The sequence below is a fragment of the Daphnia pulex genome, chromosome 4 (assembly GCF_021134715.1).
Source record: "Daphnia pulex isolate KAP4 chromosome 4, ASM2113471v1".
NCBI lineage: Eukaryota > Metazoa > Arthropoda > Branchiopoda > Diplostraca > Daphniidae > Daphnia > Daphnia pulex.
In genome coordinates, this window is record NC_060020.1 from 5189384 (window position 1) to 5303426 (window position 114043).

Genomic DNA, 114043 nt, shown 5'->3' on the forward strand with positions numbered 1-114043 from the left:
TTAGTCAGGAACTAACATTTCACAAATTTGGATCAGATTTAACTCTTCTATAGCTCCCATAATCACTATTTGTAATTCTTAAGTTTCTATTTACCCGCTAAACAGCATGGAGTATGACGAAAAACAACATAAATCTTGAACTTTGTCTCCGACTTTTTCGAAATTTTAATCTCAAGCAGACGATACTTGCCAATTTTGTTCTAATCAGCATGCTTCCGAATTACCATAATACAATATCGATATATAGAAATTACTCAAATTAGAAATAATAAAAAATAAAAAGGAAGCCAAGAGGCCGGGAATAAGTCGACTTGGCTGTCAATTGAATTTATTTTTTTTTGTACACAGTGGCGGCGTATATTTTTCGTTCGGTAAAGAAACAGGCAGGTGAGATACAGAATGACAAAGAAAGAAAATCAAAATTGATCTCGGACATCAAATCGGGCGATGGGTGTCAAACACAGCACGGAATCATTTTGGATTGATTGGTTAATATAGAATCAGACAAAACAAACAAACGAAAAAAGCATTTCCTGGTCATCCATTTTAGCTTTTGAAAAACAAAACAAATACTCTGATATTATATGGAGGTATGCATATATATATATATATATATTATACTATATGTAATGTAATATACCCGTAGAAAAGGTGAAAGGTAGTATTGATTTGTTGTTGTTTTGTTCTTTTGGGGGGGGGGGATCATATATAGGGGATTTATAACGCGGAATGCATACACAATGACAATGATGTGTGTAGCCATACGATTCACGATATTTACGACGCGGGATACAATTGCACGAGAGAGAGAGAGAGAGAGAGTCCGCATTGAACGATGATACGGCCATGAACAACTGACCTACAACAGGAGAGGCGTTTGAGTGTTTCAAAGTGAACGGGGTCATGATAACCGTACAGACAGATATGGTTTCAACTCGATCACTGCGCTGATTATACCCCACCCAGAGCACTCTAAACGTATACAGTATTTGATTTGTAACACTTTTCTTTTATGTTTTTTTTTTCTTCTTCTTCATTTAAACGTGGAGGAGGATTCTTTGCTTGATTTGGTTCGGGATCCTGCTGCTTCAGTTTCATGGAGAGGATTTGTTTGTTTGTTTTTCCATCCGGGTCTAAATGACTGAAAGGCACCTATCGTACGGAAATCAAATTTCTATTAAGAAGCGGCGGCAGATGATATATAGTTTTAATGATGCAACTCTCAATGCAAAGTGATAAAGGGTACGACGATCGATATATGCCATCTATAGCTCAAACTCAAAAGTGTCGCCCGTGTGGGTGTGATTTCTTGGTATCCTATTTCATTTGACAATTCTCTTTCCACGATATGAATGAACCCATGATTTCTATTTTCTCTTTCTCGTGTGATATTTAACTATACTGACGACTGAACTAAAACAGAAAAAGCATGATCAAGGGGCCAAATGACGTAACAATCTAACTGCTCCTAATAGACCTCAATCATAAGTGTGACGATCGTGTCACGAAGGTAATACGAGATTGTCTCTGATGGGGGTAGGAAAAAACAAGGATTCTTTCGCGCATACACACATCATACGTACGGCATTTGACGTGAAAATATATATATACACAACAGCGAAGCATTTTGCAATATGTAAAAGGACACAGATCACTTATATATAGCGCCGATGACTGGTTATGTTTTTGTTTTTTTCAATATAGGACATGTACATAATGAATGATGGTTTTGGTTTTTGGTTGTTTTTTGGTTTGTGCGCGTGCGCGGAAGGAACTTCTAACTACGAATTCCACCAGATCTCATGTCACTCTTGTGCTTCTTCGTAGAAATAGCATAAATAATTGGTCGAATTCGTTTCGAATTCGAATCTAAAGTGATGCAACACAAATGAAATATCAACCAGAGCTGCAGCAGTCGTTTTGTGATTTCATAGAGTATAGTGAGTGTTCAATCAAAACCGCATTTCTTTTCTATCTTTCAAATCGTGTGGTTTCGGTTTTGTTGTTTTGAATGTGTTGCATCTTTAGGCTTTCACGGTGTGAACATGGGGGGGGGGGATATACGTACTGCTACGGTCATTCAGGTAAAATATGGATACTCTAACAACTCGAGAGCCACATTGTCGATCATTCAGTCGGACAGAGTCCAAGGACGTGGCAGATGTGGTGGATATGGAGAAAAAGAAGTCGCCCACCGAGCTAGACACGCGCTCACGTAGTATAGCGTGGGAGGACACACACCAATTACGTCACGTCATTCCTATCGATTCCCGTGCCAACGCAACACGTGCGCTCACTGCCGGCGACGCACTTGAACTCATCGCTCTGCTCCAAGTCAAGTCCTCTTGTCTTTTTCTTTCGCTCTGAATTCCTTTTGTTTGTTGTTTGTTGTTTTCCTTTTATGGTTTCTTGACGTCGATCATGAATGATGCCCGTGACATTGGCAGGGTGACGACGACTTGTGCGACGACGAAGAAGGAGACCCAAGAAAATGTAGCGTGTCACTTATCTTCCGCCTTGGGGACGCGGATAACGAGGATCGCAACGCCAACGATGACTGCCCTTCAATGGACGGATCGGTGCCTGGCAAATAAATAAATATTTTTATTGATCCATCAATCAACTTTTTATTACGTCATTCTAAAAAAAGAAAAAAAGAAAACTAGTCTGCCAATTATGAGAATTATACCTGGAAAACTACGACAAGGACTGGTGAAAGAAAGCGAAGACTTGCGCTGACGAATGGGCATGGGACTGCTGGCGGCGACAGGCCCCGCCGCCGAATTGCTGGTCGCGATCAAACTGCGCCGCTTTGGGCTGCGGAAAAATTGACTACGCGAAGTCACCGGAGTACTCGTCTCGCTTCCGCCACCCGATCCAACAGACACCAACGGACCACCACCGAGCAACGCTGATTTGTCAGACTTGTCCGACAAACGATCTGAAATTTAAAAAAACAAATAGGAATTCAATATTATCATTACGAACGAGGCCGTATCGTTGAGAAAATCTAGAGTGCTGTATGTGTTCGACCCCGAACTGATTTAAAATGCAAATACAATTGAATACGGTAGATAGGCCTATAAGCGCGGTAAATGTAAATAACAAATACATTTCTACAATCTTAAAAAGCTCTTCCTCACTGTGTGTTTTCTTTTTTCAAAATGCTAAGCTGTCGCAAATCCTTTTATAAAAAGAGAGTAATGAAAGCTTCGGTTGTTTGGTTTGTGTTTTTTTGTTACACTTATCCGTACCTATGCACATGTTTCCGTGATTTCATGCATCTACGTCGGATTGTGAAGGGGAAGCAGCTAGTACATGGAAACTTGTCGGCGGTGTGGTAATACGAGATCCCTTTTGTCGGGGGGCCTTGTTGGGCCTCATGCAATTTTGAATAAGCCTAAGCTATAAATACTAGACGTATTAGAAACCTGCATCGGACAAGTTCTCACTAGAGGTGGAATCTACATTTATAATAAATGGTCTGCTGTGTTTTGAACGGGCGGTGGAAGCGTGGGCAGCACATCACGCCGCAGCAGCGGGTGTCGCATTGATTTTTCACACACACACACGCTCACGTTGCGAGATTTAGTAATGGGATTTAGTTTAAATCAGAAGAAATTATGCGAGCTCGAGATTCGAAAACTCAAGGGAAATGATCAAGTCTTTTCGATCGAGGCCCGGCCCCCTTTTTTGTTGATTCAATTTCAGAGAGATTCCTTTGGCTTGCCGGGCTGATATTTTTAATCAGCGTGAGTGGCGGATGGAAAAAAGAGGTAAGTGGTATCAGATCAGCGTACATAGAGCTGTGTACGGAGTGATCCTTCTATATGTACAAGCCCTACCCGTTCCTGGAAGTATATTACCGGGGAATAAATATTCGTCGGAAGGATGAATGCACCCGTAGAAAATAAGAACAGAGTGCAGATGCTAGACTTATATCATAGCCTGCAGGTAACTTGCTGTAACTATAGTGGGATAGAACTTCGCCTCAGGACCGGATGATTTCAATTTTATAACAAGAGATATCAATCCGGATATCAAGGAGCTACTATATCTGATTTGGGCACGTGAATGTGTGCCTGCCCTTTGCCTAAAAATGGGTGAAAGGATATAAAGCCAGTAGAGACCATAAATATGACATTTGGTGTGCAAACAGGACAATTCTGGAAATTTGGTCAGGGTGAGCCCGTACCTTGGTGATGGAAATCGGTGGAATCACAAGATCCTTGTTGGTGGTGCAACATGCTCATGCTGGAACGGCGACTGCAAGGCGACTGGCAACTCAGATCACAAGAGCAATCCATGGCCAACAATCCGCTCTCCAAGCTGTCCACATCCGAATGACTATTCAACTTCTTCCGGCGCCGGAAACGCGTTCTACCTGAACCACTCTGAAATGCTTCTGTCAAACACAAATACAGGACAGTAATGTAACGAATTTCATTGAAATGAAACCTAAATTTTAATATCTTATTATTCAAAATGCTATTATTATTTAATTATTTAATCATTATTATAATTCAATAATAAAAATAATAATGTTATTTTGAAAAAAACATTTTCAGACATTTTTTAAATGAATCGTATGATCAATAGAGTACCTGTAAAGGGACTTGTAATCAGGCTTTTAGGGCGGCACGTAACTGTCATAACATCTTTGCACATCTTGTGGGCGGTGAGGCCACACTCTCGGCATTTGTATCCTTGTCGAAGTGGTCCCCATAACTATTTGACAATGAAATATAAACAACAGGACACAAATGATGATAATTTAATATCCAGCGATAATTACCAGTCCGTTACAGTGGGCACAAGTACATGGTCGGAAGGAATTCGTCTCTTGGAAATCGTGTCTGGATTGGCTGTCAATTTCGATAACTGCACTGGATGGCTGTTGCGGTTGCTGCTGCAGTGTCAATTCGTCGCTCGTCACGCATGACGGGACTGCACCACTTGATGGAGGCGAACGTTGAATGAGTTTGAGCAGCTCATGTTTGGGTTGACCGAAAACAGCGTCGACCATTTCGTTCATTCTCTCCTCTAAGGTCTTTTTACGCTCCGCCGTCCCGAATCCGCCACTCGATCCTTCTTGTTCGTGATCGCTGCCGGCCGAGTTCAGCCGCAGCGACTGAGATTCCGTTGGCAGTGGCAGTGAAATGGTCTGAGGTGAAGAAAGCGACGACGACCGCGACGTTTCGTGCTAAATCAATGACAATGATGAAACATTTTTAAAATATTGAATTGTTTCGTAATAAATATTTACTGGAACTAAGCTGCCGGCTGTACTGGGAGTTAAAGAAGTTTGCATTTGATTAGTTTGTCCTGCCGTTGGCCATTCGCCCAGTAATAATGGCCTGGTAGGTGAAGATTGCGGCTGTAAACAAATAATAATTAAACATTTGTTGGATTTGCTGTATAATGGCGAAGGTAAATATTTACGGATAATGAATCTCTAGGTTCTCGAGCTAGTGACAATTCGTAAATTTCGTCTTCTGTGTAAGCCAATTCCAGAGAAACCTGCACATCAATGAAATGATAATAATTATTTAATGTTGAAAGTTTTATTCGTTTTGCTTGATTAGAATTTTTTAGCGATCTGTCTTAACTTTTAATACAACTCTTACCCTTAAGGTGTTGACGAGATCAATGTTGGCTCCAGGTGGTGGTGTGGCGTTCTGCAACTCTTGGAGCTCTTGGAATATGAGTGACAGTTGGGCCATCTTACGGAAATTAATGAGGCCACCCTCTAGTGAATCCGAGAGAGCCACGTGAAGTGAAATCAAATCTTTCATGTGAACGCCTCTGTCAAAACACAACATCAACAAATGATGATTATTAAAATAAGTTTACAAGCTAAAATGATTTTAATCGGTCAATGTAGGTATAGCATTCGCTGTCGGGTCAAGGCTGCTTTCCCAAATGGAAAGCATTTATTATTTGAAAGGAGCATTACAAAATGGGTATCTTGAAGCCTTTGCACTCTTGGAGAGCTCGTCGGTAATTAGAGAAGTTGGAAGAAGAAGAAAGAAATTCAGTAAGTTCGGCCAGCGTCCGTTGCGAATCAGCCGGAACGCGTGAGGACGTCCGAGTTAAACGAGCCAAGGAGCTGTGACTCAGTCCGCCAACGACGGCCATCAGCGAGTTAAAGTTTCTGAGTTCCTTCAATTTCTGTGTTGATAATAATAATAACAACCGGTATGAATTGAAATGAAATTTTGATTGATTATGATTGATTTTGTTATACTTTGGTAACGTCAATTAGTTTAACGATGACTTCGGCTCGTTGCTGAGGTGTGCTCCGGCTGAGGACCATACATTGAACCCACTGAGTGAGACCGTTGAACAAGTTGACCGACCGTTCCAGACGGGGATTGTCGTTTAGTGATCCGGTCACCGCGTACTGTTTGTAATCTTGAAACTGTCGCAATAGCCGAAGAATAAAAAAACAAAACAATTAATCAAATTCATTTTTTGTTTTTAATTAATTAACGGGCAATCATAATTTAATTGCCGGGGGATTGATGGCACTTTTTCGGGACGTGTTACATTATTTCCCGTATCATTTTACATGAAAAGGTTTGTATATTGAACGCGGACCCGCTTAACCCAATTGTATTAGCTACAAGGAAATGAAGTGTCAGGCCATTCTTAACCGAACCCGTGTCCTTTTCTTCCGTCTCGGGAAAAAAAAGAAGCGTGACTGAGCCGGTCGTTCACAAAAGAAATATAGAGGCGTGACCTCGGAGAAATCAGGGATTTCCGCTCACTTGAAGATTCACTTCTACTTCCGACTCGACTAATATTGTATAAGTCACAAGTGCACATGTTGAGGAAATAGCCGAACGCGGAACCAACATGTTTCCATCGGACGTGATTACAACGACCCCTCATCTAGTGATTCAGACCTTGAAGCATCGTCGAACGTGTCTGTAGGCGCGTTTGAAATTGATGATTGAGACACAGGTGAAGAAACAGAATAAAAGAAGACTTACACTAATTCGTCTCATGATGCGATGCTCCAGGTAGGTCAAATGTTTGGCCAGCTCGGACGGCTCCAGGTGATTGAAGACCAAAGAGACTTTGCGGCAATGTTTGACGCTAGGATCGCGAACGGAAATGTTTCGGATCCAGTCGTAGGATGGCAGACAGCCGAGATCAACGAGCGGGGCCAGTTCGGCGTAGTTGGATCGATCATCGGCGGTCAGCCAACGTTGCCAATCTTTGATGAGAGACGACAGTTTGGCGTCCAGGTCAAAGTGAACGGGGAACTGTCGGATCCAGAAGCGGACGGCGTAGCAGACGGAGCGCCGGAATTTGTAGATTTGGCACGAGGCTAGCCGATCGTGCTTGCATTGGCTACCCGCTGGACAGGTTTCACTGGGCCGTGGGTCCACTTGATTTTTATCGGTGGAACTCGATTTCTCCATCGACGGATTGGACATGTCGACACCTTCACAGGCCATGGCACTGAGTTTACTGTAGTGGTAGCTAAAGTAGTTGTCGTCTTCGGCACCGATGCACGCCGGCCTCGGGATCAGGACCGAATTGGAGCGGCCGTTGGATGTTCGCATCAGAGATGGACTTCTCAGGCCTAGGTTTCCGTTGTAATCATCCTGGAATATACAATGGATCGTCAGAATAATCAAATAATTTGGAGTACTATAGAGAAGACAATGAGTTTACCTGTTTTCGCGACAGGATAACGCTTGGCGGACGTGAAGAAGGACCAATCTCCTGGCTCCCGTTGGCGTCTGTTCTGGCACTCTGCTGGATGGTGGCGAGAAGACTAAGATAGTCGCCATGATAGGACGGTTTACCCGATTCGAACAATTGCCACAAGTCGTTGGCCAGCGACTCGGACGTCGTGAACCATTTGTGCATTAGGAAGAAGATGTTGGGGTAGTTGACGGCCGATTCCAGCACACTGCCTTCGTCATCTGCATCGTTATCAGGAGAAAATCGTTACAAGACTCATCATAACGTAATATGACATTGCGGATTGGCCATACCGAAACACATGATGCAAAGTTCAATCAGTGCCGGTAGCGAAGCCGATCGGATCCTCAAAGGCAGTCCGAACAGGGATGGTAAACTCGGCGAGGTGCTGGAACGGTCTTCAGCGTCCAGGAGTATGCCACTGCCTCCTCCAACACCGATGCTGCTGCTGCCAATGGACGACGTCGATGAGACGGCGACTCCTTCGGACGACATCTTACGGGTGCTACATTCTAATTTCAAAATGGGAATCATTAATGATTAACAACCGATCGATGTGAACGGTCACAGCGGAATAATGTCTGTAATCATTTTGGTGTAACCCCAAAAGATTTGCTTGGTAAGAGATCAGACCGAGCTCATAAACGAGAACGCGTGGAGGAATATCGCCTGTCTGACAATCATGCACGCGAATTGAAACTTGAAAACAAGACCACCGTCAACTGTCTAAAGGCACTAGCCAAAATCGATTCGCATCCAGCGCGGGGCAAAGGGAACAACCAGCTGACGACCTCAGCAGAGACATTGCGGCATGCTATTGTCTTGCAGGATATATCGGCGTCCCCTAAAAGTGGCTGGCATAATATATGGGGCAATATGCCGACGTCAAGAAATAGTTATGACGCATTCTCTACTAACGATTCAGCGGACCGAGAGAGTTTACCTGGACTGCAAACATCACGGTCGACCGCTATAATTCAAGCTTGTACCCTGGATGAGCTATATACTGTTGCCAAAGCCCTGGGTTAGAGAGCTGAGATTTGTTTGGTACCTGGAAATCGCCAGTAGTTCTTTGTCCAACAATTCCAATTGCGTAGAAACGGTAGTGCTGGCCGGCGCAGAATTGACAACGAGTTCTGCTGCTGCTCCTGACTGATAATAGGGACCGAACTCGACTTGCTGACCATCAGGCGATTTACGAAGGCCAGCTTGCTGGGCCGTCGATTATTTCGACAATAACCCATCGGCTCGACTGTTTTTGGGGCGTTTCTTTTCGTTAATGTCGGCACAGATTTGGCGCAGGTAAAAAGCATCGGCAACGACAATCAAAGAGCACTTTCTCTTGTGATGGTCCAACTCGACGCTATTTAGAAATGACAATTCTTCGGCAGCGAGATCACCCCTGATGTTCATTCGTCTGCATCGAACCAACGACTACTAGCGTCCAAAGTGTCCTCGCTGATCAAATAACTCTCCAAGGGCTCATGATCAAACAAACCAGTCGCGGTCTATGGTAAACCAGACGAAATAGGAAAAACAAAAAAGTGAATACGAGCACAGTCGTAATATCACCGTATAGATAGAGGAAGGCATCAAGAAAAGAGAGGGCAGAGGGTTTCCGCATTAACCGAGGGCGGAGCCTGCCGGCCAGGAGCGGTCGGAGCAGCTTGACGCCCTACGACGCACTTTGACGCTAGGCCTTTTCTACGTGTATGTGCTCTGTTCTCTTGTCTATTTTCAGTCCCCCTCCCCCTTCCAAAGAAATCTGACGTCTGCGCAACAAGTGAACCACTGCTAAACACAATCACACGCGCGTTCGATACATGCCACTGCGACTTGGACGTAACAATGTGACGATGTAGACAGTCTCTACGTTTTATTTATACAGGTCGCCATAGCATTCATAGATTGTCGTCACATTCCAAAATATCAGTCTACTAATAGAACAGCATTGTTGCGAACTTGTCTACTATATCCAATGAGCTTTATATTTTATTGACTGATGCCAAACATGATTTGAAATTGATCCCCAGAGTGGCATGTAACATATTTGAATTGCCCTAACTCTGATTGCATCGCCGATACTTGCATTTCTAAATCTAATGAAACCTGTTTATTCAAGCTTAGCAAATTATGAATAATCCTAATAAAAGTAATAATACGGGGACACTGGCATCAAGTTTAGTTTTGTAGATGATGACGTGATTCTATAGCCTTTCACCCAAATCACGATGTAACCCTTGATGATCGTGTATGCTTTATTAATCTTATCTGTCTAGTAGAGGACTAGGAAACACATTCTAATAGATTCAAGACTCAAATCTTTCCTACAGTTCGTCGAATTCTGAATTTTCCAGTTTTCCTGATCTTACTCAACAGATGTCACATGGTGATATTTCTTCAGGATTGCGTCACAAGTACAGCAAGAAAACAAAACTCTCAATCCGTTTGTGAATAAAATATTCGCGTTGAGAAACAAAGGTAGTAACTGCTGAAATAACACTAACTATCAATGGTTAATCCAAGAGCTGAATGACTATCTGTGCATCGCTGTGATACTTTGTTGAAGGAAATCATTTTAAAGTAAATGAAAACATGAAGACTAACCTGTAATATGGCCGGAAGGGCAGCTACTCTGATTTTCCATGGCGTGATCAGGAAGATGCGGGGACATTCCAATCGGTGGGACGCCAATCCCAACAACCATAATAGGCGGCAGTATCCAATATAGTAATGGCAAAAGTTGTCAAAATGTTGTTGATCCTCCTTTTGGTTGTCTCCTTCTCAAATCTCGTTGGCTAGACGTTACGTTCTTGCTGATCCAACTATTCAACGGACATACAACAAAAAGGACCACGTGAGTATTCATTTTCGGTATATAATCGCCATCACCTTTGCTTTGTGTATGGATAAGCAAAGTAGCATCGTACACGAGGTCAAAAGAGAAATAATAACGATTCTAACCGTTTTAAGCTTTTAAAACATTTATCTAGAATGGAAAAGCTTTTTCGATGTTCTTTCTGTGGAATAAAAGCGTCAAGATAATCTATATTTCGACTATACGAGGGAGACATCTTAAATTTCTATCGAGATGCCTTTTTAACAGTGCAGCAGACGACATGTCAAAAGTAAACACACAGCAGACGAGTAGTTCCCGCAACTTTGAAACGCTCTTATATTAGATCAGCCTCTTATTTCTTTTTTTAAATTTTGATGGGAGAAACGAGAGACGGGTTGTGTTGATATTTTGTATTGATGGTGTTATTCTTTGTCACGGTCGAAGACGACGGGGAATGCAAAAGTGGAGATCGCGGCGCATGCTGGTTGGTGTCGTCGAGGACGTCGTGCGTGCGTGGTACGTGCGTGCGTCATTCGGGATTTTCTTTTTTTTTCTTTTTTTAGGGAGGGGGAGGGCGTTTGACTCGTCTATATAGGCCGCCTTAACACAATAGTGGCCTGAATTTTCCGTCTTACTCAATCGACCCCATCAGCATTATTTGTGGACTGGCTTTGCTGCTGCTGCTGCTATATACAGAACTATATAGATTTGAACCTTCCCCATTTCTCATTATTCTCTCGTGCAGCCGAGTGTGCCGAATAGTGTCGTAGGTTACGCGCGTGAGTGTACTTAAAACTAATCTGATCGGGATTTTGAAACATGGAAATTACTGGGAAACACTGGACGGTGTCGGTTTTGATTCATGTCACTGATGCTTTCAGATCAAATTTGTTTTTGAAGGAGCTTTGGGGTATACGTTGCGCATTCGCCTTTCGTTTTCCTCATAAAATTGCCAACGATTAGCTTGTTGTCCACCTCCATGGTCGTCTATTTTTAATTCAAGATCATCGTATCAAATTCAATAGCCAGGATCGTATCGGATAGAAAATAGGTTTTGTTTCACTACGGTAGCTAATCTTGATTCCACCGGATGAAGAGCACGAGCACGTCTAAAATCAAGTTCCGGAAAATCTTTTAGCTTTTATTTTCCGTGAAACTGCGCATCGTATTGTTATTATTGTTGCCGAGAGCCGTCGATGACGTTGGAAACTACTTTCAACGCTTGGGATCCTTGATAACTTGACGTTGCGCTTTAGCCTATATATATATTTTTGTTCTCTCCTTTTTTTCATTTTCTTGTTTATCTTGTCTGTGCGTCAAAGCTGGCGCATTGATTTACTCCTCATGAGACCGGCTTCTTATTCTTATGGGGGCCATTAATTAACGTCCTACGTCGTTGAGTTGGTACATGTGACGGCCAGCGGGAAAATCTCGTCTCTCTATCTGCTCTCCTGTGACATAACGATATCAATTCAATTCTCTTTCGCATCAAAGCATATATCGGACGCATTGGCATAAAAGACACAGCCGTGTTACGATTTACTTGCGTAGACAGAACAACAACAACAAGCGGCTATGAATGTTTAACTATACAATCCCGGTGTAGTACTATATCTCTCGCAAATCTGTCTAGCCGTCCGAGTTTATACGTCATCACAGATTTTCATAGCTGCATCATTTTCTGGCGCTGTGTTATTGTGTTCACGTGTCGTTTATAAATAGTTTAGAGTTATATAGCTTATAGTTGTGTTATCCTGTCGATGCCGGACAGAGCGGAACGCAAAAACCGAATAACGTCACGCAACGAGAGAGAGGATATTATTATATAGGACGCGCTATATAGTTCTCAGAGGGCGGCACGCCCTGTGTGCTGTGACTAGGCTAGAGCAAAAGTGGGTCGTATCATTGATTATTCAATGGCACTAGATGTATATCGAATACACACACACTGACGCACACACCAAAGAGCTCTATTGATATACTACTACGTCTACGTCGTCGTCGGACGTCTATAGGGTTGAAATCGCGGCGACCGCCATAGGAAACCGTCTAGAAATAACACGCCCTGCCAACATTTTTCTTCTCTCTGAAATGATATCTGACCGTTTGTGAAAAATTTTCAAACATTGTCCCGTCAGACTTGCGAAACGGCCGTTGGTATGCTGGTCCGTGTACACATATTACATAGACGTCGCATCAAGATGCGGTTCAGACAGCTTACATCGGTGGCCGACAACGAACAAGCGGCTATAGCAGTACAGGCAGAGAAGAGAGATGGGGGGACCTTATAATTTTCCGAGCCCGTCTATAGTGGAGTCTCCCTCTATTGCTGCGATGTGTACGCATATACGTAGTCCCACCACCTATTGATTTTCGCTGGCAACACACATACACACGCGCGCGCTCTGTCTCTCTTTCTGCACCACACACACTTTTCTTCGTCTTCTCTCTTCTCTTCGTCTTCTCTCTTATATATATACTTATCCCTTTCTCTCTTCTCCGCGACCCAGGCTCAGCACACTGAGAGACACCCGCCGACCATGCAATAGGCTAGGCTACCATCTTCAGGGAAACTCTATTCTTGTTCCGTCGCTCACAAACACACACACACACAAACCGTCTTTATAAATGTAGCAGAGATCGCACCTGCACACACTTTCCAAGCCATCAATAATACAACACCACAGACTTATAGACACACACAAGTATCCAGCCAACAGAATTGGCGCCTATAATTCTACACGGACTCGAATCACATCATCATTTATGAGTCCACGACTCTCTCCGGTCGCAACGTCTAAATAGTTGGCCAGACAACAACAAAAAAAGGACCAATACGGTATATAGTATACCACCACAGACTTTCGTATAGTTTCAACGATGCTCTCTCATTGACATCATGGACGATCGGACACAGGTTAATCGACGTGGCGCACAAACGGGGGAACCAAATGCGTATCGATCGGACAACAACAAGAGGATATAGAAAAAGGGGGATATTAAGTCGTCATCTTGATATTCTTATATAGGATATTATATACTATAGAGTGTGATGTCGATATTATACGGCCCAAACCAGTTCTATACGTAGACACAGTTCACGATCAAATCAAACACACACTCAAACAGGACAAGCTGCCAAGTTTCGAAATAAGCAGGAAAAACAGGGGAACAGACTTTGGTTTTCTCACCTCTGTTTCGGACGCAAGACTGTCAATTATCCGAGGCAGATGATGGAGACAACGTGCACAGACCGACACATATGGTAAAAACATTAGCAGCAGCAGCAGCACGGCTGTGAGACGAAGAAGAAGTTGATGGGTCACACAAACACACCAACAAGACAAAGAGAGAAAACATAGAAATCGCTATGATGGCGGGTGGCTTCAAAAAAAACTAGCGCCGCATTGTAGATAAAACAGAAATATCGTAGTAGTGGGACTACTGCCAACCAACGACGGCGACTTGCAAGTAAAAAAAGGGCGTCCTGTCGTCGTTTTCTGGCCCAGCTTTAGACGATGTTGCTATAGTAACCGAGGAACGCCGGGAAAATACATGCAGCTTCAGCCAGACGCATGCTCAATAGGATTCGGGACTGACGTCATTGCCTCCAGACCACATTACGAGAGATACTAGGCTCAATAGTAATAAATTATATATAAAAAAAAAATGAAAATTGACAAGTCGGCTGTGTCTTCGTGTTGTATCTACATTTATAATGAATGCACGTAAAAATAGCACAGCGTTAAAATTTACGTAGGTGCACCTGCATTCATCGCTGCAAGCCACCTGCGCCTGTCCTATAGCACTTTGCTGGTTTTCATTCAGAATTAGCCTTAACATGCAGACACAGTAATTGCTTATCATAACGCTGCCATTAAGTAATTTCACTATAATTTTTTTTACATATTAAAATATAAAAATGATTTTAAAAAAATACTGTGTATATTCTCTATTGAGCTGTCGCCTATGTCTCCTGTGACGCTGTTAGGTGGTTAGGTGCTGGACGCTCCTCGGCTCCTGTCGCTGTCGGCCGTCACCGAAGACATATTTTTTAATACTGTCAACACTGTTGCTAAACGAAGTAGTCTGCTGTCTTCGACAAAAACAAACAAATTGAAATTCACACGTAGCCTTTCAGGTGGTTAGACTGGTTACCATATGGATGGGCGAGCGAGATTCTAAGGTAAAGTTTTGATTTAAATTATTACCTTAAAAACAAAAAAATTATTTACTGTCTTTGAAGATGGATGTTTTTCAGTTATCTACTTTACTGAGTGAAACATGTGCTACTATTACACATATTTTAGATGAAGCTGAGAAAAATTTTTCAGGTTCATTAAATTTATTCATCTTTTTTTATAAATGACTTAACTTCATAAGAAAATTACATTAAGCAGGTGATCCAGAAGAGTTTGTTGGTAAAAATTATGGAAGCCTTGGGGCAGTTATAGCATGTTATTCAAACTTATTCAAGCTGTTAAGTATCTTAAAAATTTTTGAAGAATGATTTATTTATTGTTTTTTTCTTTCTTTTAGTTCACAATGCAAAACAAGAACAGATCTGGAAACATTTTGGGCTGGATGTTTTTCAGATCCAATTGTCAGGGATGCAGTTGACGAACTTCTTCTTGTTGAGGTAGGTTCTTAAAAATCATAATATAATTTCTCACAGTTGTATTATGATCTTATATTCTATTCCGTATTAAACTTTTAGGAAAAATGGGATCAATTCCTCCAAACAGTTGATCACTTTATGGATAAAACACTGTATTCAAAGAACCAAGTTATTGGTGTTGATGAAATTGCTTCATTAGCTTTAGTTAACACAACTGATAACACTTCGTCAACTATGAAACAATTAATCAATAATCAACCTTCTGTGGTTGTTTTTCTTCGCCATTTTGCTTGATTACCCTGACGTCAGCACGTGAAGCAATTAGAAGAGCGAAAAGTAAGATGGGAACTATTTTGGTTTATAAAGAATTTATTACTGACATTTTTTTTCTAGTCTTCTTTTGCTTTACATAATTGCAACATTCATGTAGTGTCTTTTGGATCCTGCGATGGAGCTTTGAAATGGAAAAAAGAAACCAATTGCCTATTTCCAGTTTGGTCTGATTCCGGTCGCCATCTGTACAAAGCTTTAAGATTCAAGCGTTCCATGTTCCAGGTTCGCATTAAGATTGACTTTTTTTTAATAGATTCTATCGAAACATTTGATACATTCTCTTTATTGGCAGGTGTGGAGAATTGCTTCGATGATTTTTTATGGTGAACAATTAGCCGCTGATACCACACTTCCGCAACCGTTTACGGATTACATCGACGACCCACTCCAGGCAAGGAAATTTAATTGATCAACATATTGAACAAATAAAATAAATTTCTTATTGTTCAGATGGCGGGAAATGTCATTTTTGGCTCAAATGGCAATATTGAATTCATTTATGCCAGTCAGTATCCAGCTGATAGGCCAGGTGTTGAAGATATGCTTCAGATTATACAAAATTTAAAATAAGAAGGTACCAATGAAACACACCCTGCATGCTCACGAGTATTGTGATAATTGTCAACCGAAACTGTTTATTCAGTGGTGATGATTGGATTTTTCTAACTCGAGTGATGTTGTGACGTTCATAGTTAGTCATTCTTTAAAGGTAATGGGAAAATACAGTAATGAAATGTGTGAATATTTTTACCTTAATAGTAATGTTTAGTAACAAAGTTTTCTACAAAAGTCTTGATGCATTTGTATAAATTCAGGTGTAAAATGTTGACAAGAAATGTGAAATTGTATTCCTTCACTTAATTTTTTTACGGACAAAAACGTAGAAATTGGTCACTGATGAACGAAGAAAGCTGTTTAATAGCAGAAAGATAATCAAATACGTGTTTTTTTTTTTCAGATTTTCAAGACCATCGTGATTGAAGGGCTCCAGGTAGCTAAGCAAACATGTTGACTGATAAAGATAATCAAGCTTAAAAGAGAAGTTCAGTTGCGCTTGTAAGCGCTGTTTGACTTTAAACCTATTGTGCTGCTCTTGGCTGTACTCGGCCGAGAAAGTTGAAGCGACTCGCTGGCCATATAACAATCTAGACTTTCCTCTGTTTTCGGACTAGTTCTGAACGACGTTTTTTTCCTGGCCCCGCCTGAAGATCTACTGGACGCCGGGTTGAATGATGTACTAGTTGCAGACATTCTGTCAGGATACACTTGGAGTCCAGGCGGATGAATCTCTCGTTTTGCCTTCAGAAAATGAAATTATATTTTATCCTAGAAGCGGGTTCTTTTCTCGGAAGAGTGGATTCCTGGTACCATTGCTTGTCTTTCAAACAAAGGAGGCATCTGCCAAACTCGATTCAGCATCTCTTCTTTATCCATGTAGTACTGCAGGAGCCTCTCGCGTTCCACCACCTCTTTGTAGCATCGTCGATGGGCAATATCTTCCAGTGCTTGATCTCCACCACGAACCTGCGTCCAAGCTGGATCAAGGCGAATGGCACGCAAGCGATGTCGTCGTTCTCGCTCTCGCTCTTGCTGTTGCCAATTATTTGCTAATTGTTCTTCACATTTTTTCCTGGAAAACACAGAAAGCATCGTGAGAATCTGAAGTCATGAATGTATGCTGTAATAGCTAGGGAAAGCGGTAAAAAGTGAGGAAAACGACTAACTTTGTCAACGTTCGCCGAAGAACCGAAGCTTTATTCTCGCCACTAGCTGGCTGCAATGGTGCAGTGAAGGATTGAAGTGAGTCAAACTTGACACTGGATCTTGGCCGTTTATCGGGTGAACGCAATCTAGCCGAAGATGGTGGAAGCTTATGACGAGGTGTCTGCTGGGTGGAGAATGATGGTGGCTTCTCGCATATGTCAACGCCTTCAGATCCGAATGAGAACTGCAATATTGAAGAAGTGAAAAATTAGCAAGAAAATTCTTTTTCTCAGTCGACTTTCCAACTTTGTCTGTCGGTATGAGGTTGTCGGTGGAGAAATGAAAAGGCCGAGCTGTTGTCGTTAGATTCTGTTTCTTTCTGAATTCAAGTTCTCGTGTCAGCGTGTCGTGAGATTTCCTGTAATCTGGGATCGCCTTTTTCGTATTGCGGCTGCTGCCACTGCTACTGGCTTTCCATCTCGCCAGTTCGTCGGAGCCGTAACCAGTTGAATATTGGGCGGAATTGTCTGAGCTACGACTACGACCAGCAGATACACTGCGAGTCGCGCTTTGGACTAGGGCCAATGAACGTGGTTCACGTTTCAACGACCTGCTTTTAAAAGTGAACAGGTAAATAACATGATTATCAATTTTGATTAACAAGTTGAGCGTATAACCTGTATGAATCTTCTTCATTTGTCCGTCCTTCAAGGAGTTGAGCTAAGAACTGCTTCTTCCGTTTCATAAATTCTACAACGTCCAGGGAGTCGTCAACGGAGGACGAGTGCAGTCCAATTGCATTTGCGGCAACGGCATTGGGTTTCCACTTTTGCATCCTGAGATCCGGATTAGACTGCCATGGACGCTGCTGAACGGTGTAAACTTGGAAATCGCGAGGATCAGATGAGGAGACACGGGACATGGATGAACTGCGATCGTGGTAACTACTTCGACTGGGTTGCGCAAGCCTAATGGGTGACAACTCCTTTGTTAAGTGGCAATAACATAGCAATCGTATTGCTCTTAAAATCCTACAAAATATAAACACAGAACCAACACATTCTGAACCAAAGTGTCAAATTTACCCTTTCACCCATTTATATGACAATTTTGCTTGCCAACAAATTGTCTAATAATGTCCGTCCCTATTTACAATTTACAGTGTACTCACGTGAAAAGATAGCGTTTGGTCCACTCCAATCTCGACGGGTCCTTGAATGTGGTTGTGCGAGACTTCCTGGCACTACCTTCTTTGAGACAAGACTTACGACTGTTGGCTGAAGAAATGGCTCGTTCCTTTATGAGCACGTCACGAGCCGTTGTTGCGGCCGCAACATTATGGACGTAAAGCGTCGGATACCCTATTGAGCTTTCGCTAGACATGTGAGGCTGCATAGACGTGCTACTGCTCCGAGTTGTCAGGGTTGAAGAGACTTGTACTTCCACCGATTGACTGGTTTCGGCCGTTTCCAAACTATCGTCCTGGAAATAGGAACGTTCGTATCGGTCTGGAGGTGACGGTGCGGCTGGCCGAGTTGAGTAGCGCGCTTGCATCGAATCAAACGAAGTTGTAGGCGACGATGTGGCATTGACGTTCACAGAGCCCGAAGTGGTGGCCAAAGTCGACGTTCCACTCATCTCCATCGAGCCCGGTGTCACAAAGCTGTCGCTGTTGGTTCCCGACGAAACGTTGGCTTCCACTGAATCGACCCTTCGTCTACCCGATCTGTATGGCGGTATGGGAGGACACGGTCGTACGTACTCGCGCAGCGTGTATGCAGAACTCTTGCGAACGGTAGGCGGTTGTGCAATACTGGAAACCATCAGAGCCGCACTGCCGGCCAAGTAACTGCTGTCAAATTGAGGGTAGACATTTTCGTTGAGCCAAGCTTCCCTCAATGCCTTTGATTCGAGTTTGGAATATTTTCTGGAATCGGCCCGCATTGAAGAAGGACGACGTCGGACAGGACTGGAACTGAGAGGTTTTCGTTGGCGGTTCTCGGTGGACGGCCGACGCTCTAGCACGACCGTATCATCCCAACTCCGGCGTTGGTTGAAACGAACACTTGGTCTGCTATTAGATTCAACTGTGGACGGCGGAGATTTAATAGGAAAAAACGTAACCTGATCGGATTTAGAAGTTTTCAGGAAAGATGACCACGTATTCTTGTATGTCAAGTCGGCTACTTTGCTGGGTCTCTTTTTGCTGCTGGATCGGCGTCTTTGAATAAACTGAGCATTCGATTCGGGTTCGATTCGGTTGCGTCGACCAGTATTCCGACTACCGTGTGGATGTTGCTGCTGCGGAGACTTGGGCACGCACCATACACTCCCCATAGGCCGTCGAAGAAGCCAATCGGGAAGAGCGGGGAACTCATACGAATCGGGAAAACTTGAGAAGAAGTGACTTAATTTTTGAGGTATCAATCTGCGGTTTCTCGACTGAGTTCCACCCCCTGGGCGACAGTTCATTTTTTCACACTAGAGAATATCCCATTAAAATTCATTACGCTCTTTCACTTGAAGAATCACGGGCACGTAACACATGAATAAATCACGATTAATTACACATGCAAAGGAAAAGTGTTTTTCTTAACGCACAGAGCTAATCGAAGAGAACCGCAATGGGTGTCGTCGTCGATTGGGACTTGGGCAAACCTAACCACCAGCTTGTTTAACTGTTGCCATGAGATCCGGAAAACATAGTGCAATCCATAGCACTTGCGCTTGGGCTTCGACCCGGTGATGGGCACCGTAGAGTTTTTCAATTACACCCTATTCGGCTTTGCTAGCTGGTTGCTAGCTCAATGTTTGGTCGCTACCAGTTTTATAGGGTTTCAGCAGTCAGCATATATGTATAGCCTACTTGCGGTGCCCTAGCTCTCAACTTTCGATATGCTTCGGTATACAGGAACAGCATGATATGCTTCTACATGTAATTCTTCCCATCTAGTTATCGGAATTTCTTGGCGTGCAAAAGAATTTTTATTGAACTCTAATACGCGGCATCACTAACGATCGATGAAATAGTGTTTCATTTTAATCTTAAACGGAAAAAGATTTGAGGGAGTTGAGGGCTTATCTAAATTTTATGTAAATTAGTTTGATTTTTCTTAGGAAGCGGCTGTTCCGTTTGGGCCACACCGCTAGAGTGCGAACCTTGACGCACCAGAGGGTGCTCGATTCGTAGTGTACTGTAGAATGTGTAAACATACTCCTGTAAATATCGTAACAGTGATGAGTGATCCATGACAATAAACAAACATTGTCAAAACAAGCCATTAAGTCAAATATTCAACTAGAGTTCATTAGTTCAATCAGCTTTAAGGCTAAGCTTTTAACTTAACTGAATTTGCAATGGCAAAATTAAGTATTTTTGTGAAAACTTAACAAATCACACAGAAATATACACTCTTTTAAGCTTTGACAATATTATTTACTTAAGAGTTTGCAGGTTAATAAGCTAACATGCAGATGCTCCACATTGCTTCACAGCTTACTTATTTGGCTGTTGCTGCGAATTTTGGTTCAATTTTCACTGTTCTTATCTGTTGTGCAGCAATGATTCTTTTCATTCGACAGTTTAGGTAAAACCTTTATGACAAAATCAATTTTGGTGGTGCAAACATTTACATTCTGTTAGATATAATTTAGTATTTCTAAATATTCAGGCTTTATGAGTTTGAACCAACTGGGACTTCAGTTGTACAAGTAAAACAACCAGCCCAACAACAACTATTGAATAAAGTTAACTTGCCCTTCTCGCTGGAAGTAGGAAAACTTGATTCAAGTGATTTGTCAGGTATATTGAAATAAAATTCTACATTGCAGATTGCAGTCTGTAGGATAGATTAAATTTTTTTACATCTTTATAAACTAGGAAATTATCACTTGACTTTGTACTCTACCAGCTATTTTCCATGCCTCTTTGTTGTTTGTAGAGAAATGTCATCAGATGTAGTTAAAAATTTGATAAATGAACCATGGCAAACATTTTTAGAGTTCTTCAGATCTGAAATGAAAATATGTCCTAATTTACAAATGTAAGTTACTTAGTTAAAAGTATAAAATGAATATAAATTAAATATTTTTTTTAATGTATGAAACACAATAATTTATCTGTTCAAAGATATGCTGAAGAGGAGACTCATGAATTAAAGCCTTTTTCAATAAAGGGTGCACTTGATTGCATACCAAGGACGGCATATGCTTTAGTGGCGTTTCATATTAGAACCGATGCTGAATACATGAATGATGGAGATCCAACGGCTCTAATAACTCTAATACATATTCCTGATCGCTACTGCAATGCCCCGGCAACAACTTTGTTTCAGTATTTAAAATGCAACGATGGAAGAGTATTAAACCTCAAGGTACAATCAGTTAAAAAACTTAAAAGACTTATTTTATTAATTATTTGTATTAATCTTTCGTCATGTATTCACAAATTATAGCCGCTTTATTCGCCAGAGAAGTCAAGGATTACGCCAAATGGAGACGATTCAAGGCAAAGGCACGATAACCAAGGCAACATTAATTGCGTTATCTGTTGGAATTTTCCAGCTACTCATGTTTTGCTACCTTGCAGGCACGCTTGCCTCTGTGTGAATTGCTTCAAACGTGTAGAAAACTGCCCTGTTTGCCGCACTCGTGTTATGTCTTACTTTTTAGTGTAGAGATTAGAGAAAGCTAGCACATACCGCTGATGTTAAATTGAATGCCAAGAAACAAATATGAAAAGTCTTTTTTATAGTTAGTTATTTAATTTCGTATATTTAAAGAGACTGGGTTATTGTTTTGCCTCCAATAATAATGTTTCTATTTCGTTTTTTAATTGGTTTTTTAATGTATCTCATGTTTTATGGCAAGCCGTTCGTGCCACATTTCACGGAAAATCCAAAAATGTAATTAGGTTAGGTTATAGGAACGCAAGCGTGAATGTATATACATTTACATAGCACACTACACAAGCGTCATTAAACCGTTAACGGTTTAGTAAAATTCAAATCTCCCACACTAGATGGCGAAATCGTCGAGTGCCCCATATCCGGCAAATTTGTCGTCTGATTTGGACCTTCTTTAAAAAACAGCAATATGGCGACCACGTTGCGATCATGCTTTCCGAGTTGCAACCAAATTGTGAGTATCGGGATCGTAGTAGGTAGTAGCCAAATTTGCCGTTCGAAAACAGCAGTGGAAAACACTCGGAAAATACCGTTTACCGTGGATTGTTGTCGGGGAGAAGGAAACTCAGTTCCTAAGCCAAAATTAGTTAGGTAGTAAAAGAAAGAAAATTTTTGAATACATTTACGAAGAGGGGTTGCGAAACGTGAACGTACGAAATCAGCCAGAGGTAAATGGGCTTACTTGAATGTACTTCACATTTTGAGTTCTTTATATCATTTTTCTTTATGTATCATAACCATTTTTAAATATAAACTTTCAAGTAGACTGTCATCCAAAATATCTAGATGGATGGATAAGATGGATTATCCATCTTAAGCAAGCCAGGAAACATTATCCATCTTAAGCAAGCCAGGAAACATTATCCATCTTAAGCAAGCCAGGAAACATTATCCATCTTAAGCAAGCCAGGAAACATTATCCATCTTAAGCAAGCCAGGAAACATTCAGTGTCATGATAGAGAAAAATCTTAGCAATGTAATATCTGATTTGTATTAGTTACCCACATTTCATTTTTTGTTTGTTTTCCATTTAGAGTTAATTCATACACTATTTGGGGTTTACCACTTAGTGTAGCCTAGGTTAGCGAATTAGTTTCTAGTTCTTTCTCTGTGTTCAATGTTAATTATGAAGCTACAGTAATAAATTAATAGTGGTTTCTTTTATTCTTTTTAGTTTCCGGACCTACCACATTTATTTTTGTTTTAGTTGGAATAGTGGAATACCCGTGGTGAAGTACCTAACTGGACAGCAGAAAAGGAAACAGGTATTGCTTTAATCATTTTGTGTTGTAAATTTATTGGAATAGTTAAATGTGTGTGGGGCCATAGTCATTCAAACTTAGCTTCTTCAGGGATTTTCTCAAATTGAATAAAACCCATGAAGTGTTATTGGCTCTTAATTAGCATCTTACTGTATGACTATGTGAGGCCTTTTTATATACTCAGCTATGACTGAAAGATGTAGGGTAAGAACGTAAAGAAACTAGTACAGATAAGTTGAGATTTTAAGTAGAATTCTGTTTTATTTGTTATGTTGTTCCACCTTCTGACCTCCACCCACAATTCCACCACATTCTAACATTCAAAAGAATAATTACAATGACAAAGATTTTATGAATAGTTCATTTTAGAATTGACATTTATTTTTTACAATAGTACAACAGTTGTTGGATAATATTTTAACTGTGTCTAAATATTTGTTTAGGGCACATAACAGCCAGGTGATATTTTTAGAGGTTTGGTGTTGCAACCGGTGAGTCCATCCATCAAATTATCCCACCCGAAAACAGTCCCCTGGTGGATTTTGGTCCCCATTCAAGCCACCTACATCATACCCACTTTGATGATCTTCTGCCCATTCTCAAAGAGGCTGGTGTGTGTCACGCATTATTATCTTATCTGATTTTATCTACTTAGTAATTACCTTTTCATCCTGTATTAGGTCAAGATTTACTTATTCTTGTTTGGAGGAATTCTTCAGAAGTCCTCATCAAGGATCAGCCTCAGTCAGACGATAGTAAATTAGCCTTCCAATCCTACCAGGGAGAGTTTTCCGCTATTTATCAAGAAGAGCAAAAGTGTAAATGTCAATTGGAAATTGTTCTGCAACTGCAAGGCCATGAAAACTGGATGTACGGGCTCCATTGGCAATCGCTCGTGTTAAAAGGTGTTCTTCCTCTTTCCTGTTCCATGGACGATCTGCGTGAGGTAGATCCTTCCAGCGGCATTGGGTAATTAGGAATCAGCTTATGTAATTATGTTGGTCAACTTTTTAAACGTGAGGCTACAGATTTAACTAGCTCTTTGCTTATATGTTGAATTTTTAGTTAAGTCAGGGATTGTCCTAGGGATTGCATATATATTTGCGCTCCACCTCCACCCACAATCCCACCACGTTTTAACATACCAAAGAATAATTACAATGACAAAAAAAAAGTTATCTCGTTAGGTTGAGTTTTTGGGGGGGTTTCTAAATTTGGTTTTATGAAGAAATTCTTAAGATTTTAACGGGATTCCTTATTTAATTTCTTAGGTTCTGAAATATTTGGGTTACGAGTTACCATCGACATCGACGTGCAAATACTCCGCCAACAGACTATGTAAACCAGTGCACGATCAATCCAATTGGGTCAGTAAGAAAAACCAGACGCAATGAAAAAAAAAGACCGTAAATGTTACTTGTCGCTCAAGTTTTCCATTTTCTAACCTTTATCACCTCCATTATGCAAATGGCGTAAAGCACCAGGTAAAAAGAAACATTTTTATTTCTTTTCATTTCCATAACTCACGTGCATTTTATTATTTTCAACAGATTTAGAAACACAAAGGTGATCAATGAAGTTAGACCGTATCACGAAATCGTTAAAGATTTCCACCAGGGCCCGAATAACTCGCTGGTTTGGAACTACCCACAGACCTCTATTCAAGAATTGTCTCATTTATCCGCCCAAACTGCCTCCAATCGTTGAGCGAATTTGTTTTGTAAGTTCGAACCCTATGCATGTTCAGAAAAAGAAAAGGTGGCCATGGGTCATTATCTTATTTTTTTTTTCCAATTTTTCTGGGTCTCTATTATTTTCTACCTGAGATTTATCAATAATTATGTAGGATAATAGAAGTTAATGAATGTTTTTAAAAACCATGCCAGTTATCAACATTGTCCTAAATACCTTTACCAATCTTCCAAAAGGCGTAACCTGATAAGAGTAACTTAATTTTATATGTTATCAAACATAATTCGTTCGGCAGGTTTACAACCAGTAACTATATTAGGGAATGCAAAATTAGAATTTTTTAGTATATCAGTTGAGATCTTTTCACGTTTGATGTATTGCGAATTTCCATTTTTGTTCAAGAAGCAGTTGAAGAACCGAAATATCCAACGCTTATTAGCATATAGGGCGAATCGCCTCGAAATGATTCATCTTTGTGTATGAAACAGATTTTCAAAAAAATAAATTTGCATTGCAATGTATTACCTTCGATTAGGAAGACTTCCGAAGCCTAGCCCAAATTCCAACATTCATTGTTTCTTTACCTTCGTCATGAGGTGGCGCGTACAAGGGAAAATTCGTCAACATTTTTAACATTGTCACTTCGTAATACAGTTGTCCTTCTATGAAGTACACGCCTCAGCAAGACCGAGCAGGATTGCGGTTTCAAAACATAACCAGTCACCTTATCGCTTCAACAATTCCGTTGAAATAGGTCGCTATCTCCCCTGAATAAAAGATCACATTCAATGCCAGTTGGCACGTTCCTTTTTGAACAATGGAAAAAATTATTGCCCTTGCCCTTTCCCTATAAAGGTTTCTAATTACGAATAATTTGTTATTCCGATCATTTCAATAATGATCAATGGCAATACAACGAAAAATTCACGAATGCGTAGTTCTTGAATTTTCTGGGAGAAAACGGGGAATCCTAAACCGGCCGAGCGACTTCCTGGAGCAAGAATTTGACCATGAACAAATAAACCCAAATATCATCTTACCGTTAGACTAAAAGGTAACCAAAACATTGTGAAGAACGTATATGGACCCGGAGGATCTTCCAATTTGGCTAAGTTTAAAACGGAATGGAAGGCAATGTTGTTGAACCGACTGGATGGGAAGAGAGAAACATTCCATCATAGCCCGAAGGCCCCGAACCCATGTCTGGGTATATGGCCTGAATTGACAAAAGGAAAGAATGCATGAATTTTAACCCTCCCCCAGTCATCAATCTCACCCAGGGTTGGGGTAACCAGACGATCTGTAAACAGGCGATGAATTTCACGACTGCGAGGAAAGAGAAAAACAAAAACGGATTTGACCATCAGGAACTTCGTAACCTTTTAAGAATCAGAAGCGTCTCCAATGGACATGCATGGGCATGGGGAGAAAGTGTCCGACTAGGAAAAATCTCGGAAAGACCAGTCTCTTGTTTTGATGAAGCCAAGGCTCAGGAGCACTAAACTGTAAATAAAATTGGACAAACGTTCGAGAGAAAAAAAAACATCCCCTTGCTCACTGACCCACAAAGGAAAGTAATACCGACGTGAGATATTGAAAGATGAAATTTCCGGCTGTTCCCGAAGATAAGGTCTCAATCACACAGGGCTCAATCACCGTAGGACGGGAAAAATTCTGTAAAAAAGTAGAAACTAGTAGATGTGTACAAACACATTAAATTACATTTTTGAATCACCATTATATTGAGTACCAGAAGTTGCAAGTCATTTTGTACATGGAAAGTTTCCACAATATTAAAATCAATGATTCAATATGAACCAACACTAGTTATGCAGATTTTTGTTGGAGCTGCAGAGTTAACATACTTTTAGTTAAATTTACAATCAAGTAGGGATTCTGGATCAATGCTCCAAAGGGAAAGATTTACACCTGAGCAATTTGGTTTTTCTGTTGTTCAACCAACCTCAATCATGGAGTATCAACTACCTGATCAGCATCAAGTGTCCCATGTTCTCTCAGTTCAGAAAGGTTGAAAAGGTGCTGGAAATCACCAACGTCTCAATCAGTTGGGCACATTTGGTAGACGATGATGTTCTCCCAGTCAACTGTAAGACAAAAATAAGCCCAGGCATAACACAAAGCACTAATGGACGAAAATCAAGCGCCGCAATGTAGACAATCAGGAAAGAAATTAGGATATCTTAAAATGTTCTAGAACTTTAGAAAAATCAGCAAAACGACGCAAAATCTAACCAACTTGACGCGTATTACAGTGTAGAGACGAAAGGAAACGGTCCAAACTCTTCAGATCATCATCTTCATCAAGCGACGAGGGGCGGAATTTCTTGTTGGCCTGGCTGCTGCTGCTGCTGGAATCTTCACTACCGCATTCACATCTGGTTAGAGGCAAGCAACCGCAACGATGACGTTTGGTAGCTCCCGTCACGCTAGGAAGTGGGGTAGATGGCCTCTCCATGTCCATTTCTTCTTCAGTAGTCTCCATTTGCTGCTGCACGCCGTCCGCCATTTTGGGGAAGGCCGCCATTTTGTTTGGTTCCTGCTCACCGAAAGTGGATGACGTCTCCAAGAACAGCAACGGCTTCAATTCCTTCCACCTCTTTTGGCGTTCCACTTGTCGGCATTTGACCTCAGACTGGGCGAAAATAAAGGCATTGTGAAGTAAAACCTCTCGTCGCAAGTCGTGCTGCTTCCGCGACGCAATTTTCGCTTTGGTAAAGCGCTGGATCCAACGGGAAAGTTCCTCGGTCGTATACCGTCGTCGTTGTTGATGAACGCCTGGCTCTTCTCTCCGCTCCGCATCGACAAACTTACAAGAAGGTTGGGTTGTTTGATAAGTGACTTGACATAGGCCAGAATTAAACTGAGCTCGAATACACTTGTTAACAGAGAAATTCAAGCTTTTTTGACCCATTACAAATTTTTCACACCCGCCCCTTTCTCTTTTGTTTAATGAGGCCAAAATGGCTTCAGTCTCCCCGTTAATCGTAAAAGTCTTAATTACGATCTTTCTCCAAAAAACCGTTTTGGGGAGGTTGAGGTTTACCTAGTCGTCTTGTAAATGATTGAAGTGCACTTGTCAGTTGATCCTTTTCCGGAATATTCGATAATTTTCAGGAATCAAGGCGACGTCCGACCAACACTATCAACTTTTGGAACTGTAATGGCGTCAGGGAAAGGGGGAAGCTTTCTTTTAACGTGTTCCTACGCCACGATTCGCGCGCCACCTATTCACTAAATAGTTCTTCCTCAATCTTTATCTTTTTGCCAATTTCTACACGATTGCAATCTAAACATTAAATTGTCAGATGGTTTTTTTCAGATTTCGTATTTTTGGTTCTATCTGAAATAATATTTAGACTAAATACACACGAAATTGCGTTTCCATTTCCAAGGTGATAGATGCTGTTTATCATTTCACAATAATTCGTTAAAAAAGAACTAGCTTAGTGCAGAAATATGAGTAATATCGTAACTAAATGCACTACGTAACACGATTTACATGTTATACTATAGAAATTTCAACATGTTTGTTTGTGGTCTGATTCGCCATCAAGTTGATACACGATATTTTTCAAGGTTTTTACCATGGCGCAGTGATGACGTCATTACACTTCCGGCCTTGAAATATGATTTGTTAAGCTGCCGTGTTGTGTGTGTTTTCTTTTTATAAATGCTGGTAGTGATTCATTTTCAGGAAGTTGAGAAAAGGGAAAGAGGTTTCTTTTTATTATTAAGTCAAGGCAGTAACCGATAACTGGTGTATGTTTTATACAACTTTCAAATTCACGATGTTAAACTGGGTAGTGGGTACGTCTTAAATAAATTTGTTTTAGAAATCAAAAAGCATCCGCATCTACGTAAATACAATAGAACACTCGTACACGTTCTCATAAGCCATTTCTTTGTCTTTCAAATAGTTTGAATTAGTTTTTCTTTCACTTTGAATTTCTTTTTCATTTATGAGAAAAAGAAAAATACATCCAACAATGACTTTACATTGAGATTATTGAAAATTTTTATATTTCGTACAGAGAGAATGATTGCAGCAACTTTGGGAAAATTTCAAATTTGATGTTGAAATAATCAATAGACATGGAAATTCAAATAAGCCCACTGGGCACTGTGGGAAATGTGTATGCCAAATGTACTAATTCAAATTATAATTGTGTGTATTTTTATACAAATATTACATTGTAATAATTTATACATTTATAGTTTATGAATTTTAGGTTGAAATCTTTCTTCTCTGTAATTTTGTAAAAATAATAAATCTGAAACAAAAGCGTGACAACGTCCACTCAATTTCCGCTTTTTTCTCACAGCGGCCATCTTACTTCAAGCCTTGCATAGACTTGTCGTTTCTCTACGTCTGCAGCGTGTCCCGGTAAGAGCATATACCCTCAGTTCTCTTAGTTTGTTAAAAAATATATGTTGAATCGTGTGCAAACACTGAGCAAAAGGAAATTATTCGTCAATAATCTTCGTTAAATTTAAATGTTTCGTTACTTTTGACAGTAAAATAATATCTATTTTTCAATGCAGGCAAAATGCAGATCTTCGTTAAGACCCTGACGGGTAAGACCATCACCCTTGAGGTCGAGCCTTCAGACACTATCGAAAATGTCAAGGCAAAAATCCAAGACAAGGAAGGTATCCCTCCTGACCAGCAGCGATTGATCTTTGCTGGCAAACAACTTGAAGATGGACGTACTCTATCTGACTACAACATTCAGAAAGGTATAGCCTCTCGTTACATTTCCTTATCAGTGGTTGTTACATTTGTGTTCTTTTCTTGCAGAATCTACTCTTCACTTGGTGTTGCGTCTCCGTGGTGGTGTTATTGAGCCTTCTCTTCGCATCTTGGCACAGAAGTACAACTGTGACAAAATGATCTGTCGCAAGTGTTATGCTCGCCTTCATCCTAGGGCAACCAACTGTCGCAAGTCAAAGTGTGGTCACACCAATAACTTGCGCCCCAAGAAGAAGCTGAAATAAGTGTATTGCCAGGCAGTTGTGCTTGATCATGGAAATACAAAGTTTCAATGGCAAATTTATTTCTTCTTTGTTTTATTTACATAGATATTAAACCTGACTGATCAATTTGCAGTAGTTCTGCATATACCTATAGAAAAAGTAATAGTAAAATAATATGACAGTAGTTGTAGACTTTGGAAGTACTTGTGTCATTAGGGGCCTTCGCTTTTTCTCCTGGATGCACGATAACGCTACAGAATGCAATGCAGAAGCCATATCCTCGGGTAACGGAGATATCTTGGGATCCAAAAGCTGGATAAATTCGATTTCGTCCAAAGCCGAATCAACGTGTGAAATCTAAAGAAATTCAAATACTTGTAGTTGTTATCTTATCCTGATATTAAAATAATGTTGTGATGAATTATAAAGAAAAAAAATGTCAGTTTAAATTCAAATGGATCCGAATCTGTTATCCCCAATTATAATTGAAATTAATTCTATTTGTTCTTCGATGAAATGAATGTTTTGTGAATTTTTGTTTAAAGAGGAGCCGTGATCTTTGCTACTATGTAAGAAGATATTTTTCATAAATACAATATTATCACTCACTAAATCATTTCCATCTCGTTCTTCATCGTAAGGTGGAAGTCCGGTTAATAGCTCCAGAATTATCTAAAGATGGAAATGGATTTCAACAAACGTCGTGCTTAAAGTTGACATAATTAAATCTTTTTTTACCACTCCAAAACTGAAGGTATCAAGTTTCACTGATATATCTCCTCGGAAAGCTTCGGCCATGAGAGGAAAGATTATTCAAAACTTTAAATATATTCCAATGCAAGAACTGCATGATTTCGTATTTTAACCACCTTCAGGGGCCATATATGCTGAAGTTCCTAAGACGTTCGACGTGAATGCAACACTCTTCGAGCCCCGTCCACTTGCACCAATGCGAATGAGTCCGAAATCTCCTAACTGAAAAGGTAAATTGATATTCCCACAAATTTTAAATGTGTGAATATAGCTATTTCGAAATACCTTTGCCTTCATGTTGTGATCAAGGAGAACATTTGCACTTTTAACATCACGATGAACTAGCGGTTGAGCTCCTCCAGTGTGTAAATGAATAAGCGCTGAATGATCCAGAGTATTAATCAATCAAATAGAACCTGAAGTATACTCAAACAAGGGAAAACCTTTAGATACACCATGAGCGACGTCTAGTCTTTGATTCCACTGTAACGGTGGACTTCCTCCCTGTAATGCATAACTTAATTAGAATTAAGGTTTTATAGTTAACCAATAGAATAGCCGATACCTCGCAAGCTAACCGTGCTTCTAATGAACCATTAGGGATAAATGAGTAAACCAAGCAACAGTCAGGTCCATCTGCAGAAAAAGCGAGAAGAGCTAGTAAGTTTTCATGCACGTACTGCGACATTGTTTCAACTTCAGTTCGGAAGAGTCGGTTGGTGTCAATATCCACATCCACCTTAAAAATATGAAAAAAGGGAAAACTTATTATGAATTATGTCAAGTATTTTATTGCATTTCAATGAAGAATATGCCTTTTGATTGTGTAGTCTTTTGACAGCTACTTTATGATGAAGGGAAAGCTTAATTTTCTTATAGATTTCAATTCCTCTGTCATCAAGGTGTGAATTTTCTTTAAGCATGCCAAGAAATACTGTACCAAATGCACCAGCACCTACAAATGACAAAATCATCATATATAACAAAAAGGCTATAAGGAATAATAACAGGGAATGAATTTATTCATTAAAAAACCTTTTACCTAGTTTTCGACCTTGAGAAACTGGATTTAAATCAAAATCATTTGTTAAGTATTCTAAATCAGCATAGGATAAATGAGGTAGGGTTGTATCAAATTTGTCCACTTCTGGTGGAGAAAAAGGCATTTTTTTCTCAAAAAATCTTTGATTGATGTGTTCATTTGTTGCCTCTAATATTCCTGCTTGAATTGAATGAGACGTAGTCTGCAGGAAATTGATGTCTTCAGTGCTTGACGGTACATTTGCTGAAGGTCCATTTGCAGGCCTTTCCACCGGATCTTCACCAAGAAGATCTGTCGACAGATAATCTGCAGCTTGATAGAGTTCTAATTTTGCAAGAAGTTTAACAAGTTCCCGAACAGTTGGTCTCTGTTTACCACTTGTTCCCCATTCATCAATTAGGATATCAAAAGCAGACTTTTTTTGTCTTTTGGCTTCCTCTTCAATCAACCTAGACAAAAACGTATCATATGTTAACTAAGCTGTGATAGTTATTGAAACCAAAATTTACCCAACATGTTCAGAAGAAAACTTTTTGGTTTCCACGTCTCCATTCAGTTTAGGAATAGCACCCATCACGATTTTCCAACTGTTGTTTATGTCCAACATTGAAGAAAGTCGTAATCGCACCGTAATAGGCATTTTTCGAATTTCCATGTCCGAATTCATTCTATACAGACTCTCGCAATTTGACACGTGTGCTTGATGTCATTCAATGTTTACAAAATGATGCAGACGGCTATTTCCCGATAGGGATTTATCGGCAAACGACCCTGCCCTCCTTCACCCCACCTCCCACCCTCCTTCACCCACCTCCCACTCAGGACGGGGGGACGACGTCTCTTTCTTCTACGGCTCGATAGCTGTTTTCGGGGTTTTTTACTCGATTTCTCTCTGGGAGGTGGCGCTGTTCCTCTCGGAGAGATAGGGAAACGATTTTCGTTTGGGGGGTTCCATTGTTCTTTTATGCGATTTGCGGGGGTTTTCGTCACGGTATTCAAATTGCGACCGTCTTGTAGAGGGGATGCTTTTACATTGCAACGTCGTGATCCCGCTTTGATTGAGATAAAGGGGTTGGTGTGATTTAAATGTAAAAAAGAATCGCTTATTTTTAGTTAGTTTTTCTCCCGACAGGTGGTTCTGACGCCAATCCATAATTCAAGGCCGACGAACTTCAACGCGGCCTTGGATTGGAATTCAAAAAAAAAAAACAAGGCTGGCTGCTATTCAAAAACAAAACAAGGCTGGCTGCTAATCAATCAACTGAATCAAGGCAAGTTTAAAGAAAAATGTATGTAGTCAAATTTTAAATAATGTAGGTAGTATAATCTTTTGATTGTAAATTATTTTCCCTACTTCGTAAAGCTGGTACAATAGCCGTACGGTTTTTTATATACCGAAAAGCATTCATTCATCATGGAGTCCAGGTATAATTAAATTCTGTTGGTCTCTTATTGAAATAAATTGTCCTTACTTAACGAAATTCAAATTTGGAAATATCAAAGGATGATTTACGATGTGATGGTAGAACAATGCTGGATTATCACCCTATAATTCTTGAAACTACATTAGTTTCCAATGCCAGTGGATCGGCAAGGCTGAGACTTGCAAACTCATCAACATCTGGAAAATGAAATTTGCAAATTCCTACAAAGATCCTATGCTTCAGGTGATACAATTAATTTATCTCAACTATCTTTATTGACACGACAGCAATGTTGGGTCATGTATGTTGACATATTGCTATAGCTGATGTGATATTTCCACCAGTCCTGATGTATCAACACTGGTGCAGAGTCTACGACAAGCCATGGCCCTTGAAGCTAAATTCCAACCAAAGCTTCAACTTCTGTCAACACTCAACAGCCAGCAATACAGGAGTAAGTATTCTGTAATGCTTCTTCTATTGAGAATACAAACTAATTTGTAATTTGTTGTTTGCGTTTTAGGAAAGCGGTGAAATTATGTGTGCAATGAGGCATGGAGCTGCTCATGTTCTTCGCTGCATGAAAGTCTGGTATGATCTTCCTTGTGCAGTTCTTCTGGATGCTCTCAACATGATGGACTGGTTCATGAGCCGCATGAAAGCACTCCTAAACACCTCTCATGCATAGCAATCAGCTCCTTCCATCTAGCAGCTTGCCAATGGGTGGAGAGGATTAAACAGAACAACATTGAGGTATCTTCCATTCAGAGTCCATTGTAGGTATGTTGACAGTTTTAATTGGCTAGTATTCAGGAAATCAGGTTGTCTAATAAATTTTAATTAATAGATTGTTCCTGAACCTCAATATCTGGTAACGATATCTTAATGTAAATGTACCGCCGGAGACATCAACCGGATGGAAAAAATTGTCGAAGCCAAGTTAGCTTGTCTACCCCAAGGTCACCGGTCACGACCTTAACATTCCTCAACCTGTATCACTCACTTCTCTCGACGACTTTACCTGCCGCTCTTCAGCAAGACCTTCTTATTCTTTCATGCAAGCAGGAGACCATTTGCTGTGACGCAAAATAATGCTGCCTTTCCCTCATCTCTTTTGGCTTACGTCCTACTGTTTGTCGAAATGAAGTGTCACCAGCCGGCCATCGAGGTTATTATCAGAGACGTTTTACTAGAAATTCAGCGACTTGTTAAGGTATTTAGTGGTTGTGCTTGTTTGTTGATTCCAATTTTGTAATGCTGATATTTTACCTCTAGGTCAAAGATGACTAGTTAAAGGAGTGAGGGACTCATCGTCAACGACTTACCTGGAAGTTGTCCTTTTTCTAATATTTCTTTGCCTTCTAAACAATTTATAATAAGTTTTGCCTTTAGAAAAGGAAAATGCCTAACTTTTTCTAGTCCTATACCACTTACTGGTTGAGCCTGTGTAAATTCGGGTCTCAATGATATATGATTACCACTCTTAACAAGAAAACTATATATTTCTTTACTCACTAGGGGAGACTGGAGTAAAATGGGACAGTTTTTGTTTTCCCCCTATATCTCCCAAACTAATTATTTAATTTCTTTAAAATTTTGTTTTTATGTATTCCATGTTATAATGAACCCCCCATATTTTTTATATAATTTAATCATGAACCATTTCCCCATAAAATACCTTTAAAGTTGCCTCAGATTTGTGGGAGGGGCCTATTTTTGGGGGTAATTGAGGACACTGGGGTGGGTGGTAAGGGACGTCCTCCGTTTTCGCCTTAAAATTCATTAATAAAATTGAAAAAAATTGAAAAAGTGTTTCACTGCATAGACTCTTCGAGTTTATAAATGTTTCAATTAAATTATTGTGTTAATGAACCTTTTTTCTTATATATACAAATTCCCTTATGGAGCTGTAGGACATCCTGCGTTGCTAGGTCGAAAAATCAAGCCTCTTAAAAATGCTGTACGCTGATTGGTCCGTAACTGTCCCATTTTAGGCAAAAACGGCTGTCCCAAACAACCCGATTATGACTCTTTTTTTAAAAAGTTCATACCGTCTAAACAAATTGGTCTAAAATTCTAATTTTTGTTTTAAACGATCAAGAAATGAATCAGCTTCATTTCAATATTAAATTTACATGCCATTACCGTTTATTTGTTTCTATAAACATAAAATGGCGGAGACAAAAATTTATAAATAAAAACCGTTTTTTTAGTTTTGTCAATAACTCATGCAGTTATTGACAAAAATCAACAAAATTTCATGCCGAAGTACATTATACAGATTTACATAACATACTAAAAATTTTTAAAGTTTTATTAACATCTACTATTTTTCCCCCCACTGTCCCTTTTGACCCGGTGTCCCATTTTACTCCAGTCTCCCCTACATCAGAAGTTTCTCCAAGTGTGCGGTCGAAAATTTTAGTCAAAATTCCCTTCATAGATAAGAGAAATAGAGCCGTAATTTCATCCTATAAACGTTCAATTAATCTATCAAAAATCTTATCTTGTTTAGGGTGGTTATTAACCTTATATGTTATTTATATAAATTTAAATACTATAAATAATGGTTCGAAATTAACTGAAAAAAGCAACAAGACTTCTGTAATTTTACGTAATTTCGATGTTACGTCATGACGTCATACGTCGAGTATGACTTGATAACCACCCGAATCAGTAAGTATCGGCTTTGACCTATTCATGAACTTATGTAGCCCACAATTATAAAAGAAAAATCTCCTGTCCTATTTACAATAAATGCTTGAATTGCCGCTTTATTTGCCGTTTCTTTTTCATACCAAAAGCACTTTAATTCAGACAAGGGGCGATGATAAAGAAATTATATAGTCAACCTAGGTTACGAAGAGATAAGTAAAGGTGAACTCTTGGAAGATTTATATCATCGCTTAAATGTTATTTCTCTAAAAGTTCCATCTTTAAGAATATCATAGCTTATGTCTTACAACTGTCAATTTCCCTAACAGCAGTAATCATTTTAATACCAGAAAAGCTGCAGCATTTTTCTTTTGGGGTTGGAACTACTAAATGGTTTCCAATCTGAAAGTGAAAACTAAGTATTAGACTATTTATTTCAAATTTAAAGTTTTAACCTACAAACCTGCATCAAAGTCAGTACACAAGGAATGTTCTCTGTGTTTAGTCTCTTGGTATCATAAAGATCATCTGAGAGCTCCACATCAGGTTGATATCCGTCCATGGTTGCTATTTTAATAGATGGAATTTGTGTTGCAAAAAAAGAGCCGATTTCTCAGCCAATGACACTGCATCGTAAGGGTTCCCTCCACATTCAAGAATCTATTTTAATGCCATTAAAATGTTTCATGAGAAATTCTTGATTGGTGGAAATATCACATCAGCTATACCAATATGTCAACATACATGACCCAACATTGCTGTCGTGTCAATAAAGAAAGTTGTCACACCCCATACTTTCGAGTCAAACTCGCGCGTAGGTTTTTAATTTTTTGGGTGGATTCATTTCGGTTAGCAATTTTTTTTCCCGTTCCTATTGTTATGAGGCTTTTTTTTATCCCTACAAAACGATTAATCGAACAAAAACATCGAACCGAAAGCTAAAAAGACACAAACTCCGCAAAAAAAAAACCCTATCGGGAAACTCGCGCGCGAAGCAAGGGATCGGCATTGCCATCTAGCGGTAACATTTTCTGAACTAAAAAATCTACTTTTTCAGAAAAGGTCTACTCTCTGAACGAGCGCGAGAAAGATGCTGATCAAATTTGTCGCCCACGTTGAATAACTATGAGAAAGGTAATTGATGGAAAATAGCTTGCCATTTTCTATTCTTACTATGACGTTTATTGCGAAATTTCTTTTTTTAAAAAATGGCCAAAAAATTGTCAGAAACGTTTTCTGCCGGTGCCGTAGTAATTCTGCGGAAATGGAACCATTTGTGGTGTCATCTAAACGCGATTGGATGAAGCAAGGTTATCGAATTTTGTGCTATCAATTCGAAGGAAGGATGTCGACACTCGGTTACCTCCCATAGTAAAGGTGTACTATATTTATAGACAAGGGAAAATGCACTTTGAAAATAAAAAAGAAAAAAATATCTAAAGAGATGCCGGGTGCGCATACAAAGACATTGGCATCGTTTGATATGCCATCAACTTTACCGAGTTAATCTTGGTGATGATCAATCTAGCGCGCGAAATGCTCGTAGCAACTTCCCGCGCTGTACATAACCTGATGATGATGCAGCGTTGTGTTGTGGGGGGGGCTACGCCATCTATTACAATGTATCCGTCTATATGTGTATAGTCTAAATATACAATAAATAGTACACGTTGGCAGCGTATATACACATAGAGCGTGCCATTCTACGTCGGGGGGTAGGTTTGCGTGGGATCCGATTTTGACGAATCAATACTCGGCGCGAGTCTGCTGTTGGGCGGGAGAGACAGAGACGTAAGGAATGTAGCTTATGATTAGTGCAAGATAGATCTGTATCCCCCGACCACTTCAAAAGAGAAAGAGAGACTCTGGCCGTCCTATTATAAAGGCCGAAGTTGCCGGGCACAAGATGAATCACGCAATTACACGTGATATCGATGGCTGTAAGTATATATATGTATATACGCGGCGTGATTAATAACGGGCATTTGATTCGCTTATTTCTCCCTCAAAGTTTCTGGAGAATATAGTACGTATAATACATGACGAGGGTGGAACCCCAGGCTCCATTCTTAGAGTGATAGGTAGGCCGGAGCGTGTCTGCTGGGCCGGAAGAGGAAAAAAGCCGCGTCGAAAGGAGAGAGTATAAGTCGATAAAGAGACTTGTCGAACCATTTGTGGGTTTTTTTTGTGCATAGCTAATGGGCGCGGCCTGCAGCAGTTTCTAGCGCCAAGAGTGTATATGGCGAGCTATGCTTTTCAGACGAAACTATAACGGCTACTGGTTGTGTGCTGCTGCTGTATTGATCTGCCCCCCCACCGAAAAAGAAGAGGGGAGGGACGTTGGGTGGGTGGCGAGGCGGCGACTTGCAACGGTGGCGTCGGCGTCGAGCGGCGCGACACTAACGCCAATCAGAACTAGTTGGTATCAAATATGGAACGGCGGAGCGCTCGGCAGACTATAGGAGATGGGGAATAGGAGCCAAGGGGACGACGACGACGACGCCGAAAAGAACGGCCAGATGAAGAAAAAGAGAAGAATAAGACGCGCAGAAATGGAAAGAGTAAGACGTCGGGAAGAAGAAGAAGAAGAAAAGCCATGTTCTTCTTCTTCTTCTCTTGATAAATTTCCCGAGAGAACCTCCTTGAATCGTGTTTTAGATTTCAATATCACGGCTGATGGTTTTCTCGCGGCTGTGCCACCGCCGCTCGTCTTTTCTTTTCTACCCACTCATTTCGATCTTCTTTATCCCTTTTTCTTCGATTTGATTTGATTCTCTCGCCTTGTGTTTTCTCTCTTTCTATTCTTGTTTCGCCATCTTCGTCTTTTCGATTTTTGCCGAAGAAGAAATGAGAAACTAGATCAATTCGAAACTGAAGCCGGATATATACAATTGATTAGGGTGTATTGATGATAGTTGAGATACTACTATACGGCGGGGGGATATAGAGCACAACCGATGAGAATCAAGTGAACTGAGAAATCTAGGAAGAGAGAGAGAGCGAAAATAAGTTGATTCACAAGTGGTGGACCAATAATCTATTACTTGTGTATGTTGCGCCCATATCTTTCGGGAAGAAAAGGGGGCGAGAGTTTATTGTTTGGAATGGAAAAATCAATGAGATGATGACGCATTTTGGGTATCTATATATATATGATAATAATAATAACCGCCGAGCTAATGAGCGCTGCACGCAGGCAGCAGCGAACAATTGCGGTGGCAACAAGTCAACGAGAATAACGAACCAATCAGTCGATTTATATCTCTCTCCAACTCTTTTTGTGTGTGTCGCTCAGCTCTGTGCTGCTGCTGCAGTCAATCTCGTGTGTGTGTCTCGATTAACATGCAGAGCGCGCAGCAGCCCACTATATACGTATATATACTACACACTTGTGGGTTTTAAACTACGACCTTGGGTGAGCGTCGTGTGTCGTATATTATTACATCAAGCATATATAGGAAAGAGTTGTAACAGCCGAAACGACGACGACGGCGGCGGTTTATCCAAAAGTAGCAGCACACAGCAGCAGCAGTTATGGCGTGGAGAGTTCATCCAGTCATCCATCAATCGACTTTTATTGATGGTCGAGACAAGAGTATCCCCAAATACAGCAGTATAGGAAACACGTGGACCGACGTGTATATATAGTCACCACCCATTTCTCATCTCGTTTCGTCATCATCTTTGACTGTGTTTCAACGTGTCAAACAGACCGCAAAAGACCCACACAACGACTATTAGAGCATCAGTCGATTATCGGTTGACAATTCACGTCCTGGTATATAGTCGGCGTGAATTTCTCCGCGCGTGAGTCTTACGACGATGACGGGAGTGTTGGAGATTAAACGCGGGCGTTCATCGCAGATGGAGAAGCAAGTGACAACTCAGCAGCAGCATGTGCTGGATCACACACACATTCCCCGATTATTCCAAGCGCCCTCCCACTTATTTGGCTTTTCTCACTCAAAAGCTCTCGGTTTGCATACTCATTAGCAATGTCGAGTGTGTGTGTGGGGCTTTTCTGATGAATGGCGCGCCCCGTTTGTCGCGATTACGAAAGAACACAAGACAGCGTTCGTTCATCCCCAGTCTCTTTGATGTTGTCTGGGGCGGCGGCTGTTCGATCCCGCAGCAGCAACGAAGAATATAGCCCAAAAAAGAAATAGGCAATTGCGTCCGTCCATAGCGACATGCTGTTGGCAAGCACGGCGATTAGCCGCGCACCATCGTATAACAGCACATATAAGGAAAACCACAGCAGCTAATTCGACGGAAATCTAAAAAGCCCAAGCCTATAATCATTCGCTGCTGCTTATTTATATATAGGAGTGAGCGGGCAATCCCCTTATACGATAGTATATAGATTCCCATCGATTCGGGCTAACTCGTCAATGTAAATAACGTAACGCTCGGCTTCCTGTTATCTATATAGTTGATATTGATCAGTATTGACAATCAGCAAGCCACAAGTGGAAAAATATAGATTCGATATCGTGTACACAACCCGCATATTGCTTGTATACATTTCCCATCGTAGATGAGGTTCTCACGATGCACAGAATAATCACCGGTATGTATCTATCGTAATTGATTGATTGAGTGGCCATAGCAAATTTTAAATAAGGAAAGCTTGAAATTTAATTCGAATTATCGAATTTCTTTTTCGGGATTTGTATATTGTTGGTTGAGGCATTTCGGTCGGGAATGGCTGTGAACAGTTGACATTGGCTCTCCTATACAGACAACACACGGCTATAGGTATTTACACAGGCGAAAACTACGTCAACACACACACACACAGCACACCACCCAGTGCTGCTGATAGAAGGACGGATGCACGGTGTATAAAGTGTGTAGGTTATATAAAGCTATATAAGCTATAAGCTAGCTTGCTCGGCTATATAGACGCTATAGCAACACAAACGATCAAAAAATAACAGCAGAAAGAGGGGGGGAGGGAGGGGTGACTGAGAAAAGGGCAAAAGGGGAGGCCGCCAATAGTCGCCGCCGTATAAATCGGTTCGCGAATCCGCGGATTCAAACGATTCCGACCGTTTGACTCACGCGCCCAACGGAAATAGCCTCCAACAGCCTTTCAAACAATTTCTGCCATTGTTTAGTACGCTAGATTTTTGCACACAAAAATAAAATGTCCGTCTTTTTTTTTAGTGGCAGTAAAAATCACGACTTTTTACGTAAGATGGCGAGCGATTGGTTGGTCTTTTTTTTAAATTGAAGGTAGTACTACGCGAGTTGCAGGTAAAAGAAAAAAAGACGGCTCGTGTGTACGGTGTTTTATTTTATTTTTCCAACAGGGCGAATCAGTTGGTGAAAAGAGTGGGAATAAAAGGAAAGAAGAAGAAGAGAGAATAAATAAGAGGTGCATACAACGCTGTATTGCCTGGAAGGGGAAGGAGGGGGGAGAGAGTGGGGCTTGCCCAGACACACCGCAGTCAGTCCCTTAACGGCCGCCATATCGGACGGTTGCAGTCGTCGTCTCGTCTCGTCTCATCGTTTTTCCACCTTTTCTTTCACCCCCCAACCATCGATCTCTTCATCTATAACGCCTGCTGTTGTTATTCCACGCCGGCCATCCCCCCTCTCTCTCTAACGTGAACAATATCCCCCCAACACCTTTACACAACAAAACAGAAATAAATTTCATGTGAAAACGGTTCGACATTATTTTTTTGGCGGGGTTGTGTGTCGAGTGTCGCCAAGTGATTGGCGTTTGTGCGCTACTGTTTTCTCTGTGTGTGTGTTTGGTGACAGCGGGAAAACGCCCTGGTGGTCGCTCCCGATTGATCGCTGCACAGCTCACGCTCAACTCACTCTGTGACAGCAGACGCCAGTTGACGGTTGTTGTACTTGTCGGCCAGTGCTGCCCGTGATTATAGTTTCGCCACGCCAAAAGTCTCGACAGCTCTGCCGATCTCACGACACAACATTTGGCTGTTCTGCCCGGGTTCTATCGAAACCTAAAAAGGGATTACAACTCGATCGGGTCAACGAACACCTTGACAAAGGTAAGACACCACCTTTTTCAAAATAATATTAAGATCCAATGTCCGGTATTTTTGATGGGGTGTAATGAAAAAGGCTCTTGTCCATTACGGGGTGACAAACGTGATTAGACAAGTAGGGGTGTATAGTCATAGACGTAAGATGGCCAGGAGGGGTGTAGTAGTACGGCTGCTGCCTATTTCATATATCTACTTTCTTCTTTTTCACGGAGGAATGATCGTTTTTCTTTCGGTTGACGTGAAATGAAAGCGAAAAAAAAAAAGACGAACCAGATGCTTCAGAGATTCTGAATCAACCGGTCTGTTTACTTCTGTCTGTCTTGTCTACTTTTTTTTCGTCTTCTCACAAATCCGATTGGTATATACCGTCGGGTAGCAACCCATCCGTTCAATCCTGTTCAATTCAATGTACTGGGCATCAGGATCCCAGGATCCTTTTTTTCTCTCGACAAATCGTGTTTGTTGTTTGGTTGGCCTAACTTGTTTACGTTTAACTTTGAGTGGGATGATAATCAACTGGCAATTCTTGCTGCCATTGTCATTGGTTCCCATTGGTGGGATCCTCGACCATTGTTGACTCACGGCTGGTCACAAAACAAAACAACCTGGGTTGTTGTTTCCCCTCAAGTTTTCTTTCCAGACACGCATAGCATTTTTCGATTCCGACATTTTCTTCCTTTCTATTTTTTTCTCTTTTTCTTTTTTGATGTAGAGAGAGAGAGAAAAAAGAGGTGGGAAGCCTCTAGGTGGGATGTGAGGCCCAAAAAGAGTCGTGAAGCGTCTACTTTTGGCGGTTAGCCTCGGGGCGGGCCGAAGACCTGTGTCTCTCTCTCAGGTGGAAAGACCCAGGTATATACAGCTGAGAGAAAAGGGGGGAATATAAAAATAGCGTTTCCTTTTGCTCTCTCTCTCTACCTGGGCTCTTTGCCACTTGTAACCGAGTGTAGTACAGCTATTACGCACGTCTGCTGCTTGGTGCGTTCCGACGTTTGAATTTAGCGCCCGACGCCTGTACCAGACGCCCGCTGATTGGACAGCCCAACGGTGCCCATTTTTTCGTTCGGCTGGTAATCGTTTCGACTGGGCCTTATGCATGGCCGAAAAACACACACAACAAAACAAACGGTGGACAGGTCGATATTTTTGATTTCTGCGCGTCGACAATGGCGCGCAGCGAGTGAATCAAGAATCATAAAACGACGAGAGAATGTTGAAGGCCAGCACGTATAGCTAGCCAGCGTGTGTTTCTCTCCCATATACACGCAACTTGAAGAAGAAGAACCGTTGCTGCTGCATCCACCCAAAAAGGAAAGATGTAGAGAGGAGGAAGGATGGGGGGACACCCGAGGTAACAGCCATTCAAAACTCTTGGCGCATTCTTCTATTAGGAGGGTCTCTAGCTATAGTAGATCCTCTTGTGTGCTGGGGCTTTTTCATCTCTTGCGCTCCACCTCCCACCGATGTGGGAGATGCTGAATTCTCTCCGCTTCTCCCTTTTCCTTTTTTATATTCCTTTTTTTTTCGTGAAGAGGAGAATATAAACGTAGAGACCAAGCTGCTTTAATAATTCATCACTCATTTCTCTTTCTCTCTCTCTCTTCGTTGGCTGGGCTGGTCCGTGCGATAGAATCAGCCGCCTGGCCTCGTATTATGTAGGGACCCTGGATGGAATGCGAGCCCCTATCGGATTCTTCTGCATTTTGTTTTAGACAATTTTCGAGTTTTTCGACTTTTTTCTGTTTTTATAATGGGGGGGGGGGATGAATTGGAGGGGGTTCTTTGACATCCTGTAATCGAAGATGAAGCTGGACGACCGAAAATGAGAACCAACGATAGTCGCGGGATATACGATTTCGTGTACCACCAGGTACATATAACCCCCTACCCCCGATAGATATTCTCATTTTTCTCCATCATGAAAGGGTAGTACAGTGCTTCGTTATATAGGAAATTGAACGTTAGGTACTTGATATTTCGTCTGCTTGGGTGGGCGCCTCTTGCTCGTGGCACGCGGACGCACCATTGGTGGCGTCGAATCGAATCGAATGGATCATCCGGATGAACGATTACGACTCGTTTGCTTTTCCATGCTCCTGCTGCTGTTGTTGCCCCCTTTTTTGACTCGGGCTATCCATCAGCACAGCTATAGGGTCGCGGTGGATGTCTACACAGAGCAGAGTCATTCGATCCTAGACACAGTAGGCTATGCTGCGCTGTTGGGGCCCCCTTGCTCAAACAAAAGCAGCCAAAAGACACACTCGAGCGTCTCTCTCTATTCTCAACTGTATATATATGTACAGGACTGACGTGAAATTCAAGACAAAAGGGAAGTCATGTTGATACTGTATATACAAAAGCGGATTCACTGTCTCGAGATGGAGAGCCTTGATATATTCAAATGCAACGCGGACGTTAACCAATTGACCAACTGTTTTTTCCAACTTTTTGAAATGGACGACGACGTTCTTATTTGCCTTTTTTTTGTTTGACTTTTTATTTCTGTTGACTCGTTCTTTAATACCGTCCGCGCTCAGAAAGCTTTTTGTATACTTTCTCAACTGTGTTATGGATGTTTAAGTGGCCGAGTCTCATCCACCGGCGCGGAAATATATCTAAAAAAAAAAAAAGGGCCGGACTGCGGACCTTCTTTTTCTTGACCTCTCCGGACACTCTCCGCTTTCGCCTCCGCCCACTTGCGTTCTATTCCTCTTTTTTGGCCTTTTTTCTTCTTTTGGTTTGTACATCATTTGCTATCCATTTTGACGCTGGGAAAAAAAGAATAGGAGAAAGTGTCGGGTCACTCCACAACTGCCTACACCTGATCGGGTGTAGGCAGTTGAGGGGGGGGGGAAAGAAGGCGGTTCTTCTTCTATTTAGTTTCATCCTTCGAAAGAAGAGCGGACTTTGAAGACGTTAGAATTCGTACACGAGTGGAGGATTGAAAGGCAACAAGACAATCAAAAGACACCGAAACGATTTTCTTTTTTTTACCTTTTGTCGTCCGTGTATTGTTCCCTCCTAGTGACCGGGGTGGGAGGAAGGTAATATAAAACATTTTAAAAAAGTATACACACAACGAAATGACCAATGATTGACACAAAGAAAAGAAAAATCCTTACAGTCCAATATTGCCCAATGGGAAGTTTATATGCCGTGTGTCTCGCCACTTAAATTCAAATGAACTTTTTTTTTTTCTAAAGAAACAAGAAATCATTGGAGGGAAAGGTGAATAGAGAGACCCCCTCCTTGGAAAAGAAATAAAATCTGAAAAGAAAAGAAAAATAGGATATCCGATACCAATATAAAGTCAACAGCTCTCGCGAGAGAGTCTCGAAAAAGAACCGTAGAACCGTAAGGAATGCGCAGTCCAGTCACGCTTGAATTTTAAAAGAGTCTAGAGAGAATATAAATAACAGTATGTGTGTGTGTGTGTGTGGGGTATTTCTTTTTTCGGCGATAGAATTTCTCGGCCATTTTAGGATCATGTTTGACCGCCATTTGCCACTTTGACCGACTGACAAGTCACGAAATTTTTCGAGCCTTTCACGGCCAAAAGACCAAAAATACAAACCTGTTTCGATCGTTTCCTTATCGAGTGACGCGATGATCGCACTGACCAACTTGCTACACATATTTTCCAGCAGTTATTATAGAAAATGGCTCAGCTCTATTTTCTTATGCAAGCGTCTTTTCGTCTGGGAACATTTGCTGGCCGCTGGGATTTTTGCGCCCGGTGCAGCTGTTTAAACATTCAAGACGGTGTGAAAAAAGAAAGATGGAAATGGGATACTACTCTGTTGTTTAAGACGTTCCATGTAACAGCGCACATTCTTGGGTCAACTTGCCAGCGAGAACAGCAAGTCAAGTTAAGTTTCCGGGGGGAAGAAGGAGATTTTTCCATGGATTGTTTCTCATCTGCTTGTGTATAAAATATACACCAAGACGGACCCGACAGATGAAACCGAATCACTCACGGGGATGCATCACGTGCCACAAATCGGAAGAATGCCTATAGAGTAGTTTGTTTTTCTCCGTTCGAGATGTTTGTTAGTTATATTCCAAGTTTTTGACCTGGAGGGATGATACGCTGCCAGAGCGTATCCAGCTGCGAGTACCTGGGTGCTGAGACGAGAAGTTGGACCACATAATAATACGACGTTGCTGCTGCATTATCCGCAATGTGATGCGCCCCTTTTGTTATTTCTTTTCCCCATTTTTTAAAAAGAGAAAAAGCCAAGCGGGAGATTAGAGAAGCTGCAACGGCAAGATTTCCAACCGTTGGCGAAAAATAATCCCGGAGAACTGGTGACGAATGCGTCGTGAGTTGAGGTTAAAGCAATATACGCGCACAGCATTGGGCGGCTCACATGTATAGGCTATAGGGTGGGGCGGCTCACCAAGTCCATGAGTCCAAGAGGCTATAGTATCGGGAGTATAGAGTCAGGTTGATTGAATTATTGATTCGTCGAAATAAAAGAAGAAGAAAAAGGAGAAAATTTACCTTATATGCGTCTGGCCGAGAGCTATATAACAAATGCAGTGTACGCCCCTCTCTTCCGCGCGTCCGTCAGGTTCCAATGAGCCTTAGTTCCGGCCAACAGCTACTCTGTCTATCTGTCCCTTTCTTTTCATTGCCCGTTTCCCTCCCTTCCCCCTCCAATTTTTCTTTCTTTTGACTTGGATCCGGTGCTGGACGTGTGTGTAAGAGCCAGCAGGTACAATATCTGTAGACAACCTTTGCTTTCGCCTTGTTAGATCTACTACACATGCAGCATGTATATATTTTAACGTGGCCGTCTCTCAGCTGACGGCTTTTTTGCCCGCCGCCGCCATATTATATACATACACATTGTACACATTCATTGGAATCGTCTTTTGGCGTGACTAGCGGCTATAACACCGAAACCCACGAAACCCCCCCGTTTCCTTACTTCCCACCCACCCTTGGCTGATCAGACGAGAGAAAGGTGGAGGAGGTTGGCTAGTCCTCGTCGATCGTGAGTCAGCTAGAGACCGCCATATATACCTATACACACACACACAACTGCTATACATAATATTATGAAAGAGGCGCCCGTACATACACATGAGAGAGAGGTCGTTGCTGCAACCATTTGGGTTGAGTTGCCTTTTCTCTCCTTTGCGCGTTTCCTCCACGCAAAGAAAAACGTCCCGCAGCTTTTGAGCTTCTTCCTCTACATAATTTGTTGCCTTTTTGGCTTTACCTTTTCCACCTGGCCCTTTTTTTTCTTCTCTCCCGCACATAGACCTCGAGAGTTTCTCTATGCATAGACGTCCATTATCGACGGTGTAACATACGGAGAGAGAGACCTGCTGCAAACGAAATTCTTTCTTTCTTTTTTCTATGCGTGTGTGGCGAGTGCGTACGTGTGCAACCGACGGTCGGGAGTTGTAAAAAGACGAGGTTCAAAACGCCCTCGGGGTAGACTCCACTTCTTTTTTGTGTGTGTGAACGCATAACGGTCATCATTTTCACTCACAACCGAGTCGTTCTTGGTTGGAAGAAGAAAAAATATTTTTTTTAATATAGAGGATTTTGTTGTTGTTTTTCTCCTCGGCGTTGTACGTTTTTCGAGATTGTAATCAAAAACACGAAAAAGATCAAATCAGAAATAAGATTGAGCCGTGTGTCTGTAGCGCATTCTTTACATTTCCTCAACTTTATATTTTCAGTTTTTTCGTGTGTTCATTTCTCTCCACTTTTTCTGTCGTTGACATTTGAATTTTAAAAACGTTGAATGAATTTAGTGTACAGAATTAAAGTGGTATTCGTTAATCGACGAATATATAAAAACCCGATTTTTATATTTTACAAATGACGTCCTTGTCAAACTGACTGATATCGGGACACACGACAGGCGATGATGCTCTGCAATGTTTCAAAATGTTGTTGAGGAGTGAACGCTGTATAATAGTCGGGCGCTGGAATGTTGACTCGTCAAGGTCAATGAAGCGCATTGGCCCCGTCGCCGAGTCGAGAAAAAAATTCAAACCAAAGCCGCAACGGTCGCAATCGCCCACAATAGCCCATCGTTCGGTTGGAACCCAACCGTCAGGTGCGCTGTGTCTTTTTACACGTCTATGCAGAGTAGTAGTAGTAGTAGTAGTAGTAGCGCAGCCGGATCGATTTGGCAGCCGGATCGATTCTCTTCTACAGCCGGGCCTAACAGTCAACCGAAAAAAACACATTGTACGTAACTATTAGAGACCTGTGTAGTAGTAGTACATATATCAGCCATGGAGTAGGATCTATAGCCAACAAGCGAATAGCGAAGAGAGAGTTAGTGAGAGATGGTCGGTGGTGGTGTAGTATAGACTGGTCGGATCTATAGGCCAGTCGTGACAAATGAAAGCAAAAGAAACACACAAGGTGTATGTACACACACAAATATAAAAGGGGGTAGGACGTCCTTAAAGAAAGAAAAAGAAAAAAAAGTAGACAGCCGTCACGGCGTCTGCAGTGCCAGATTGCGATGGATGACACTTTTGCTGGCCATGATATCAAACCAGAAACAGATATACTCTCTCTCTCTGCTGTATAACTGTCGAGCTATATATATTTATATATATTTCCGTTCGTTTGTTGGTTCGGTGGGGCTTCGCAACCAACTGGCAAAAGGAGTTGATGGTTGGAGATAGGAATCACACACGATTCGCCATCTAGTAGAAATGGTTCTTGTTTTTTTTATTCTTTTGTGCTCTGTGATAGTAAAATTCGCCTATGACAATACTCTCACGTCCGTTAGACATCCCTCCCTTGTTCTTCCGATGTTGCTTGTCCGCCCTCCTTTTTTCTTTTGTATGTACCTTGAGACTGTGCTGGGTACCCCCCGTACCCAGGGTTTGGTTATATAGTATTTTATATATATCTAAAGCTGCTGCCGGCCAGCAACCGGGAGGATTCCCGTTGTAACGATTTGGTAGCATGCTTGAACCAATCGACATGCAACCGTCGTGCAGCATTTGTCTGCTGCTGCTACTGCCCGGCACTGTGTGTGTGTACATAGATATGCAGCGCCGACGTGTTTCACATCCATCTTTTGATACATGTCCCCACCGTTCTTCTTCAACCCAAAAGTTGAATTTCTTTTTCTTTGTTTAGATTATATTTTTGTTTATTTCTTTCACAGAGGGGGCGGGGGGGGGTTTATTTATTTGTTTTTATGGTTATTATCTCCTCAATTGAATTCCCCGACTCTCTTTCTTGTTTCTTTTCCCTGTCAAATCAAAAAGTCAAAACCCAGTGGGTTCACCGCATTTCTACGCCACACATATCTACTGTACTGCGTGACCCGCTGCCTGGACACAGTGCATCCATACGTAGTGAAAAAAAACCCTGGCAAGCCGATCGAAACTCACGGCCAAAAAATCTTGGGAGCGAAAAGAATAACACACAACAACAAAAACTGGGCCAAACTGTTTTGCATCGATAGTATGATATACATATAGGAGCCGCCGCTGCCATGGCAATAGTATATTATAGCCGCGCTATATTTTCACAGGGTGCAGGAAAAAGAAGCCCAAACAAAACAAAACAAAACAAACACGATACATAGAGAGAAACATCTCTCGGAGAAAAAAAAGGAGCTAGGAGCTTTTGTGTGACGTTGACTTTTATTTTTTTGGGCTCCTACTGGGAAATTTTTCTGGGTGGGACAATGTTTTTGTATGTCGGTTACAGTGCCGAGAGAATCGGCAACTTGGAAACGGCCACAGCATTATAGAGCTCTGTATTTGGGTGGCAAAGTTTTACCAAGCGTTGGGGCTGTGCTGTGCGGAAGAGTGCGGCAAAGTCGGGCAGCAGTGATATACCCAGGAGCACAGCACAGCACAGCACAGCAGCAGTTCCAGCTTGATCAATATGCTCGCTATATGTTGACGTGAGTTAGACTGCACCGAGCTATGCGTTGGCCCCAAATCGAGTTGGCTTGTGCAGTCGTCTACTCTTCTCTCTCTCGTCGACTTGCTACTTACTCTACTTTTCTCTCTGTGTGTGTTTTGTTGGTTGGCTGGTTGGGCTGCGACGTGACGGATCTGGGCGGCTCCTTGTTTCGTCATGCTCGCTTTATTCAGACTGGGCTGGATTCCAATCGGCCATTGCCTAGACTGTCCCACCCAGTTTTTCTTCCAGTCGTCATATTCTTGTCCCATTTTGTTTGTTTTTCTCATCCGACGATTGTCTTTTTGACAAAAAGAAAAGAATTTTTATTTGATAGTTTTCTCCTAAACTGGGATCTCTCTTTTTATTAATTCATCTTTCACCCATGAGAGATGCAAGTGGCTCCTACACTTAACGGACGCTCGAGTGGCTGTTTGTTTCTGCGCTGCATTTTCTAGACATCTCTCTCGCCCGGGTGTGTATATCTAGTAGTTCCCAGTTAGGAGCATTTGCAATGCAGATGCAGGTCGGCTTGGCCGGCCGATAAGTCGACAAACCGAGAGCGCATCATCAGAGGGACCTTTCAACTTTCAGGAGCTCTCGAAGGCAGAAGCAGGAGCCCTGTCAGGAGAATAGGCAGGCGCGTGTCGAGTTGTGCTGCTGGGATGTTTTGCGTGCGTGGGGGTCCGCTAGCCGGGCCAATGAATAGACAATGATCTCCTAATGAGCAGCAGGACGGGCCGGCCATCATAGAGCGAGTTGACTCTCTCTCTCGTTGAATGAAATAAAAGCAAAAGTGTTGGACGGACGGGCGATATTCCGTCATCTGCCACCAGCAGCCGGCCAACTGTGCGCCAAATCTAGGCTCCTTGGCTCCTTACTATTTGGCCTCTCTGCGTGTGTGTGTGAGGGTCCTCTGGGCGGGCACAGCGGAGGCCCTTCGGATGCGCTCGGACAAAGTGTTCCACGATCTTATATATATGTAGGTCGTTGTCGTGTTGTCGTTGCCGGCCCCCCTATCTAGAGATCATTATCGTTAGTACATACTGTTGAAGTGAGAGACGGGCAGCAGAAAAGGAATGGCGTCACGAACACAATGTCGGTCTCACTCTCTCGAGCACGTCGTCTATATTAGACGGACGACGAAATGAGATAGCTTCTCCATTTGTGTGTGTGTGTTTTTTCCTTTTTTTTCTTTTTTGACTTATTTTTCTCTCTTCCGCATGGATGGCTCCTCCCCTTTTTTTTGTCTTTTTCTTAATACCCTCCGTCAAATATTTTTTGGATTTTCATTTCTCTCTTTCTCTGGCTGCTAATATTATTACCTCATGTATAGATGCTGGGACTGCGTATGTACTTGGGTATTCCTTTTTATCAACTTATTATAGTTGTACGTAGTAGTAGTAGGTAGTGTAGTTTGTGCGAAATAACGTTAGCCCACGGGGTGGAGAGAGCGTCTAAGATAAAAGCGAAAGTCGAGAGAGAGAGAGAAAAAATCCAATCAGAGGTCAAGTATCCCAGCGTTGGTCGAGTGCCTGCATACTTCAACTTGTGCAGCAGCAGCAGCAACGGCAGAGAAGAAGAAGAAGAAAATATCCAATTACAAAGAACCGCATGGCTCCATTTCTTGACCGGCGCCATCGCACGCGCTCTCCTTTCCTTCGTTCCCGGCGACTCTCTCCCCGCCCGCGATCGAGCTGCATGTTTGACGAGAGTTGCTGGATCGATGGACAGACAGTGGTAGACGGGCGGGCCAGTCAGGGTAGCATAGCATAAAGAGAAAGAGAAGATGAATAGTTAGGAGAGGGACTCGGTCGTCGTCGCCGGTCCCGTTATATTCCATTTCCCCTCGACTATATAGCGACTACTAATGTTCCCGAACTGTAGGATACATACATGTACTGCTGCTGCTGCCCGGCTTTGCTGTTGTTGTCCCCCCCTGTTTGTTCATGGCCACTAGGGTTTACATGACAACCCTCACTAATATTTTTTGGTCTTCCGATCGAAAGAACCCGCGACTATATGACTAGTACAACTACTACACACTCTGTTCACAAGCAGCGGATAAATGAAAGCCGGGCATATCTGCCCAGGTAGGGATATGCAGAGCTAGGAGCCGGGGCGATTTTATTACAATAGCTCAGCTGTGTGTTATAGTTTGTATATTACACGCACTGCATTCACCACCACCCCCCGAGCTCGTATATAATATCTAGAGCTCCAGTCAAAATTCAGATGATAAGTCGTATACGTGTTGGCTCCTTTGGCTCCTTTGGCTCCTTGTCGTGCTCGACGCATTCCAAATCAGATGGACGGGGGTGAACACTGAACAGCCAACGACGGTGTCCGTTGGCGGGTTTCTCCAGCTAGTCTCTCGACCGAATCAACGTTGACATGTATACAGCGTGAATCATCACCTTGTAGTATCTACTACTCACGTCTTAAACCAACGATGGCCAGCTCTATAGGGTTGGAAATAAAACTTATACGTGGTGTCATCCCTACGCTACGGATTAGAAAAAAATCTGTTTTTTTATTATTTCGTGTGACAAATGACGGCCAAAAAATGTTGAATGTCATCAACCGTTGGGAGGGGATATTCTTACATGTCCCGTTTGGCTGACCAGTTCGGGTCTAACCAATCAAAATCTCCGTTTTGTACAATGTGCGTCTATATTCTAATGCTCTGCTTCCTCCTTTCCACCCCTCATCCCCGGCCTTGTGTGTACGTCTAAACACGTAGATATATGTATGGTGCATGTGTACACGATGGTCTTCTTTTTACGATATCCGAGATGTCAGAGGAAGGTGAGGAGGGGGGAACCTATATTTTATTACTCTTCTTTATTCTTCCACTCTCTCTTCCTCTTTTTCTCTCCTGGTTGGACGTATTATTTCCCGTCGTGTTTGTATATCTTGTATGTATATTTATCAATGTGTATACAAGATGATGCTTATACTCACCAAGACCCGTTTTTTTTTTCTGGAAAGATACACACACAGCGGGATAAGGGAAAAAGATAGATTTATAAATAATTCCTTCTTTTTTATTTGAAGGGGGGCAGGGCCTTACTTCCGGTCCCGCTCTCTCTTATACGGTTATCCATTTCCTTTTTCTCTCTTTTTTCTTGTATACTGTGTGTGTTTAATCAGACACAACAAAAAATTGAGGGATAATAAAAAAGAATCTTTTTGTGTGTGACTGCCACTCAAATCACAGATGACTGCGACGAAAAAAAGAAGATGATGGACAGAGGAAGTCGCACGATCATTAGCACTGCTAAGGTTTTTTTTTCGAAATGACACTCGTCTTTGTGTGGGCCTTACGGGAGGTAGTAGAAATGTGATGACCACAAGTCAAAACCACAAGACCCCCCGGTCCTCCAGAGGAAATAAAACTCGTACTCGTTTCCAACATGTCTCTATATAGCGCCGAGATATAGACAAGGGTGAGGAACGGATCCGAGTGAGAGCCAACGGCTGTTGATTCCAACTAGATTTCCGGTTTCCGGTCGAAGAAAAGGTGGTCAAAGATATAGTGTGTGTGTGTGCGGTGAGTAGGTGTAGTGCGTTGATTCTTGTAGTGCTTCCTTCCGATGGCCGGCTGACTGGCTGGCCCAGCAAACTCTCTCCACATAACATCTCTCGTTGCTGTGGAATAAGCCGGCCAGTTTTCTCTTTACCAGAGTGTCGGTCGGCCGGGCTGCCGGGCCAATGCCAAAAGAATCTAAGGCCACAGCAGCAGTGCCAATAAGACGGTGGTGTGGCGACGGGCGAAAGAGATGAGGAGGCGGAAGAGTGGGCTGACCGCGCCCGCCCGGCTCTGGCTATGACGACGACCCTCAACTCTGCACCGCCAGGATCGATAGAGATATATAGAGAGTACATCAGTATATATATAATGGGTTGAGTGGGAGGCTTGGAGGGATATATATATATATATAAGGTGGGTTGCAGCGCCGGCGTGAACCTCTTCTTCTTCTTCTTCTTTTGGGGTAGTGCTGCTGCCCATCCATCGTCCTGGCGGCGTCTAGCGCGGGCGGCAATAACGACGCTCAGTCAATAGAACCAATGGAACGTGTAACGCTGGCGACGGATCAAAAAGAAATGGCCAGAAATAATCATCATCATAATAATGAGAATAAGAAGGAAAAACACTCCGGGATCTATTTTCTATTTTCTTCTTCTTTCTCACCGCTTTTCTAGACGCTATTTACTCGATCGTCGTGATATTATTCTTTTTGGATTGTCATCATTTCCCGGTCTGTTTTAATTTCTCGGTGGCGACGACGTCATCGCTGGTGATTAGCAGACTCTGATATGTAGATGTGTGTCGCCGCAGTGCTGCTGAACTGCGGAGAGTGACGTCATCCTTTACAAGTTTTTCCGGGAGAGGAAAAATAAAAGAAAAAGAAGAGAAAAATGGATCAACTCCAAGAGAACAAAACACAAAAAGAATAAAAGAGTGAACAAGAAGGAAAGTCGAAAGGGAAAAGTTTGCGTTGAGAATCAAGATAGGGAACCAATCGACTGTCAATGGCGGCCATCTCTCTATAGGAACTGTGCTGGGCCGGCAGCAGCGAAAGGAGAAGGAGCTAGAAAAGAAATGATGTATGAAGAGTTGGGGCCAAGAAAAGGACAAGACTGACTGGGCATCCGCAACAAGAATCAAATCCAATAAGAACACTGGGAAATAAGAAAAGAAAAAGTTAGACCAGCAGTGGGGGGAAAGAAGAAACGACTTAGAAGAGCCGAATGGACGAATAGTTTCCTTTTTTCTTCTTTTCTTTTGCCGATTGCCGAGTCGTTCGTCTTGCAATCGTTCTCTCTAGTCTTCTAGTCTCTTCTCCATCGACCTCTCAGATGGACCTCTCTCTCTCTATCTTTGAGTACATCGCCCAGCTCATCTTATTCCAGCCCGTCGTGTCTTATTTTCTCTCTGCGTCGCCGTTTTTCTATTTTTGCCGGCCTCCCATGTTTTTTACGTCTTCATTTTGCTTTCCCAGTTCTTCTTCTTCTTTGATGCTGTGGGCTTGCTGGCCGTCACCAAATAGAAATCTGCAGGGAATTTTTTTTGTTTTAGGGGGTGGCCAGAGAGTTGATGGTTACTGGCCGGCCGGCCAAAAAATTCTTTTTTCTTCCTTTTGTTTTGTTTTTCCGCCGCCGGTGCCTCAATTTCATTTGGCGGTTCAAACTCGGCCCGGCTATAAAGAAAAGAAACGAACGTCGAAACCAGCAACGGCAATGGTCTGGCCAGTCTGAAGAATTTGAGTAAATTCTGCGCGCGTTCTCTTCAACCAAACTTTGGGTAGAGAAAATAAGCCTCGCACCGACACAACATAGTTTATACCATAGAAATAGTGCGGAATAAGAAAAACGGAAGAAGAACAACCGGAGCTGGGCAACATTGAGCCAACAACAACCAAAACATCTTCAACACAAATCTCTCTGCCCAAAACTTTCTTTTGTTTTTATGATGATTTGAAAATGTTTCGGCTCGCCGTTTGTCGGTCCCGTCCAAACAGACCTGCTTGTTTTTTTTTTATTCGGTGAAGGATCGGGGTGAAAAAAATTAAAAGGAAAAAACAAAAATTCTTTTTTTGGGGGGAATTTCTTTCTCCCTCCCTTTCTCAGTTTTTCTTATATAACATAATGATTGAGCGAGCTTGTGCGCTCTCCGCGGCGTGGGAGCATCAGAATTGTATAATGTGAGCGCGCAGTGCATCCAGCACGACTTTTCTTATTTAAAAAAACTCCCCTTTGAACCAATAATCAAGTTTTATACATTTTAACCCGAAAAAGGGGGAAGAAACACGAAGGTATATCTCTTTTAAAAAAAGAAAAAAACTAACTCTTCATCATTTGATGACCTGAGCTCTATCTTTTACCCTCATTCCTTTTTTCGGTGAAGACCTGGAGGCCGTTAAGGGTCAGCGGGTCGTCGAGGTAAACATCTATTACCGGTACTTTTTTCCTCTCTCTGTGTGTGTGTTATTCGTATTGCCGCTCGACAACGGAGAAAAAATAGTGTGAATGAATTTCTTTTTGGGGTCCCCCGCTTATCCTTCACATTATCAAGTACTCAACCCAAATGTAAATGGGTAAGAAAAGGAGGAAACGTGATAATGACACTAGGAGTCTTCCATCTATTCCCCCCGTGTATATGTACATGTCGAGTTCGTTCAACCTCGACGACTATCATTTCTGTTTTCTCTGTTACGTTTTTTTTTTGCTGGTGTGTTGTGTGGAGGGGCAAACGACACGAATGGGATTGTCAAATGCGCTGGCCTGCGACAGGGTCTCGATGACTTTTCTGTCAGCCGAACGAGCCGCCCGGCATCACACAGGCTGTTGGAGTCGAATTCAACTCTAGGGGCCAATCCTTGGTTGACCCCGTTTGCTAGTTGTCATGAGATGAGAGTCGACCAAAAAATAATAGTTATAATAAAAAAGAACAAGACTGTGGCGTCGGTCGTCGTCGTCGTGGCCCCATCACGTAACGGACGTCATCCATTCGACTTTCACCTTGGAAATTGTCGGAGGTGTTGGATTGCGAGCGAGAAGAAGAGCCCAGGAGGGAGGCCACGTAATAAAAATCTTTTTTTTTTTTTTCCGTTGAGCTTTAACGCAGTCAGCTGTTTAGTCTATAACAGTTGTTTATTGGGTCTATTTCTTTTTGGGCGCAATTGAGAAATTATTCGAATTCGGCCGACATCTGGGTCCGACACGGGCGGCTATAAACCGGGTTCAAATGCAATTTCAATCGTGTTAATGATCATCCCAGAACGAAAGTTAAAATAGAAAAACCAATCCAAAGGAATTCAACTGGAATGTTTGAACAATTCACGTGGGACTGGAAAAAGCGCCGTTCGACCCTTGCGCCTCCACACCCGAGTTGTAACAATGTAATGAAAAGATGTGATTGTCATATCTTTACCGACATATCTTTTCCTTTTCCCTCTGTTGTCGGCCGTTGTTTTATTGTGAGTAGAGCTTCTCTCGTTTAAACATTCCGGGATGCGCTTGGATAGGCCAATGTCAACTGACAATCGGTTTCGAGAGAGATTGTTTGTTCGCCCGTCGATACTCATTATACGGTTGTGTGGACGGTTTCAAAACAAAAAATAAAAACAAAAAAAGAATAAGAAAAATAGAAGAGAAACGTCTGGAATACAGAAAACAAGAGCGACGACTGACTGGGCTGGTGCTGTGTGTCTCCAGGCTGTGTCGGTATATTTATTGAGCGGAAAGTGGACCTTTGTTCCGTCCCCCTTTTTGATCCTTTCCCACTATATACTATACACTATCTCTTTATTTCCATCTAGCTCTCTTTTCTATTGAAACGTTGCCGGGCTGCTCCTTGGCTCCTTGTTGTCTTATTCAGACCAATTCCCCGTTGACGACCTTGTCATTTTTCCACATTTCACCCTCCCATCTTTTTCCCTTCTCTTTTAAAAATCTTTAAGACTGGGGTTTGATGAGAGACTATAGAGTCACAACCATCAACCATCCAACCCCAAGTGTCCAGCAGCAGTTGGGCTTTGCTTCATTTCGTATGGGACACACCGCTCGCTGGCTGGCTGCTCCTTTTTATTAATTCAGACTTTTGGAGAAATTGGACGAGCGTAGAACTATTTGTCGACGTCTGCCGTGTGGCCTTCGATTCTTACCCCCAAGACGAAACAAACGGAATGAAGTTGACAATGAAAAATCAGTGAAACGCAGTTTCCTCCTCCTCCTACACGGGCGGGCAGCAATCGATCTTTGTCCCAGCAGCAGTCGTCCAATAGGAAAAATAACCAAGGACGTTTAGGTCCAATGTTTTTGTGACAATGCGCTGAATGATCTCATATTAGACTTTGAGTCAAACTCCGGACGCTATGCGCTGCTGGACTGGTATTGCTGAGGCGTATAGACTATACATGAATGATACAATGGAGCCAGTTGAGTAGGGACCAGTTAACTGCAGAGTCAGCATGGCAGCTTGTGGATAGGGAGAAAAAAGGAAATATAATAAAGCAAAATGTTGTTGTTGCCCGGTCGTTTCCTGCTTTCCAGTCTTTTTCAATTGTTGATGGCCCCTAACTGCATAGAGCGCATTAGAACTCTGTAGTACTACACTTTGAGAGCTAGCCATAAAAAAAAAATATAGACTCGGACAAACTTTGTGGTGTAGACTAAATGGAAGGGACGGCCAATGGTCGTCAATTGCTTCGACCTTGTCTGTTTCAAAAAATAAAATGGAAAAAATACAAATCGGAGCTGCGCGTGTTTGATTTTTGCGCCTCTCTCCAAGTGAGAAAGATACATAGGAAATGGACAGGGGAAAAAGTGGATGGGAGGATGTTTGAACGATGGGGGTGTTTGAATAGGATTGACAATCGAGTCGGATCACGCGTGCATCGTTTCCCGGAAATGGGGGGGGGGGGGGCACTAGAAAAGACAGACACATCCAGAGAGAGAGAGAGAACAGCTTATACTACAATAAGGCTCAGAGAAAAAAGGGGTTAGATTATCCTCGTATATAACCTGGTCTTTTTCCCACTATAAAGAAAATATCGCAGGTTTGATTTCTTTTCGTTCGTATCGATTTTTCTCGATAGGAATTCTACAAAAAAAGTTATTGCTCCGAAAAACAAGTAGGTTAAAAGTTATTTGCAACGGTATATATATATATCGATATCATTTGTACGGTACTCTATGCCATATAAGGTATACTATACTACACTTTTGGGTTTGGTTGTCGGGAGTATATAACTGTAATAACTTTGGTGGCCGGGTTTTTTTCTTTTCTTTTTTCGTGTGGTCTTGGCTGCCCTGAAGGGAAATCGCCAGGCCTAATTAGCACCAAATTGGGCCCATGTTAACTTATTTTTCGGAGAGGAGAAAACGGTACTAGATACAGTCGAGTGTTTGACTTGTTATATTGCCATTGCACTTTCTGTTGACTTGTAGTTTTGGGTTTGGGGGAGTCTCTAGCTCTTTTTCTTCAGCTTCTGAGAAAATTCAATTTTCTTAATTCTCTTATAGTTCCTAGAGGTCCGCAGTTTGAGAGTGTACGTGAGTGAAAAAAATACCACCAACTACTATAAGGTTTTATATATATATCGTCTACCGGCTTTTTTCTCTTGTCGGAGCATTCTAATCGCATATGCTGTTTTGATCCAGTGGATTAGTTGAAAAAAGAAAAGAGAGTCAGATAGAACTTTGGCTCAAATAACTTGCTTCCGACTCGGAATAAAGTTTGAAGGCGAAGAGAGCCAAAGAGAGAGAGAGAGAGAGATGGTCGCCGTCTAAACCTTGGGAACAGATCAATAATCTGACTTCACCGTTGCTCCAACATCTATACGGTACCACGTTCTCTTTCTCTTCCGTCTTTATCTTATTTCCCCCTGCGCTCGCATCCCTCTTCTTTTTTCTCTCTCTTTATCTGTGTTTCTCTCTCTATCTCTACGTTGTAGTACGTCTATCTCTCTCTAGCTCGGACCCAAGCACTCCCGCAATGCCGCATTTCTTCTTTTCCCTGCTTCCGGGCGAATGCATACCGGGTTGGATGCTCCAGCTCCTGGATGGCTGTGTGCTGGTAAAGCCGCTTGTCAAACAGTCAGCTACATTGGCAGTACAACTACTACACACTACATGCGAAAAGAAGAGAGATAGAAAAAAGTCAAAGCTTGTAAGAAGGTTAATTGCAGAGAAGTGCCTGTCTGTTCGGCTCTTTTCTGTTGCTGCTCGCGAGTTTGGACAGAAAGGAGCGCAGCACTGCAGCAGTGAAACTCAATAACATCCTCCTCCAGCAGCAGGAGGAGATCCGTGAAGAAAAGGACTTGGATGGCGTGTTGGAAAAGATCACTATCTCGCCCAGCCCAGCCCAACCCAGCCCAGCCCCGTAGAGATCGAGGCAGCAAAACTGATCGGATAAAAAGTTGTTTTCGGGAGATTCCTGTTTCTTATTTCTCTATACTATACATAGGCCAGGATCCTTTGGGCACGAACGATACAATGCGCAGTATACTACATAGTCTGTAGAATGTCACAACAGATATACTATATCTCACATTGAATTCCTTGGAGTCTAAACTGATGTAGTATATATATTGGAAAGCGCTGGTTGGCTCACACGAGCGTGACGACGAATTCTCTGCCGGACTAATATATATCGCCCGTTTCCACCGGAATATATATCAGGAAGTGGAATTGATCAGCAGGTGTCAGGTACTATACTACTCGGAGACGTGTGGAATGTGTGGGCTCTTTAACGTTTACACTTGGACGTCACGTATGTATATTGTCGATGGCTGCTGCTGCTGGATTCGGTCCGTCGCAGGAGCAGCAGACGGGTCGAAAGGGGTGAGCCCGTCTGGATGGAAACCTCTGGAATTTATATATATAAGACGACGAGTCTAGTAGTCGTGACTTGAAATGGCAATAGTCACGTCGCTGCAATATTCGATCCCCCCTTATTATTGCTTTATTCAAACACAAATTTGACAGTGGAGATAAGTAGCAGACAGCCGGTTCCAGCCGGCTGGGCGTCTCATCTAATGTGACGCCATTCTCAATGGCTTTTCCTCTCCCACCCCCCTCCCCTTCCTCCTCCTGGCAAAGGATATATACGTAGATGATCCTGGGCCATTTCAATTAATCCGAATTCCTTTCAGTCTGAGGAGCGAAGCCCGCAAATACTATCCACATCTCTCTAGTAGTTGCTGGCTGGTAGTATTAGACTCCAGCTGGGCTACGTCTAGAATATCTAGGGCCAATGTAATTGTCTGCAAGGAGAGTCGAATGATGAAAAACGTCTAGTCTCGGCCAACGTGCAAATAAACCAACAAGGCGGGCCAGCAGCAGCACAGTGACCCGCGTCCATCAATGTTGTTTAGAGACGGGTGGGATTGTGTGTTGGAGGCTATGGGCTCGTGTCGTATATCTTCATATTCCAGACGAGAAAGGAAATAAATCAACGACACATATCCACAAGCTACAACATCAAAGAGAGAGGGGTGCTGCTAAAGAGAAAGAAATGAGACTCGATGGTTGGCACTAAACTTTCGCGTCTTCCTTCTCGCAACCTCCTCCGTCGCATAATGCCGCACTATATGCACACACGCACGAGTTTCAATTGACATCTACTCTATAGCCTATCTTCATTGGTTATAAGACACAGCTTCGTAAACCTGTGAGAGGTGGTAGTACGTTGTATATGGTTAGGGCCTATGGTTAGCTATGGGCCACGTTACGGTGTCAACGTGAGAGTGCTGGGGTAGCTCTAGGCGCTGTCCTTAAGTGAGCCATAACGCATCACGTCATCAGTGACAAAACGGCGCCCTAATTGCTGCGTCGAGGGGTCTATACGACGTCCATATCGATCGCTGCTCGACAACGGGGTGGGGGGCTACAGGAGCTGCTGGGAGGTGAAGACTATTACACGAGAGCTGGATGCGAGCAGAGCCGAGTGAGAGAGAGAGAAAAGCCGAGAAAGACCGACCGAGGACTGACACAGAGTAGTCAGTGGCAACCGGAGTAAAAAAAGGGAAAAAAAGAAAAAGAAGAAAGAAAATGGGGAAAAACACAATCCAGCCATTTGCTGCTGTGCTGCGTGAAACGAAGCGCGACTACTCGGCGGATTCCACGCGTCCTTGCCATGGATGCTGCAGTTGGGGGTAAAGGAGAGATAGTGCACAGCCAGCCCCAGAGAGAAGAGCGGCGGCGGGCATGACGTGTGGGTGGTGTTGGTCTTATTTGCATACAGGGAGCCCAGCCAACCGCGCGCGTTCGCTGTTTAAGCTAAAAGGGAGAGATGCGCTGAGCGGGGCGGGCGGACTATAAGATGAATTCGTGAAAGGAGAGCGAGTGACAGTTCAGCAGTAGGACCAGCACAGCAATTGTAGCGGCAACAACAACAGCAGCAGCAGCAGCAGCAGCCGAGCTCAAAACGAAACTCGAGCCCCCCTTGTTGATGGAGCTGACAATCACTTAACAGGCTTTTCCTTTTCGCAGCTATATAGCGCGAGCGACGTCCGCATAGTCTATATAGGCCGCAGGGCCGGGATTCCGGCCGGAGGAAGGAAGAAAAAAAGAGCAAGCAAACAAACTCAGCACAGCCTCGATGGTTTAGATGGGGGAAAGAAAAGAAGTTGATTCATTATTGAAAAGGATCCAACCCAAAATAGGAAGACAACTCTCTCTCGGTTTTATAATAATGCCTTTTTTGTTTTTTTTTTTCCCTTTAAAATCTGCTGGTGCCATTCTTTAGTCTAGTGATTAACAATTTTTCGGGCTCCAACGATTCCGCTCGTTTCCCCCCTTTTTTGATTAAAAAATTCACGAAAGAAATGAGGTTTGGGGGATTTTAAGGGAAAGTGATGTGGTAGATGTTGAGTGTCGAGGGAGATGATGATGGAGACCGTAGTCGATTGCATTGCCGTTATCACGCAGCTGGACAATCATTGGTTGAGGGCGGGAAATGCGACGACCAGTGAACTCTACGATTAGATTTGTCTTTCTTTTATTGCCGGCCTTGTTGGGCGGTCAAGTCGCCACCAAAGGACAAACACTTGAGAATAAAACAATTCTCACCGTTATTCATTTAATGAACACCGCCACTATAGCGTCTTATCTGCCTCATATATTTTCGACTCGAATGTGTTCAGCAGCTACGCAAAAATGCTGAACTGCTTCATATTTCGAATGTTTTTAAATTGAACAGCATTTTTTGTTTGTGTCCATTTTATTTGGGTTGTTTTAGACATTTCCTCGTAATGGAAGCTGAACGTACATTGAAAAGCTTAATGATGCGTGCTGTCTGCTCTTTTTTTTTATAGGTATATGTAGGCCGTAATAAACTATGTATACTTTTATTCAGCAGTAGATACCGGTATTGGCCTCGGGCAACATCATCACACACTGATTCAGTTGCAAGTTTGATACGCGATGTTTATGTAGACGACGTTTGACGTGGATAATAGCGGGAGACTCGAATTTGGTAGTCGAGACATCTAGAAATGCGTTTTCTTCTTCTTCTTTTTTTTAAAACTGAATAACAAAATTCCCTCCCGTTCTTCTAACGTACGATTACAGCCATCTTGAATATCTTTCTATATTTTTTCGCGTTTATTTTATTTTATTTTATTTTTTTACCCTCCCAATTTCTCCATTTTTTTTTCTTGTTTTACGGGTCGCTGCTAGACGGTTCCAGACCAGCGGAGAGCTGACAATCCAGTTTGCCAGCTAAATATATAGACGTAGAAAGAAGAAAAAAATAGACGAAGATAGAGAGAGAGGAAGAAGGAAAATAAAATAAAAAAAGGACAAACGAGAAAAGAAGAAGACTTTTAGTGAGTGGAACCAATATCATATCCTGTCGGCGCCAATGACTATGCACGATGGCGGTTCCCTCGACGCCCGTAGTGATATCATCGTCCTCCTATATACTATATATACTGCGCAGTACAATTTTATATGTAATTTTTTTTTTTTGCTGGTCCTTCCTCTCTTTGGGTTGTTTGGGAGGGGAGTTCCTGTGAAAGATGACAGCATTGTGAATGTGTCTGTGCCAGTCGATTTATGTACCACAGTCAGCCGGAGTAAAGCAAAAGCAAAAGCAAAAAAAAGATGGAGGAAAAAGCTTTGCGTTGTTAGACATGGAGAAATCGACGCGGTCATCTGCAGATATTGGATTTTGCTTATATTCGTCACAGACGTACGACATGTCTTTACTTTATAGTACGTTTTTTTTATTTTATTTTATTACGGTACAGTAGAGTTATACATAGTAGGCCGCCGCCTTTATCGCTCAAAGTGAATTTCTCCCCCATTTCATCGCGGAATGAATTCGTCGTCCCCCCGCGTTTATTCATTTTGATTGTTCCGATTTCGGTCTCCGATTGCGTCATTAGAGAAATGGGTCGCTTCTAGCCTTCGTCAACATGCCAAGGGCAATGCTTGCTATTTGGTCTTTGGCGCTTGTGGGTCTTTGGCACATGAAGACCGCACAGGATCGTTCATCAATCTTTGATGGTCTCGATGACTCCTGTGTGTTGTTGACTAATACGAGCCTCTATAAAGCCGAAAAAAAAGAGGATCCAGCGCAATAAAGGAAGGAAGAAAAGGGATGAAAAGAATGAGGGGGACGACTAAAGTATCTCTTGTTCCAAGACAGAAAGGCAGAGACTTGTCTTCAGTTGACTTATCAATGAGAAACATTCTCCTCCTCGCCCAGTCGTCTAACTCTTGTTCCGTCCAGCAGCACTGGATACAGATCGCTGCCAACGGGCCGCTCTTTTCTTTGATAAATACGTATGCCATCCGAGAAGAAAGTGGAACCCATTTACTTGATAGACGAGTTCTTCTCCCCAGTTCCAGGTTACGACGTCCTACACGTCCAATCTCTCTCTCTCTCTCTGCCTTGGCTCGTAGTTCACGAGTAAATGGGTGATTTCCACAGCGACGGCCGCGCCCTTTTTCTCCCCTCACAGCAGCAGCATCGAAGAGTATAGTGTATAGCCCTTGTGTTGTGTATGGCACTAGAGCCGTTATCATCGACGGCGCAGTCTACCATCTGACAATTTCTTTGCCATTCGTTTTCAAGGCGACATTTCAATTGAACTATTTTTGATTTGATTGGATTTCCCTTTTTTCTCAACAAAAGAAATTGCCAGACACTAAGAGGACTTTGTCGACTCTCGAACCAAGAAAACTGATCGAACCGCCACTCGAGTTGTTTTATATTATGTAATGATAAAGGTGCGCACAAGTGTCTCAAATCACGTCCGAAAACGAATCTATATAGGCTGCACGCTCGGTCGGATGCCGGCCAAAGAGAGAAAACCCTAATAGCCAATCTTGACGGATAGGAATAGTAAGATGTAATCGTGTTTATTCCGCGCAAATAAAACGACTCATTGATGGAACGGATATATAATAGCAAACGAGTGAATGCTGCTGCGCTATATTGCCAAAAGTTCCTGCTTCTGGGTTATTTCCTTTCTTTTTTTGTTCTCCTTTTTCTCTAATGGACTTATCTTACGGGGAGACGTGTTCATCCGAGCGAGAGATGACCAGACGTGACCACTTCGATCGGGCCGAAAGTTATTTCCCTCTTGTATACCCACCATTGCGCACACTCTATTTTTCCTTGCCATTCTTTTCGTTTCCCCAACTGCTGCTGGGCGCTATACTGGAGTTTCCTATTCTCTGGCTGTTATGCGAGACGGAAAAAGTCTAGAAAGAAAAAGAAGGTAAAGATAAAAGACGCCAGAATAAAAAGTGATGAACAACTATAGGAAACAAAATAATACAGCAGTGCATTCGAGAAACAAACGCTGCTGCTGGGATTCTCTTCTATATATAAAAGAGATAAACTCTTATGTATCACAGCAGAGCCCCCCGTCGTTTCTCTGTTTCACGATTAGTTGCCGGTCTCATTTCCTAGGTGAGTTTTCAATTGGCTGAATTGGAAATGGTCGTGCGGTCTTCCCTTTTTTTTCCTCCTTTACATCAGACGACTATCCTTTCGGAATTGCATAGCATTATAAAAAAGATCCGCCGTTGTGTGGATATATCCTTCGCGTGGTCCAATCACTTCCGCCGTTTTCTCGTGGTCTTTATAAACCGTGCTTCTTGACTGATTGAACTATAAAGTGTATTGACTTGAAGAAATCCCGTCTATTCAGAATAAATTTGCCGTCTATTGCCTCCTACCCCGAAGCCTTTTCTAAAGGCCCCGGCAATAAGAATTTGGCAACGGCAAATTGGCAATTCGATAAGAAAAGTTCAGAGGAATTGAGAGAGAGGCCCGCGCTGCTGGGGTGATGGAATTGTTCTATTACAGTCAGTTTGATATTATTTCTGGCCCGCTAGCTTATTCACTGCTCTGTATATATTCTTTCCCTTAAGACTTGATATGCATGTACAGCGCTGGCGGATGACGCCAATGAAAAAATGGCTGTCAAGTCGAGACGAGGTGCCTGGGAGATTTGACGTCATGCACAGAGCACACAGATGATTATGTTGATTTTCTCTGCTATTAAAAGTATGAGATATCGATCGTTGATTTATATGGATCAAGCGAGGAAAAATAAAAAGGGCCAGAAGGAAGAATAGGGAATCTAAAACTATGGAAATTCAAAGCATCAAACTTGGATGGATGAGGACGCTCAACTTTTGACAGAATCATGACATATGCTGTGTATAGTCAAGTTATGGAAATCGACTTGAAATTGTTGCTCGCCTACGTCATTGTTAGTGTGTCGTCATTCGGAGATGAGCCTTTATGTATGTACATACAGTCCGACGCCCAATGTCCAATACCGTGCTGACAGTCGTCGCCACTTATTCGTGCTTTTGTTGTTGTTTCTTTTTGTGAGTGTGAATCGTTGTCAGATTAAGAGGGAGGAACCGTTGTCGTAAGTCAAAACGACATAGCGCGGCGGCGGCGGGATCTAACCCGCCGATTCAATTAGCTTTTTTTTCCCCCGTTGGCAGCAGCAGCAGCCAGCGGCTTGGCAGTCGAGTCAGTCAAAAGGAGGTGGCAAAAGAAGGTTGCTTGCATATGCACCGCAAGTTCTTCGCAACAACAAACCAACAAGGAAAAAAAAAATTGGAAAAGAAGACGAGCAATGACTTGCTGCCATCCCTATTTCTCTTCTGCGCAACTTTTTCCCATTAGAATAAAAACGTCAAAGTCTTGATGCATATTGGGTTTCTACACAGTGACGTACAACCAATATTCAGTCGGCCTTTTTCTTTCCCTATTCCCATCTTTTCTTCTTTTATTTCTTATTCTCCAAAGTATACAGCGCAGTTTTATTTATGAACTTGTCGTCTTTTGCTTTCTCGTGTCAAAGAGTCGTTTGACATTTTTTATTGACTTTTCTTTCTCGAGAATCAAACAGACTGGTTTAGAGACCAATTCTTTTATTATTTTTTTTTACGTTTTCAAAACCCGCAAACGCGCAGGTAAATTGACAAGAGCCGGTTTTTGTCAAACCATCTTATCCATAGCTGAATAAGAAAAATCTTTTATATAGTACTTGCACACCGCGCGCCATTATAATAAGAACGACGATGCGCTTGAGCATGGTTTATGCAAGAACGTCAAAAGCCGACATCAACTAGTTTAATTCCCCCTTTTTTCTTCTTCTTCACGAATCCTATAGCACCGCGTCTTTTTCTCAGACCTCTGTCGCAACTCCCGACCTAAATTGCATCCAATAGTTTATTAAGTGACAGACTAAATGGGATTCAAAGAGAGGGGGACGTGCGAATAAAGAACCGTTCCTTTTAAAAAAAGAAAAACAAAAAATTCCAATCGAAAGTTAATGTTTACAGCAAGTCCCTGCAAAATCAATCTTCCCTGTTATTGATCGTCTTATGAGCATGAAAGCTAAGATGTAAAGTAAATCATCATGAAAAGAAAATGCGACACCCCTTTTTTTTTCCTCCATTCCCATAGCATCTAAATTTCCATTTTCAAGACTTAGCTGACATTCTTGTTGGAACAGCTTCTGGTTTTGTTGTTGTAGCCGCTATTCAAAAAAAAAAAAAAAACTTTGTAACCTCGTTTAATATAAAAGTTAAATAGAAGAAAGAAAAAAAATCGGTTTCATAAGGTTGCGTTGATCCAGCTTGTAGCTTTTGATCGAGATTGACTGGAGTACTTTCGCTTTCTTTATTCTTGTTCTACCGATTAATTCTATTGAAAATTGGTTTCCCTTCTAAGAAGTGCCGATGTGGTGACTTAAAAAAAAGATGATTTAAAAAAGATTTAGGCCAAAAGGCGATACGTTAATTCTAGGGTTTCAATCTTCCGAATTTTCTAAATAATGGCAGGATGATTCATTTAAGAGAGAAGAAAGATAGAAATGGAATACTAAAAATGACAAATGATAAAAGAAATCAGGATAATCGAGTTGATGTGGAAATTTTTTCCTATCGACGCGAAAAATGTTTACTCCGTTCGAAAAACCATTTGAATTCTTAGCCTTAACTCGAGGCCTGCGATGCGGAATTCATTACTCTAGCATTTGGTAAATGTAGGGTACTGCCGTGGTATTAGTCCTTCTTATCAAAAATACATAAACATTCCGCTCTCTGCTTATTCGTGGCTCGCTCCATTTGACATCTAGAGCTTTCCTCGACATATAATAAGCTCATCTTTGGAAACAAGGGCTGGTCGTAATACGCTTAATGAAAGCAATCTTTTGAAGGCAACTGCCGGAAATGAGGTCCAATCTCATGTTTTAGGCCTGTGCAGCATATCTTCAACAGTTTTTGATGTATCATGGAGGAGCGCAGTGTAGTACTGGGGGGTCGATGAAAAACCGTTGCTGCATAAAAGCAAAAGAGGTCGCCATTTTGAGTGAATGTGTGCGACGAGACCGTTGTTTGGTACATAAAGTTGCCCGGCTTCAAATCATTCATTTCCGCCAAGAGACGGCAGTCGTGTTTCTCCATGACTCTGTCCCTCGGGGTTGTCGTTTCTCAGAAACGACCAGTTTTAAACTGAAACTTTGGGATTGGTTCCGACCAACCAACTTTTGTACATATAGCCTTTGACAGTTCCTTTTTAATTGATCTTGTACGGAATCAAAATTTAAAGCAATTCGGCTTTCATCTACGAATGTTAGATTAAAGATGATACAGCAACTATACTGTACCTAGTTCAAACACGTCCTTGTTTTCATTGGCAGTAGCAAAGTTTTACCAATCGAAACGTGGGCTACTTTCGTTTTCTATGGCGCCAATTGTGATCTTTTTTAAGTATAAAATAAGGGTCGTCTATTCGATAAAATCTAACCCATTCTTTGACATTTTTCTTTATAGGTAATGCTGTGCCAAGGTAGTAGCAGTCGTCAGAATCCTGCCGGTCCGGGATTATGGCGCCGGTAGAAGACGTGGTACCAGTATGGCTCGGGTCCGAAGGCGTATCGCATTCGGTCTTACCCGATGTTGCCACGATTTCACGCCCGCATGCTGCTCTTGCCGTCAATTCAGTAAGGATGGCTCTCCTTTTTAATACTATTTCACATTTTCCTATTAACAATGCGAACAGCATGACGACAATGGGTCGTGTTTATTCATTTATTCAGCGATCGATTCAGATTAGATTATCAAGTTTGTTTGCAAAGTTACGACAGCTATTACGTGAAACGTGAATTCTAAAACTGAATTGTCTTTGTTTCAGATGAAACAAACAAGCAGGAATCGGGCGCCGGTGAAGTCCAAGATGGCAGGTCGATCTACCTCTCGTCTGACGCTTGCAGCAGCTACCAGCGCAAAAATAAGTCCGGAAGGCTGCGGCGGCATCGATTTATCTCATCCTTTTTATCAAAATCCACTGACGGTGGTTGCCAGCAATCGCTAGAGCAGCAGCCTGCACTACGACCCACGATCTCTCAACGCTCCCACCTTATGCCCATCATTTCGTCCCACCACACTGTTGTCTTCATTGTCGTCACTCTCCTCCACTCGCTATTCACCTCAGGTAGGACATTCTATTGATATAGACTATTGAGCGGAGGCAATACATCAAGCGGTTGACTCGATGCAAGAGCTGAACTAATCGCCGACGTTGCGCTTCACACATCAATTGTATGGATATTAAATATTACTGGAAAACGTTCTTGACAATTTACAACGGTTCAGCGTTTTGCGAAAATGAATTCGAATTGAAATTTTGTTTTCTATATGAGCTAACTTATAAGGAAGCAATAACTGCGAGTCTTCGGCTGTAAGGTCGTGTTGAACATCGGGTGCATACAAAGTAAGAGGGTTGAATACCCTGCCCAGGGAGCAATTTTCATACAATTGATCAACCAAATCTTTTTACCCTGGAAAAAAAAACGTCCGCCCACAGTCTGTGAACTAAAGAATAGAGCATTAAGTTCGCTTCCTTCGTAGTATCCAAGAATTTTTAGAAGAACCTAAACCGAGCATGAATGTTGTTGTAGAAAACGACCGAGTAAACGTTCCGCCACAATTTTGATTGCTCTCGCTTAATACGGGTATTTATCGGGACCAAAATTTTTGAAACAGAACATTTAAAGTAAAACTTAAATATATTACATTTCGTTATTTTTCCTGAGAAGGAAAACAAAGTTATTTGTCTTTCTTCGAGTTTGCCCCCATAACATGGTAGCGGGATCTTCACAGATCGAATCAAGTGTTAGCCTAGATAGTAGACTCGATATGACAAAACTTTGGAATTGGGTAACTTTGCTGTGCATGATCCCTTCCTGGATCTTACGATTTAGATCGACGCGTTTCCATACAAAAGCTTTGCGGGTGTAGGAACTGTCAATAGGGCCAGAGAATCTCGTAACATACTTTTTTACTTGTTGACCTTTCACTTAGAGTTATATTTTTGTTCCTCGCACTTTCCATAATCCCTTACACTTTCGGTTACTTCCATAAGAAGAAGATTAAGATCAAAAAGGGCATCGAAGCAAAATGAAATCGATCTATAACCCATCAGCCTAGAAAGTATAGGTACACCCGGGTAGAGTAGACCTACATTGGATGGCCTACTTTGTAACCCCCAGGAAAAAAGTATAGGTAAATTTTATAAAGTCATGTGAATGAAGAACTAAAACAAGTCCTTACATTTCAAATCGCATAAAGTATCCGAAGAAATTTTGCAAGAAATGCTATAAAAATTGTATCCATCAAAACCATTGCACGTATGCGGCTCGAACAAAATACGTCGCAAGATCACATTATATACTTTTTTGAAATGCCAGGTGCTTACATAGTACGCGGTCAATCATCCTAGATGGTTCATAAATCCTACCAAAGAACTTTTATATCCCTTCATAAAGAGAAAGACTGGGCCCATAAAAGTGGAAAAGGGTTCTTATACAGAGAGATGGAAAAGAGAGATGCATTGAAGGGAGATAAACTAGGGGGAGGCTGGAAAGAGTGGTTTCCGAGTCGATACATCGCACACGTGGGCACGAAAGAGGAAAGAATAAAAGCCAACTTCCAATCGATCCAAGTTTCCTGTTGTTAATACTTGCACGCTGAGACGACTGGCAGGTTGAAGCAGAAGCCAACCATCCACCTAACATAAATACATCTGTAAGTAAAAGAAAAGGAAACAAAAGAAACATTGTTGCAGCAAACATGGTTTAAAAATTCGAGAATTGCCGACAAAAAGGCAGAAAACCTACATGAACCGTTGTGGTTGTAAAAATCCTTGTTCGACATTTTACTCGATCCTTTACAATTCCTACCCAAAGCTGTCTGCTTTTCACTATTGGCAACCGTGTATTGGGTAGTTTGTTTTCATGGTTTTCGGCCTAACGAAAGGGTTGTAGACACTAGACAGTAGCAATTCCCTTTACAATGAAAGGGCTTCTCACTGGTTACTTTTGTGCTTCAGATAATTAATTAAATGTATGTATTTAATTTCGAAATCTTGCAATATTTGCATACCTCTGCGGCTCTATCATTGTACCTTTTTTTGGCAAATCATTTAAGCCTACTAGGACATAGGCCAAAGAATAACGTTTTCCTGAAATGGGAAAAGAGAAAATGGTCTTCTGAATAATTATGTATTCTAAACTGCAGCTCTAAAGCTCTCGCTATGCCTTTTTCTATAGGATTAAGTAACCCACAGGACGCTGAACATCTGACGGCAATGGTAGGCGACTCGATCGTCTTCAACTGCCACATCGAGTTTCCAGAAGCCCATCCAGTTCCTTACGTCATTCAGTGGGAGAAAAAGGTATTTATTACTTTTCCATATGAAAACCATCTCTGACAATGTCTCTAAAAATTTTATCAAGCGTTTAATTGTCCATACAATAGTCATACAATGCCCCAAATAATTGTGTGTAGTACAAAAGTATAAAAGTGTGTAGTTTGTTGTGTAGTACAAAAACAAAACAAAAACAAGAACAACAGCAAAAAATAAGAAAATGAGGGAAGGTGATTAATATTACTGATGAAATTGAACATTCCCTTTGATCTGTGGTATTAAACATATCAGCATGGCTGATGTTGGGTTGTGGGTTATTGGCTGGTGGAAACAAACATGATTCTAAATTGGCAGCCCTATTTTAGTATTTTCGCTGCAATTTAGTACATTTCTCACCTGATGGTAGTTTTTAATGGCAAAAAAGGAATTTAAATATTCTGAAAATTTTACTCTTAAATCTTTTTTAAATTTTACTGAAATCAATAGTTGAAATTAGAAAATTTTGAGATCAAGACAATTTTGTATTTATTTTAAGATTGTTTTTTCAATACTAATTCTAATTTCTGAAACAGGGAGTGGAGATACCTATTTTTATTTGGTACGAAAACTATTTGCATACGGGCGAAGGATACGAAGGCCGAGTGTCTCGCATAGCACAACAAGGCTCCCTCGAAGGCTCATCTCATTACGGCCTAGCTTCGCTCAACCTGACACGGATTCGTGAGTCCGATCAAGGCTGGTATTCGTGTTTGGTCAACTTTCTCAACCGATCGCCACGACAAGACAAGAATGGCACTCTCTTCCATCTTAACGTTCATGGTAGAAAATTCATTTTATTAGTACTAGTATTAAGAAAAACAATGAAGAAATTATTGTAAGTAAAAATGGACCATTAATAACAAAAATATATTCTTTGCTGTTGATATGATGACAGCTCCACCAAGATTTACGATGACTCCCGAAGACGTAGTCTACGTCAGCCTTGGAGATCCTATTATTCTGAGTTGCCTGGCAGAAGGAACACCCATCCCTGAGATCCTGTGGTATCGCGACAACGAGTTAGTTCACACCTCCCCCTCTCTGGCCGTGGCTAACGATGGCACTGAGCTGCGGATTTCCAGCATACGCCAGGAAGATATTGGCGACTACACGTGTGCAGCCAAGAATGGCCAAGGAAGTGTCCGACATACCACAAAACTCGTCGTTGCTGGTACAGTGTTTCTTTTATTTCTTGTTTGGCTTCTAACCTTAACACAAATCCAAATGTTCCTTTTGGAAAAAAACAAGGCGCTCGAATGTTTCGTCTGTTTGTTATAGATCTAATATCGACTAATGCGTGTGGCAACACTAAACATAAATTCAGATTGATTAGGCTAATTAGCTTAGCTAAAATGATCGTAGAGTAGTAATGTACACGTCATTTTTTCTTATTTTTTATGTAAAATGATAATGAGCGAAGATTTCTCCTAAAGCCTCAAAAGTTTCACTGTTAGTGCTGAATGTTAGAGACCTTATTAAGTTGATTTACCTTTTAATTTATTCCCCTCCCAGTCAACGAATACCTCGTCATCAAAATCTGGTAACTTCGAAGTAAAGTCTGCCCATGTCCCCCTTTAAAATGAGAATGCGAATCACAAGTCTCGTGGCAGTTAGTTTGGGTGAGCTGTAGGGACTAAAGAAAAGTCTTTGATGGTAAGGGAAGTTTATATTGGCGGTTCGTCGTCTCGTAGAATATAAATAAGAATTACGGTTCGTTGGCTACATGCGCATATTAAAGATGTGTCCAAGCAGCTTGAAACTAATATCACGTCTTCCTGCTGTTGCTGTTCACGTTTTGTAATTTTCCTTCATCTCTTTGATTTAAATGATATCTTTGATGCATTTCTTAATGCTTATTCTGTTGAGTGCTCAATGGATACATGTACAATACGAATCTAAGGATGGATGTTTGATTTGTCATGCGTCAAAATGGGTTAAAAGGGAACGAGGCGAAACGAGCTTCAATGCAGATATATCGTACAGTTGAATGCCACAGACGAAGAAATACGCCTTTTTCCTTAAACTTTTACTTTCCCTTCTGTGATTGCGTGTCGTGTCTCCAACTACACGTGAACTCCCATTCATTGATTTTTTCCCATCCATTTTTTTTTCTATTTTTACTTTGGATGGAACCGCATTAGAAAAAAAAATCATACAATGGCATTTCAATAGGCCTTTCTGAACTTTTAAGTACAGTAAGGTACAGTACAGTAGGCTTACCGTAGTCAACTTATTGATCGAATTGGTATCCATTAAAATAAGAACTTGTAAGTAGTAGGGCATCACAATTCACAAACGTGAATTTCGACATATGTTTGAATGATTGAAAAATGGTTTTCTTTGCTTGAATAGGAGGAGCAGTAATAATCGTTCCGCCATTGAACGTCACCAGACTGGAGGGTGACAAGTTGGAGATGCCATGTGAGGCACGGGGCCTTCCTGGCAACTTTAGCGTTACCTGGTACCGTGAAAATCATGCTGTGCGCTCGATCCCGTGGCTCGAGTCCCGCACTTTACTTAAAAGAGATGGTACTCTGGTTATCAGTCCCGTTCACTCGGACGACAGAGGGCTCTATTCATGCGAAGTCACCAACGGAATCGGCGAACCCCAGAGAGCGTCGGCCTACATAGAGGTTGAATGTAAGTAGATTTTTTTTTTTTTTTTTTACTATTACGTAATATCTTCAGCATTCGTCGAATAACGTGAACACCTGTATTTCGTTCTATTTCAAGATCCTGCTCGAGTGACGTTCACTCCAACGGTTCAGTATCTTCCATTGCGACTGTCGGGCGTAGTACGATGTCACGTCGAAGCCCATCCACCATTTCAATTCATCACGTGGACTAAGGACAAACGAATATTCGATCCTTTTGAAACGCCCAACGTCGGTGTCCTGAAAAACGGCTCGTTACTTTTTGAAAAGGTGCTCTATTTTTGACGATAGATCATAGCTGAATCCTGTTGAATATTTTACGATTGCTTCTTTCCATCTCATTGATGCCCATGCAGGTGTCGCAAGAAAACCAAGGTCGTTATACATGCACGCCGTACAACGTCCATGGAACTGCGGGCTCGTCAGCTGTTATGGAAGTTCTTGTCCGAGAGCCGCCTACGTTCGTGACTCGACCCAAACCTATATACCAGCACAAGATTGACGACGACATTCAGATGATGTGCGAGGCTCAAGGAACTCCCAGTCCCCGCGTCACTTGGAGAAGGGTATGATAGCAATTTTGTCTTTGCCAAAAAAACATGAGAGATCCTTCATGTGTTTCTGTCTCTAATTGGATGGACAGATGGACGGACGGCCTCTGCCTCGTGACCGTTCCCGGGAGGAACTTGGCGTATTGACGCTGAGCAAGCTCCGTCGGACGGATTTCGGCTACTACGAATGTCACGTCTCTAACGAAGTGGCTACACTGGTCGCCACTGCTCATCTGGTCATCGAAGGAACGACGCCTCATGCTCCTTACAATATTACCACCGAGTCAAGTGAATTCTCGGTCAGCCTCGAGTGGCTTCCGGGCTATAGTGGTGGATCTGATTACTCACAAAACTACGTCATTTGGTAAGGCTCTTGCTAACTTGATCCTCTGTGTCCTTGAATGCTAAGAAACGGTGACAGAACATTTATTTTTTTTTTTTTTAACAAATAAAATTCCACTATAAACAGGTACCGACAAGAGGGAGCAACGCAGTGGATTCCTGTCGACGTCGATCCACCAACCAATACAAAGACGGTAATACACAACCTGCAGCCGGGAACTTCCTATGAGTTCCAGGTCATTGGCAAGAATGTTTTAGGAGATGGAATGTTCAGCAATATCATCAAGGAACGCACCAAAGGTATACAGGATTAATTGCCATAAAAATATGTATATCCCCGATTAGCGATATTAAACGTATTTAAGATTAATAACCCGCTATGAGCCCAATAAAACACCAATCAATCTGGGTTTTATTTTCCAAACCATATTAAAATTAAGAAAAAAAAACAGCGATTGCAATGCGCTGAATGTGTCTCGGATTCACTGTAATGTGAAAATTACATATGCGATCTATATGTCTACGCGTTCAGGGCAAAGACCACCTGATCCACCTCCTCCTGGTCCTAGTCGAGCGACCACGTCACCGGCTCCGTCGAATAGCGGAGATAATGACGGTAACTAACCATCAGCTAATGAAAAACAGGATATTGCACGGTGCACGCGTAGATTTATTATACGCTCCCTTTCCTAATTTTTGGTTATGACTTTTTATCAAGTGAATAGTTTAAAATTATTTTGTCCTGCAGCATTTTAGTTTATTTATGTTTTCATTTTGAGTTCATTCCTCTCGTTTATGTTTTAGAATTACGGAAGTACAATGTAATCGTTTACCCGACTGACGCTCGTGGTTCCACCTACATTCCTGCTTTATTTCGCCCAACAGGTTGGATTTGTTTTACTTCGGTTACTAATTTGCTTTTCTGAATGAGTCGTACAAACGTTCCGCATTAACGGGAATTATTGTAGACAAGTTTAGAAATACGAATGAAATTTTATCGAACAAGAAAAATTTCAATGACCTCGAATTAATTTTCTTTCATATCAGGGCCACCCCCAATAGCGCCAGAGAATGTAACCATCACCGAAACTTCCGATGGAATTATACTCTCCTGGAGCTATCCCCGTCGTGGAAATATAGCCATTGCCTATTTTACAGTGGATTATTGCTACGACGATCAATGGAGGCGGCTGAGTAAATCAGAGCTGAAGTCCACAGAGAATAACTTTCAAGGTATTTATCATTCCATTAAAGTTCGGTCTTTCACGTTTTACATTAACGAAAACATTTAACATAATTGTATTATTAGTAAAAAATCTGAGTCCTGGAAAGACGTATATGTTCAGGATTAACTCACATACGTTGACAAGTCAGGCCTCAAGCGAAAAGGTCTCGTACATCATCCAGCGCAAGATCAAAGACAAAGCTATCACTGCAGGAATCGTTGGAGGAATACTTTTTTTCATTGTAGCCATCATTTTGGCTGTTTGCACAGTAAAGTGTGTCAATAAGCGGAACAAGAGACGCAGGCGTGAACAGGAAAATGGTATTTCTTGTTTTATTTTTCATCGCGATACTTTTAATATTAACATTTTCATCGCAAAAAAAAAACAAAAAAAATCATTTTTCTCCACTAACGAGTGAGGAACATTTGACTCATTCACTTTTATTTTTGCATGATTCGACATCAATGTGTAGCTTACAGCATGGTGGCCTGTCAGATGTCAGCAGATACTCGAAACGGCTGTCAAACGGGCCCTGCCAAGTCAGTGCCTTCCAGAAAGTAAGTGTTGCATTAATTTTTCTTCTTCATTTATTTGTCTTAGTTGAAAAACAAACAAAAAATTATTGAAAAATTTCTGAAACGCTAAAACTACTCCATCTTACTAGCAGTGTTCAACTAATAGATTTCTTGTTCCTTGTATGTGAAAGTGCGAGAAGTGATGAACTGTGAATAGCGTATAAGACAAATTGTTTAGATAAAGTCGTCAGCAGTACGTGTGGAGGAATCCAGCAAAAAAGCCAAGTGGTTTGACCTATCCTAATGATTTCTGTAGGCTCTCGTCCGAGCTCTCTTCCTCCGAGGCAAGCATCTTAGCGACTACTATAGCTAGTCTGATGCTCAACCGTAATAGCGTAGCGAGTCATCGTAAGAATTGCTCATTAATTTACCACTGGGATCCTTCCGATGCCGCACATTTGGTTGACTGTATTCTATACCACTGCGACGATCTGACCCGACCACTTGGCGGCACAACTTCTTTCAATCTCATTCACTGGAATACCGTGTGCAAGTTCACGTGTTATCTTCTCCTAATCAAAAATGGTGTTGGGTTGCTTCCGAGAACGATAATTTAAAAACAAAACTAGTCTTTACTTCTGAGTCTTGCTAGCTTTTCGTTGGATTGTACCTATTCTGATGTTTCCTCTGTATTCTCTTTTTTCTCATGCTGCTCTTTCTGGTACCTAGGAGGAAAGGTGAGCGACGTTTCATTTTTCGTCTCGATGTCGTTAAAGCTTAAGAGAGATTGACCAATTGCATGGCTTAACTTACATGCGATGTACTTTAGAACGAAAGTATTAATATGGCTATTGCAAGTTCAACTTATAGTGGTGGGTGAAATTTCACCCACGACTGTACTTTACCTATCGTGCACCCGAAATTGTCATTCAAGCCTAATTGTTTCATTCCTGCTAAAAGTTGCGATTTTACACCACGTAGTACTGTCTTTCAGAATTATAAAACTCCCTATCAAAGAAGGAAAAACAAATTGAATGACGGTTTGATGTGTGCAAATATCAACCAAGATGAATATACTTGTTTGCTAGTCCTTTCGGAAAACCATTCCGCCACAAGTTTTTTTTTATTTTACAAAAAGCATGCTATTCGACCCGCACTCGATATCACTCGCCAGCGAATGTTCTCCGGAGGCTTTCGGAAAACTTTACGTTTCAAATTTGCCAGTGCCGTCAAGTTATTAGACGACAATCAACATTCACTTTAATAATCTTGAAATACCCGAGTCTAATTCATGTTTTTGCATTCTTTGTTTTGTTTGCTATGTGGTTGATGTCATCGCAGAGGATGGATTGGCCGACTGCCCTCTATAACGCGATTGTCACACTTGAAGCGAGGAGCAGCTTCTATCCGCCACGTTCTATACATTTGTCCAATTGAGCTGCCGGAGCAAGATCACGAAACGGGAAGAACGTCGGTAGCAACGAGAACAGGAAACTTACCGCTTGGAACAGGAACGACTACCACTGATGCTGACGACTGGCTTGAGTACGGCGCGGCTGAGTTGCAAACGCGAAGCACTAGACGACGATTGGAGGCTCGATACAACGTCCAGGCCGAATTTCTCCAACCAGCTGGATGGATTTCTCGAACACCAGAGGGCAAGTTCGTGGTTGCCGATGAAGGTGCTCGGCAGATCCATCCAACTTACGGCTCCTATTCACCAGCTATAAGTCCCGTTGTCGAAAGTGGAGTTTACCGAATAGGTGGCGACCGACTTATCTGGCCACGACCGAAGCCAATTTTACGCAGGGAACTAAGCCCTGTACCACCTACTAGTGGTATATTGCCGGCTATGATATCTCCACCGACTAATTATCCGTTAGCCATGTCATCCCATCCAACAGTAACTTCTCCCCAATTCGGCCGACACGCAATCCCGTCGCAGCCGTCATCTCCTCATCATTTGATACCTGGCAGTCGCCAAGAAGCGATTAGATCTAGTTCACCAGGTCCGGGACTCCTACTATCCCCCTCTTTAGCAAACTTTAGCGACATGAGTTCGGTTCGTCATCCTAGCTCAGCAGAACGATCTTTGCATACCACATTCTCGTCTCGCCTTTCCTCTTTTCAAAAGCAACAGACACCAGACTTACCTCCGCGTCAAAACAGGCTCAACCGTTTTTTCCCATCTGCTGTCGCTCTCTCCTCCTCCGTAACGCCAAATAATAACTACATCCACGAGCTTCCTGCCCTTCTACCGATTCATCAGCAGCTGATTGTCCAGCAGTCACCCAGACGACAAGTCTCACCTCCACTAGAGACGATGCGTACTGTTCGCGCCGAAGTCCATTCGACTGAGACACCTCGCAGTGGGTCAAAGCAACGTGTTCAAAACGAGTTCGGCTTGCTCCTGAATACCGCCGGAAGGCATTTTCACGCTCCACCTCCTTTTCGACCGCCACCGCCACCGGTTTATCATCAACTTCCGTATACAATTTCATATCCGTCATCGTTACAGCGGCCACTGGCAACAAGTTCGCCACCACGAAGTCGTCATTTCCCTGAAGGTGCTGGTCCCTTTCCCACAGGAAACTATCCTCGACGTACCGCCGATCTTCTTGGTTCACCCAGGCGACGTTCACCGCTAACAATAGCAGTTCGACTGAGTCCATCTCGGACGCAGCAGCGAATGAGTGAACGAAGCCGTAGTCAAATAGTTGAGTACTCTCCCCAAAGCCAATCGAGTTCGAGCGGATTCGATAGTAAAAACACATCGCAACAAAATCAGAGTTCACAGTCTGGATCCGGACAATCACAGCTCATGGCTACTAACTTCTCTTCTTCCACGCTATGGGGAACGTCTCCACCGAGCCAAATAACTTCAGGCGAATCTACTTACGTCAACTGGCCCGTCAAAGCACTGGCCACGCCTTCTCTATCTCTGCTGGATGCGAGTGTCGATAACCACTACGAATTCGACACGACGCAAAGTCCAAACGAGACGGGGCTACAGGATTCTACGCTTCATACGGCTACTTTCATTCCACCCACGACAACTAGAGCTGTTGATCTATCCACAGATTCCTCTGGACCTGGACCAGGACGCCATAGAAAGGTTGGGCCAATACCGGCACGGTCGGAAAACATTGAAGCTAGGGTTCAAGCCATGAAGGAAGAATTTCAAGAATATCGGAAACGAAGGGCTCGCGGACTACTCGAAAGTGCGTGTTAACTTGTGGTTCTTAAATAATGACTGAAATTAGTGCTAGTTTTTTTTTAAACATTGAATGCCAGAGACAGGAAAGAAAACGAATACTCATTACTTTCAAATTACGCTTCATTCCGCGATCGCTGCATTCCGCATCCTATTCCTCCCAAGTCTCAATTCGTTAGCTATTTGATTATGAACGTATACGTTGTGTGAATGATAGCGTAAATGTGTGCATGCGACTTGTCGTGGTGAGTGTGCTAAATGCACTATTTATCGTGAAGAGATTGATTCAGCAGATAAGAAAAAACATGTATGAACTAAATGAATGAATGTCATCGAGTAGATTTCCCACTGCCAGTTGCTACTGTAATTAAATTCCAGAGAAAATTCATTCTTGTTCAAATTCATCTATTATCTGAGTCTTGATTATTCAACTTCATGCGTAGACAATTAGAGACAGCAACATTCCCATGGAAGATAGAAACTCTGTGGTAAAATTCGTAAACATGACTCGCTCACTCCTACGATTCATTGCTTGCTCCTTCGATTTAGCGCACTTTCTCATTGGATTCTCTTATCAAACTGTAAATCCAATAGACATTTGTCAACCTCGTCTTTGATTATGTATATGCGTGCAAAAATGCGACTCAGAAATAATCTTGTATGGTGTACTAAACATGGAATCATGATGTGCGAGTGTCATCCTAGATTAAGAATATTTCGTTTCATGCCAGAATCCTGTTTCTTTATTAAAAACAGAAACCCAAATGAATGGTTCTGTAATGTTTGTCTTACTTGGTTTCTTCCAGTACAAATTGGAGGCTTGTCTCACCCTTCACATGTGTTTTAAGTCATTTATTTGAAACACCTCAGACATTTTTTTTTTGCACAACTTTTCAGCCAAAACACATAAATCAAGAAACTACCCATCGCATTTTACCAGACAATGCCTGCTTCACTCTGGCTTGTTCAATATCCTTGACTGAAAAAAAAAAACAAACAAAAATATATATATTAATACGTTTTTTTTCTGGCTTCATAACGACTTGGGTCTCACTTGATTGTCGTCGGTTAGATCGACCGTACAACATCCTATGACGAAAATCCTTTGGAACACTGGAGCCTGGTTTGGAAAACTTATTTTTCCACTTCCTTGATTCAAGAACTGCAACACTAAAGTCAGATGATTCCACTTCTCCCGTTTCCAATGGGATGTAATGTTCTTTTTCAAACCCTAGTAATTGTGCAATTTATGAGACAACAGATCATTTATTTTAAAAGCTATCGAAAAATACTTATATGACCACTGGAGGCATTCCCAGATTTAGTTCTCTTTCTTTGCTTTTTCTCAGAATCTTGTTGAGATTGTTGTTGAACAGGTTGAGCTGAAATGACGTCCACTAAGTTATCAGGTAACCTTTTTGAAGCCAAAGACTGAAGGGTTTTAGCTTTCTGTTCTTTCATCAATGCTTCTTTTTTCTGTCTTCGTTTTTTTTGTTCTTCTTTAGTTATGCGTTTGAACTGTTCCTCTGCTTTAAGTATTGAAAGAGCTGCAACTTTTGATTTACTAAAGGATACATCATCAGGAGCTTCATCTGAATCTGACGCAGAGTCATTTTCTTCAACAGCTAGATTTGTTTCATCTCCTGGAAAGAAAAATAAACACTTTGTTGTAACGAGAAACACACAAGTTCCATCAAAGGAATTAAAAGAAATGAAGTACCTGCTGGTATGTTGAAAACCAAATCGCTGTCTTCTGGATCTGGGCAATATTCATACTGCACCGAAGCCATCTTATTTGTATTAAAAAAAAAGAACTTTTATTTTCCACGTTGTGCGAGTGAGACGGACAAGGACAACCAGACATGTGTCAGTACTCAGTAGCAGACAATATTCCGCGTTATTACAAGAATTTGACTAAACTGCGGGTTTACGGACATACCGATGGTAATGTGCGGGGTTAAAAGAAGAACTACTGCTTCTGGTGCTGGTGGGCTGGGGGCTGGCTGGGGGTGGGAAGGTACTTCGAAACTTTTCTGAATACACAGTTGCATTCACAGCAGAGGGATATTGCATTGTAGCCGTAGCTATCATCAGATTTTGAAATTGAGTGGAGACAAGTGTTAATGATCATCGAGCATCAAGCTGTAAGCACGTTATAATAATGGGTGAAGTGGAACGATGCTCTCCTATTAGAGTTTTATTAACTCATGAAGAATTAGTTAATCTTGACAAATCCCAATTACATCAGCAATGGATGAAGCAGGAAAACTACATTAATTGGCTGGAGTCACAGCTATCAACTGCTCAGAATGGTTGGCTTATTTTCTACATTCATACCAGTTTCTACGGTAGCTTATTTGTTTCATTCATTTAAATTACTATCAGCATTGACTCCAGTACGAGAGTTTGAAGAAAAACTTAAACATTCAATTTCATCTGAATCTGGAAGAAGGGAAAATTTTCTTTTAATGCGTTTGAACTCTAAAGAACAAGAAATTCAAGATCTAATAGTAAGTTTAATGAAAATGTATTTGATCAAAATGAATGCAATCACATTCATCTTAATGAATTTTCAGAATTACTGTGCCATTTACTTATTTTCACAAATTATGACAGGTCCAAATTCAAGAACTGAAATCATCACAAGCTGGTAACTCAACATCCTTGAGGTCATCACTGTTAGATCCATCAGTCAATGTTCTAATCCAACATTTGCGTAAAGAGCTTGATAAAGCTAAATCAGCATTTGAAGAAACTCAAAATGAACTGAGCGCTTGGAAATTCACTCCAGACAGGTTTTTCTTTATAGTAGTCTTATTCTATCTTAAGTTACTAACAGCTCACCTCTCTATTCTAAATTTTATTGTTGAAAAAACTTATAGCAATACTGGGAAACGTTTAATGGCGAAATGTAGACTACTTTACCAAGAAAATGAAGAACTAGGAAGGATGATTTCCTCTGGCAGGCTGGCTAAATTGGAAGGGGATTTAGCTCTTCAGCGAAACTTCAGTGAGGAGATGAAGAAATCTCAATCAGGTGAATTAATTTTGTTTACTATATTTCTTTAATTTGATTAAGTTTTGTAATAAGAATGCCACAGTTATGAAATTTGATTTGTTTTTTCTGTCTCAAATGAAGGATTCATAATTTGTGAATTGATTCGTTTCTAGAACCAAAACTTGTTTTCTCAAAAGTGCCTGAATCTTATCATAATTTAAATGTACTGTACTGACTTATCTTTTAATTTTAGCATTTTATTTTTATTTTTCAGAATTAGATGAATTCTTATTGGAATTGGATGAAGATGTTGAAGGTATGCAATCAACTATTTATTTTCTACAGCAACAGTTGCGCCAAACACGGGACCAACTATCTGCAGCTCAAAAAGAAAATGAACTTCTTCGTAATACCAGCACAAACACGGCCAACACAGGCGCAGATGAAGAAAAATCCCCGGTAAACTCTTCTCAATCGGAAAATCAGTTAAACGAAAGGATGTGCGAACCTTCTTATTTGCAGTCGAACTCTTCTCATCTTATGAATGATAGTGATCGGTGTAATGGCCCTCTTCAGCCATCTTTTCACAATGACTAACTATTACTTTAAACTTACCTTTCGTAAAACGTCAAACCTGATTCGATTACGAGTAGTTGGTTTTAATTTTCGTGATGGATTTTCATCGTTTATATCGGGTCTTGGACATATTGTAATCCATTATTTTTTTTTGTGTAGACTTGATTTTTTTATTGCCAATTGTAGTGTACGAGTAAGTTAATACGACGAGTAAAATTTTCTTCAGATCAAACAGCCTTATTATACACTGCGATTGAAGCTGCAAAATTAGTAACAGTTAGTTATAGGCTCGTATCCTATAACTTATTATCTTATATTTCCTATTATTATTATTTCCATTTATTATCCTACATTTTTAATTATTATGATTTTCAATCGTGCCGAAATTTTGATTCGATTTTTCGAGTTTTTTGGGCATATGAGAGGATTGTTGAGAGGATGTTATATTGGTTTTTCCCAGTATGGCGTCATATTCTTCCAAATTTTGCGCGATTCTTTAGTCATGAAGCTTAAATGGCTAAATAGCGATATCTGAAATAATAGATCCTAGCCACCGGTTTTTCTCTTTGGAGCACAAATTCATCGCATAAAAAGCCATTCGGGAAATCGTATGTGTGTGTGTGACATATACGCATTCTCGTTATGAACTTTTTATGAACAAAGTTCTACTAATGAATCGTGGTATTTTTACGATTTCATAAATTAGACTTTACAGATGTAATATCTCACTTTCTAATAATAATAGAATACCTACAATTCGTCAATTCCAGGTAATAAAGTGCGAGTGTGCGACGTGGGGTGGCAGGGTGAAATACCGTCTCGAGCAACTCATCGAGCTTTTGCTAAAATTTCTAAGTGTTTCAAGTATATAAATGAAGTTCAGGACTGAATCTGATGTGATTTAAAGTTTTTTTTATATTGGTTTCTTTTTATTTTATCTTTAGATTTTTTAGTTCCTTTGTTGGATTATTTATCGCGATTTCAGAAATCGCGCCACATTGGTTCATAATTCGACCGCTGAATTTGAATTGGCATTGTCATGACATCGTAACAAGCATCTCAATCTGGTTCTGGAGCGTCTGACTCCCTCCTGAACAACGTGGGAATGTTTACACAAGTGTAGGCGTGTAGGATGTAAAATGTAATCGAACTTCTCACGCTCTTGATTGGGGAAATATTGATATGGTTATTTTTGGTTCCTCTCGTGCCGTCGTTGTCTACGATTCAAATAAGTTATGTGTCTTGCACAGTGCTCCAGCTACCCGAACCCGACTCAGCATCATTCGACTACCCAGCCAACTTGAACTACCCCAGGCCAGCTCTCAATGCAGCAGGGAGTTTCTTGAGGACGACGAGATCATGATTTAGTGAGGAGAATATGTTGTGAGTATCGAGTATTTTTCTTTTGTCTTTTTTTTGTTATTGTTAATTCAATTCATTGTGGATTAGTGTGGATTAGCTAGAACAGGCAACCTTCGATCGTTTTTCCTGGTTTTTCAGCTGTCAAAAGCACCAACTTTAAATACTTTTATTTTTCTTATTTCTAAAGTCATTTATTGGAGTTATTGTGCAAAATTATTTGGGGTGATATTTGACCGTAAGTGCTACAAAGCTCACTTGTTAGATTTTTGATAATTTGCGTTTATATTTACTTCCGATTTCTAAATCAGTTAATAGCTCAGTAAGTTTTCATGTGACACACAAATCAACCCATTATTCATGAATCGTGATCCTCGTCAAATTTGGGGTCGATTTCATTTGTTAGTACAAAATGTCGGGAAATCGTCAACAATCGAGAATTTTCCTGATTGCACTTACGTCTGGTACGAATGTTGCGTGACGAAACCTCTCTTCAGTGTTCACAATCTGTTGGATCGATCACACAATATTGGCCTCTATGTAATTGATCATGTGTTTGTAACTTGGATAAGATTGCAGAGGAATATTTTCATAAAAGCCGACTGTCCTTCAAACGGTTCAAAATGGAAGTTTATTCATTCACCGAAGAAACGAGTCAAATTATTCAAATTTCCATTGGTATAAAGAGAGTTTTAAGCTATAACCATTTAAGTTTTAACTTAGTATTCATTTTGATATTGGTTGTTGTAGACCCATTCCCAGCAACGACAACCTGCAGAAGGAAAGGCACGTAAAACTTGTCATGCAGAGGTTGGGTGAGAACGACACGTGTTACATAACCATTTGGTATTCATTTTGATATTGGCTGTTGTAGACCCATCCCCAGCAACGTCAACCTGCAAAAGGAAAGGACAGTCACACTCGAAGGTCACGGAGAAAAACGTGTCATGCAGCGGTGTAGGAGGTTGGGTGAGGACGGACTTTTTGCATCATTATCAAACAGGTACAACACCCGCAAGGCTTTAGAGGTGAGGGTGAGAAAAAAAATCGTATAAAAGGCGAGAGAAAAGGCGAAGGGAAATCAGTCGAGGGAGCATCTTCGACACGGCAACAACTACAGCGCTCTGTCTGTCAGTTCGCATCCATGGGTAAATATTCTGTCTTTTACATAGAGTTTGTTATCAATCCTTCTTTTGTTTATGTATGCCTGTTATTATGTAATATTTATGTCAACATTTATAATTGTCTAGCAAACTATGGCGTAGTGCTGCTGTTGTGTGTTGAATCATTGATGGCTGGGTTGACCACTGGTGTAGCGATGTCTCCTTGGTATGGCGGATACCAAACTGCAACGCCACCGCCTTACTACCCAAAAGCGACTTACGCAACGACCAGTTACTGCACCGAGGTCTTCAAGTACTACACCGTTAAAGCACCGGACTTGAATAGCACAACTTACGCTGCCCCGAGCCACTACACTGACGGCGTGAAGTATTACTGTGCCCCGAGTTACTACACCACCAAGGCGACGGAGGATGACTACGCATGCTGCCCCATCCTCCGAGGCTCATACACCGAGGCTCCTAAGTATTACTCTGTTCTCATCTACATATTGTACCGATTTTCAATACTACTCTGTTCCCAACTGCTACACCAAGGCTCCCGCTGATTACTACACCGAAGCGGCAAAGTACTACTCTGCCCCGATCTACACAACCATAACTGAGGCGGCCAAGTATTACGCTCTCCCGACCTACTGCTCAGAAGCTGCTCTTTCGTACTACGTTGAACAGGAATACTACACTGATGCTCCAGTTCACTACACCACGACCTACGCTACACCGCAGCCCCAAGTACTACACCGAAGAAGCCGCCTACAACAACGTATGCTGCCTAGTACACTACACCGAGGCTCCCAAGTACTACGTCACTAAGGCACCGGAATTCTACACGTGTATGTATCTACCCCTGCCTACTACACCGAGGTCCCGCATTACTACAACACTGAAGCGCTCAAGTACTACACTACAACCTGCGCTTCCCCGAGCTACTACACCTACGTCCCGAAGTATAACTGTGCGTAAAAGGAGTCTTCAAAACAAAAAAGTGCCCGAACTGCAGTGCCCTATCTGTCACCAACTGCTTTCCTCATCGTGTAACCGATTCGCAATTATGGGTGAATATTCTTATTTTTACACTGAGTTTTGTATCAATTATATTTTTTTCTATTTGGTAATATGCCTGTTAAAATTAGTCAACTATGGCGTCGTACTCCTGCTGGGTGTTATATCATTGATGGCTGGATCGACTGCTGGTGTAGCGATGTCTCCTTGGTATGGCGGAAAGCCGGAAACCAAACCGCAACGCTGCCGCCTTCCTACTCAACTTACTGCACCGATGTCTTCAAGTACTACATTACCAAAGCACCGGAGTTTTATACCACAATTTACGCTGCCCCGAGCCACTACACTGATGCCCTGAAGTATTACTCTGCCCCGAGTTACTACACCATCTAGGCGACGGATGACACCACATGACTACGTATACTGCCTATCCTACTACACCGAGGCTTCTAAGTATTACTCTGTTCTCAGCTACTTATTGCACCGATTTTCCTAAATACTACTCTGTTCCCAGCTGCTACACCGAGGCTCCCGCTGATTTCTCCACTAAGACGGTCGAATACTACACCGAAGCGGCAAAGTACTACTCTGCCCCGATCTACACAACCACAACTGAGGCGGATAAGTATTACGGAGTCCCGACTTGCTACACCAAAGCTTCTCTTTCGTGCTACGTTGAACAGAATTACTACACTGATGCTCCAGTCTACTACACCACGACCTACGCTACACCTAGCTACAACACCGCAGCCCCCAAGTACTACACCGAAGAAGCCGCCTATTACACAACTACGTACGCTGCCTACATCGAGGAATTTAAGTATTACCCTGCTCCAAACTACTACCAAACTGAAGTTCATATTTATTGCAATTCTCCCGATTATGTCACCACTACTCACGCTGCTCCGACCTTTACACCGAAGTTCTGAAGTATTTCTCTGGATGTGTTGAAAGATTGCTGAAATACAAGATTGATAAATAACAAGTCTGTCTATTTTCACTTATGTACCTTTCCTGCTGCTGATAATTGAATGATGTGAGAAAATATTTTGAGTGCTATGTAAACTTACAAATAATTGCTCTTGCATAATACAACAATGAAAATTCAAACTCATGTTCTACATTTCAATATTATTCAGACTTACCTTTTTATAAATTATTTTTCTATCATTAAAATTCAAATCAAACAAAGATTAACAACCTATTTTTCTAAAAATATCAATCATCCACCCTATTATTTCTGCTAAGTCCAGACTTTTGTTTTTGAAAAAATTTTTAAAAAAATTCCCCTTACACTGTTTTTAAAAAATTTTTGCGAAAAATTTTACTCGAATATTTTATTGCAACAAAATTTATTTTATTCGAATATTTTATTTCATACAAAATTTATTTTATAAAATTTACATATTTATTTTTCCTGTGGCCCCCAGGGGGGGGGGCCTGTCGCTTTCTCTACCGCGATAATAATATGATGCAAGTTATATGCAAATTATTATTTGTTTGGCGCAGAAAGCTTGTTTAATCTAGCAGTTCTCGACTGTGTCAAACCTGATATTGATCAGGTTGCCTCAGTCGTATACTGCATGATTGAGTGAAACTCGAAAGACAACAGATCAAACTTATAAGTCAGCACACAGTTAACACAGAGCAATTTCATGGCATGGATGAAAACGACAACACAAAAATTTTGAAGTCAGGAACCCAGATGGAACAGCTCAGCTACAACAGCACAGCAACTTCTGGATTACACTGCAACCGCATGCTGCATACAACAGTTCAATCTGTCTTCGTCACACCTTTCACCATTTGGCTGCAACAAGATGAACAAAGAAGTGTTTGTTATACCTGTTTAAGAAAAGAAAATTATTTTCGAGAAACACAACTGTGTACACATGCATCCTCATTAAACAAAAGAATACAAAGAGTAACAGAAAACTACGCAGTCCAACAGAATAACTTTGATATCTGATTCAAATTTGCTATAGTATCGGAGCAAATTGGTCTACTCTCTAGTCATGTTAACTAAATCTGTAGTACTTTTGCAAGACAGTTGATCAAAATAATTACTTTTTGCTGTTAATGGGATGAGACGTACGCCTAAGAACAGGCAGCGAGACACACGAGGCTCGCCATTTCGGGAATGTACAGGCACTTCCAAGTCTGAGTTGAATGATTTGGCAAATTCGTTTCTACATTCTAAATCACCTGTAAATTTTCAAATCAACATTTTACATTCAATAACAATAGGAAATTAACAATAAATACCTTTTAATTTTCATCGTGAGAAACGTCACAACCAACAACCCATTTCTGCTGCGTCTTGGAACAAAATGGCCCCTTTGCTTCCCTGTCCCTGAAGACACTCGCACCACCTGGTGGACATTATTTCAGCCACTTATTCACAGCCACCTACTGACAGCCATTAGATTCCTGTTCAAATGACTGGACGCAACGGCTGGATTGCTTGCTTCCAGAGACAGCACGCTGCACGCAGCAGCTCAACTTGAATTCGACATGCCTTTCGGCTTTCACTAGCTGGCACGAAATGAATCTAATGAGCATAAACACCAGATTACTCCAGCAGCTTTCCCTATGACACTTTTATTAAATAATAATAATTATAGTAGAACACTTGTAACTTAAACACAGTAGAACTCCAAAGACAGAAGAACTCCACCAACAATACAACCCCAATATTTTATATAGTTTTTTAAAAATTTCGTTGTATGCGACAGTAGAACTCCAAAGACATAAGAACTCCTTTTTAAAATATTATTAAAATTACCCGACAATAGAACTCAAATAAATTCTTTAATTAACTTCATGTTCGACAATAGAACTCCATTGAATTTTAAACATTTTAAATGTCTGACAAAAGAACTCTAACGATTTTCAAACTCTACGATTGTCGCGTAGTGGAGTTGTACTGTCAGGATAATTCTCAAAACCGGAAGTACGCGTACGTACAAAAAAAACAACATGAACTTTGCCACAAATTTGACGCGGACCACGAATATGTTGTTCTTTTGTGCGTCGAATGAATATTTACTGAACTACTGACTGAAATGAGAAAACCAGAAGTAGCCAAAAAAGCACAAGATTATTAAAAACTAACAAGTGAGTTTTGTTGCTGAAACAGAAACTGACAGCTGTCACACACAATTTCCTTGTAGTAGCAGTGGGAAATTCTTCAGAGATGTGAAAAATAAACGTTTCTAAACTGAGCGGAAAATTATAAAAGGCTATGCCGTCTAGCGTCAGAAAAAAGAAACGTTGATTTGACAGTGAAAACAATAATGTCTGCTCTGTTGATTTGACAGTGAAAACAATAATGTCCGCTCTGTTGATTTGACAGTGAAAACAATAATGTCCGCTCTAGCTCGTTCACAACTTGACACTCAATTGAAAGAACTAACAAACAAAGACAAATAACTTTGATACTCACGTTATGTTCTCCCCTTTTCGTCTTCACCAAAAAGCCACCACCTCAGCATCACACATCACAACAGACGAAATTCCCATGGTATAATGCTTCTACAATGAGCAGTGCTTCTACATCTGTTCTGATCTGTTAGTGATTCCAGATTGTTGACGAATATCATATAATGCTATGCTGCTAACTTTACGTATCACCTTTTTAACTTCATTTCCATCATTCTGCACTTTGCCTTACTTGTGATAAATCTTTCTTTTTCTCTGCAGGTTCCGATGGCCATTGATGTTCAGGCTGTTAATGGAGATGCTGCCTAATGAAGAGATGGTGAGAGGTGTGCTTAAAGCTGTTGCTGCTGTCCTTGGTGTCACAATTCAATGTGTTTGTTCATTGATTTGTCTGTTGTGTCAAATCTCTTCCATCTATCGGGAGTTCAAGTTGAGCACTTGAGCTGCAGCTGCTGCAACCTGCAATCAGTCTGTCGCTGAGCGCTGGTGTCTTCCTGAAGTGTTCTCAACGTTTCAGTCAAGACTTAAGCTTATTAAAGTGTGCTGTTCCAAGTTTTGTGAGTGTTTAAAGTATTGATTTAATGATTTGCACTCAAGTTTATCTAAAGTTTAAAAGACGATTTCAAGTGTATACTACAAACTGTTTAATTAATCTTTTAGATCATAGATGTCAAGCACACTGATGAAAAGTATAAACAAGGTAACTTTATTTTTTTTTTATATTTGCTGATTCTAAACAACAGGTTTCTAAATTTGCATAACAGACTTTAAGAGAAGTCATGTTCTTTCTAGAAAAGACAAGAACTATTCAGTTACAGCTAGTTAATCACCCGCTGTGATAATGCGATAAGACATCATCTGTGGAAAATTTGGAGGGCTATATGAGGGAAACTACTCTTCTATGATTAATTGTACCTTCATCTATACTTTGATTTTACAAGCTTACAGGGGTTGGGATTGGTTCTGTTTACTTAAGAAAAAGGGGAAGGAAGGAGCACAGATATGCCCTAATAATCATCTAGGCCTACATTATTTATCAGTTTTGAATTTCAGCATCTCTTCTGTTTCAGCTATGGAACGGCGGCGAGCGATTGTCTGAAACGAAAACGGAGATTTCATTAAAAGTAAATAATAAAATGACACCGTGCGACATACATTAACTCAACGCCGGTACAGGTGGCAGAAGATAACATGTCGACAAAATTGCAGCTGACATAATATGCAAGACAAGCTCTCAGGTAAAATGGACTATTTTCACCAACTTTTCAACACCGCATGAACACAACAAGAAAAGACAAATGAGAAATTGGGGTTTAATGTTGAATTGCAAGTCTGCACAAGCTCCATTCAAGTGCATCTGTCAACTGGAAACTGACTGTGAAACCACTGCACACCACACAGCAACATCGCAAACAGCTCCAAAATCAAGCTGAACATGAAATCCTACAAGACAAAATAAATTTACCATATACCAATAATAAATTTCACGAAGCAACACAGAAAAATGTAATTAATAGTTAACTTAAGCTCACATAAATTAAACTGTTCTACAACTTAGAAGTTATGGAAGTGATTTACTTGAAATTTAGAATAAACTAGATAAAACCCAATTAAGAAGATGGCCAACAATCACATGATGAAGACTTCAGTTTTTAATAATGACAGGAATGTCTGCTTTTTCCTAAGAAAATTTACATCTCATTAAAAGAACTTTCCACAAAAGCCTTATGACTAGCCACGAAATATCTTGGTCACTTGTCTAACAGCAATAACATAATGATAACCCACTTGATTTATCTTTCAAGTATCTTTACCATTTCAGATTTCCCGTTTTCATCACAATATTGTCTTGCACTATAGTAAAGACCGTCTCGAAGACGCATATTCATGACACATCAGCGACCACATGGAGAAAGGCATGACCTTCGACAAACATTTTCAAAATAAATTCAAGTGGTTTACAAAATTAACTAAACGAAAAGTAAAAACTTTCATGATTACTTACTTGCTTTAGAGTTGGTCACTTTCGATTCAGTTTGGTTGAATGGCGTCCGAATACCTCAATCGTTCTTAAATGTAAAAACGAAAAACACCGTCAGCAACACATTCCCGTTCACTGTCATTGGCAGAATATAGTCACTCACTCACGAACAGACACTCCACCACCTGATTGACAGAATTTTACACAGTGAAAAGCGACAGATTTCTCATCATAAACGAACGACTGAATGGTCCATAGTTAAATGAACGAACGACACCAGCACCAGAGTTAGCATGAACAGCTTACCATACCTTTCAACAGCTGGCTGCACCAAATCCGTGTGCACATTGGAGTGCCACGAAGAGGCTCAGACCTTAAGTTAAAGAGGCTGTAATCCTACTTGGGAAAAAAAACTCAATTACTATCAGAAAATAAAGTCATGTGACATAAAAAAATGACAACAGAACTAAGCAATCTCTAAAAATTACTTTTACATTACAAAGGAATCAATTATTGGCATACTTTTACACAACAGTTTTAACTGAAAAGTCAATAGATAGAAAGCAACAAGCTAGACAGGAACTAAGTTAAAAAAGCTGATGGGAAGACCTTAAATTGCTCTGAAGCATTACTCACGTGATGAAAGCTTCAAATGGTACAGAGCAAGCAAGCCTGCATGAGAAACACCTTTCACCAGCTGGCTGCAACAAATCCATGCACACATTGGACTGCAATAAAGAAGCACAGACTTCACCAGGCTGTTAATTAAAAAAAAGACTCAATTACTATCAGAAAGAAGTCATCAAAATAATTAAATGTGCAACCTTAGGGTTAAAAAGTTGAACAACATAATTACTTTACTGTTCTGAAGTATTGCTTCATGTGATGAAAGTACAGCCGGTACGTGCAGCAACCAGGCAGCAACGAGCAACAGACGACATTTTTGGGAAATGTAGAGCAGTTTCAGTCAGACCACGTGATCAGATGAAATTGCCAAGGATAGATTAAAGGCTATTATCTGTAAAATCACCACACAAAACGTTTACATTTAATAACCTTAAAAGAATACAAGCAGGAATAACCGAATAACTTTTTTTTTTACGAAAAATGTCGGGAAAGAAAGTAACCTACAATGCCTACGTTCTCGACTATACAACTTCGTAGCATGAAGTACAGAACTACAGATGTTCGTAGCATGAAGTATGACTGATAACTGATTAACTGACAAGTGACAAGAGAGGTAGAAATGAGCTAAACAGCGACTCAGACAATCAGCGCCATCTGGCACAAATTAAATATCCCTAAATACACTATTTCGCGTTTCCAAAATTAAAGGGCTAAATCCGCCACTCCATTTCCATCATTGATTAATTATTTAATTCCTTATTTGAGTTATTTCAAATATAAACTCTATAATCACCCATCAGTAGATGTCAGTAGCGTCGCGTCACATGTCTATGCCTTGTTGCCGATATTTTCAAAATATTGTACAGTCAGCTGTTTTTGTTTCATAACAGATAACACAACATGTCAGGACACCGGTTTTTACCTCTTGAAGTAAATTCTAGAATAATTGACTTCCCATTACTTCTAAACCGAAACTTCTTGTATCTTAGATAATAGAAAAGATCCTGAAGTATCTTAAACCTTCAGACCGCTTAGTTGCAACCACAGTTTGTTTGTCATGGTATGAAGCTTCTTTGACATTTTCTCTTTGGAAGGATGTTGTCCTTACTATGGAAAACTCATTGGATGAGGCGGCTGCAATATGCCAGTTCACTAGGAAACCAATTCAACATGTTAGAATTAAGGTACTCCATAGTTGAAACATTAAATCATTGTTCATTGAGCAATAATCATACTTACTGCACTTGCTTATTAACTTGTACAAATGATTTTTACAGGATGTAAATTTCAGTTCTAGCACCCCAGGCTTTTTTGCATTTTGGGAGCAAATTAGTCGCAGTCTTTTATCTTTAGAAATACATAGAAGTTATGTGACAGAGAGCAACCTTTTGAACATACTTTTATGCTGCCATTCTTTGGAGAGCCTTCATTTTCATGACTGCCGTGATACATTTATCACTGGAAAGCTTTTCAGCAATGCTCTAGTCTTATCTCATGTTAAGAAAGCAATGCCAAAATTAAAGTCACTTGGTTTTTCAGAAAACAATTCCTATTTGTCTGATGCCCTTCTTGATCGTTTCATGACTTTAGTAGCCAACTTAGAATATCTGAGTTTTTCAGGAACTACAGTATCTTTTCATCCTGGAATCAACAAAAAGTTTTATTCAGAAAACAGAACAAAAGTAGGTAGTACATCTTCTGAATTAGTTTTAACCTTTGATTGCATTATGCAACATATTGAAAACCACTCTGCAACCGTTAAATATCTTGACTTTAGTCAAACTCAAATTGACGATAAGGCGTGTGTTTCCTTGTCGAAGGTATTATACAACCACATAAACTTACCACATTGCATTCTCGTGCTCTTACTAATTTGTACGATGTATCTGCTTTAAAGATAGGAGATCTCAAACTCCATAGCCTTTTATTACGTAGCTGTGAAGTTGGCAGTACTGGAATCAACAGCTTGTGTGCAACCCAATCAACTTTGATCGAGTTAGATATTAGTTGTTGTCCTCGTATTACCGACACTGCTTTGAGTAGCATTTGCAGCTTATTACCTAATCTGCAAAAACTCTCACTTCAAAATTGTCATGCAGTGACTGACACTGGGTTGTCTTGCTTAAGCCAGTTATCTGGACTTAAGGAGATAAATCTCCAGGCACTTCGAAACATAACCTCATACGGTAAAAAAAATTATACACTAACATTCTACATTATGTCAAACACATTTTTAAATCACTGATTCTGATGTAAAGGTATTGAGAAAGGACTGTTTCATAAACGAAATGAAGTACTTCGGAAAATTAATCTGAGCATGACCAGAATTACGGAAGTGGCACTGCTTCATTTGGCAGAGAATTCTCCTTTCTTAACCCACTTGGATCTCACCTCTTGTACTGAAGCCGTTTCGGACTCCAGTCTTCCGGTATGTATACCTACAATATACAGCTACATCACAAGGACAAATTTTATTGTTTCTGTCGCCTATGTTCTCAATTGCAGGTCGTTTGTAACTTGCTCTTAAAACTGCGCGATCTTCGACTGGATTGGTGCGTCTCCATCACAGACGACGGTTTCAGAGAGGCAAAAGTAACGATGCAATTGAAATAGAATGCTTATTAAATTGATCAATTATAATAACTTCTTTTTAGGTGTCTACACTTTTGATTCCTGCAGTTAGCGATGGACAACAAAATGAATGGACGCTCGAAAAATCTTCTTATAGTGCATCCAATTTGAGAGGTATGGGAAAATTATTTCATTCGATTATGTTTTCAAATGAATTATATAAATGATGAGAAAACTTTTTTAAATACAGGCCTCGTTTATCTTTCGATCAGTGGATGCAACAAAATCACAGATCAAAGCTTGCAAGAAGCTTTCCGGTTCCGTAATCTGCGCTACCTGGATTTAAATGCATGTTCGTTGGTAAAAAGAAATGTCAATTTCCTTGTTAGCTGTCATTTGGAAGCTCGGTCTTAGTTCGCTAGTTAATATTCTAGTAAACATTTTTATACTTACAGGTAACGGATACCGGACTTGTCGCTCTGTGCGAACACAACCGTGGACTTGAAACTTTAATTTTGAATTATTGCAAAATTACAGATTGTGCGATGATAACAGCAATTAGTTATCTAGCCAGAATAATCAAATTAAGTCTGCATGTGAGTACAATTGGAATTATATCACTTAATTCACGTATCACCTAGCTAACCCATATTTTGCAGGGGTGTTCGAATATTACCAAGTTGACTCTTCAAGCTATCGAAAAATTCCAACTACGATATTTAAGTCATTTGGATATAAGTCATTGTGTTTTGATCTCACTGGAATATGCATTTCAGTTTCAACTAAGAACTTCTCTTCGAGAATTGGGCACTGTCGGCCTTGAATAATTAATAATTTAGATCAAAATTTTCCTCTATAGACTGCAAAATTATTTTCAGATGAAAAAGATTTTTTGTAAGGGTGTCCAATCTGTTCAAAGTTTGTAAAAAGTAAATGTATTAGATCTGTTATTGTTTTCGTAGTATAATAAAACCATTATAATCGAAAAAAGAGGATAATTTCAAGTAAAAAGTACGTAATCAGTTTAGCTAGTTACTCTGATTACTTTGGCATTTGGTTAGCGCAAGTTGTGCGTTAAAAAAAGTCACTTCATAACTCGACGTGAGTTGATTTCTTCAGGCACTGACAATTCCCCAATCGCTTGTCTGTCGAATTAGAAGGCTTAACTAAAGTCATTTGGTCATGAACTCGAATTGGATTTTTTAGTTTCTGGCTCCATTTCTACAAAAATAAAAGAAAACAATTGTAAGTAGGATTTAAAAAAAAAGCTGAACAAACACACCTTAAAAAGGATGGCGTGATAGCAGATAACGTCTTTCGGTAATAGATGGTTTACTGCATACTGCCTTCCGTTAATGCCAATCTTCCGAACTTCTTCATCATGAGTCTTTGCCCATTGAATTTTTTTTACCAGATCGCTAAGGTCTGCTTTTATTGGAACATAATGGACTCCTGGCTTAAGGTCGCTATAAAAGTGTTCATAATATTCAGAATCTTGCTTGAACACCACAGCATCACCGGCCAATAGGTAGGGAAACCGGTAAGCTGCTACAGTTCCATCTATATTCAGTTGGTATTTGTACTAAAACAGATATTAAGTTGTTTGATCGTTATTGAATAATTAACATCGAGTCAAATTTAAAAAAAATTACGTCAAAGAACATGAAAAAAGAAATATGGTCCTCCTTTGGACCATATGTCTTCTCTTCGTCGCGAAAAAAGAAGAAATTAGTGAGAGACGCGTTGATCAACTCAGGGCGTTGGCGTGAAAGTTTCACTAAGTTAAGACGTTCTCGTCGCGAATCTCTTCCTCTCCAGAAAGCCTTCTCTTGTTTGTTTTCCCACTTGGTATCCGGATTGGATTGTACGGACAACATGTCTAACGTCACTCTTCATAAAAAATCAGATGGCTATTTGGTTTTGTTGTAAAAAGGTGCAACATTTATATTTGTATATACCTTCCCATACACTCCAAAGAGGCTTCTGTAATATCATAAGTCGGCATTACGATATCAGCAGTTTGGGTTGAACCACACCATGAGAATATTGGAATAATTGGCAGGGTATTTTTCTTCACCAATGGCCAATCGCCCAGATTTATCAAAAATTCCATGTCCGGAAGGACTGCTTTACGAGATAATGATAAAAGTATGTTGTCCATGAACATGTTAAATCCAACATGTTGACCATAACAGCGGCGGTAAACCTTATAAAATACAGAGTACAGATAAATAAATGCACTAGTGATGTAAGTTTTCGAAATGCAGAATTTAGAAATACCTTATTATTTAGAACTACATAATGGCAAAAACTGTAAGATCCAGCATGACTGAATCTCTTCATGGCCTCTGTCAAAACTTGATTAAAATCAACATTTTGGAATTGATTAAGATCATGGTCAATTTGAGCAACATTCACTGAACATTGATAATCATTTATCATTTCATCAATGCTGTCAAGTGGACAATCACAGGATTCAGCATAAACTCTCCCTTTATAAGAGTATGGTGAGTCGGCTAAATGATGTCCTTTCCAGGTGACATTTATCTCCATGTCATCACAATACTGGAAGAAATTTGTTTATTATAACTAAAATTGGAAGTATTGTTGATTCTTGGACCCACCTGAAACATTTTATAACGAACTATAAAACTTCCATCACGCCGATCAAGGATCTGAGTCCACACTCTGCAAGGGCCATGTTCAGAAAGTCCCTTCAGCTCAACAATTATATCAGCTTGAGAAACATTGCACCTGGATTGACAGATTTGATTACATAAAAGCTTTTTTTTAAGGTTAGCCGATGAGATACCTTTCAGTTGATTGAATGAAAAAATATCGGGCAGGGAGAACTATACGATTGGGAATTAATCCTGGACCAGTTAACACACACTGAGAAGGATCATTTTCAACACTTGCTGTAGGATTAACGATAAAAATGAAAATAAGTATCCAGATCAAGACAAACGGACATTCGAAAACTGACATTTTTCATCGGATTAAAAAGTCGTCTGCCTGCCTGCAGTGCAGTCAGGTTGCTATTGACAACGGTTTGTTATTTTGGCGCGTTTTGATGTGTCTACTGCTTTTTTTTTCACTCGCACAAAGTACTCTATTTAACACGTTCATCGAAACGTGTTCTTTAAAATTTACATTTAATTAATAGAACAAGAAATTTCTCGTTAAATAATGGACAGATATTTTATTATTGTCGTCGAAGATATTGACAGAAAAAGCGAAATAGGTGAAAGGAAACATTTTATATTACCTATTCTTTGTTGACATCCTAGACCCAAAACTCCTATTGTTGAATCCTAGCTTTAGGTTTTTACACTTTCAGTGTTTGTTGTGTTGTTTTTTGTTATTTTATACATGTTAAGAGTGTAAAAAAATGTTCAGATAACACAAGCTGATGATTAAAATTATTCGAAATCATCTTCTGCATGTAAAAACTTAAAAACCGAATAAGTGAACTGAATTCAACTAACATCTATCATCTTGCTTTATATATGTATTTGATGGAAGTTCATTCCTTTATTATTACATCTTTTCTTTTTTTTTTGTTTTAGTCAAATGGGGAAATGATTTTAAAATCGTGAAGGATTACCAGAATTTAATGGTAAAATCTACTAGAGCTCCAAATGCAGGTCCCATCCTGCAAAACCATCATTCTGTCACGTGGGCCATTTGTGTGGCAAAATCTCAAACAATGTTTAAAGGTTTGGGAGTTGATGCATTTCAAGAATTTCTTTCCAGCAGTTTTATTGCAGACATACCCTGTGAGGTATGGGATGGCAAAGTTTTCGACAACTTAAAAAATTATGCTGTTGACATTATCCTACAAATGGAAGATTGTCCTGAATTCTGGAAATCTTTCGATCCTTCCAACAATGTAAAAATTTTTCATAAGCCAGAAACATCTTTAACACCTACAGCTTTAAACCATCAACTATTTTGGCGTGGATCTGTGAAAATGAGAGACCCTCATAATCCTTCCAATTTTGGACATCTTGAGCATGCTGAATTAAGCTATGGCTTTGACCAGCTGGACCTTCTCACTAGTCAAATACGAGAAGAAAATTTTCCTTTTATTGCAACACGGGTAACTTTTGTTCATCTCAAAAATTTATTACGATGTTATCATTTTAACCGTATTTCCATGTCTCAACAGAAGAAGACGTTTTGCTCCTTTTTGGAATTGGTGAGCTCCTTTGATGCCAACACCGTGCCCTTCGTTTTCTATACGTCAACGTCTTTGGTGCTGACCGTGCAAGGCGCAGATCCGTTTTGGAAAGCAATGGATGAAAAAGTATCCATATCATTCATTGAAAGAATGCAGACGGAATGTTAACCACGCGAATTATTTGCCAGCAGGTTTCGTTTTTATTCCGCCTTGACTTCGCAACCGAAGAAACAGAACACCGGGGAAAGGAAACGGGAATGCAATCCCTTTACTTTTTGAGCCATTGGAGTGACGACGAGTTGCGACTTTATTTGTTGAAAGGAGCCGATCAGCTACAGAATCTGGCCAATATATTTGTCGGACTCCATCACTCCACTTCTTTTTCTTCCGTCTCCAAGGTATACCCTTCAGAGATACCCGTCAATCCACCCACTTCGACAGACCACCTGCGGATGGATCGATTGGAAAAAGAAATTCGTCGCTTGCAATTGCACGCGCTCCAAGCCTGGATCAAAGAGAATGGAGCTATTGACTTATCAACGATGAATGAACTTCTGGATGAAGTCGCCGTGGCCGTGGCAAAGGAACACCATCGATTTGCCGTCAAGGCGATACCTGAAAGAACCGACTGGCCCGAATTTTCAGAAGCGGAACTTTTGAAATGGAAGTTGGAGAAGAAGATGACGTCTGAAGGTGACCGGCCTGCCACAATGAACAACCGTTTACTGCAACCCGGTTGCAACGGCCGCGTCATTTCGGTCGACGTCAATAGTTTGCTGCGGTGCTTCAACAGGAAGCAGCAACCCAGTCGTTCTCCGAAAAAGGTGCGGGCTTCCGAATGTGTCGCCGCCACGCGATTGAAACCGACGTGCGATGCCGAAACCGCTCGAACGACCGAATGGCCCAAGAGTGCTGCCTTGAAATTCCCCGGAATTCAGTACGCGCATATTCACAAATTTGGTTCTCAGAATTGCATTTGATTTTATAAATTGTCTCCCAATTAGTTACAACCTTTCCGTGGAAGACGAGAAAGCCGAAAAGCAGCGATCGGAATTCCAGGACAAGTGGGTGCCTCCAGAGGCAGCCTCTGCAACGTGGTGTAACCCATGGTCGATCAACAGTTCGACGTCCTATCAGTTGTCGATCAAAACTCGTCCGCCGGCTCCGGCTGCCGCTGAGCCTCCCGTCGCCTCTCGGGCCCCTCGAACGCCGAAGAAAAACCAACAACAACCTCGTGACCTGGCCCATCTTCGCAAGTCACCCCGGCTCCTGGCCAAGAGTGGCGGTCCGCCGACTCGGGCGAGTAAGCGAACGCCTTCCAAGAAAAACACCAACGGGTCTGCTGCTGCTGGAGCGTCAGCAGCTTTCCCAAAGGACACATTTAAGCAACAGCTGAAGGCCGTCATCATTAAAGTTCTGGGAGATCAGAAGATAACGACCAAAGACCCGCTCTTCCGCACCTGCGCCAACAAGCTCTCTGTGATCTGTATGGCGTTGCTCAACGACTCCAAAAGTGATGTGACGCCTCGCCAGATGTATCAAGTTGCCAAAAGCCAAGCGAAACAGGTCCTGCAATTCGTCAAGCCTTAGAGTTAAGTCCCTTTTTTTTCCTTCCCGTTTCTTCTTCTTCTTTTTTTTCGCTTCTAACTGAAATGTTTACGGTCTACACACCAGCACACACAGAGTCTCTGACATATGCGTGTGGTGGTGGTGGTGGTGGCATTGTATATAAACTTTGTGGGGGAGAGACTAGTGGGAAAAGCCAACGTGATGATGATGATGCAACGTTCGGCTGGTTATGGTTTGGTCTTTGGCTGTGTATATTATTTTCACATGAGCCGCACAAAATACATCCTCACTGCTTCCTCGAGATAGGACGAGAGACTTTCTAAGCGCGGCAATCTGATAATCAAATCGATGAAATGCAGTCGCTTCTCGCATCGCCGCCGGAACGTTTTTGCCTCCGCCGCTGGCTGGGCCCCCGGTCGTGGACGAGCTGCAAAACGATCTACTTGTTACTGATGATGCATGCACATCCACAAGTTTAAAGGTTGCCCCCATTGTTTATCAACAGCTCAGCTAGAGCGACTCTTTGACTAGCTAGCACGCCAGTCTGGAATGCTGACAGTGATTGAATGGAGGATATTCGATACCCCCCTGCGCTTATTTCAACCCAATCCACCCACGACCGCGAGAGAGTCAGAGACTTGTATACTAGAACTGCGGCTGTTCAATGAGATGCGAGAAGGAAAAAAAGCTTTAGTTACCGATGACCGAGTCAAATTCAAATCACATACACTTTCCCACCGAGTCATTAAAACATTTACACTTTTTTCCGCTTCTTGTTATTTGGACGGAAACTGCTGCGTGATAGGATTGAGTGAGAGAGAGAGAAATAGAAAAACCTTGCCCTCAGTCCTAAACCGCCAAATGAACCCTGCCCATTGGACTTGGTTTTTAGACGTACGCACACACACACACACATCCATTGGTTTATAACGTCTCTCTCTCGAGAGGGGGGATACTTAAATAAATAAGAAAAAAAAACCCGCTCGCAGATGGTGAAATGTTGTTATCTTCTCTCTTTTTTAACCAACTTTATTTTTTCTCTTCTCTCTTTGCCTCCCAAAATCTCTGAGAGATTGACTTTGACTCTGCACTTTAAGCGACTTTAAAGGTTGTTGGCAGCGGGTCGTGAAGGCAAAGCCAAGATTTTTGTGACTGGTCATCGACTGAGCTGCTGCTGCTGCTGCAACTAGGGGGAGGGAGGCAAAAAAAAAATAAGTTTTAAGAAGGGAAGAAAGAAAAAAGTCGCTTTTGGTATACACATACTTGTCCCGTTTGTGTACTTACTTAGGAGCGACTGGAAATGCCGCGTTCAAATATTTTAACTCGCTAGAAGGAAATATATATATACATAAAGACGAAGTAGTATAAGCGAGGGGGGTACCATACTGAGTAAGAAAGAAAGAAGAAGAAGAAAAAAGAAGTTAAAAGATAGGAAATTGAAAGAGAACTTGCTGTGTCAAGTTGTTTGCTCCGTTGCTCGATAAGTAAACAAAATGCGCCCGGGTCCCGACATCCCGTCAACATCATCCAGCCGATTGGAATTTTTGTTTTTTTCTTTACTTTTTTCTTTACAAGGAAGAAAAAAAAAATGAAAAAAAAAAAATGAAATTTCTCTCATGTCAGATCTTTTTTCCATCTCTGCTTTTTTTTTTAAGTGAGTTTTTAAAAGGAAAGGCACTTGACATTGATTGCAGCGAGCCATCTGTGAATAGATGATGGAACGATGGCGATGGAACAAAAGTCTGAGGAAGAAGAAGAAGGCGAATCAATACCCGCCCGACCATAAATGCATCTCTTTCCTCTTTACTCGTCTTTGCATGTAATACCCGTTTTTTTTTTAACTTTCAAAACTCTCCCAACTACTTCTCTATTCCACAAGTCTGGGGACTGCTAGGCAACGACGGCGACGACTTGGAGCTACTAAAAATTGAGAGTTTCTTTTTTAAAAAGAAAAGTAGTCGTCGCATCACGAGGACTGGAATAGACGGGCGAAGAAGAAGAAGAAGAAAAAAAGTGCTTTTTTGTTTCTTTTTATTTTCTTCCTATTCACTGACGTGGCACGGCAGGCCAAAGTTGTAAGCGAAAGAGATCGTTATGTTGGACGGCTGTGCTGATGCTGCTGATGTCAGTCTGCCTCGCTCTCCTCCGGCGTCGTCGGGCATTTGTTCCGTCTTGCCGACCGGCGACTCTCGCCTTATACTACTCACTACATCCATCCAACAGCAAACGTATAAATAAAAATGAAATCATGAATAACTCGCAAGAATGTCTTAGCTCTTTTCTCTCTTTTAGCCGCGCCAACGGCAGACGGGCCAGCAGCAGCAGCAGCCAAAGAAGAGAAGCTGCTGTGCACAGCACAAGCGTGCATATATCGCGGGACCAGTCGCAGACTCAACTACGGAAAAGCCACGGGAAAGAAGGAAGAGAAGCCATGGAAAAAACGACTTTCTGAATCACGGACCCGCACGTACATATGTGTACTGTATACGTCGTGACGCGTTTCGAGAAAAGAAAACAACAACCGCAGCAGCAGCAGCAGCAAAGCCAAACAGCAGCAGCAGCAGCGCAACCCCGTCGAACCGACAGCAGCCCCGGCGAAAATGCGTTTGCTTCTTATTTCTTTTTCTGTGTGTGTGTGTCTAGTTTGACTAAGGCATGGGGAAATAACCAAATAGTTGAATGGGAGCCAGCCAACCAGGAAAAGAAAGAAAAGATTTGATTTTTCTTTTAAATTATTTTTTTTCTTTTCAAAAGAGAAGAAAAAAAGAAAGAAAGAAAACCCATTTGAAAATCTAATAGTAAAAGAAACGTAAGAAGAAAAAAAAAGGGATTTTTGTGACGCTGGTGGAATAAGCACGCGGAGATTTCCGTGGGCGAAATGGCGTGGAATCCCAGACAGGAGGGCAGCAGCTCCACACGACAAGAGCAATTGCAAAACCTAAAGGAATGAAAAAGAAAAAGACATAAAAGAAATGAAAAAAAAAGGGGTAAAATGAACGTGAATAAGAAAATTCCTTTTGAGAGACTTGTACTAGTGTACACTGTGTATAGCGTACCGTGTGTGTGCCTTTTGTTGTTAAGACTTGCGCGAGATTATTATAACCGTGGCTGTGGCTGCTCCTGCTGTTGGGTATTTTCCTTTTTCTCCAGTCTAAGCTGAATGCGTATATGTGTCTGGTCGTCGTCGGAGTTTTTCAAGTTAGTTTCTTTCTTTTTTTCTATAGCTTTTGGCCATTCGCGCTGCTGCTGCTGGCCGCCGGGAAGTTTTGCTGCTGTTGCTACTTTTGGTTTTCCTGATGAATGATGTTGCCTCACTGCGGGACTTAATGACTTTCGGATGCCCCCTGCCAGCCTTTGAACAACACCTCAACCGCTCATCATCCAACAGCGCCAGCCCCACAGCTCACATATTCTTGCGCCACCACGTCCGTTCGGCATTGAATTAGTCCCAAAAGCAGAAGAAGACGAAGACGAAGAAAAGATGCAAGAATTTTTCGAGAGAAAATGAAATGCCGCTGGTGGAACGCGAATAAGTTTTGCTGGCCCGCCAGCAGCAGCAACCAAGAACCAGAAAGGTATTTTCACATTTCAAATATTGAGTCGAGTAAATTGGCAAGCAACAAACAGCTGCGCGGGATATGATGCAAGCGAGCGAGCGAGCGAGGGTTGGTGGAGAGTTGAGCGAGGCGCCTGGCCAACAGATAGTTAGCGAGCGACCAAGTTTCGAAAGCGAATCATCATTCCGTCCGTCAACAGCTGCCCCCCTCTTCTTCTACGCCCAGCATCCGTACGGCTGCGTCAACCCGCGCTCTCCGTCGGATTAGACACGGCCATTATGCGCATACAATCCCATTGACCGAGAAAAAGTTTCATCCCCCCCAACCAACCAACTCTTGAAAAAAAAAAAAGTTGGGCCGTTTTCCATTTCGTTCTACATTTCAACAGGACTTTTGATTTGCCCCCTCTTTAATTGCAGTTAATAACGGTAGTACCGCAGTAGTAGTAGTAGTCCAACCTGGTGCTGTGCCTCTCTGATTAGGCAGTTCATCGCCACCGGAGTGAGTTCAGTTCGAGATCTCTTTTCCATTTCCTTTTCCCCCCGAAAACTTTGATGAATGCAAGTCGTTGCGCCGCCACCGCCGCCGCTGCTGCCGTTAAGAGTTTTCGGGGTCCAACTTGTTCCACTTTTTTCTTCTTTTTTTTTTCAAACCGACGAGAACAAGTTAACAAGGTACAGAAATCAGCCGAGAAAATAAAATAGCGAATGGAAGGATAACTTTGTCGTTCTGGGAGAGACGGGCCGGGCCGGGGCTTTCGGGTACGAGGAGACCCGTCTCAACTTTCGATTGCAGCGGCAGCGGCGGGCGGCGGCGCGCGGGTCCCAAAAATAAAAAATGAAAATATCCTCCGCCCCCCTTCATCCTCTCAACTCGTTCATCAAGTTTTTTTTTTCTTTTTCTTTTTCTTTTTTTGCTGGCGCTCGCGTTCCCATTCCCAACTCTTAATTAGCTCATTGGGGGGCTGAATGCCTGGCATGTTTTAGATGAGCAAAAGGGAGGGCGATGGGAGGAGTTTCTTCCATCCTTGCGTGTGTGTGTGCGCGCCGAATATTATTCGATGATTTATAGTTCCAAATCGTTCTTTTCTTCCCTTTTTTACTCTCCTATTGATGCCGCTCCCAAAAGGCGACAAAGTCCTGGCACGGCCAAATAACCGCCCGGCCCGACCGACCGAAAATATCTCCGCCTTTTTCCGCGATTTTCTTCTTTTATTGCAAAACCCACACACACAAAACATAAAGAAATTTCCCTTCAAAAGTTTCGTTTCATTAAATTTTTCTTTTATTTATTGCGTAACGTGGAGAGACATATAACATTAAGTAATGGAATATACATATACACAATAGAGGCGGCGGCGGCGTCGGCGCATTGTTGTCCTTGACGATTTATTTGTCGAGAGTTAACCGGAAAGAAGGAAACTTTTCGGGTAGTATGGACAAAAAGGGGGGGGGGGCCTGACTGACGACAGGAAAAAGTCTAGAATCGGGATGGAAATATAAGCACGTAGAGGCCATCAAGAGTCAAAAAAAAGAAAAAAGAAAAAATCAGAAAATAATAATAAAAAAAACAAGTTGGGTAGCATCAGCAGTTCACAGGGTGGGGCTGCTGGTGTCTGGCGCGCATATAAGAGGATAACAAAACTTGCTGCTACTTCCCTTTTTTTCTTTCTCTGTGGAGGGGAGGGGGTTGTTGAGGGCGAAGGAAGAAATCAAAAGGAAATTAACAAAGAAGAAGAAAAACTGCTCGTCCGTGCGCGTTTTTTCTTTCGTTTGGCCGAGAGTAGAAGAAGAAGAAGAGTCCGTTCATTTTCTTCTTCTTCTTCTTCTCTCTCTGCGATGATGCAAGCGCTAGCTCGCGCTTGGCTACACTAATTATGTTTTCCTCTCCAGCGGAGGAGAGTCCGCGCCCAGGAGAGAAAAAAGAAAAGAAAAAAAAGGAGCTATGCTGCGCTATAGGCGGATTTCCCGTAGTGCCATCACCCGGGGAAGTGCACACGCGGAGAGAGACTCGTCTGCGACACGATATCGTATGGCCTATACTCTACCAGCCAGCAGGGTTGTGTATAGTACACGTGATGCATTTCCAAGAGCAGAGCCAGAAATGAATCTTCTTTTCTTTCAACGTACTACCCGGTACACACGGTGAAAACACTGGCAGCCGGGAACTTTACTCGGCTCTTTTCTCTCCATTAGATGTATACTGCCATCGCCAGGCACAGCCGCAACAGCGGAAGACATATCCAAAAAACACCGAAAAAGTAGAAGAAGAAGAAAAATGAAAGAAGGCAAGGAGAACAACAACACCACCCCCGTCTCTTTTCTCTCTCGTCTATTATACTATAGCTGCGGAGAAAGAAAAAAAACAAGTCTAACCTTATAACCAAAAGGCAGGTGATTAATATTAATGATGGGTTGATTTACGAGCCGGCAGACGAGGGCGTGTGTGTGCGCTTCCAATCTTCTCTCTCCTTCTCTGTTCCAAGTTCTTTTGCGTATAGACCAGAATGAGAGAGAAAAAACCCCTGAGCACCCAAAGAAATAACACGAAAAAAAAACAAACCCCTGGATGGATTTATGTAAATACATTTTCTTTTTTTTTTCTTTTAGTTTTTGCTTCTTCCTCCTCCGCCTTATCTCTTCGTGTGATGGTGTCGGCCGAGGTGCTGTCGCAACGAGAGTTGCGTGGAAACGTTTTTCATTCTTTTTCGCCAACGCGCCGTGAAATTCCTCGAATTTCCGCTGGATTTTTTTTGTTTTAATTAGACCGTCGCTTTGAATGATTTCACTCCGTTTCACTCTGCCTTGATGATCAATTCCTCATTTTGATTTATTTAATTTCTTTTCGTTTGTCCCCCCCATCCTCTTTGACAACAACAAAAAAGAAAAAAAAAATAGGAAATCTCGACTCCAATTTTGAACGGATTTATGGCCTTCATCCGCTGTGTCATAATTATTTGGCAAGCCAAAGGGGTTCGCTTGCGCCGGCAACCCAACCACCACCATCAAGCGTCACTGATTTTTTCTTTCTTTTTCTATATCGAATGATGAACGACCTCTCGTCCTCCCCCCCAACTCTCCCAGCCGGCCGGGCGCGCTCATCCGGGCATCCATGCACACAGAGCAACCAATGATTTCAAAACTATCTCCTCTCCTTCCTTCCTCTCTAATCTTTCCTTATTCACAAGCCCTGCAGAGACTCCAAAGAAAAAAAATAAAATAAAAAAAAGGTTGGCCGGCCGGCCGGGCTTAACGCACAACTCATCTCTCGCCATTCTCCGCTGGCTGCTGCTTCTATCCCTCGCTGAGCTCTGATGAATTTTCTTCTTCTTCTCCTTGGGAAACTGCTGCTGCTGGGTGGACGGGCGTGCTGCGTGCGTTCGCCCCCAAGGGGGCAAGGAAGAGTTCAGGGGCTCCGTCTGATGGAGTGGAGGAGAGAATGGAAGAAGGGGGGACCGACCGGGGGCTGCTGCTGCTGCTGGAAGCGGAGGCGTCGAGACCGACGATGATGATGATGATGATGATGATGGCGGCGGCAACGAAATGTTTGAATGATTAAGAGAAGAAAATGACACAGACATAAAAGAGGAAACATGTTTTTCTTTTTTCCTCTTTCCTTTTGAGCGAAACTATAGAGCGCCCAGTTCTTCTTTTTATTATTGACGATTTGATTTGAATTCATTTCAGAGTTGAAGGCGAACGATTGAAGGGGGGTCGATGGGTCCGAATTTCCACCGGATTATCCCGTTCGTTCCCTGGTCCGTCGTTCACTTTGGTTATCACTTGTTTTTCAATAAGTCCATCTCCCTCACACACCGCCGACGTATTCAGCGCCCGGCTCCTAATCTAATCCGAAAAAGGGACGACACGACACAAAAGGAAAATAGGAGACGAACGGGGTTCGTGCAGTCGAGCGAGGAGAATTGGGTAGACCAAGCTCAAGGGGGAAGTTGACGAGATAGGACGGCGATATTACACTACGACTGTGCCCGGCTCTCTCTCTCTCACTCACTCACTCTGCTGTCTAGCTGTGTGTTTAGACGTCACAATGGGCAAGACACGACGAGCTGCAGGAAAACCAGCCAAATCAAATTGAATTTCAACCCTCTTTGTATGTCGTTCTACATTTGACGGAAATATTTTTCCGTGGGCACCGCAGCTGAAAAGAACCCCATCATCGCTATTCATAGTCGAGCAATTTTGAATGTACGATCGTGTAAAAAAAAAAAAAAAATGGGGGGGCTCTCCTGTTTTCTCCGAAGAGAAAAGGAAAAAAACAAAAAATAAGATATGCCTCGAAGACAAGGTGGAAAAGAAGAAAAGGAGGCCCACCACCACCACCACCACCATGGCCATCAGCGTATTAGATACACCAAGTCCAGCAGCTATATGTATGTGTTGTGTGTCTGGTCTCCGTCTCAAATGGCTGACCGAGAGAAGAAGAAGAAGAAGAACCGAAAAAGTAATTAAGCCAGATGGCCAATGTAGAACAGAGTATGGCGAAGAGAGAGAAGGAGAGAGAGAGAAAATATAATCCAACCCGGCCAGGAGCCCCGGCCAAATGTTTTCCAGTCGGATACCCAAGCGAGGCTCGTTAAAGCGCATCTACACTCTACACACACACACACACACTACTACTTATAGATCTGCTGTACAGCGGGCACACAGAGAAACGAAACCAACGACGGACTAGACCAGAAAATACAGAACAACCCCCTCCCCACGCTATACGCAGCTCGAGCGATAGGAACCCAGCAATTATTGTTATTGGACTACACACACACAGCACAGCACACACACACCGAGCTGGAACTATATGGCACAAAGTCTTATTATTATTACGATCCAGTCATTAAAGGAAAGAAAAGAACGAACCAAGAAGAAAAAATGAAATAAAATGAAAAAAAAGAACCCGAATTATTAATGGAGAAACCAATCAATGGGAAACTTTCTCGGTTTGATCGTCTGAGACACGGTGGGCACACACACACACAATTTTTTCTTCGTTTCTTCACATTATAACTCGATTTTAATAGACTTCCCATACGCCGTATTTTTTGGCTACATGGTACACAATACCACCGCACACGACGAAATGAAAGAAACAGAAAATTAAAAAAAATTGACCTTATTGTTATTATCACTTTTGTGTTTTTATTTCGTTTCATTCGTTTTTAATTCAAAATTTCAAACGACAAGGGAAGGAAATCAAATAAAAATGTTGTTTTTGTCGCCCTTGTGCAGGAAGGAGGAAAAAACAAACATGAAACGAAAATGTAGGAAGACTTTTTAATATTTTAGTTGTGTCTTTTTTTTCGTGTGTGAGGGCTGTATATTGTCCGGTGGTACTTGTGCTGCTGTGTGCAATGCTGATTTATATCTGGCATTTTCGCCTGGGCTTTTGCCTTTGACGGATATAGGGGTCACTTGAGACGAATGACGAAGTCTTTCTATAAATCACTCGCTAGTCTAGTTGACACTAAGGGAAAGATAAAAAAGGAAAAAGAAAAGAAAAAGAAAGGGACAACAAAACAAGAGGAGGATAGAGAGAGAGAAAGAGAGAGAGAGAGGATTTCCTTCTTGTTTCTCGTTTCCTTTTTCCACGTCGTTCCTTATTAACGAGGAAAGATGACAGAAGATCACAAAGAATGACAAGAACAACGCTCACACAAAATGTTGTCAAAGGGCCAACGGCTCGGAAATTTCTGCCTCCTTTTTCTTTTTATTTTTCTTTCTTTTTTTTCCTCGACTTCCAAAAACAACTTTTTTTTCTTTCTTTCTTCTTCTCTCCCATTTCGACTGGCTGCCGAGGAAATCGTAATAATCGTTGTATAATAATAAGAACCTCACCAGGGCTTGGGGTGTCGGTTGTTGGCGTGTTCCGCTTATTTCGACTTTTACATTTTGTTTTTTTAAAGCCTCTCAAGAAATACGCGCCATTTCCCAACTCTCTCCTTTTTCTTCCATTCAAACGTTACATAATCGAAACTCGAGGTGATTACCAATCTAATGATGCATGTACGGCCGTTGCATTTGATATTGTACGGATAGGATAGGAGAGAGAGTTCAATTCGGCATATCTGAAAAGAAAACGTCTAGACTCACTTTTCACGAGTCTCTTGAAAAAACGAACAAAAATTCCGTCAAATGACTGCAGATATAAAAAGACAAGACAAAATAAGAAAAAAAAATAACAACGACGGGATAATAACAGCACTGAAGAAATTATCAGGGTGGAACCAAAAACAAAACAAAAAAGAATTGGCTGGTGAGGGGACCGAGTCCGATTGTTTTTTGTCGTTTCTTACGTAATATCCTGCTCGGTTCTCCGAATGTGCCGGGGCAATAATACCAACTACTACTATGGGCTTATGACCGTGTTGTATACGGTCGCGATGGCATCTCTCTCTCTATAGCTGCTGCCCACGTAAAAAGCAACAAAAATACGACAACAAAAATAAAACGAAATGGACTATACCTATAAAAGAGAATCAAATTGATTTCTTTTCTTTTTTTCTCCTCCAGGGAAAAAAAAGTTTGGCATTTTTTTTTTTTTTTTACACGGATGGATGGTGACGTCACGGCTATGTGACTTGCGACAAAGTCTATATACGACCGAGCGGGGCCAGAAAAAAAAAGAAAGAGAAACGACCAAAAAAAAAAGACTAAAAAGTCGCCGGAGATAAGAATATATAAAAAGACAAATGCCAAATTCTTTCATTGTTTTTTTTTCTTTTCTCTTTCTCATTCTTTTGTGTGTCCCGAGTCGTTGGCAGTCAGTCAGTCGATTGGTCGTGCCGAGATTTGGCCACTCCTAACGAACGAACGAACGTGGAATAACCCTTTTCCTTTTATTTTTCCCCTCAATCATTATTTATTCAAAAAAGCGGGGAATATAATATCCTGTGCGGTGTGTGTGTGTGGGTGGGTATAGGCGAAATGTTATAACGACCGCCGAGTCGCAGCAGCGAGCGCCAAAGTAGGAACTCATTAATCGAACCGGTTCCTTATATATAAAAATACATTTCTGCCCAGCGCTCCTGCCATTGCTCCCGACTCTCTCTGCTGCTCCTCTGTTGTATGGGTACACACACGAGTCTCACCCATGTATTCACTCCACCATTAGCCCGCCCCCCATGACGATCTCAAAGGAGGAGAGATGGTGGAGAGAATGGAGCACACTAAAAGGTCGCCTCTACATACTTGCGCGATCTGCTGGTTTCCACGAGTCGTTTCATTAAAATCTCATCATTTCATTTCATTCCTTCCTCCCCACCAACTCTTCTTCGCCCGCTTTAGTAGTTGCACGCCGGATATAGGAGCTAGAGAGAACGATAAGATACACAACTTTGACGCTGCTGGGACTTTTTTTTTTTTTTTTAAATACGTCAAATCGTCGTCATTCCGCCAAAACGGTCGGGTGACGGGAGAGAAGAACGACGATTATTAACAAGAATGAAAGAGACGGAAAGGCAAATGAAATTTGAAACAAGATGCCGAGTTCAACTTCTACTACGTCGTTTTCATTCATTCATCTCGTTTTACTTGATTTATTTAGATTAATGTCTCCTCACTCACTCTCTCTGCCTTCTAAACACACACATAGAGAGAGAGAGAGAGAGTTGGGTCGTTTATTATTCACAATTGAGAAGATCCATCACACTAATGGGCTCCAATGTGCACAAGCAATGGCCTCCATTTCTGGGCGGGCCGGCCAGGGCCGCCGCCGCCGTCGTCGTCTATTTTCCCCTACCCGCCATCGCCAGGTTCCGGGGGAAATGTTTAATATAAATTTGGTTCATGGCCGGGCGGCCGGCCTTTCGTTCCGTCCATCCGTCCGTGCCTCCATTAAAAATGTGGGGTAGTTTGCGCTGGGCTGCGCTGTGTGTGCCCGTTCCTCTCGTAATGGTGTTCATTAAACTTTGTAACACTATATCGCCCCCTGCCTTTAAGCCTCTAACAATCTATAGAGTGGGTTAGTTATTATTATAATTTATTGCACTACTACACACGTAGAGAGAGAGAGAGAGAGACGCTCGTTTTCGGTCACGGTGTGTGGAGAAATCCATTCGGCTAAACAACAAAACGAAACGAAACAGAAAAAAGAGACTGAAAGGTTCTTCGATTAAGTTCTTTTTATTTTCTCATTGATCCAATGACTCGCTCAAATCAAAAATCAAAAATGGGCCAGCAACAACAACAACAACAACTTTTAGACGTGTCTGTTGGCTGGCGTCTAGTGTCTAACAAACGATCGAAATTGTGTGGTAATTTACAGTTCCACTCTCTGCCGGCAAAAAAGGCCCAGCCGGACCCTTTTCTTTCTTTCTTTCTTTCGTTCTTTTTTAAAAACAAAAAAGATCGGAAAGACAATAACTTTCTTTCTTCTCCTCGCAAATTAAGGATCGCTGTGTATAATGTTGTTGTTATTGTATAGATAGACTCTCTTCTTATACGTAACGAGTTTTCCGAGAAACACAACCCCCCACCTCCGAGTTTTAATGACTTTGGGAACAGAAAGAAACGAAAAAACAAAACAACAGAAAAATTCTCTTAGGAAACTGCGCTCGCAAAGCGGAGAGAAATACGCGCACAGTTGGAATCCCCCCAGACGTCGGAACGAAGGCAAACAATAAGGGCAACTCTCGTAAGACAATCGAAAAACCTTTTCCTAGGTTGTATCTATTTATTTTGAAATTCCGATTGAAAAAAGAAACTAATTCTAAATTGTCGAGCCGAAATAAATCAAGTCGGGGGGAAGAAAATTTAAAAAATGGGAATAATTGGCATTTTCGAATTTCGATGATGTCGGAGTTGATTAACTTCATCGGGCAGCTCTCACGATGATTGGAGAAGAGGGGAAAAAAAGTCCCCATCTCTCTCGATCTCTCCCTGTGATGCTTTTTCCTTTTGGCCCGCGTCACACACACGTCAACCAACGAGTTGGGTCCCTTCAACTGGAATGGCGTTTGCGAGGAGAGCGTCGGCGTCGAGTCAATTAGTCGGGACGGTAGTTCGATTCCCACTCGACACAGGAGCAGCAGCAGCAGCCGTTCCTCGTCACTCCCGCGTCCCCCCCTCTTTCCTTCCTATATAAATATATCCCGCGTCTCTCCACCCACCACTATATGCTTAAAGTATAAAAGCAAGAAAGCGCTTTCCTCTTAATTGCT

At 41.5% G+C, this 114043-nt stretch overlaps 12 protein-coding genes and 8 long non-coding RNA genes across 96 annotated transcripts; 10 read left to right on the top strand and 10 right to left on the bottom strand.

Annotated features, from left to right (window-relative positions):
- Positions 1-318: 318 nt before the first annotated feature.
- Positions 319-14073, bottom strand: LOC124191985. Of its 4 annotated transcripts, none has more exons than XM_046585073.1 (15): positions 13750-14073; positions 10327-10544; positions 8013-8231; positions 7687-7940; positions 6996-7616; positions 6248-6421; positions 5957-6171; positions 5628-5805; positions 5443-5520; positions 5267-5377; positions 4796-5203; positions 4605-4728; positions 4196-4405; positions 2690-2941; positions 319-2583 (listed from the first exon to the last, which is right to left on the bottom strand). In XM_046585073.1, exons 2-15 carry the CDS (start codon positions 10424-10426, stop codon positions 2420-2422), a joined length of 3108 nt encoding a protein of 1035 aa, XP_046441029.1. In that variant the 5' UTR covers positions 10427-10544; positions 13750-14073; the 3' UTR covers positions 319-2419. The 4 variants fall into 4 exon arrangements, with proteins under 4 accessions (XP_046441029.1, XP_046441030.1, XP_046441031.1 ...); XM_046585074.1 differs by lacking the exon at positions 13750-14073 and adding an exon at positions 10684-10837; XM_046585075.1 differs by lacking the exon at positions 13750-14073 and having other exon boundaries at positions 10327-10633.
- A 2261-nt stretch (positions 14074-16334) lies between these two features.
- LOC124191986 lies at positions 16335-20098 on the bottom strand. The gene is made up of 6 exons (XM_046585076.1): positions 18385-20098; positions 17891-18181; positions 17520-17823; positions 17234-17457; positions 16878-17139; positions 16335-16808 (listed from the first exon to the last, which is right to left on the bottom strand). Exons 1-6 carry the CDS (start codon positions 19683-19685, stop codon positions 16554-16556), a joined length of 2637 nt encoding a protein of 878 aa, XP_046441032.1. The 5' UTR covers positions 19686-20098; the 3' UTR covers positions 16335-16553.
- LOC124191987 lies at positions 17725-18269 on the top strand. Its single transcript, XR_006873526.1, has 2 exons — positions 17725-17843; positions 17926-18269. It is a non-coding gene; the product is annotated as an uncharacterized LOC124191987 (long non-coding RNA).
- Positions 20099-20406: 308 nt separating the features above from the next.
- On the top strand, positions 20407-26377 carry LOC124192873. 7 transcript variants are annotated; one of them, XR_006873915.1, is made up of 11 exons: positions 20407-20800; positions 20885-21015; positions 21094-21256; positions 21343-21586; positions 21668-22566; positions 23074-23164; positions 23605-23772; positions 23842-24130; positions 24433-24528; positions 24640-24645; positions 24712-26377. It is a non-coding gene; the product is annotated as an uncharacterized LOC124192873 (long non-coding RNA). The 7 variants fall into 7 exon arrangements; XR_006873916.1 differs by having other exon boundaries at positions 23842-24066; XR_006873910.1 differs by having other exon boundaries at positions 24433-24645.
- LOC124192871 lies at positions 24647-28078 on the bottom strand. 50 transcript variants are annotated; one of them, XR_006873904.1, is made up of 10 exons: positions 27918-28078; positions 27107-27680; positions 26783-26958; positions 26589-26701; positions 26416-26527; positions 25913-26356; positions 25721-25844; positions 25438-25659; positions 24983-25324; positions 24647-24894 (listed from the first exon to the last, which is right to left on the bottom strand). XR_006873904.1 is itself a non-coding variant. In XM_046586399.1 (4 exons), the coding sequence occupies exons 1-2, from the start codon at positions 27783-27785 to the stop codon at positions 26912-26914; spliced, it is 708 nt and encodes a 235-aa protein (XP_046442355.1). In that variant the 3' UTR covers positions 25355-26356; positions 26435-26527; positions 26840-26911. The 50 variants fall into 50 exon arrangements, 8 of the variants coding, with proteins under 8 accessions (XP_046442349.1, XP_046442347.1, XP_046442353.1 ...); XR_006873891.1 differs by having other exon boundaries at positions 25721-26356; positions 26435-26527; positions 27125-27680; XR_006873909.1 differs by lacking the exon at positions 25721-25844 and having other exon boundaries at positions 25894-26356; positions 26435-26527; positions 27111-27680.
- Positions 28079-29094: 1016 nt separating this feature from the next.
- LOC124192872 (ubiquitin-60S ribosomal protein L40) lies at positions 29095-29924 on the top strand. Its single transcript, XM_046586402.1, has 3 exons — positions 29095-29258; positions 29417-29611; positions 29673-29924. Exons 2-3 carry the CDS (start codon positions 29422-29424, stop codon positions 29867-29869), a joined length of 387 nt encoding a protein of 128 aa, XP_046442358.1. The 5' UTR covers positions 29095-29258; positions 29417-29421; the 3' UTR covers positions 29870-29924.
- LOC124192870 (interleukin-1 receptor-associated kinase 4-like) lies at positions 29857-32382 on the bottom strand. 2 transcript variants are annotated; one of them, XM_046586390.1, is made up of 11 exons: positions 32158-32382; positions 31644-32092; positions 31417-31556; positions 31167-31340; positions 31045-31105; positions 30887-30981; positions 30718-30823; positions 30587-30636; positions 30458-30520; positions 30053-30205; positions 29857-29996 (listed from the first exon to the last, which is right to left on the bottom strand). In XM_046586390.1, exons 1-11 carry the CDS (start codon positions 32193-32195, stop codon positions 29946-29948), a joined length of 1380 nt encoding a protein of 459 aa, XP_046442346.1. In that variant the 5' UTR covers positions 32196-32382; the 3' UTR covers positions 29857-29945. The 2 variants fall into 2 exon arrangements, with proteins under 2 accessions (XP_046442346.1, XP_046442345.1); XM_046586389.1 differs by having other exon boundaries at positions 32153-32371.
- A 41-nt stretch (positions 32383-32423) lies between these two features.
- LOC124192875 lies at positions 32424-34602 on the top strand. 3 transcript variants are annotated; one of them, XR_006873919.1, is made up of 8 exons: positions 32424-32714; positions 32776-32932; positions 33007-33068; positions 33147-33310; positions 33412-33521; positions 33591-33847; positions 33915-34280; positions 34343-34602. It is a non-coding gene; the product is annotated as an uncharacterized LOC124192875 (long non-coding RNA). The 3 variants fall into 3 exon arrangements; XR_006873918.1 differs by having other exon boundaries at positions 32426-32932; positions 33391-33521; XR_006873917.1 differs by having other exon boundaries at positions 32430-32932; positions 34343-34601.
- Positions 34603-35472: 870 nt separating this feature from the next.
- On the bottom strand, positions 35473-36721 carry LOC124192876. The gene is made up of 3 exons (XR_006873920.1): positions 36451-36721; positions 36186-36382; positions 35473-36124 (listed from the first exon to the last, which is right to left on the bottom strand). It is a non-coding gene; the product is annotated as an uncharacterized LOC124192876 (long non-coding RNA).
- A 4450-nt stretch (positions 36722-41171) lies between these two features.
- LOC124193176 (protein turtle-like) lies at positions 41172-80721 on the top strand. Of its 8 annotated transcripts, none has more exons than XM_046586863.1 (18): positions 41200-41748; positions 68471-68640; positions 68832-69131; positions 71248-71372; positions 71918-72164; positions 72280-72555; positions 73737-74024; positions 74118-74308; positions 74395-74604; positions 74682-74953; positions 75059-75231; positions 75464-75547; positions 75736-75816; positions 75979-76164; positions 76241-76477; positions 76630-76714; positions 76989-77080; positions 78014-80721. In XM_046586863.1, exons 2-18 carry the CDS (start codon positions 68553-68555, stop codon positions 78040-78042), a joined length of 2964 nt encoding a protein of 987 aa, XP_046442819.1. In that variant the 5' UTR covers positions 41200-41748; positions 68471-68552; the 3' UTR covers positions 78043-80721. The 8 variants fall into 8 exon arrangements, with proteins under 8 accessions (XP_046442817.1, XP_046442821.1, XP_046442819.1 ...); XM_046586864.1 differs by lacking the exon at positions 76989-77080 and adding an exon at positions 77402-77409; XM_046586865.1 differs by lacking the exon at positions 75464-75547 and having other exon boundaries at positions 41174-41748.
- A 2-nt stretch (positions 80722-80723) lies between these two features.
- LOC124193179 lies at positions 80724-81780 on the bottom strand. Its single transcript, XM_046586870.1, has 4 exons — positions 81607-81780; positions 81179-81529; positions 80941-81117; positions 80724-80865 (listed from the first exon to the last, which is right to left on the bottom strand). The coding sequence occupies exons 1-4, from the start codon at positions 81674-81676 to the stop codon at positions 80798-80800; spliced, it is 666 nt and encodes a 221-aa protein (XP_046442826.1). The 5' UTR covers positions 81677-81780; the 3' UTR covers positions 80724-80797.
- A 146-nt stretch (positions 81781-81926) lies between these two features.
- On the top strand, positions 81927-83687 carry LOC124193178 (pre-mRNA-splicing regulator WTAP-like). 2 transcript variants are annotated; one of them, XM_046586869.1, is made up of 5 exons: positions 81927-82198; positions 82272-82396; positions 82503-82681; positions 82769-82923; positions 83159-83687. In XM_046586869.1, the coding sequence occupies exons 1-5, from the start codon at positions 82048-82050 to the stop codon at positions 83479-83481; spliced, it is 933 nt and encodes a 310-aa protein (XP_046442825.1). In that variant the 5' UTR covers positions 81927-82047; the 3' UTR covers positions 83482-83687. The 2 variants fall into 2 exon arrangements, with proteins under 2 accessions (XP_046442825.1, XP_046442824.1); XM_046586868.1 differs by having other exon boundaries at positions 81932-82198; positions 82503-82923.
- Positions 83688-85849: 2162 nt separating this feature from the next.
- On the top strand, positions 85850-86508 carry LOC124191909. Its single transcript, XM_046584953.1, has 2 exons — positions 85850-85967; positions 86070-86508. The coding sequence occupies exons 1-2, from the start codon at positions 85964-85966 to the stop codon at positions 86486-86488; spliced, it is 423 nt and encodes a 140-aa protein (XP_046440909.1). The 5' UTR covers positions 85850-85963; the 3' UTR covers positions 86489-86508.
- Positions 86509-86930: 422 nt separating this feature from the next.
- On the top strand, positions 86931-87515 carry LOC124191910. Its single transcript, XR_006873504.1, has 3 exons — positions 86931-86995; positions 87074-87395; positions 87457-87515. It is a non-coding gene; the product is annotated as an uncharacterized LOC124191910 (long non-coding RNA).
- Positions 87516-88538: 1023 nt separating this feature from the next.
- Positions 88539-89064, bottom strand: LOC124192075. The gene is made up of 2 exons (XR_006873572.1): positions 89010-89064; positions 88539-88787 (listed from the first exon to the last, which is right to left on the bottom strand). It is a non-coding gene; the product is annotated as an uncharacterized LOC124192075 (long non-coding RNA).
- Positions 89065-91068: 2004 nt separating this feature from the next.
- On the bottom strand, positions 91069-93592 carry LOC124192286. Of its 6 annotated transcripts, XR_006873664.1 has the most exons (9): positions 93496-93580; positions 93221-93382; positions 93001-93122; positions 92676-92760; positions 92389-92549; positions 92198-92306; positions 91962-92064; positions 91539-91826; positions 91069-91478 (listed from the first exon to the last, which is right to left on the bottom strand). It is a non-coding gene; the product is annotated as an uncharacterized LOC124192286 (long non-coding RNA). The 6 variants fall into 6 exon arrangements; XR_006873665.1 differs by lacking the exon at positions 91962-92064 and having other exon boundaries at positions 93496-93592; XR_006873668.1 differs by lacking the exon at positions 91962-92064 and having other exon boundaries at positions 92671-92760.
- Positions 93593-93820: 228 nt separating this feature from the next.
- LOC124192852 (F-box/LRR-repeat protein 14-like) lies at positions 93821-96551 on the top strand. Its single transcript, XM_046586349.1, has 10 exons — positions 93821-93921; positions 93981-94175; positions 94269-94811; positions 94889-95177; positions 95250-95419; positions 95497-95583; positions 95646-95736; positions 95813-95922; positions 96018-96158; positions 96222-96551. The coding sequence occupies exons 1-10, from the start codon at positions 93892-93894 to the stop codon at positions 96387-96389; spliced, it is 1824 nt and encodes a 607-aa protein (XP_046442305.1). The 5' UTR covers positions 93821-93891; the 3' UTR covers positions 96390-96551.
- LOC124192854 (protein O-glucosyltransferase 2-like) lies at positions 96486-98597 on the bottom strand. The gene is made up of 7 exons (XM_046586351.1): positions 98375-98597; positions 98187-98316; positions 97843-98127; positions 97521-97768; positions 97215-97452; positions 96845-97144; positions 96486-96783 (listed from the first exon to the last, which is right to left on the bottom strand). Exons 1-7 carry the CDS (start codon positions 98548-98550, stop codon positions 96652-96654), a joined length of 1509 nt encoding a protein of 502 aa, XP_046442307.1. The 5' UTR covers positions 98551-98597; the 3' UTR covers positions 96486-96651.
- LOC124192851 lies at positions 98584-101615 on the top strand. Of its 3 annotated transcripts, none has more exons than XM_046586348.1 (5): positions 98584-98806; positions 99132-99664; positions 99734-99871; positions 99937-100682; positions 100750-101615. In XM_046586348.1, exons 1-5 carry the CDS (start codon positions 98752-98754, stop codon positions 101333-101335), a joined length of 2058 nt encoding a protein of 685 aa, XP_046442304.1. In that variant the 5' UTR covers positions 98584-98751; the 3' UTR covers positions 101336-101615. The 3 variants fall into 3 exon arrangements, with proteins under 3 accessions (XP_046442304.1, XP_046442302.1, XP_046442303.1); XM_046586346.1 differs by having other exon boundaries at positions 98622-98806; positions 99934-100682; XM_046586347.1 differs by having other exon boundaries at positions 98629-98806; positions 99132-99659; positions 99729-99871; positions 99934-100682.
- Positions 101616-104131: 2516 nt separating this feature from the next.
- Positions 104132-110073, bottom strand: LOC124192855. The gene is made up of 2 exons (XR_006873867.1): positions 104371-110073; positions 104132-104252 (listed from the first exon to the last, which is right to left on the bottom strand). It is a non-coding gene; the product is annotated as an uncharacterized LOC124192855 (long non-coding RNA).
- Between the last annotated feature and the right edge of the window lie 3970 nt (positions 110074-114043).

Excerpts from the sequence above, each read along its gene's own strand:
- LOC124192851 (XM_046586346.1), top strand. The coding sequence starts at position 98,752 with ATGGACAGATATTTTATTATTGTCGTCGAAGATATTGACAGAAAAAGC. Across the intron at positions 98,807-99,131 it reads TGACAGAAAAAGCGAAATAG|TCAAATGGGGAAATGATTTT; the intron begins GTGAAAGGAAAC and ends TTTTTGTTTTAG. Across the intron at positions 100,683-100,749 it reads TTGAAATTCCCCGGAATTCA|TTACAACCTTTCCGTGGAAG; the intron begins GTACGCGCATAT and ends TCTCCCAATTAG.
- LOC124193179 (XM_046586870.1), bottom strand. The coding sequence starts at position 81,676 with ATGGCTTCGGTGCAGTATGAATATTGCCCAGATCCAGAAGACAGCGAT. Across the intron at positions 81,118-81,178 it reads TGCCTCCAGTGGTCATATAA|GGTTTGAAAAAGAACATTAC; the intron begins GTATTTTTCGAT and ends CACAATTACTAG. Across the intron at positions 80,866-80,940 it reads ATCTAACCGACGACAATCAA|TCAAGGATATTGAACAAGCC; the intron begins GTGAGACCCAAG and ends TTTTTTTTTCAG.
- LOC124191985 (XM_046585072.1), bottom strand. The coding sequence starts at position 9,032 with ATGCTTTTTACCTGCGCCAAATCTGTGCCGACATTAACGAAAAGAAAC. Across the intron at positions 5,521-5,627 it reads ATCTCGTCAACACCTTAAGG|GTTTCTCTGGAATTGGCTTA; the intron begins GTAAGAGTTGTA and ends ATTGATGTGCAG. Across the intron at positions 4,406-4,604 it reads GATTACAAGTCCCTTTACAG|AAGCATTTCAGAGTGGTTCA; the intron begins GTACTCTATTGA and ends TGTGTTTGACAG.
- LOC124193176 (XM_046586859.1), top strand. The coding sequence starts at position 68,553 with ATGGCTCGGGTCCGAAGGCGTATCGCATTCGGTCTTACCCGATGTTGC. Across the intron at positions 72,165-72,279 it reads CTTCCATCTTAACGTTCATG|CTCCACCAAGATTTACGATG; the intron begins GTAGAAAATTCA and ends ATATGATGACAG. Across the intron at positions 76,165-76,240 it reads CACAGAGAATAACTTTCAAG|TAAAAAATCTGAGTCCTGGA; the intron begins GTATTTATCATT and ends TTGTATTATTAG.
- LOC124193178 (XM_046586868.1), top strand. The coding sequence starts at position 82,048 with ATGGGTGAAGTGGAACGATGCTCTCCTATTAGAGTTTTATTAACTCAT. Across the intron at positions 82,199-82,271 it reads GCTATCAACTGCTCAGAATG|CATTGACTCCAGTACGAGAG; the intron begins GTTGGCTTATTT and ends AATTACTATCAG. Across the intron at positions 82,397-82,502 it reads AAGAAATTCAAGATCTAATA|GTCCAAATTCAAGAACTGAA; the intron begins GTAAGTTTAATG and ends AAATTATGACAG.
- LOC124192852 (XM_046586349.1), top strand. The coding sequence starts at position 93,892 with ATGTCAGGACACCGGTTTTTACCTCTTGAA. Across the intron at positions 94,812-94,888 it reads CGTGTGTTTCCTTGTCGAAG|ATAGGAGATCTCAAACTCCA; the intron begins GTATTATACAAC and ends TCTGCTTTAAAG. Across the intron at positions 95,923-96,017 it reads ATTTAAATGCATGTTCGTTG|GTAACGGATACCGGACTTGT; the intron begins GTAAAAAGAAAT and ends TTATACTTACAG.
- LOC124192872 (XM_046586402.1), top strand. The coding sequence starts at position 29,422 with ATGCAGATCTTCGTTAAGACCCTGACGGGTAAGACCATCACCCTTGAG. Across the intron at positions 29,612-29,672 it reads TGACTACAACATTCAGAAAG|AATCTACTCTTCACTTGGTG; the intron begins GTATAGCCTCTC and ends CTTTTCTTGCAG.
- LOC124192854 (XM_046586351.1), bottom strand. The coding sequence starts at position 98,550 with ATGTCAGTTTTCGAATGTCCGTTTGTCTTGATCTGGATACTTATTTTC. Across the intron at positions 98,317-98,374 it reads TTCATTCAATCAACTGAAAG|GTGCAATGTTTCTCAAGCTG; the intron begins GTATCTCATCGG and ends CTGTCAATCCAG. Across the intron at positions 97,453-97,520 it reads TCTTTGGAGTGTATGGGAAG|AGTGACGTTAGACATGTTGT; the intron begins GTATATACAAAT and ends TTTTTTATGAAG.
- LOC124191986 (XM_046585076.1), bottom strand. The coding sequence starts at position 19,685 with ATGAACTGTCGCCCAGGGGGTGGAACTCAGTCGAGAAACCGCAGATTG. Across the intron at positions 17,824-17,890 it reads AATGAAGAAGATTCATACAG|GTCGTTGAAACGTGAACCAC; the intron begins GTTATACGCTCA and ends TTTTAAAAGCAG. Across the intron at positions 17,140-17,233 it reads CTTCGGCGAACGTTGACAAA|GAAAAAATGTGAAGAACAAT; the intron begins GTTAGTCGTTTT and ends TGTGTTTTCCAG.
- LOC124192871 (XM_046586393.1), bottom strand. The coding sequence starts at position 27,785 with ATGGGTCAAAAAAGCTTGAATTTCTCTGTTAACAAGTGTATTCGAGCT. Across the intron at positions 26,959-27,110 it reads TACACTGTAATACGCGTCAA|TTGACTGGGAGAACATCATC; the intron begins GTTGGTTAGATT and ends TTTGTCTTACAG.
- LOC124192870 (XM_046586389.1), bottom strand. The coding sequence starts at position 32,310 with ATGAATTCGGACATGGAAATTCGAAAAATGCCTATTACGGTGCGATTA. Across the intron at positions 31,557-31,643 it reads TTCTCAAGGTCGAAAACTAG|GTGCTGGTGCATTTGGTACA; the intron begins GTAAAAGGTTTT and ends TGTCATTTGTAG. Across the intron at positions 30,982-31,044 it reads CGCTCATGGTGTATCTAAAG|CGCTTATTCATTTACACACT; the intron begins GTTTTCCCTTGT and ends TGGATCATTCAG.